Source organism: Siniperca chuatsi, linkage group LG11 (assembly GCF_020085105.1).
Source record: "Siniperca chuatsi isolate FFG_IHB_CAS linkage group LG11, ASM2008510v1, whole genome shotgun sequence".
NCBI lineage: Eukaryota > Metazoa > Chordata > Actinopteri > Centrarchiformes > Sinipercidae > Siniperca > Siniperca chuatsi.
In genome coordinates, this window is record NC_058052.1 from 20,335,088 (window position 1) to 20,479,266 (window position 144,179).

Sequence of the window (144,179 nt, forward strand, 5' to 3'; positions counted from 1 at the left end):
GAGAAACACCGAGCACATTCATACAAGGATTTATTTCCAAAACAATCAGAACTTGAGCTGTAACTTTAAAACCGCGACCACAGAAACTCGTTTAAATTTTGAACAGTGCTGTATTTTCAGCTCCCTGTACCTCAGAAACAAGTTGGGTGAAGAATTTTGTATTCTGCCTCAACACCTCCCTAATTCTCCTGTGGGCTAGACTGTGGCCATGTACCTGCTGGTTCCCCACAACTCCATACCTCCTGTTCAATTTATTTCAGTTCCACTTTGCACTTTGAAAATCCTGTAGCATTAAAACACAACAATTCCCCATAGTTTGGCGACCTGTTCGTCTTCCTACTTATGGGTTTCAGCCTGTAAAGCACTTCCCATTTTATTACTGCATGTACTGGGAAGTTCTTTGCTGATTATATCAATTAACCATCTGCTCCATTGTGTAGTTTGAACACCAGTACCACGATATGCTTAAATTTTTGCATCAGAACAAAGTAATAATGGTTTGTGTTTGTCTCTGAAGCAGAGAAAGCCAGGCTTTGTTCCCACCGAGGTTACATGCTGTAGCTCCACTAAAGAGAGCCTCTCCTTGCTGCAGCTGCTTTATATTTTACACCTGCAACTCTTTACAATGCAGAAACTTGTTTTGTAAAAGAATCACTGGAGGAGGACTGGAGGGTATGTGTGGAAAGAAAATGTAATTCTGTTCCTATTTGAAAAATGCCTCAGTGTTGATATATTTAAAGATCTCGTCTCTCAGAAACATACTGGAAATACGTTGTCGGATACATCATTCATATAGGATATATCATTCATGAAAGCCTCCTGCTATAAGCAGACAGAAGAAGTAAAGAAAAATAAAGTATAATAATGTGTCTGTCTTTACAAGCTTTACAGCCAATAATGATCCTTTCATAGTCTTTGTTGTAGAGCGTATTCAAAGCAGCTGTACAGGCCATCCCCATGACTCTCAATGTAATAATACCTCATCTATAAATAGTGCTTTCCCTAAAATTAATACCCTTCTTGCTAATGGAAGACATGGAATGGCTGTGTTCGCAGCTGAACAGCTGCAAAAGAGTAAAATAAAGTATATCTGCAAAGTTGCAATGCAAATGCAAAGAGGTGTTAGTGAACCCTAGCAGTGGACTGAGATGTTTGGCAGCAGCAGAGTCACAAGCACTTTTATAATGTTTAAAAAAAAAAACACCTTTGTGAACATTGCTGCCCCTGTCCTCATTAACACCTACAGCTATATCATACCATATCCATCTGATATAATATAGAAATATAAAATACCAGTAATATTGCACCTGTAGCTTGGCATGCTTTTGACAGTCAGGCCTCAGGACAGCAGCGTGCAGAGACTCTGTGGTAGGCAGTGGTGAAATCCTGCGGAAGGGCAATTTCAGAGCTGTCACGTTGTCTCACTGAGATAAGATCCCTGCCAGGTAACTGCAACAATTTTGAGTTTGAATCCAGCCTGGAACCATTGTTGCCTTTCCCCGCTACCAGTCCCTTTGTGTTAAAGAAAGCAGAAATGCCATGGAAACCATCTTTAAAAGGACATTAAATAATTTCCTTTGGACATATTTCTTATTAAAATGAAACTGACATATGAGCGAAACAAATTGTGCCTGTGATTCTAACATAATTTAGAATGTCAGTTAAAATGTAGCTAGTAAAATGCCACACAACATAAAATTAAGAACAATGACGTTCAGATTTATTAAAGATATAAGTTTAGTTGAAATCACTATGATCTCACATACAATGAGAGATGGTAAGCAATATAGAGGATTGTTCAAGAGGAGGTTGAGCCACCGCAAGTTTAACTAGGCTATAAGACTAAAACAAAGGGCCAGTTTTACTAAAGCTTTTGTGCTAGTTTTTTGGTGCAAATGTGACGCATTTGGTCCCAATTTCCCAGGCTGAAGTCGTAGTTTGCATGTAATTTGTACGTTTGCATGGTACATTTTCCAGTAACACTCGTTGACTTCTTGCTTTTTCACATAATATTTTGTTTGTATGCCCCCTGGCATGTCGGAGAATATTGCAACAGACAGTGCATTAAGCATAAACGCCTCTGCAAAGGCACGCGCCACAGTGTCTTGCGCAAGTATAAACAAAGCTTAACGATAATAAACACATGGTTAATGTTGTGAAGCAGTTTGGATACAACTAAAAACTACTTTGTTAGGTTTAGGCACCAAAATGACTTGATTAAGTTTAGGAAAAGATCATGGCTTGGGTTAAAATAAGCACGTTAGTTACGTAACTTAAATACGCAAGTTAAAATGAGTCAACTCTGTCTTTTGGTTTCACACAGGACACGAACAGCGATCTCCTGGGTGAAGATCCTGTGTTTGACTTTGTCACTCTTTATATTACCTCAGCTGACTTCCTCCTTTGCTCCCATCATAGTTACTTCGGCCACTAGAGGTCGCCGCCTAACGATAAGCATAAATGGGTCGTAATAAGCTGCTTGCACAGACGACCTACATGGCCATATTTTTGGGGAGGATGGTCTGCACAGGAACATACAAATTACAACTGGAAATTACCGAAGGAACATGTGGTACCAGTACCACAGAAATTATATGGTATTTTACCAAAGGAAAATCTCCTTCACTCTAGAATGTGGCTGAAGAGCAGTGCCAGTCGCAGTCCAGAAGCTGACTGCGTAATGAGCTGCTGTCTCAGTAAATCAGAAGCTAAATACAGATTGCGGCCGCAAATTTATTGCGAACTGCAGCACACATTTTCGCAACACCACTTTCTTAGTAAATCTGGTCCTGAGAGTCAAACTTGCTATGCTAACAGCTGCTGCACTAAGGCCCAGCAGTGTTTTGAGCTAAATGCTGTTCACAGAGTTTAATGTTTACCATATTCACCATTTTAGTTTAACGTGTTAGCATGCTAACATTTTTTAATTAGCAATTAACACAAAGTATAGCTGAGGCTGATGGCAGTGCCATTAGTTTTACAGGTATTTAGTCATAAAATAATGATGGCACTAGATGAAAAGTTAAGGGATAAAAATTACAATTCGTTGTGAGCGGGACACGAATGACTGAACCAAATGTCATGACAATTCATAGAATAGTTGTCGAGACATTTCATTCAAAACCACAAATGTGAACCTCATGGTGGAGCTACAGGAAAAGTCAGGGAATCACCAAAGTCAGTATGATACATGACTGTCAGTACAAAATTTAATGGCAATCCATCTTATAGTTGTTGAGATATTTCAGTCCGGACCAAAGTGGTGGACTGACTGACATTACAGTCCCTAAAACCACATCGCTAGTGTGGCTAAAAAGATGGACAACAATGGTCTGATTCATAAGAGACTTGAGTTCAGTTGAGATCACTGTAGGACCTCAGGTACAGTAAAAATTAAGTAACGACTCAGACTGAATAGAAATAGAGAAGATTGTTCAAGAGGGTATTGAGCTACTGCAATTTCATATGCAGAGTGCATTAGAGCCAGGAGCCAAAGACACACACACAGGCTGAGTGGAGTGCAAAGTCCTCAGGGAATCTTCAGGAGCTACTGCAGTCGGGTTGAATCTCATAGTAGGTTTGAGACCAAACAGTTTGTGAACTGGGGGAGTGTAGCTATATAGTGTGGGGTTGGTGATTGGTGGCAGGTGTGTGAGATCAGTACTCAGGTGAGTGAGATCTGTTGATTGCGGTGGGTGGAGCTGGTGGTGTCTGTGTTGGCTCTCTGGCAACTGGAGCCTTCGAAAGTGACAGATTTGGTGAGAGCCAGCTCTTGCATCTTTAACGGCCATCTAATTTCTTTTTCATTAGTTTTTTTTTCAGTGTAATTTACAAAGTTAAAATTTAGAATATGCTCACATCTCTATGCTGAGCTGTTGAGGGGACGTAAGACATTTAAACCATTGTAACTGCATATATTGAATGTAAATAAAGTGGTATAAATACTCTTGCACAGCTGTTAAACAGTAGGTCTGTATCAGTATCTTGTGTTTGTCAAATTTGTGTTTAACGAAGTACTATGCCCCCCTCTTTTCACTTGCTTAGTTCTTGATCTAGATTGTTTATGGACTCAAACTCAAACTCAACCAGGCAGAATCATTGTTTTTTCCAGAGTGGCCTGGGAGTCTTTCACCTCCTTTCTTTGTATCTCGCTGATCCTCACACACATGCAGCATATATATATATATATATATATATATATATATATATATGAACAGCCGTCAAATGAATTGACTCGGCTCGATAAATGACACAAACACAATGACCATAGGATGAAAAATAACTCCACAGACACATGCAGAGACGATATCGGGTCTGCAGGTTAAGGTGTGATTGAAGGGACACACATCTTCTTTCCAGCAGTGTGGCTCGAGGGATGGCAATGTCAGTCTGTCAGCTGATCCACCACATCAGTCCAAACTGAAATATCTCAACAACTGTTGGACAGATTGCCATGAAATTTTGTACAGACGTTTATGGTATTCTACTATTTATGTAGTGCCACCAGCAGGTCAAAGTTTTCATTTATTCAGTGTAATATCTTAACATCTACTAGATAAAAGTTGTATGATGTATCCTAATGACTTTGGTGAGCCCCTGACTTTTCTTCTAGTGCCATCATCAGATCAAAAATTGTAAAAACCTGTAAAAACTAATGACACTCCCATAAGCCTCAGATATAGTTTGTCTTTAGGGATAAATAGCAAAGGTAATTATGCAAACACGCTAAACTAGTATAGTGAAAGTGGTTTTACCTCCTAAACATCAGCATGTTAACATTGTCATTGTTAGCATGTTAGCATGCTGATGTTAGCATTTAGCACTGCCATGCCTGGGTATAGCCTTACAGAGCTGCTTGCATGGCTGTAGACTCTAAGGGTTGGGTTATGCATGAAAAGAACTAGTTCATAGGACGAGTCGTCCAGCCAGGTCGAAAGTGTTTATAGCTGTTCCCAATGTCTACACTGGAAGGCGCGGTGAAATATGTAATAATTATAGAGAGAGGTGAGACGTGATAATCGTTGCCACATAAAGTGGATGTGAATGTCGAGGGGGCGGGGCAGTTCCAAAACTGTCCAACCGTGATAAGCAGTTCTGTTAAACTTGTTTCCGTCTTTCTGTCTCTCAAATAAACATCCACGTGTACATCCACACATACTGATTCCTACAAACACACAAATGCTTGCACACTTATTTTTAGTCAAACTTACCATGTATACAAATTCAGAGCCACAGAAATGTTAGTACTCATATGTTCATCCCTTAGACACACACACTTCTCACGTCTTGTTTATTAGACAATTCCCTCTATCTTCTGATTGCTGCATGTTTGAGATCCACAATGAAGCAGAGTCGTGCTTCAGTAGCTCTTGACCTTTTCACTTGCAAATCAACACTCGTCAGCGCATGAAGAAAACAGGAGTTGATGCAGGCCACTTCAGATCCCTATTAATGAGCCAACGGTGTCAAGGAACATACATATGTTCCATCTTGGCTTCCCTCTTATGACCTTTTCATCATCCTCCCTCTAGAGAGTCCCTGTTCTTCATATCTAAATATTGAGTGTGTCAGATGCATAAAGCTGGAGGACTAGCAGACAGTAAATTAAAAGATTAAATACATCCATTCCAGTACAGTTTCCATGCAGTGCTCAATTCAGTCCTTCTAATTTTTATAAACAATTCTGCCTTATAAATCAGTTTGAAAAGCACCAAACCAGGAGATGGCCATCTTTATGCACCCTGATCTGTTATTTTTTGGAAACAAAATGTGTTATTTGTCAGCCAAAAGCCTCTAATTGTCAATAATTGTCAGTGCAGATTTACACACACTCAGATTTGTCACTGCTGCATCAGAACAGGTGTATTTGTGTGTGTGTGTGTGCGCGTGTGTGTGTGTGTGTGTGTGTGTGTGTGTGTGAGAGAGAGAGAGAGAGAGAGAGAGAGAGAGAGAGAGAGCAGAGTTTTGGTGCCCCCCTGTGTTAACGGTAGGAAAATATAGTTTGAATGCAGATGCATGTTGACTCAGTGAAACTTCCAATAAAAAACCCAGAGAGAGAGAGTAATTCAGATTACCACAGCAATAATGATTTGTTCTTGGGACTTCAACGGAGCTGATGACCCATGACTGTATAAGCTACAGAAAAGTATAATAAAGTCAGGAAAAGATGGTCTGGTTGTGTATACAGTCCTCTGATGATACAAAGCAGAGATAAATGAACTCTGACTTGTTAGAGGGATCCACAGCCCCATGGAAGTATAAAAAACATGGAGCACATTTTGCCTAAGATGTGCAGATACTGTATTTCCATATATCTGCTCATAAATGTCACAAATTTAAAGACAACTAGCACAGAATAACCACATGTATATATAATGCACTATAGGACCATTGTGCTGTATGTTATAAAAAATACCATATATGTACATCATAAAGTATGATAAGCACATTATAAACTCACTGAATAGGCACACTATAATAATGTAGCTTACAGCAATAGTCAAGTCAATTTTATTTGTATAGCACATTTCATACACAGGTCTTTTACAGTAAAACATAGAAAACATTAAACAAAGGAGATAGAAAACACAATAGAAGGCTATATATTAAGAAGAGTAATAATACAACATATTGTATGATTTGATTTGACAAAAGTGACACCCACTCTTATAAAATGTTGTAACAAAAATACATTTACGTAACATTACTGAAGTGACTATTTCTCACAGAAAAAAGGAGGTTGTGTGTGTGAGTTTATAAAGGCATTTTTATTCTTTACGAGTTTATAACCTGAGGATAAATTTCCTCTGGTATGAATAGTGACTGTCTAAGCTTTATTACCACCTTACTGTGATTCTCTATCTCCAAGACAGACGATATTTTAAGATCTTATATGGATTTGTGTCTTGGAAATGTTTGCTATTGAATAAACTCAATGCAGCAGAGTTTTTAAATCTAAATCTGTTTGGGGGTTGTTGTTTTTTTTTTTTGTTTTTTTTTGGAGCTTAGTTGTTGTACAGTAGAGATGTAATGTGACCCTCTGTGCATTATAGACTGTATGTGGAGCCTCAGCAGTGCATCGTCTCACCGACTGCAGCCACAGAGCAGCGGTGGCAGCGCGCCTGCGCAGTGCATCCAGGGGCTCGGCGGCGTTCGGTGCTGAAGTGGGGCGGATGGCAGAAAAACAGCGGCGATGGACATTACACCGCAGGATTCCCATTTACGATGTCGTTAAATAAGCATCGGAACATCGCGTTTACACACCTATCACCCTAGGACACTGACAGCCCAACAGAAAGGGGTAAGATGCTGATTATTCTGCGCTAATGCTCCACACGGGCTGGCTAGCTGACGTTAGCACGGCGCTAGCTGCTGCCACCTCCTCCTCTCGCTGCCAGAGATAGCGGATCTCAAGCTGTCGGCTAAAGCTAGCAAGTAGAAAGTGGGTGGTGTTTGATTTCTGAAAAATTCTGGTGCGACAGTCAGCACTGTGCAGCCCTCTCTCTAATTGCGTTATCACTCCGTGGTGTCAGCTGAGAGGGAGATCTCTCTCCCGGCTGGTCGGACCTGCAGCAGCAGAGCTCAGATGGTTCGGGAAGCTGCAGGAAACCATGCATAACACCCAGCCCAGCAGCTAGCCAGCAGAGCTAGTGCACAGAGGGAGAGAGCAGGGTCCGATGAGCCTGCCTACTTTTTATCTGAAGAAATGCACAGGCCTTCAGGCAGATGCAACAGATCCAGTGCTGCGACAGCACACTCTATGAATCCAACATAAACTATCTCGTCAACTTCCCTCACTTTAAAGTTCATTTTGCCACTGCTTTAGACTTATTTAAACTCCCTTTTCCTCCACTGTCATGCACTGGAAAGAGGCCATGTAGTGCACAGCTGAGGGAGCACCCACACTGCAGTTTCCCATGGGTGTGTTGAGTCAGAAGAGCCCAGGTGATGCTGCCACTACATCCTGGGAGACTTTCTGATTCATCTCATTCTGCTCTAACTCTTCATTCAGAGAGGTTTCATTGATTACCAGCTGTCTTATCAATTGATTTGAGATTGATGTTATTTGCTGGTAGGGTGGTGATATTGTACTTGAAGATGTTTACTTAAAACATTGAAACTCTATAGTACTTGTGTCTACAGAGGCAGAGTTAAGCAACACTTAAATGATCCCTAAACATTGAGTGATATCCTGATTGTTCTCATTAAAACTGTAGAGTTAACATGGCTAGAGGGCTTATTTGGTTGTGATGTGATGTGGACTCCCACCTGCATTTACATTTGTTATTTTCATCAATAACATGATTTTAATCTTTTAGTAATCAGAAATTGTCAAAACTGTTTTCTGGTTCAGTCTAGGGCTGCAAATAACGATTACTTTCATCATCGATGAATCCGCCGATTATTGTCTCGATTAATGGATCTATGGTTCAGCCTGTAAAATGTCAGGTAATAGTGATAAACCCATCCAAGGTGACATCTTCAAATGTCTTGTTTGGTCTGACCAACAGTCCAAAACCCAAAGATGTTCAGTTTACAGTGATATAAAGCATAGAAAAGCAGCAAATATTCACAATTGAGAAGCTATAACTAGGGTTTTTTTGTGGCATTTTTGCTTGAAAATTGTCTGACGTTTAATTGATTATCAAAATAGATCTCGCTTATTTTTCTGTCAATCGATTCATCATTTCAGCTCTAGCCCAGACGTGATACAGACAGGCATCATAAGGATGGTGCCCCCCTGCTCTATTTGCCCTTCCAGCTCGTCAACATTCCCAACACTTCTTGTCTTTTTTAGGAAGCACGTTACTAAAGTTACTGTGTGGCCATCTTCCTCCTGGGAACACACAAGAACAACACAAAAGCCTTATCTTTGCACACAGCTATGCAAAATCATTCTTCATAGACTTAAAATACAAGGGACACTTTAGTTTTCAAACCAGTTTAAACTGGCGTTAGCAGATATTGATGCTTCTCTCACTAAGGGAATGGTTTTACAGTGGAACAGTACTGAGACAGTGTGCTGTGTCATGGGAGGGATGGTAGCTACGCTAAGCTATGTGAACTCTTAGTTTTGATTTGTGCTACAGGCTCTTTCACTTGTTTAGGCAAAACAAATTAGCTGGATAGACTAAGATACATGAAATTCAACATAAGGTGTTTAATGTAGTTTGTATAGTACGTAATTTTAAGTATCACTCCGTTGTTCTTCACTGTCTTTTACTTGCTAATTCTAATCACTAAGTTGCAACAGACTAGTGATAGTTCATAACATAAAGAGTCTCCAGTATTGAGGTCAACATGTGAACACTTCTAAGCTGCTGTTATGAGTAAGCAAGTTGTTGGAACAGTAATTCCTGTATGAAAACATGCAGCATGAGAGCAACCGAGGAAGCTCTGTAGCCTTTAGTCAGTTTCCGTCAGGGACACAATCCAGCAAATGGCATTTGACTGTGATTGAGTGCTGGGTTGTGGCACCAATGATGGGCTTAATCCTTTTCATGATGAGTGTTTAAACTAAACTTAATGATGATGACAGCAATCATCAATCATTTACTGCATTTTGTTCATTTCCTGGTTTGGTTTATTTCATCTTATTTTGACCACATCCCTTAGCTTATCACAGATATGGAAAACAGAACAGGAAACAGTGGAGAACAATTAACCATTGAGTACTCGATTAATCAACTAATCATTTCAGCCCTTAAACAGTGTGGCCATTACATAGTCTGTCCACCAGAGAGCACTGACAAGTATGTTTTTCAACACTTAGGTGTCCCGCTCACTACATATACAGTATTCGTCACAATTCCGGTCACAAAACAAATTTATAGGATTCTTATCAAAAGTGTTTCTGTTAAAAAATGAATATTGGCTGATATTAGATTACGTGTGTAGTGATACAGCATGTAATGTACTGAAAATCAGGTTTTTCTCTCACTGTAGCATTTGCCTGTGTGCACTTATGTCATTATGTAAGCAGCGGATATATTTCCGCACCATTGTCACTAAAGATAGATTACTGCACCTTTATTTTACTTGGTTGGATGAAAGGCTTCTGTTTTTGTTTGCCCTGTGTGTTTTTCAGATGCTGTACTTTCACTGCTCCCTGTACTCTCAAGTCCATAAATGACCCTTTCACCAAGATCCAAGGCAGCGTAGGAAGCGACGGTGAGTGACGCAAAAGGAGCAAGTGAAATAAGAAAACAAGGACAGGAAGTAGTTACGTTTCACCTCAGCTCTCCTGTCCCTTTTTGTGCCCTCGGTCAGGGATGGTGACAGCAGAAGCCTCTCTTCCCTGTGGTGAAAAGAAGCTCCCCGCCTTGTCCTGCATCTCCAGCAAGCCAAACAGCTAGTCCATTAGCCAGACAGTCCACCAGTCAGTCACTCCGTCAACCAGCCTGCTATCGTCCAGCAACCTATTACCTCACGCCATGACTGCTCTGTCTGACCTGTTTTTAGGAACTCACTAATTCATGGTAAGTTTGACTTCTGTCAGTATTATTGTGTTGCTTTATTGTTTTCATTAGTAGTAGTCTCCAAGTTGACATCATTTGAATGAGAGTCGTTTGAATGAGAGGGAAGTAATAGTCGCCCACTTGTGTTTAAAATGTTTCAGACCGAGATAAAGAAAAAAGTTTCATTCATTTAGCATAGTTATTCCAGCCCAGAGCTTTTGTCCGATATAGCCCAACCATCAGATCCTGTATTATGATAGTCGGCCCCGCAAATCGCCTTTGCAACAAAGAGGGACTATTTTTACAACTCTGCTGCTCATCGATGTCACACTTATTTAAAGTTGAAAGCTTTTGAGCCTAAAAATTGACAAAATGTGTACAATTTAATAAGATTTTGTGTTCATTCACATTCACTGTTAGAGAAGGGATTACATTATTGTTTTTATTCTTTTGTTCTTTTCCACTCAGTCACTTCCTGAGTTAAAAAGAGAGAAAGAAGCACATATGTGTATCCCACTTTGTCAATTTTCTGTTTAATATCACTTTACTTCTAGTTGAAAATGGGAAAAATTGTCTCTTCATTATATCTGTTGATTGTGAAAGTTCACTCAACTCTATCATAACTCAAGGTCAAATAACTAGCTTTTTCAAGAGCTTTCAACTGCATCTCACAGTCTTCCTCAGTGGATGGAGTTTGCTCAGTTGTTGAAGATGTTATAAAGTTGAAAACTGAGCAAACTCCATCCACTGAGGAAGACCACAAATTAATTTGAAAGTGCCATAAAAAGCTAGTAAGTGGACCTTGAGTTAAGCTTTTTTTGTGAAAGTAGTATGATCATGATAATCTAAAGAACTGGTAGTTTATTCATGTATCACTTCAGATGTCACATCAGATTTTTCCCCCCATCAGCCTATAAACAATAGCCATCATCATCATGGCAAAGTGAAAACGCATTTATAAAATCTTTTATAAGCAATTTATTAAAATTTAAATACAGAAATTCCTTTTTTACATACATATTCAGACATTACAAATTCAGCATAGATGCATCCTGTTTGCTCAGATCATCCTTGAGAAGTTCTTAGCACTTGCTTGAAGTGAATCTGCATCGAAGTCCATTGATTGGACATGATTGGTCGGGCACACAGCTGTCTACAATATGTAAAGCCTCACAGTTCACAAAGATATCAGCAAAACCCAAGCCATTAAGCACAATCTTTATATCTGTTGAAAGATATTAAATAAGAATAAAACTGTTGAGCCACTATAGTGCTTCTATTGTATTCCCCATAAAGGGTTTTTGTTTTTTTGTGGATTTTTCCTTATCCGAATCTGAATTGAAGGTCTAAGGATAGATGGTAGGGCCTCTGTAACGATTAGTAAACGGTATCTTATTAAATACACCTGTGGACAAGATTCTCTGTCCTCACAGTGGAGCTCTTATTAATTATTTGTACTGAACAATAAACAAAAAATCATAAATTATGAATCAGAAGAATATTTATGAAACATTCAGTAGTTAAGAACACCATATGTTTGCTAAAATAAGAAAATCAAAGTGAACTAGCCTCTATTTTAGAGGCGACTATCAAAATAATTATTATTAAGTATTAAATTGTAGTAATACTATAAAGCTTCTGTTATTTCATTCATCAGCTGGATGTTTTAGGGTATGGAGTAAAGATATTTCAACAAAAGCCATCACTATACTCAGCTAATAGATGGTGTCTTATGTTGTACAGATTAAGGCCTTTGAGGCAAACTTGTGATTTTGAGGGTATTTGAATAATATTCAAGTATATTTTTACATCTTGACTCGTATGCTGCTGCCTATAATGTCTGTTATTTACTGTGATCAAGTTGATATGGAATATTGCTGATAAACCAAACAAGTTGGCGGAAATACTCTGTGATAATATTTTAAATGGTCATTCTTCTATCATTTAGATACTCAGCCCTGTAGACAAAAAGGTTGTACTCAAAAAAAAGTAAAAACCCACCATGTCCTATATTTTCTTTGATAGGGAGACAATCTTTTTAGACTTTAATTTCTCGTCTGTGAGAGGAAACAAACTGTGTTTTACTGTTACAACATGAGACGAGGCAGGTTTGGGTAGAAAAGCAGCAAACCAATATTAGAACTTCCACAAAAGCATGATCCACTCAAAAAAAAAAAAAAAAAAAAATATATATATATATATATATATATATATATATATATATATATATATATATATATATATCATATATATATGATACTTTTTGTGAGAATTGGGTGGGTTCTAGGCTGTGATTGGGCTGCTTTTTGTCAGTCACATCTGGCCACACTGCTAGTAGCCCATAGCAGCGCAACAGCAGTGTGCATTGCCATGATGTATGCTAAACAGTACAATAGGATTTTTGGCCTGTGTGTAGTTACTCTTTAATACACTTTTATAACTTTGTTTACGGCTCATAACCTGATGGTGAAGCAAAATGGAGGCTTCAAAGTAGAGCTAGGTGATTGTATGAATACATTGGATTGTTCTTGGCTGATATGACATCCTATATTTTGGTAGTTAAAATGTTTTCCTCCTCAAACAATTTTAAATTATGTCTAAATTAATAAAATGTGGAAAAGGTGAGAGGGGTTATCTGAATACTTTAATAACCCAATGCATGTGTGACGGATCTTGTAGCTCTCTTTTTCGTCATCTCTTTTTTTCCCCCTCTCATCTCATTGTATTTGTATTTCCACTCCATATTTGCATGTCATGTCAATGCAGCCTCCTTCTCCAGGTTTAGAACAAAGCCGTACCCTCGCTGTCGTTTGCATCTAGCAGCCTGTTTTTCAACGGATGATGCCTGGTCGCTGAATAACTGATGACCACTCCACTGCCCAGGCGACGATATTTGCATATCAGGCAGGTCGTCTCAGCCTTACCTGCCATGTATCATCGTTGTAGTAAATCGCATGCGTGTGTATGTAGAGTAGAGGGAACGAGAAAGAAGAGAGAAGGCTCCTCTGTTGGTACTGGAGCGTAGATATTTTTATTTGTATTTTTAAGTGTTTAATGAGGAATTTAATTCAAACCATGACTCTAGAGGTAAGAGTTCTGTTTCATTTATTGTACTTTTGATTCCCAGACTACAAGACTGCAATTAATTAGTGTATTTTTCACACTACATCCCTTGGTGAAATTAATCTTAAACACCCCAAATTGTGTAGTGGAGTCTGTGTTCATGATTATCTCTCCTATCGGGTAACAAAAGAAGAATTAGTTCTGACATGGCATCCTCTTCTTATCTTATCTTCGTAGTGTTTCGTGGTGTAGATTTTGGCCGTTGGACTATCTGTGAGAGAGCTGTTATAGTTTAAGCTTACTGCACAGTGGGATTACGGTTTCCCGGCCTATTTAACTCATAAGAAACCCACCAAGAGTTATTATCTTCTGCTTGGAGGAATATGAAAAATTACTAGACTCTACTGTATGTTATTATCTCAGGCATTAGAATGAGTTATTTTTATTTTTAGTTTATTTTATTAGAGTAGCCCTAAAGGGTTGAAAAGCATTGTTTGCCTATCAAGGCTGTTGTGTGATGTTAAAGTGGCTCTTCACACCTCTTCTACCTGCAAGGCTGAAGCCACTGGCACATTCACCTTCAAAGCCTTTCCAAAGGCCAGGAAAAACCCCAGGTGATGACTGGCACAGGATTGTCCACAGAGACTTTTAGGGAGAAGAGAGTGGGACTACATAGTTGTTAGGTGCACACTTTTGTTACTTGAGCCTGATAGGTAAAGTCATGCTTAAGTGTTACTGCAGTGGTAGAGAAATGGCTCATGAAAGTCTTAAACTGCTAAACTGTTCAAAAGGAAAGTTTTGGCAAACACTGCGCAGTCCATACTCAAGTTTGTTGAATTTAAGGAGCAGCTGAAAGTGAGATTTTATAAAATTAGAACAAATAGTTTCTCTCTATGCACATTTAGTGCTGAAGAACAATACTGGCCTCTGAGACTTCCACTCAATAACATTATAGAACTTTTTGTAAGAACTCTTAAGTTAACCACCTCTACTCCACAAAATGCCTAAAATGACATACTCAAACTAAATGGCTAAAACTATCCATTAGAAAATAGTCCCAATGAAAAATGGTAACAGTGAGATTAGCCGATTAAAGCCAAAGGCAGTCAGTTCACAATAATATGGAGAATCAGAATCAGAAATACTTATTGATCCCAGAGGGGAAACTCTTTCTACGGCAACAGGCAGCATGCACAAATGCAGTCAAACATCACATTTGAGAAGATTCGACAATCAAATGGTAATGTTGGTCTGTCACTTGGTCCACCACTTTGATCCAGACTGGATGGATTGGCATGAAATGTGGTCATTTGGACACTCATGGTCCCCAGATGAAGATGATGAGAATCCTAATGACTTTGGTGATCCTCTGACTTTTGATGTACCGCCATCATGAGGGGTTTTGAGTAAAATATGCCAACGATTATTGGATGGATTGTCATGAAATCTGGTGCAGACATTTTTTTCCCCTCAGGATGAATTGTTATAACTTTGGTGATCCCTTAACTTTTCATCAAGTGCCATCCTCAGTCTGTTTGTATTGTCCAATACTTTGGTTTATGATCAAATACCTGGAAAACTAATGCCATTCCCATCGGCCTCAGCTGTGTTTTTGTCTAATTTAATAAATGTTAGCATGCTAAACTAAAATGGTAAACATTATACCTGCTAAACATCAGCATGTTAGCATTGTTATTGTGAGCATGTTAGCATGCTGATGTTAACATTCAGTGCAAATCACAGCTGTGTCTAAGTGCAGCCTCACAGCCGTGCTAACTGTTGACTAAAGTGTTACCACAAAGAGCTAAGTGCAGAAACAGAAACATCAAAGCATTAGCAGAAACCACAATACTGTGTATCTGCAATGGAATGAAGCTCTGGTCTCATTTAAAACAAATCAAAGTCCATCAGACAACAGCAGTACATTCAGTGTGACCACAGGGTCACTATATAAAAGAAGAACCACATTATTTACGTGTTTGTAGTCTATCCCTGTTTAAATCCTCATCTCCTGCCTGTACAAAGGATGTTACACATTCTGAAGCAACAACAGGCCAGACAGAAGATGAATATAGAAAGAGCTGGATGGGTTAATATGAGTGTGCGTGATGTATAGACCCTGGTTCTCTGTGTCTGCGCCCATTGAAATGTGTGTGAAGTGTCTGTCAAAGCCAAGTGAAAGACTTGGCTTAATGCCGGAAACCCTCGTACCGTACAAGGAAGGGAATCTTCTCTGTCCTGCTCGAGTGCTCTCTCTCTCTCTCTTGTTTCATCTCGCTTTCTCACACACACACACACACACACACACACACACACACACTCACTCACTCACTCACTCACTCACTCACTCACTCACTCACTCACTCACTCACTCACTCACTCAGTTTCTTTTATTTTCCCCCCTCTAATAAGATATATTGCTGGTGAGCCACAAGAACATAGGGACTAAATTTGATTATTATTCATTTGAAGTGTAGTTAACTGTGTTTATTTTCTGTGTGTATCCATTGTCAAGCCCCGGAGTGTGAGTGGAGTGGAGATGAGAAAAAGGCAGGCGGCACACATCGAGGCCCCACCCCAGGCCCCTGGACAGCCCCGACCCAACACCTGTTGCCTCTGCTGGTGCGGCTGCTGCAAGTGTCTCTGGTAAGAAAATTCTATACTACTATACTATATTATACTATACACTCTGTGTCTGCAGAGTTTTTTTATCATTTGGTTTTCGGGTAGACTGTGTCTCAGGATAAGAATACTGTACTTAAAGTAGTAATCGATATTTTTATAAGAATAATGTATCAAATGACAATGTGAAAACAATGTGACAGGTGATGAACCTACAGAGGATTATCACCTGAATCTGCAGCTCCCCTCGGCTTCATGGAGCTTTATAGTGAGTTTCAGTGCATTGTTTAGCTGTCCGGCTGCTGTTACTGTTTTGTTTCACTCTCACTGCTCTCATAGCGTAAAAAAAATGAAAAGTCAATATTTCAATATGAAAAAAGTCCAAGCGGTTATCTGCCACAGTTTTATAGAAATTAATGTTAATTTTGCTACACTCTATTGCCAGTTGATAACTGCAGTATAAATAGAGAGATTCCCTGTACACAGCTCCTTTGAACATTGTATTATTAGACAGCCCATTGACACATAGATTGCATTTATGGGTACAGTTTCTTTATTTTTGATTCTTTGATTCTTTTTTTGTATTGATATTGTGCTAAAAAAGGGAAAGCCACTGAATCTTAGCATTCACTCTACAACTTGATATTTTTAAACAGTGTTAGTTGTACTAGGAAACAAAAAATAACCCCAGTGCCTGAAACAACAAACAGTTGGTTCTGCCCTTAATCCCGTTGCCTAATCTGTGATGTTACATTGATGTTGAGTTCCCTAGAAATTTGACTGAAAAAATACAGACTTTATACTGACATAGCGCTGGTGCCTGAACCAGTAAACCTTTCTACAAACCAACTCATAGTTTTCAGAGTTGAACAATTATGAAGCCAGATGTTAAGTCAGTCAATTTTATTTATATATATTTGCCTAAAAGGGTTTCCTCTGTCCATAGGCCCTCGGTTTGGATAAGGAAAAAGTCCTAAAAAGTCGTTGGAGTTCCCTAAACAAAACACAACATAAGCTGTGGTGGATCACATATTTTGTTAAAACAATGGCTCTTGCTTCATATTTACCGTACATACATGAAAGTGGTACCAATCTTTTCATCTGCCTTTTTGCAAGAAAGCAAATAAGTTTATTTCCCAAAATGGAAAACTTTTCCTTTAAGGGTGTCAGTCATGAAACCTCCAAAACAAGCAAGAAGTAAAGAAGACTGCAGCACAGGTCAGGTGTCTGGTGATATTTATGGGTGGTACACTTCAGGCAGTCAATGTATAAAAGGTTTTTGCAACTAAATGATAAATACGATGACTTTTATTTAAGTTTATTTTAATTTCTCTTTCTTTCTCTTTAATTTGTAACATTTTATAAACCAAACGATTTGTTGATGAATCGAGAAAATAACGGGCAGATTACTTGATAATGAAAAGCTTTAATTCCTACCTTGTTCATCCGATGTGCTTGTTGAGTTCACAGCCACCCAACGAAAAATGTGTCAGTGCCCCATACACTTACTGATTGCACTGTAGGTCAGAAACTTGCACAAAGATTTGCTGCACCACACTGCCCCTGAGCAAGGCACCAAAACCAGTAGCTGCTGTGTGGCTCCTACAGCTGCCCCACTGTGGCTGCAGTCTTTCCGGGAGAGAGGAGTGAATGAAACATTGTTTTCAGGCAGTGAATGGTGAATGTGCTGCTTCTTTCACACCACTTCATCTGAAGTGGTGGCAGCTTGTGGACTGGGCCCGTAGTGAGTGCTCTGTTACTCTGCTGTGTGTTTTTCAATTAATTGCTGGTGTCAGATCTCCAGAATGAGCCTTAGAATATTGTCTTTAGTACCCTATATATTTATTTATTTTGGTGTTACAGTTGGGAAGGATAATTTGTCTTGTAAATCAATGTTTTCTGTGTCACATTTACTTTTACTGTCATGTCGAGTGGTTTGAGATCTGTGTGAGTGTGAGTCACAGTAGATTTTGTCTGCCGCTGTGGTGACGTTTTAGAGACGGAGGGTGAGTGTGTACAAAAGTGTTAATGGGTCATGACATACTGTTACATTTAGTTTTTTTATCCATCCTCTCTTTCTCTCTTCTCTGTTTTTTCTCTACTTTCTAACCCCCCCCCCCTTCACACAAGGCCCTTATCTAGTTGGGCTGCCTTCTATTTCCATCCACACATCACATGCAAAACAGCTGTGAAGAACAGCCTGTATATTTAGCTGTATTGTGAGGGCGCCGGGGGGCTGCGGCTAGCTTAGCCCATTACTGCCACACAATGGGGACTTTCAGACAGCAAGAGGAAGGAAAGATCCTTCATGGCGGGACATAAATAGACAGCTCAGTGTGTGTTGCATTGTGGACTCGGCAAGTGTGACTGAGCTACGACAGACAGAGAGGCTACCGTGTTTACATAAAGGCTTTAACTGAAGCTTTGTTGTTTTATCGACTTTGAATATGGCAACGGTTACTGTAGATTAATTTTGTTGGTTGAAGCTTACACTGATGCTTCCCATTGCGAGTAAAGCTGCAACTAACAAATACTTTCATTGTTACATTTCAGCTCTAGAACGGAGAGATTAGTGCATGTGGATCAAAACCTTTTTGGGTTGTGACCCCTTATTAAATATTGCTGAATTGAGCCCCGCATGACAGGCTGCATATGGTGATGAACAATTTCAAGGGGTATTCCAACAATTTAGTATTGTACTTTCATAAAGTTGGGGGACTTGCAAGTGACCAATTTTAAAAAGAATGGTCAAAATTGAAGCAGCAAAGGCCGGGATATCCTCACTTTTAGTCTTTAGTATGGGTCAAACTCCAAAAATATTGGATTACATTTACATTACATTACATATCCCCATAATGCAACTCAACAGCGTGATGTTGAGTAATTTTCTCAGACTTTGAAAAGCTCCTCCAGAGCCACAGAAGACATTATACATACTATTATGAGTAGCCTGAACTTCATTTGTAAAATCGGTATATTTAACCAAAGACTGCTTTACTAGCATAGGTGATGTGCATATGAATGCATATTATTAGGGGGTAATATGCAATAAAATAATGGTAACAAAAAAATTCAGTTGAAACATGTAACATCTATAAAAAATATCTGTTATTTCTAGTTTTGAGGGAATTTCTTTGTTTTCATCTGTTACAACATTTCTGTCCATCTCTGCATCCTGATCCTTTTCAGTATCTGGTGATACTGGATTCTGTATTTATATCACATATCTCCCTTATATATGTTATTCTACAATGTGCAGCTGCACAGCGCAAATTTAGCTTAATGTAAACCTACATTAAAAAACTAATCTACTGCTGAATAGCTCCACATACAGTAAATGTGGCCTGCATCCCAGCCTTATTTTAATGGTCTCCATTGGCATTTTGTATGTTACCCTGTAGTATTTTGAATGATATCAATGGAGAGTGAAGTTAAGAAGCTTTAGACAGTGTAAAATGCTGGAACGCCAGAATATATAAAGTGTTTATTAACCCAAAGTGGCTATGCTTGCTGACAGTCACTGGTGCATGCTGTCAGTGTAGATATAATTAATTGAAACTCCTGGCTGACATTTATTTGTTCGTTTGGCTCCGTGGTTCACTTGCTCACGATGCTCTGCATTATGAAGTGATTCCAGGGTTTTAACAGTGTGGATCTGGGTATTTTCACAGCTGGTGTACCCATGGAACAATAGACAAACTCAATCAGCCCTGATACTGATCTTGATTAGCTCTGGATATCCCTAGTGAGAGGAGAAATGAAGTTTTTTGGATATAGTTTTTCTTTCTTCTGTTATTGATCATAATCAGTGTCTTGCCGCAGCCTTAAGCCTACATAAACAACAACCTTTATGTCAAATATGTAAATAAAAGTGGATGAAAATGAATGATCTTAAACGTATCCGTTTAAACTACCAAGAACATGTCCAGTCTTTTGTTTTGGCAAACATAATCATTTCTTGTCTCCAATCCAGGAATGAAGACAGGATAGAGAGGAGTGAACGACAGACATGCACCAAGATGGACAGTATTGAAGCTGCAGAAGAACAGTAAGTCCATCCATCATCCCTCCAGTCTTGCATGTTTGTGTCAGTATGATTGCGTGTTTGTGTGCCTCCGTCAATCTCACACACATGCATGGCTTCATTTATTTTTTATGTCTGACTGTAGACACCCCAGTCTAGAGGAGTTGCTGTCGTGGTCACGAAGCTTTGAGATGATGCTGCGCTCGTTGAAGGGCCGGGAGGTCTTCCAGGAATTCCTGCGCTCGGAGTACAGCGAGGACAACCTACTTTTCTGGTTGGCCTGCGAAGAGCTGAAAAAGGAGACGGATCCCTCAGTGGTGGAGGAGAAGGCCAGGATCATATACGAAGACTACGTGTCCATATTATCACCCAAAGAGGTACCGGCTGTGTGTGACATGACCAAATCACATGAAATCAAGACCTTGCACTTTCACAAAATACTCAAAGATAGCAGCCAGTTTTTAGCCATGCTAGCAGCGTGGCTTTAGGGATGGCAGTGTCAGCCTGTCCACTATTTTGGTCCAATATATCAGCAGCTGTTGGATGGATTGCTGTGAAATTTAGTACAGACATTCATAGTCCTCAGATAATGAATCTTAATGACTTTGGTGATGCCCTGACTTGTCTTCTAGTGCCACCATGAGGTTGACATTTGAGGTTTTGAGTGAGATGTCTGAGACATTCATGTCCGCTGTGCTTAAGTACAACCTCACAAAGCCACCAGCGAGGCTGTAGAATCTTATTCTTGTTAAGAACCCAAATAGTCATCTGCCAGGTTGTTGCCAGCTTAATCAAATTTAACTGTTAATGTTTGGCACATCTTCCTGTGGAGTCTGTGTAATGTCTGAATAAAGCCGCTGGTACTCTACAAACCACTTAAAAAGCCACCGTGGTTTCTAAATCAAATTTGTTTTCCTTACCCCAGGTGAGTCTGGACTCGCGGGTCAGAGAAGGAATAAACCAGACCCTGGCGGAGCCCAGCAACCTGATGTACGAGGAGGCCCAGTTCCAGATCTACACCCTGATGCATCGTGACTCCTACCCCCGTTTCCTCAACTCTTCCGTTTACAGAGACCTCCTGGCCAACAGGAGGCGCACCTGCCTCGACACCTAGACCCCTCCACCCTCCCTCATCGCCATCGTACGCCAACAAGACTACTACTTAAACTTCAAATACTACTATGGTGCCAGAAGTCGGGTTTGGAAAATCTCTCCCTCTTTTTTGATTGAAAAGACTGAATGACATCCAAGATAGCTGGTTGTTTTTTTTTTTTATTTATATTTTTTAAGCAGTTTATATCCAGTTCTTCACTGGAGCCAGGTCGGCCTTTGCTGGTTGGTTATTGGTCAATTTAAGACCATTAATGCTGGCCAGTGATTGTTTTGTTAGCAATTTATGCTGTTTGTTATGGTTGACTGGCCAACCCACGTGTCAGCTATCGGTTGAAGTGGCCAACCGGATGGCCGGCTGTTGGTTAACTGTGGACAAGGACTCCTCAGGCGGTGGGGACAGAAACAGAGAGAGAGAGACAAAAAGGACAAGCCAACTGTTCCTGTACTGTAATATTTAGACCTCATGCTTTCTACCCTCACTTTAATATTCTCTAACTTTACTCACTCTCTTTCATATTTTTTTGTTTTTCTAATTCTGTCCCTTTCCTCAGATGTGTTTAATTTAGTTTTGTTATTAATTTCTTTACTGTCCAAACATGACACCTAGTTGTTGATGGGAGTTGGGGCGTCTGTGCCCATTTAACCAGTAGAAGCACTGGCTTTACATGCAACTCTCTCTCTCTCTCTACAGTAGCTTGACGATGTAAGCCGTGGACTGCAACCGTTTTTGAATATTGAGTCTCTCTGTCTGGCTGTCTATGTTCAGTGAAGGGAAAAAGTACACTTCTGCCAATTTAAAGCTTACTGCAGTTTTTTTATTGAGGAGATTTGATGGCTTCTGCAGCAAAGGCAGCAACTACCCATCTACCCATCCATCCATCCACCTGTCCATCCATCCATCCGTCCAAGGACTTTCCTTCTTTAGGATTCTTTAACTGGGAGAAGTAAGGGCTAGAATTGTGGTTGGGCAGCTACATGTATTACTATTACTCATGAACTTTAAACAAAAAATCTCTCCACTGAGAAAATCACAATGCCTTTACATGTAAGAAAAGGCAGCACAAGCGCTGCTGGAATTTTTCTGGAAAGCAACCACAGTTTGTCCAACGATCCCTACCTCCCATCTTTTTCCCCTCCTCTTCCCTCCAACTCAGACCATCACAGCCTGACAAGCACAGGTGCCCAATGTGGGGAAAAAACACCGCTGGAGAAAACAAAAACAAACCCACATTGACTCCAAATAGTCATCTACATTTAGAAATTCTTGAGCAGAAAAAGATGGTTTTCCTTCTAGTGTTTAACAACGAATTTAGCGTTATGGAAAGGTGCTTCTGCTTGGAGAACATAAGCAGATGCTGCAGGCACTTATGTAATTGAAAGGGTTATTGAGCCCTGGCCTTTGTCTATAAGGCTTTAGCTTTAGATGCTGTACGTAACATGACAGTCCCTGGAGTTGGACGTCCAATATCACGCTGCAGATACTTGACCCGGGTGCCAAACATGATGTCAAAGATGCTGTGAAGAGATATTAGATGTGGCTTGTCACCAGGCTGTAGAGTCTCAGTCAATCCGGTGCATGTCTGTTTCTCCAGCAGATGAAGCTGGCAGAGTGTATGGTATTCCTTCAGTTAGCTACTGATCACTCATTTTTTACCAGAGCTAGTGAAGAGGGTTGGTATAATAATGCTAACATGCTACTGTACCGGGCTAGCAAAGAAGTTTGCATAGTCATGCTACATTCTAGCCCTTTCAACAAGGCTAGCTAGGTTTCAGCATGCTGTAGGCAAGCAGTTAGCATGCTTGTGCTAGCCATGCTAACTCTCCATCCCACTGCCAGCCCTCACACACTCTGATTTGTTTTTCTAATCTGACTTTGACAGCATGTGATGATAATGTGTGTGTATGGTAGTTACACACTTAACAGATTTTTTTTGGAAAAAAAAAATTAAGGAGGTCTTGCCAAATGTCCCACTAACATTTTTAGTATATAAAAGGACATTTTGTTTTTTATGATGTGAACATTTGAACATGAACTTTGTTCCTGGCCTGTGGATGTGCAGTAGAAAGTGCATGAGTGCAGTATATGCTTCTTCTTTTTTTATTAACTGGGCCTCCAAGTATATTGATTATGTCACATGATGGATAGCAGACCTCTTGGTTAGGTGGTTAGTGCAGTCTTAAAGTGTCAATGAAACAGTGCCACTCCTCACTGATAAATGTAGACATCCATGTTGCCACCTCCTTTAACTACCTGAAGTTCACGTGCCAAGTTTGGTCTAGATTAAATTTAAGCATACAGGATGTCTAGCAGACTATTCAAGTGCAATTGGATGTAGTAAGTGAATATATATTGGAGTCTATTTGAAGCTGTATCACACTGTGTTAGATTGGTTTTGAAATGTCAGAAGGTTATCTTATAAATTACTAACCACGACACCTTTCAGGGTTCTCAAAATATTTTAATGCCACTGTTGGATTGTTCAAGAAACTGTCTGCCTCTAGTTAGCAAGTTTTACTAGAGGAACAAAATAAGGAAACAGATAATTCAGTTTATATTTAAAAAAAAAGAGGTCCTCTGCTAGAGCCTGAATGGAAAAGAGTCAATGGAATCATGGGATTTTGAGTTTTCCTCTAGACTTATTTTCACTTGCAGTGATAAAAAAGCTAACTGGATGAAGCTGCCAGTTCAAAACCATGCTATCATATTACTACAGAAGCTTTCAGTCTTGAAATATTGGTTATAAATCCACACTGTAAAGTCAAGAAGGCAAGTCTAAACCAATCATCACCAAACAGTTTTGCAATGTTCCTTATTGAAAATATACTATATTTGACCTTTGGCAATACAGGACTCACATGCAGACTACATTAACACCCATAAGGACTTGACTGATGTCGCTTAGCTGCTTTAATAAAGAGCTGTGCATGCATGCGCTCATTTGATCAGAAGCAGAGGAATACAGAGTAATTAACCAATTCTGATACTGAAGGATCAATTTTGGATGGATTACTCCTTGGAGCAGTTTTCATTTGCAGGAAATATAAGCATTTTAGACATTGTATTTGGACAACTCTGTAACTTTTTGACTCAGTAGAAGAATGCCTGTCACTCACAAAGCTCTCTTGCAGACAAATCCCTCTTCTGCACAGTACAGCTATGTTTCCTTTGTCGCTGAGTCTATACAGTAATTAACACGAGAATGTTTCACCAAGAACCAGATAATGAAATCATGGTGCAATTAAACCAAGTTTACATTTATAAATTGTGAGATGTGTGTACCTTATTAAATACACGTAACAGTGGGGAGCTAACTGTCCCCAGTGTGAGCAGAGAAGCCAGCAGGTTTATGGCTGGCATGAGACTCTGCCCTGTGTTAACAATGTTAGCACTTTACAGGGTTTACTGGGAGGACAGACACAGCAGAAACCCAGGTAACAGTGTTTTACAGGGAGGACAGACAGAGCAGAAGCCCAGGTTTTCTGCTTATGTCCTTTCCTCTTAATTTATTGTGACTTTTACACAGTGGGGAAAAGTACACGGTTGTTTATTTTTAATAACTGCATTTCAAATGTGGATTTTACAATCAATGATGATGATGTGAAGTGATGTAGTGTCAACGCTGAGCTTAGATTTTTGTCTTTTAAATTTCCATGGATACCAATTGAGTGGGCTTTTGAAACGTGGCTGTGGTATTATTGACTGAAAAAAAGGTTGAGAGCTGAAGTGTCCAGATAGGGTGGAGGAGGTTTGCGAAGCTTTGGCCTTACTGACACGTTTTTTTTTTTCCTTTGTATTAAAAAAACAACAACAAACGTCTCTGTAGGCTTTTCACTACCTCTCATGTTGGTTAATTTATTTCACATCTAGTTGTCTATGTACAAGTTGTTTTTAGATCTACTTGAAGCCTAACACTGTAAACAAAAATGTGCACAGAAAAATGACTATGTATATCACCAGAGGGGTTAAAGAGAGTTTGGCCTAGTCGACATTATTTTTTTGTTTGTATGTATGTTTGTTTTAAATTCTGTTGAGCTGAACTAGATTTTGCATCTCTGTAAAGAATTCAGGAATCCACTGTCTAAGGGCTAATCCCATTTTTGCCTATGCAAATCTGTTACTGTGGGTGAGTTGGGAAAGGGTGAACTACCGAACCTTTCACCTGTTTTAGATGGACCATGGTTTACATTGCCCTTTGCTGATATTCTTCAATCTTATTCAGCAAAAATGTACGCTTATTTTTGTTTCTATATAAATATTATATATATATATATCTATATCTATATCTATATATAGATATAGATATATGTATAGATATAGATATATAACAAGTAATATACAGAGAAAATAGTATATGCCTTCGTGATGATAAAAAAGAAACCTTGCTGAAAACAAATAAATGTGTTGTTGTCTGACATCATGTGGCTGTGTGCTGGAGTCTTGGTAAGATGATATAGACGACTGGAATTCAAGTGACGGTTAAGCGACTGACTGAGAGGTTGAATGACTGAAGAAAACTCTCATTACTCAGGCTACAACACTAGTAGCTGACCCTGTGCAGTATTTCCTAAGTGAGGGGAAAACTTTATTTAAGTGTATTCTGGGAAGTAAATGAGGTATTCGGGCCACCCAGGACTTCGTCATCCTTGTCATTTTTCATTGTAACGTTTGGTCATTTTTAAAGCAAGACTATGTAAATTTTGCTAAACAAAGGCCTTTGTTGCCACATGGGACAGTTAAGGGGATAAGGGCAAATGATAAAACATATAAAAGTAGAAAAGAGTCAAGTCATAAACTCAGCAAACTGATGCAGTAATGTCATTTACACAGCGAGATTTGTGTAAAGTTAGCTAGCATTAGCCACCACAAGCTAGTGGTCACACCAGACCACGTAAGGCTGAAACACCAAGACCTTTGAGCATATTGAATTGAGCAAAAGTGCATTTTACTGCTTATGAATTCAACATTTCATTTGTAAGAGTCGGACTGTATTATCTCTTCATTCAAAAGTTACATAGTCTCACTTTGAAGGGCTGAGTCGGAGCAAACCTGGAAACAAGCTGAGTTATTAATGGTATCTGCCTTTGTGATGTGCACTGTCCATACGTAAGTCACATCTTATAACCAGTAATTCATTAATAAATAAAAAAATTCCACTTGCCATGAAATAATTAATATTTTATCATGATGATCTTTTTGTTGTTTGTCAGTGGACACTGCACAGCTATTGTGAATTTGTAATGAAATTAGTGCAGCACCATGTCATCAGCAAACAACAGCGACTTATTTTTCTATTCTTCAACTTTGTTCTTTTTGTAGCCACATCTAGTCAGATTATCACTGTGTTAATACAGTAGCGTTGCTGCGGAAGACACCAGCAGAAGTGGATTTTCTGTTTTTTTAATACTCCACTAATGCAAGATTTAAGAAACGTCAATACTTTACTTACAAGACCATTCACTCAGCTCTCATGAGCCACTTTTAGCTTTGAGTTGAGGTTTGATTCAGGTCTAATAATTTATTTTTTAAGTCTTTATTTGTACAGAAAATTTAGCTCCTGAACCGAAATGAAAATGAGAATAAGAGGGTTGATGTTGTATAGATTTTCCCCACAATTCCTCACAGTGCATCATGGCTAAAGAAAAGACAGGTTTATCGACTGATGCTGGTTTGAAACCTGCTTTGTGTGTTCTCTCAGTTGGATTTGGTGCCTCTTTATGCTTCACAACAGACCTCAAGATCTCTTTCTGTCTCTCTTTCTCTGTCTCTCTCACTTTCTCTCTCGGGCTCTCACTTCCTCTCTCTGTAAAATCACACATCCAACACTGTTAATAGCAGTTAGAGCAGAGACGGCCCCGTTTTACAGCAAAAATCTCACTGGTGTTTGTTCCTCCTACATGAATACTGACACCCTCATATTGTCTCTTTTGTACCTCTTCCAGAGGTGTTTGTGCTACTTTGGGAAAGAGATTATGTTTGTGCAGGTACTGGTTGAAGTTGGTTTTCAACAGTTTTAGGCAATCACTTTTCTCTTTATTGATTTAGATGCCTAAGCCTCTTGGTTTTTGTCATGCCTTTGTAGATAGATCATAGTCATCGAGAGATGATCCGCAGGTGAAAATATAAAGAATTTTACTGTCACTTTAGGCGATTAAAAAAAGTGACATTTTTTCTATTCAGCATGCTATTTGCTAAATAAATGAAATAATTCAGTTATTTGCTATAAACGATACTGTATGAGTATGTATTCAAGTACTGCAGTATGCAGACAATTAAAAATATCAGAAACTCTTTTGAGAGGTTCATATTTTTCTTCTAATATGTTTCACTAATATTGACAGTTATGGGTTCTTAATTCTTGTTTTGAGTGTCTTATGAATTGCCAGAATCACTAAATGACCCTCTTTGTATTAACAAATATAGACTATGGTTGGTTATTTCCACATGCATGACTTGCAGAGCAATTTTACCAGGACAGTGCTAGTGTAGTGGGCTTTTTAATCAGTCAAGCTCAACTTTTCACTATTTTTCACTGGTTGCTTGATAACTTTTGATGATGACTGAGATCCTGACTGTTTTATTTACATCAAGGCAGGTGAAACTTTATCTTTGTGGTCACTAATGGTCAACAAGGCAGTGTGGAGTGAAATTTATTTCTCTTGCAGAGCCTTATCTTGCCACACAACACAAATGTGACCTCTAGTTTTCAGATTTAAAATGCAGAGATGAGAAGATGACAGTTGAGTTTCAAACAGCCAGTAAGAGTGAGCTCATGAGTTCGTACAACTTCCTCGAACATCTCAGAGTTTTCCCTAACCTTCAGGGTCTTGCTGCCGAAGGATCTGATTGCTTTCCATCATGACTTTGAATTTTATCAAAGGAAAGTGATCACCAGTCTTGCTCAGCAGTTGCTGTCTAAAGCGCCCTGAGATGCAGGAATCCCTCAGCTGTAGCATTGAAAAGACATTTCCATGTTATTAGTCCAACTTTGACGAAACACCATCCTGTGTTGTAGAAAAGCACAGGAGGGATTCGTCTCATCTAGCCTCACCTTACAGGGATGTAAATCAGAACTTTTAAGACAGAGCTGACACAAATTTAACAGCACTGAGCATTAGGGAATTTGTACATTGTGAGAAACATTTAAGTATGTTGGTATTGGCAATTCTCTGCATGATAGTGGCCTACAATACAGATGTGACTGACTGTTTTTACCGAGGACAGTAGAATCAAGATTAAAGAAATATTTACACCCTAGTATAGTTTAGAAAATGTAGCTTTTTTCTTAAAGACTCAACTTGGTTAACAAATTTACAGTAGCTGTAAAACTGTAGTTAAAATGTGATGGGTGTGGAGAGATGTTAAAGAAATAGTTTTTCAGAAATACACTTTCTTGCCAAGAGTTAGAATTAGCTAGCTAAGACTAACAGGGTGAAGGTGTTTGTTTAACGTGTAAAAAAAAAAAAGTGTAAAAACAACAATTTATTGTTTTACGGGGGACAATGTGTCAGACTATTCCATTACTGCTCAATAAAGCTTCATATTTATCATACAAACATGAGAGTGGTACCAGTGTCCTCATCTAACTCTTGGCAAGCAAATAAGCGTATTTCCCAAATGTCAAACTGTTCCTTTAAAATAAATAGATTTTTTTTTTTAAATAGTTGAAATGTAAAAGTTTTAAAAAAAGAAGGAAAAACAAGGTTGAGTTTGCCTGACGCAGTCGTCAAAGCAACTGTCCCAGTAAGTACAACAATGCTTCTTTGGTGGATAGTATGTGCCAAAATTCTAATCTACCTTTTGTTTCAATGTAAAGGGGTCAAAGGAATTGCTGGAATATAAAATCACATGTTCTGTTGGACTCAAATTGTTCCTTAAGAATACACATTTTATTTGTCTTTTTATGTTGCTGTTGTGGGTTTGTGTCATCTCTTTGAATCATCCATATATATATATATATATATATATATATATATATATATGTATATTTAACCAACAGACCTAAAGACTTTGTAAACAAGCACTGAAGATTTTGAAGTGTGACTGATGTGGATTACAAGCAACCATATCAGATCCAATGGAAATTGTAACTGTCACACAAATCTGTTCACTATTTTAATTTGTTTTGTACTGTTTTAATTTATTTTAACAGGTTTATTTTAGTCATTGTTTTTTTTTCTTTTAGCTCAAAAGACACAAAAATTGTTTAACTTCACACGAGTTACCATCACGTTAACAGTGTCTTCAGTTGTGGTACATTTTAATCTACGGTTCAGTCTCTGTCTTTGTTTACACGATGACATGTCGCATTAAGAGAAAACTCCAATCTATGGTAACTGCCCTTGAATATCTGTAATTTAAATAGTGCTGCTAGAGAGAGAAATCTAATGTAACAACTTACAATAAATACTTAATAGATTTTTGCCAAGTGTGACTGTCTTTCTTTGACTGGATGTGTGGGAGATAACCAGCAGATACAACCTGCAGATTCTGTACACAGTTTTGGTTAACATTGTACTGTGAGGCTGCATTATTTGTTCATTAAACACTTAAACACAATAAAAAGGTTTCCACATTTCCTCAGCATTTTTATCAGCCAAAAATAGTTTAACGCTATGAAAAACTAGCGGTGTAGCTCTAGGGAGGGCAATGTCTGTCATTCAGTCGGTCCACCACTTTGGTCCAGACAGAAATATCTCAACAGCTATGGGGGGGATTGCCAGGTAATTTTGACATACATTCATGTTCCCCAGAGGATGAATCCTAATGACTTTGATGATCACAGACATTCATGCTTCCCAAATTATATATACTAGTGGCATGAGGTTGACTTTTCTGGTTTTTAGTGAAATGTCTCAGGAAATATTAGATGGATTGACATTAAATTTGGTACAGACATTCATGGTTCCCTCAGGATGAATTGTACTAACTTTTATCTTAACTTTTCATCTAGCTCCATCATCAGGTCAATTTTTTTCATTTGTCCAATACTTTGGTTTATGACCAAATACCTGTAAAACTAAAGACATTCCCATCATCATCAGCTGTACTTTGTGTTTTGTACTAATGGCTAATGTTGCATCAGCATTGTCATTCTGAGCATGTTAGCATTCTGACGTTAGCATTTGGCTCAAAGCAATGCTGTGTCTAAGTAAAACCTGACAGAGCTGTTAGCATGGCTGTAGACTCTTAATCTTGTTAGCAAACATTTGAGAAATGATAATAAGAAATTTTGTTGATAATAGTGGGCATTAAGTGACTTAATGTGTTACAAGTTCAGGGCCAAAACCAGTATGATTATTTTTTTCAGATTAAGTTGGCTACAGTGTAAAACTATTCATCACAAGTATCTACTGTCAAGTATTCCTCAAGAGTTTCCTTTGTCTTAGGGAGAAGTGTTTAGAGGAGGTGATGCTGACTGCAGGCCAAAAGGTCTCAAGGATCACATGCTGGCCTCAAGCAATAAATGGAGCATCCTGGAAAGTTCCTGGAAAGTAGAAACATACAGTATACAGCTTTATTTGTTAGATGTTGCCAGAAACTGTATCAGAGGGTTTACTGTGTATCCTTTGAAATGATACAGCATGATATAAAAGTGAAATGTTCAAATCTCAAATCTTCAAAACAAACTAAGAAATGGGGATGTTTGGTATTTTTGCAAAGTGGGTAAAACCACACAGGCAAAACGTCTTCTATGATGCCTTGATGAACCCCAAATTGTCCAGAAACAATAAGGCATCCTCCCAACATAAATATGACTGTTCCATCACAACACACACATTTAAATAAAACCTCTTAATTATAGGTGACATAACGAGAGGTAGAAAGAGGCAGCCTCATTTAAAAACGTCTTTATTTCATCAACCGGATCCAAGATCATGTTTTCAGACTTGTTTACATTCAGACAACAGGGTGAGACCACATGCTGAGGACAGGAGAGGAGGCAGGTTGGTGTGCACGGCTGCTCTTTCATACAATCCTCTGTATGTATGTGTATATGTGTAACTTTTCATACAGTCCTCTCTGTATATAGGCATGTGTATGGGCACTCTCGCATGTGTGTGTGTGTGAGCTCTGTCTCTCTCAGACAGTCTTTTGATCAGCCGCCTCCGGAGCTGTTGAGACAGATGCTGAGTCCTCCTGGGTTTTGTCTAATCCTTGGCTGCAGCCTCGGTCACCTGACTGCATGCCATCTTTCACTGTGATGGCGGTGTTGGAATAGGTTGCGTCTATACTCTCATATGGTTCTGATGTCCACTGAGAAAGAGAGGAAGAGAGAGGAGGCAAAGGAACAGGCATATCAGAGGTACATTAGAATAATAATCTGTTTATAGCCAGTACTGTACATACACCATTTTGCATCCTAAGTCAAAAATTTGGGAAGATGTTATGTTGTATGTTATCCTCTCAGTTTTATAACAAATTTTACCGCTCAAATCTTCAGACGATGAGATAACAGGTGCCATGTGACATGTCTGAAATTGACAAGACTTTAAAGTCTGAAGCCCGACCAGTGGCCCCCTCGAGGCTGCAACATTGATTACACCTCACAATTAAAAGTGTTCGATGGAACAATAACAGCATAGTTCCCAAAATGTCGAATTATTCCTTTAATGGTTAAAAAGATTAGGAGTCTAGCTCCATTCAAAGTCAAGCTATTAGCTTTTTAGAAACCTTGTCATGGACCAAATGGGTGGTCAAGAGGTAGTTTTTTGTTTTTAATGATTAATTTTTAGGGGCTTTTGAGGGTGGTGCTAGAAAAATTCACCAAAATCAGAAAGCTGTTTTCCATAAAAAGTAAGGGAACAGGAAAAGTATAGTTTTCATTTCATGGACCCCTTAAATGTGCCTTTAAATTGAATTCTTACATGACAATTGTTTATAAATGTATAATGTAAACTTGTTGTTGTTCTTTATATCTTACTGCTGGCCTGGGTGAAGGCCATGTTGTAATGAGAGGACCAAATTCTATATGAGGAGGCTGCATCCCTCAGACAGCACTGTGTATAAAGAGGCAGGGACTTTGCATGTCTACCTGTTGATTTGTTCCCTACCTGGGTGGCCCTGCTGCTGGACCTGTGTGAGGGCCCCATGGCGATGTTGACACTGGACGAGGACTGTGTATCGGTGGTGTTGCCCCCTTCAGCAGCGGACAGCCCAGAGATAACCAGGCCACTGGAGAAACTACGCTTCCCAAACAGCAAGCTGAGAGTGGACGAAGATGAGGAGACCTGGGGAAAGGCACCACAAAGGAAGAACATGCAGTTCTTGCAAACACTAAGATGGTACATGGGAGCACAAAACACAAATATGCTCATGCACAAACAATTACCAGAGACAGCAGGCTGCATCTAAGAACAACTTGTAGTCAGTAATACACTGTAAACATGCTTTGGCCATTAGCTGTGGAGTTGTTTCTTGGATGAGTTTTTATGATACTGAGAACGATGAAATTCTGAAGCTTAAACTATCTAGTGGTAATAACATCAACTCACTTGATAATTTAGGGGGTTTACTGCTAAACATGACACAATTTTAACATGCAGAATTGCTGCTGTGGCATGAAAATCAAATGTCAACTTTGGCAATTCAAACATTTCACCTGATGGACTATATATGTTCCTCTTACAAGTTGAGGCTATTTCTGACTCCTCCGCTTGACAGACAGGCACTCCATTTATAGTTATTTTGAGCACAGATTTGGCTACTTGGACATGCAACCATTTGGCCTGTAAGATGAGCTGTATATGTTCTAGATACTTTTTAGGGTTTAAATAAAAAATATAAATACATCAAGGCTGGTTTTCCCTAAAACTACTTTAATTTGAATATATTGCATACAGTGTTTTCATTTTATGTGAATATTACCATTTGTATGTGGTGCCTCAAGTCTTAATATATTTGATTTCAGTAGTAGATCATTTCTAGCGTGCTTTTTTGTTGTGTGTGTGCATCCAAGAATCCATTTGTTTGTTATAAATCAATTACAAAACACATCAACTTTAAATCTTAAAAGTTGTCAGTTTTGAGATCTTCATCTGTCAACCATGTATTGTGTAGTGTTTTGGCCAACAGACAGTGTGTATGTATAGAAGTGTAACAAGCTCCTACCTGGCTGGAGCGCTGCTGATGCTGCGCTGCCTGGAGCTGCGAGCTGATCCCGCCGGCTCCTGAGAGACGAGGGACCTGAAGAGAGAGAAAGATCCTCATATTGCTTTATTCTCTTGGTAAAAACACACTAAAGCAGTTACAACTCAGCAAGGTAGGCTGCTAAACATGGTTTGTGTGTGTATATACCTGGGAGAATATAGAGGCTATGGATGTGTTAAAGGACAGTTGACTGTTGGACAGACGCTGGACAAGCCCGTGGGTGGAGCCTGAGTCCAGGATGGGCCCTGATTGGCTGCTGACGGGGGGACGCTGACTCTGAGGCTGCACTGACCGACTGCGGTACTCTCTCCTGGCTGCAGAAACACACAGAAATACATACTTTTATGAACTAATATACAAATAAAAACCATACTTTATACCACATAACTAACTGAACTAACATAATGTTTTTTTGATTTTGTACAACCAAATAAATCACGTGTAAAGATATTTTATTGTATTGAGGCGGACCATGTACTTTTTAAAACAAAATTACATGAAATCAGATTGATGTTTAACTTCAAACAAAGGCATACCATTACCAAACTACCTTAAAAATACCACTTATACTAAAAGTAGCCAAACAAGAACTGACTCTACCCTGTCTGTGGCCCAAAGCCCATTGGTTCCTACTGAAGATGAAAATCTTTAAAAACGTGTGACAAATATATTGTTTTGTTGTTTTTGGTCTTTTCAAGGGATTTGTTGACAGTAGGAAAAATACAGAATATCACCTGACTTATCCTTTGATAAAATGTAAAAGTGAAATAAAATGATGATTAAACCTACATTAAAAACCAAACTTAAACGCCCAGTATGAAGGATTTAGTGGCATCTAGCGGTGAAATTGCAGTTTGCAACCATCTGAATACAGCTCACATCACCCTCCCCTTCCAAGCGTGTAGGAGAAACTATGGTGGCCGCGAAACCCGTGAAAAATGCAAAGGCCATATGTGGAGCCAGTGTCTGGTTTGTCCGTTATGGGTAGAGTTGCCAACTTGGCGACTTTCTCACTAGATTTTGCAACTTTTCAGACCCTCTTAGCAACTTTATTTCTAAAAAGCGACTAGCGACAAATTTAGTGACTTATTCAGATTCATATTGACATATATTCATATTGTAATTTATTCCCATGCATGCTGCGGCTCTTCTGCCAACAGTGTCTCTCTTCCTCTCCTCTCGTGCTGTGCGCAGGCAGTGTGTGGCGTGTGGGGCAACGTCACTCTCTCCGGATCTCTGGATTAGGATGTTATAGCTTGTAAATATGTAAATAGTTCTTTTGATCTTGTAAATATTTAAATTATTCATTTGATCTTCTCCCTCCTCCCTCCCTTTGTAGATTTTTTAATTAATTTTTTTACGTAAAATACACAATGTCCCCGTAGTGAGTTTATGATTATTTGGCCAAAGATTTCTTTATCTTCATTGTCTTGAATTAAGGTGATCTCTCCCTCACTGCACTACGAATTATGCAAATGAATGCATGATGACGCCATCAACATGCAAATGAACGCATGACATCATCTGGCGACTTTTAGAGCTAGTGCAGTACTAGTACCTGGGACACGTTTGTGTGTGTGTGTTGGCATGTACCTGCGTTGTGGTGTCTGTGGCTGTGTGTCGTCCTGGCTCTGTGCTGGTAAAGGCTCAGGCTGTTGGACGTGACAGAGGATGGGCGGTTGTGGCTCAGCGAGGACGAACCACCGGCACCGCAGTCCACATCCTCCATGTTCACACCACTGTTACAGCTGGTCAGGTTGTCCTTACGCACCCTGAAGAACACACACACACAAACCCACAGCTCTGATTTATTTATTCATGTCCGCATCAGTGCAAGGGACATAAACTGGCAAAGGACCATCAAAAATTTAGCAAGCCTTGACTATTCCAGCTGGTTAAGCACACACACACACACACACACACACACACACACACACACACACATAAATTTACACTCAGAGAGAGAAAGCTGTTACGTAACTGTGCTAGCATATGTGACACACACTACTGCAGTCTTCCTCTTAAATTAATTAAATGTGTTCTGGCTGATGAGGCACGGCCAATCTCCTTGGCCACTTAGTGAAATTAAGACAACACCTTTAACTCGAGGTCGATGAAATAGGATTATCAATCTAATCTAATCTGAAAGGAAAACTCAGATCCCTAAGAAGCTTAGAAACTGCTGACCTGCAGAGGTTAATGCAGAGCCTTTACGAAAAGCTATGCGGAAGGTAATGTGTGAAAGAGGGACTGAAAAAAATGAGAGGATAGAGGGAGAGATGGGAAGTGAGGGAAGGATGGAAAGCCAGAGGAAGAGAGGGAATGCTCCCACTCTGCAATCCAGCCCCCTCTTTCTCTCAAGTGTGCACTCCCACTGTCCCTTTACATGACTTCCACCAAGTCAATATCTGTAAATCCACAGAGAAGCACTCACTCAGCAGGCAGCCGGAGCATTACACTGCGGTTTGCACCTCATCCAGAGTGATTTACACCAAATACAACCAGCTGAATAAGTGAACATTATGAAGTTACCATCATCTCATGTGTCATCACATCTTTTTGCCTCTTGCACATCATCTTAACCTAATGTTGTGTTTGGGGTCCTGGAGACTCCGGGCCCTCTTTAATGGCTCAAAAAACATATTTAACATTGTTTTATCTGCTAAATGAACCACTGCGGATGTGATGGACATACTGTTACATTGTGTGCTGGAAAATGCTGCAGGTAATCAACCTAATACAACATACTTTGCAGCGGTGTTTGCAATAGTTATTTAGCGACTCCAAAATTAAAATAGTCTCTCATGAAATTATATTTTGTCTACAACGATACATCTTAGCTGCACAAGACAAAAGGCATTGTGAGCAATAACCCTCGGCCGAAAGTGATTACATATGGCCTAGATGATTGTTAGAAGTTTTTACTGTAAATCTGCACTCTAAATAAAGCCAGATAAATTAAACTGAGCCTCTTACTCAAGGACCCCCAGAGCATGACAGTTGTTCCAGAAACTGAACCACCTTTCAGCTACAGCATTGTCTTTTTACCCACAAGACTGAACTAAATAAGAAATGATGAGGGAGTCTTTTTTTCCATCTTCAGCATGTGAAGAATGTTAATTGAAGAGCACAGTCACAGGGAGAGTTTGAGCCTGAAGAGGCAAGGAGGAAAAGACTGCACTCTTGACTGAGGTGGGAAAACAATGTACGTTTTTGAAAATGCAATAATGTATTTACTCTAAACTGACCGTAACCATTTTGAGCAGAGCCAGGAACGAATGGCGTCCAGGCTTAAAGCCCCTCCTCCAATGCAGCGGAGCGTACTGTGTGTTCCTGCGTATGATGTTGTTAGTGGTGACACATACCTAAAAAAATTAGAGAATAAATGTCAGCAACAAAGGACACCTGCAGATAGATAAAACTGTGAAGATAAGGAAGTTAATACATCAATCAAAACAGTAATTAAAAGATTTTTCAAAACTTTTCTCATTAATGCAAACTTTAAATTCCTAAAACCTTGTGATGCCATGCTCTACTCATGTGGTCTTGAATGTGGCAGCATAGCTGTGAAAGACACATACATGGGGTAGCCCAGCGGCTGGTCGCAGGACGAGTTGACCATGTTCCTCAGAGCTTGCTTTGAGTTCTGGATGCTGCCGCGTTCCGGGTTTCGGTTCCGTAAAAACACCAACTCTTGCTGCTGGCCTGCCCACAGACCTCGCACACACTCCTTATTGATCTGCAGAGAGAGAGATGAGGGAGGAGATCACATTATACAGACGTTCACAGTTAAAGAAGAGGGAAGAGGAAAGACCCAGAGGACATGACAGTAAAATTACTTTTTAAAGGACTATTAAGTCATTTCTGTTTCATTATTCTCCACTGGCAAAAAAGCATGTATGAAAATCCAAATTCTAATAAAGTTAGCTAATTAGATGGAGATTAAATTGAAAAAGTAATATATATCCTGGAGCCAAACAGAACCATTTTGTCATCTGCTTTTTTTGGCTTCATCCAGGAGACCGGATAATTTAGTTTCAACATCATCCTGAGCAACTGAAACTTTATGTGGCAGAGGATTAGCAGGAAATAGGCACATTAACAAACTAATTGCAGAGCCACAAAGATTGATCAACAACCCTATCAAAACCCACACATTTTGTGTAATGTGTAACTCGTTTTGTGCAATGGGTTAATAAAAACCTTACTTAGTTAGAACAGTTTAACATTTTGGGAAATATGCTTAATCGCTTAATCGAGTAAGATGAAAAGATCAATACTGCTGTCGAAACATGAGAGTGGCACCAATCGTCTCATCTAACGCTTGGCAAGAAAGCAGATAAGTGTCTGTTGAACTTTTCCTTTAACACCATCCTCTAATGACTTGGTATGTGCCCTCTCGACCATTGAGATCCATGGATGGAGCCCTGCTGGTTACTCCCAGGTCACAGTTTGTGATTGAGCCCCCACACTATGGAACTGTCTGCCTACTGAACTCTTTTAAATCTCTTCTTAAAACTTTTCTCTTTGTGAAAGCTTTTGGAAATGTTTGATATGTCTTTATTGTTTTTACTGGGTTTTTTTTCGTATTTATTTGATCTTATTCATTTTATTGTTTATTGTAAAGACACATTTGTGCGCAGCCATGCAGATAGACAAGTGATTGCGGTGGTTGTTTGGTACCACAACTCTAGGATGAGCTTTGAAACCTTGTCCTAGTTAGAATAGGCAGGAGGTTTTTTCACGCTATATGCACACTACAAAGCTGAATAGACAGACCTTACAGGCAGTCAGAGACACATTTGCATTCAAACTACACCACACATGTGCGCTCTTTGCCATCTCTCACCATCTTACTTATTCATTCACTTTCCGAACCAAACTTTTCTGACTATGTGCTAAAGCTGCAAAATTTAAATAGTTCTCACACATACAAACTCCCACCCACACCCTCAGCCCTCTTACCTTGATGACCTTAAAGCTGAGGTGGCGTTTGTATAGCATGATGATCTTATACTCGTCCGTACCGTCGTCAATCATGTGTCTCAGTGTGAGCAGCGTGTCGCGGCTGGATAGCACCGCCTTACGCCAAGCGGGGTCACTCTCGTGGCAGATGACCAGGCTGCTGCGGTAGTTTGTGATGGCTTCGTACAAGATAGATGCTTCCTCGGTCTCCTCCAGACAGGTGAAGTGATCCTGAAAGGGAAGGAAAGGCATGATGGAGCACTGTAGAATTTGATCAGATTTTAGCAAAATCTCTACTCCAGGGATGAGAAATGGCAAATCATGAAGATATTATTAGAGACTTTAAATGATGTACAAATGTAAATCTACAGAAGAGTAGACTTAGTGAAACTGCATTGAACTGTAGTTAAAAACAAACATTTAGAGAGACAAAAGGATGAGCAAGACAGGAAAAACAAACACAAAGACACATAAGCAGAGGTAGACAGGAAGCTGGTTTACAATCCCAGAGTTATGGCATGAGGACAAAGCAGCAGCAGCCATTTCAAAGCACAGTTCACTTTACCTGATGCAGTTTGAGGCTCATTCTGACTGCAGGAGCCACCACCTTCTGCAGGAGGTCCAGATCAGCAAAAACCCACTCATCTTTGGTGGCAATGCGGAAGTCGCCTTTAAACAGGGTGTTGAAACCGTACAGAAATGATTCCAGACTTTGTGGTGGAGGGCAGGGGTTTGTGGTGAAAAAGAGGGATAAAAAGAGAGAGCAAGAGAGAAAGGGGGGGAGGGTTATAAAACTATGAAGTACTTTTAGAACTTACACCACAGAAAGACAAAAAGTCATGAGTGCAGTCACAGAAATCTGTTTGTGGTTAAAGATTTAGCTGCTAATGCCCCCTTCTGGTGTATCTGTTAAACTGCAGGTAAATGTCCCCTGCTACTATAACTCTTAATCCTGTTTTTTCACCCCATTTTTCAACACCTTTGCAACCAATAAAATTGTACAATTATGTGTATTTTTTGCATTTATATAAAGCTACACATGAAGCTATTTCTGAATGCAGAAAGCCCCACTTCATGCTAGATTACATTTTACTGTATTTTTAGACAAATTAAATTTCATTAATCAGTTACTCAATAAATCCAAGTCAGGTTAAGTCATTTTTTCTCTGAATCCCAAAATCACTAATTTGTCTCAGAGGGCTTTACAATTTGTACAACATCAAGATCAAGGTTGATTTTGTTGTCTCCTGAAGAGGAAAATTGTCTTGAATTGAATGAATTGCTGCATAAAAACATACATGTCACAAAAGACACTTAATAAATACAAAAAATGCAGTGTATGTAACACAATAAATAACATAAAAAGTTGAATTCAAAAGCAATAAAACAAACTCTGGCTCAGTTCAACACACTCAGGGGTTTTGCTGTTACAGTCTTACTTATGGTGGCTAATGTAAGCTAACTTAAGCTAGATATCACTGTGTAACTGACATCACTGAGTCAGTTTTCTGACTTTGTGGCTCTTCTATACTTATGCTATTGTTACACTACATTTTAACATTTACCATTCACCTGTAACACATCCTTGCGGCCACAGTGGTCCCTGTTCAGCAAAAGTTACATAGAGTCGCTTTAATATATTACGAGCATACAAACACACAGTAATAAGAACCGTCCTACAGTTATGTCACTGCCCCCCTACCCTTATGCCTGCCATGAACTGCTCATTAATAAGTTTAACTGATAGAGGGACAAATTAATATTTGTAACGATTGCTTACTAGAACCCATTGACTCATACAACACGAGTCACATAAAATCCTAAAGGCCTGCTGAAGTGCTGACTGTTCAAAAATGTCAAGTGGGGGTGTTAAGCATCACCATGATCTTCCCACACGACTCAATTCAGAGAGTGATTACAGGCAATTCATTAATCTATTTGTGTTGCTATTTGGCTTGGACAAGGTTTACCTGTTGGACATGTTGTGTGATGCCGTGCCGAGGGATCTCCTCCCCAGGACGGAGAGAGCGTAACACAGAGTCACCAAAGGAGAATCTTCATCACTGTCCACAGGCTGGACACAAATACAAACACAAAGACAGGGCAAACATGAAGAGGCGTGGCCAAAGATAAAACATAAGTACAGATTCCCCTCAATGCATTTATGGGGATAAAATGTTGTGTTGTTTTTCTTATGAGAACTTAAATTGTAGTTTGATTTTCATTGTAATGCAACTTTTGCTTTCCTTTTACTCATTTCACATGACTGTATAAATAAAAAGTAGAGCTGAAACAATTAGTCGAAGGACAGAAAATTAATCAGCTAAATTTTATGATTGATTAATCATTTAAGTAATTTTTGTGAAAGAATGTCATAAATTCACTGATTCCAGCTTCTCAAATGTGAATATTCGCTGGTTTTCTTACCCTTCTATGACAGTAAACTGAGTATTTTAGGCTTAGACTGTTGGTAAAACAAAACAAGCAATTTGTCATTTGAATACGTTAACTTTTAGGGCATTTTTCCCTATTTTCCATCATTTTTAAGACTAAGCAATTAATCGGTTAAGCAAGAAAAATAAAAAGATTAATTGATAATGAAAATAATTCTCAGTTGCAGTCATGATAAACAGCAGAAGAAAATCGCTCAGCTGCTAAAACCCATAATGAAGTTTGATAGAATAATCTTTAAGTGATGTACCGTCTCCATCTTCCCAGCACAGTACTGAATCCACTCCAGATAGACATTGCAGAAGCTGGCGCGCGTCACCCCCTGCAGGCAGTGCACATAGTCTTCATCAATCTTCACACTAAAAACCTGAGGGTCACGCTCGATGTGGTGCCACTTGGTGTAGGACTGCAGCGCCTCCTGGATGGTGGCATCCTTGAGCCAGGTGGACAGTTTGGGAGAGTGGACCAGGTAGTACATAATACTCTGAGTGGAGAGGGGGAGGAAGGGAAGGAAGGATTGTGGGGTGTGAAGGGGGACCATCAGACAAAAGCAACATAAGAAAAGTAAAAGAGAAAGAAATGTGCACTTGTACATGGCTGTGTGCTATAGCTGCTGACCACATCTGGAGTCACTATTGGCAGGCAGCCACTTGTAATTATAATTAATGACAAGATACTTTATCTGGAAATCAAACTGTTGAACCTTTTGGCAAAACGATAAGAGCCTGTTGAGACAAGTAAAATATTATATTTCCAGTCCGCCACTGAGGAGAGGGCGACTAAATATGTCAAATGTTGATGTCTTATTAAAGCGGCACTACGTACCTTTCCATACCAATGACTCTTCATATCAGTATAATAAAATATCAGCTTAAATACACAGAAAAGAGATAACAGGATCTCAGCAGATCACATGTAGCATAATCGGCTGTTCTGACATGCTTAAAACCAGAAGAAACTGAAGAAATGAAAGACATGTACACTAATAATAGTGAGTCCAGGTTTCTCTGGACTGAGTGATCACTTGGTGCTGTTTAGTTATGGTGTGAAAATGTGTCTCTGGCATCTACACTAAAACCAGAAAGCTTTCTTCTAGGCTAGAAAACAAGACATCTTTCCACCTCTAAATGAGCTAAATTCAGCCCACTTTTTTGATCTGGGCTAAAAAGAGTTTGTACAATACAGTCCTTGAGTAGCTTTAAACAAATTTATGTTGAACTATATTAACACTAGTGTGTATACTATTCTGCTATCAACAACTGCAGCCATCTAAAATACCCAAATATGCAAACAGTGGAATGCTGACATGTACAGTAGAGCTTGGTGATATGGAAAAATATAAATACTGTGTACAAAGTCATATATCACCATCTTCTCATACTAATATGCTGTATATCTAAATATATGTTTCATTTGTGAAAATGAGATGTCACATAATCAGTTAACACTGGACATACTGGTATAATCATGTGAAGTTGAATTAGTTAAAAACTTTTCAGCTGCATTTTTTAACTAGTAATGTTTTGTGGCCACAGACAAAAACAAATACAAAATAACACATTCTTCAGTACTTGAGAAACATTCCTAGGAGGAATCTGAGTAACTACTTCGCAGTCTTAATTTTGACAGCAAAATTGTGTGTAGAAAGACTCACAACAGTGAAAAAAAGTCCAAGGTACAGTACCAATGATAGACAAATGATAAATATCAATATGTTGCCCAGTTACCCAGTGAGGAGGAAAAATGTTGTTTTGCATATTATTTACTTTAACCACAGTCAATTATGTAAAAACATGTACAACTACTTCTTTAAAATGCACATACATAAATAGATGCACACAAATGAAACATACCTTCAGGTAGTAGGTGATGAGTAGCTTTCTGAGATCGTACACTTGTAGCATTGTGGCAGCATTGTTCTCACTGATGCTGTAACCCTCCAGCAGGTACTTGGTGGCCATCACCTCCCAGGCCAGCCAGCGCAGGTTGAAGGCCGCATTGCACGACAACATGTGGGGCAAGTGACCCGGCTCGCAGCAGCAGCACGAGTCGTCTTCCTCCACGCCCTCTGTGATGGCCTCCACCTCTCGCTGCTGGCAGTATGTACCTGGGATGGAGAGAGATGGAGGTGATCAGTCAGTTAGCTTGTCATTCATTCAGAGAGAAGGATGGGAAATGGAAAGTAGGTATGAAGGAGGTAGGGCTGGTCAAACTGTACCTCTGAACTCAAGACCCCTCAGCTGGAAAGTGACCAACCCATTGCCGATCTCGATGAGGTGGACCAGGGCATTGAGGTAGTCAGAAGCCAGAATGAAACAGTCTCCGGCGCTGTAGTTGCCCCATCGGCCCAGCATAAGGTCGCCACAAAGTGAATGCTGCAGCGAGCGAGTCAGGTACTCATAAAAGATGGAGTTTAGGTTGCTATCATCACAGCCTGCGAGAGGACAGCGGGAAAGTGTACCGTTGGATGGATGGAAAAAAGCTTTGATGTCTTCACAATATTGACACAGTGAAGATAACCAAGATATCAATTAAACCAATGATAATTTATTCTAGAGTTTCACAAGTAATCTTTCATATATGACTGTTTGACTTATAGAGGACAGGAAATTTTTAAAAAGCCTGTAACTGATGTAAGTTTAGTTAGAAAGAACTCACCTGTCTCTTTATCCACCTGGGACACCAGTCTGCTGTTAGAGTTGTCAATACGCTTTGTGCTGCAAGAGACGGGAGACAAAAAAACAGTAAAAACCATGTAGACTGTTGAGCCCAAAAAGAAGTCAAAGGGTACCATTTATGCAATGGTGACAAAGCGTTCCCAAGTGTTTGTCATGTAGGGGTGAATAAAATGTTGCAGCTTATGGAATAACAGCTTACGCGTCAGTTTTGAGTCAAATCAAAGTCTATTTTAAAATAGCTCCCCCAAAACAAGTTGAAAACAGCTGATAATATATCTTCTAGAAATGCTCTGTGGACTCTTATTACCATTGTACAAAAACATACTATTGTAAAATATGAAAATGAACACCTCCACAGCCATCCGACACTTAAAATTAAACTATTCTGTTGTCTCAGTTGTTGTCCATGTTGTTCATTTTTTGTTATCATGTTGTCTTGACAACCTGCACAACTACTGCCTAAAACACCAAGATCTGACTCCAGCTGATGATGCTGTCAGTGATTTTAATGTCACAAGTTTAAGTTCTAATGCAAACCACACCATCTAAATATAATCACAGGCTGCTGCATGTCAAATCACTGAAGCTTGCACAACAAAGCTGCAGGAGTATTTTTGGAGTGCTTTCAGTGAGCTGAAGTACAAACAGTCCCTCACATCAATAAGTAAGAGAGAACAGAGGGGTTACGTTGTGTAAGTGTGAGCGAGACAGAGAGAGAGGAGGAGGAGGGTGTCTATCTGCTAATCTGCCTAGCTCAGTTCAAAAGGATGGGATTGATTTCTCCTTAAGTAAATAAAAAACAGATAAAAATATACACACTCAAAATATTGATGTTATTGTTAAATATCATAATTTATGTCATTTGTCCATTTCTCAATACTTTCCGACTTCCCATTCATTTCTACTGAAGATGTAAAACTTTAGAAACAGGTCACAAATACATGCTTTTTTTTTTTTAGAAAAGGCTCAGTAATTTCATTTGCATTTGTTTGGGACTATTTTCAGTTGCACATGAATGCACATTAGGTGCGTTAGTGAGTATGAGCAGCAGGATGGTGTAAGTGGGATTGACTCATCATAAACTAAAGTTCCCATGTTCATAGTATGGAAGAAACATTTCACCCAGTGCAACAGTGTGGCTCACTGATGGAGGTCTATGGCACAGAGAAATAAGCTATATCAGGCTGGCTAACAACACTTGTTGTACGATTAACTCATTGCCTTGTTGGTTTTAGTCTTTTCATGGGATTTGTTGACAAATTGACCTATTCTGTAACTAGCAGCTTTTCGAGATTTCCTCAATCTGGACTCACATTGTGGACAAATAATTTTCACACACCTCCAGGCTGTTTGGGAAACTCACTCCACACTCATTCTCTCACTCGCTTCGTCGGGGGCCTTACTTATAGTTTCGCTCCCAGAACTTGATGGGCCGCGGATAGGAGGAAATGAAGATGGCGCTTCCCAGGAAGGGAGCCAGCGGGGTATAGAAGACGGTGGTGAGCAGAGTCTGGAGCAGCAGCATGGCTGAGTCTGGACACACACACACACACCAGTCAAGGAAAGAAAAACACATACTGATGCACTCTCGATCACACACACACATCTTAGAGAAAGGATACGAGGCACAGCAAATGGCTGAGCAAAGGCATGGAAAGCGCTGCCCCAGGCGATCTGCCAGGGAGCGATGTAAACCAGGATGAAATGTAGCTTCAGCAGCAGTTCACGCATCTGGACAGAAACAGAAACAACACAGTCAGTCCCCTATGAACAGACCTCAACAGAACAGTGGTTGTAATAAAGGGATAAAGTGATACCTACTACAGTCCTCCACATCGCTAAAAATGTTAATAAGCTCTCTGTGGTCAACCTCTGCCATATTAAATTATTTTATTCCACTATAGATGTAACTGGCACATACAAACAAAACACAAAACAAAAGGCAGTTCAGTTGAAAATGTCATATTTCATGTTTCCCTACAGTAACATTTCAGTCAAGATCTTTGAAAAAAATACTTTGGTGTCAAAATCATCGTAGGGGTTAGAATTAGTGATGACATCACTATGACATCATCAGGGTTATTTTCTTAGACTTGACAAAGCTCCTCCAGAGCAACAGTAGTACTAACCATGATGAATAAACGGACCTTTGTGTGTAAAATTGGTGGAGTTCCCCTTTAAGTGAAATTATTAAAATAACTTCAAAGGTCAGTCAAGTAACACCTGTCTGCTTGTTTGCTTGAGTGTTTGCATCTGAGTGTTGCTATGTTTGCCCTCTTTTTCTTTCTCTGTGAACTTTACGAGTTTGTTTCTATTTCTGAGTATCTGTTGGTCTCTGTATACATTTATCATTGTGTGTGTGTGTGTGTGTGTGTGTGTGTGTGTGTGTGTGTTTTTGAGATAACTGTGTGCATCTATCTTTGAGACAGTCTTTCAGGATGCACACCAGTGTATTCCCATACACAGCACATTAGCTTACACACACGCACTGTCTCCCAATTTCATCAAACCCTGTTTTCTCACCTTGTGGAAAACAATAGACATGATGAAGAAGTCCAGCAGGAAGCTCTCGGAGGCGTGCGGACAGTCGAAGTGGAAAAAGACGAGTGTGAAGACCAGAGTGAGGAACTGGAAGCTGGGGTCGCAGAAGGATGAACGCAGGAGTTTCAGTCCAGCAACTGTCATCAGGAGAACATCACAGCTGGAGGCGGCACAAACAAGAGTTTAGACAACAGATTCAACAGGTTGTTCACTACACACACTCTGATGGACAGACAGACTGGCACTGCAGATATCTAGAAATATAATATGTGTGTGATGTGATGTTGTGTGTTTGTGGCTACATGTGTCCACTCACTGGATTCCCAGTTTCTTGCGGTGACTGAGGGCGAAGCTGTCATTAGTGAGCGCGCTCAGCACTATGGCAGGGTACACCACGTACTTCTCAAAGCACAGGAGCCCCACGTACAGTCGCTCAAACCACATCAGCACAGCGTCCTCTGTAACACAAGCAAGAATAATGAAAGAACACAACCAGATCAGAATCACTGGTTTCTTGAGCACAGAGAGACCTAGTTCAGGGTTTCTGCTGTTTTTGTTATTGGTTTGCTATTTAATCACTATTCAGTAAGGGAAGTCACACTGATATGTCATAATCTTCATGACAAGACGGCCATTTTGAAGAGGAAAGCCTCATCCTATTTACCTCTGCCAAGGAGGCTTTGTTTTTGGCCTAATAAGTTTGTTTGTTTGTCTCTTAGTTAACATAATATCTCAAAAATTAAAAATTTCATCAGATGGTGGTGCAACAGCAACATGATACATCGTAATAGCCAGAACTTGGTGGTCGTTCTTAAGTTCTAATTTTCACAAATATTTAGTATTCTTCAACAAGACTAAGAGTCTACAGCCATGCTAGCTGCTCTGTGAGGCTCTGCTTAGGCAGAGCGGTGCTTTGAGCCAAATGCTAACATCAGCATGCTAACATGCTGCTGTTAAGAGGTATGGTATAATGTTTACCATGTTACCCATCTTAGCTTAGCCAGTTAGCATGCTAATTAGCACTAAACACAAAGTACAGCTGAGGCTGATGGGAATTTCATTAGTTTTGCAAGTATTTGGTCATAAACCAAAGTATTGGACAAATTAAAATTTGACATCTTGATGATGGCGCTAGATAGTGTCATAGGATCACCAAAACTTTTACAAAACATCCTGAGGAGGACATGAATGCGTGTACCAAGTTTCATGGCAATCCAAGAGACATGGCAATAGTTGATAACACATTTCACTCAAAATCAAAAATGTTGACCTCATGGTGGCGCTAGACGAAATGTCAGGGTAACTTCAGTCATCTTCAAGTCATATACGATTCATCATTTGGGGACCAAGAATGTCTGTACAAAATGTTGTGCCAATCCATCTAGTAGATGTCAAAATATTTCACTGGATAAGTGAAAGATTCATTCTCATTCACTAAATATTTTCTATTATCCAAAAAATATATTTAGAGAACTGTATGGCCTTGGTGTCTGTGTGTGCTCTCTGGTAGTTTTCTAGTTGATTTACATACTTAATTATTACCAGACAACTCTGGACTATATACAGTAGGCATGCTGACCTCTGGGTTCAAACTGGTGGTATTCCTTGGTCTTGAGGACCGGATGGGAGATCCACAACCAAGGGTGATGCTTCCTCAGTTGGGGGATCAGGTAGTGGGTTACAAACCCCACCGTCCCTGCCAGAGCGTACAGCACGATGGTCACAAAGGGCTGGAAACAAGTTGGTATATAATGAAAGAGACATGATGAAAATTAATAATTAGACAAAACAGAGAAATCAAAACTAGAAGGCAGCGTATAGAAAGAGGAAATAATCGAGACTCTCACCTTGAGAGACAGAAACACAGTACTCGCAGTGATGGCGAAGGTTAGGATGTAGGCAACAGAGCACACGACTACATCTGACAGTAGAATCTCCTTCTGCAAAGCACAAGCGAGAGAGAGAAAGCTGCAATCACTAATAATCCACACTGAATGAAAATGCATTCATTTGTCAGACTCATTTAGGTGTGTGATTATTTCTGTCTTAATAGATCTGAGCCTTCAATTTTTGGAGATCAAAGACAAAGCAGCTTGAGAAGTGTTAAGAGCTTCACAATCCCCATTAATACTGTAAGAGGTGGCAGGAGGCTTGTTTTCTCCGATGCATAATTCCCTGTAATCACACACAATGATCTACAGCAAACATTGTTTTACTATCTTGCAATACTTGTTTTACTATCTTGCAATACTTGCAATACTGAGTTTAAGACTCTCACATACTGTTTTTATGAATTCCACAATTCTACAGTGCTGCTGCAATTCAAAACAATAAAAACTATTCAAGGGTAAAATGAACAGTGGAAAAGTGTATTTATGTATTCACAGAGGTAAATGATCCAATGGCTGATAATAACCTGAACATTACTCATCATCTTCCACTAACAACATTATTGATTAAACAAAAAAACATTACATCAGTTTATTTCAATATAAGCGTCTTTTGTCACCATAGAGTTCTGCAGTTTCTCTGGCAGTGGGTCTTTACTCTCCGTGTCTTCCTCCTCCTCTTCCTCACTCTCCACCAAAGCGGGCATTATCTTTGACTTGATCAGAGATCTGTAAATAAAAATGTTACATGTATAGTATGCGACATTAGTAATTAGAGGATCTTATTTGTTGTATAACATAAACAGACTTTTTGTTACAAACCGTAAAGCAACTGAAAGCAGAAAAAAATAAAAAAACTTTAATATTTTAATAAACTAAATTCCTTCCTTACAACAAAAAACCCATCTGAAATTTTGGTTTTCACATGTGAAATATTTACATTTGACATATTTATGGAACAAATCTACATTTTCTGCCTTTTTGTAGTTTGACTACAAACATACACACACACACACACATACTCACAGTAGTACAGAGGGGTCACTGCTCTGTCGGCTAAGATGGTAGGAGAAGACCACCAAAAGGCCACAGAAACCAGAGAACAGAGCTGGGGTGTGCTGCTCATCCCACGGCTCCTGTAACCACACACAGAAACACAAAGCAGCGGTGTGAACACACCATCATGTACCTTTAAAGCCCAAGTCTGCTGCTTTTAGATCTTCACAGTTTAAAAGCTTCTTCCCCACAGTTGCAATCTTGTAGTCACTTTTGAAGGATGACTAGCAACACTTTGTGTTTTGCTGCAGCTCTACAGCAGCTTTGGCTGCACACTATTTATAACCGAACTCCCCTATAACCAGGAGGATGACCATGAACACAAATTCTGTTCAAAACTGAGGAAAAGAGAGGAGAGGAGAGGAGAAAGGGCTATATTCACATCTCCTACCTAAGCTCTGTTTTGTTTTATATCCAGTTAATTTCTACCTTGAGAGCTCCGAAGCAGAAACCGTAGAGCAGAGACAGAGCGACCAGACTGCGTAGAATGCTGTAGATTGCAGAGATGAGACTCGTAGCAGCTGAGACACACAAATTAGAGTGAGGATGAAAATACATGCAGTAGTATTAAACAATGAGAAACAAAGCCAAGCAGGTACTGTAGTCTTAGTTTTCTTAGTCTAGATTCATCTTTACTTAAAGGCCATGAAAAGTGATTTTCTCAATCAGTTTTAAACTATGAGTAATGGTTTCATACATAAACACACAATATTCTGCTAAAGTAAGAACAGTTATGAACATTGCACATGAGAGATTTCTTTTTCCTCTGAGCTCTTCTCACTGGGCAGGCATCAAACCAGAGCCACAAATGCATCCCTAAATAACATAACATAATAACATCCATCTAGGATCTGGATTCATGAACACAAGCATTACTGAAATCAAAAGGTTAAAAATAGCTTTACCAACCTGTCCCTCCAAAAAGGTGCATGTCAATCTGCTCCAGCAGGTAGATAGTGAAGGTGTTGATCTGAGGGAAAAGCCCCACCAGGAAGGTGATTGGGAAGCAGTAGGTAAAACCTGTTTTATATATTAAACAGAAGACATTTCTCAGTATCAAGAACAAATTATTTTGGACAGGAAATAAAAATAAATAATTAACAACAACAAATAAAATAGGTGGTGTGTAATAGCAGCTGCAGGACTGTCTGAAACAAAGAACTCTTTGAAGGCTACATGTGTGTCTCTCCTGGTACATTTATCCCTACCCACTAGCAGGTCTCGTATGAAGTGCAGTGCGTCGTGGCAGACTATGGTGACTCCGTACAGGGTGGAGACGGGCAGGTCCTTCCTCCTCAGCAGCTGCTCCAGCAGCCAGATCAGAGCACAGAAGATGCAGAAGTAGGCCGCTCGGCTGTAGGCCACCAGCTGGTTGTGACCCTGGAGACACACACACATGAACACACACAGGTTAGGATTCACCCTGATTTCAGACACAGCAATTTAATATTATATTATATTAGTGTATTAACTGCTAGACACTACAACATAATACAAACATCTGATGGAATCACAATTACAACTACTGCTACAAAGTTAGGTCATATTAGGTTAAATGCCTGTATGCACTTTCATGTGTTTTCACAGTAACATGACACAACTAAGAGAGCTCCAAAGAGGTCATATTCTCTGTAGCCACATTGCTGGTGCATCAGTCAAAACATAGCAAAATTATTAATATGGAAAAGGGAACTGTTTTCAAATTCATGACATCATATGCCACAGATGCATCAATAAAGAGGAACAGAGGTCACAAGTTCATCATCATACAACCTAACAGGATGTTTGTCTAATATTTCCTCTGAGACTCAGTAACAAAGTAACATTAAACTCACATGTGTTGGTGAAGCTGCATCTGGTTGAACACTCTGGAAAACAAAACCACATAAGCCAATATTGATTCACCATTTGTAAATTAACATGAGAACAACTGAAAACAGTATCGTTACTACTGAGTTCAACAGAGAGGAAGTGAGTGGGTGCAAATAGGAACTGGCAAGTCTGAGGTCATCATGGCACACATGTTGAGCTCACACATCATTCATTCCTCTTAGTGCAAGTTGGTTTTAGCAGTGAAATGTTTTTCCTTAGACCATCACAGAATGTTGAAAAACCAGTTGCTTTGAGTTTTCCTCATAATTTGTTCCGACTGCTCAACAGTTAAGACTCACAGCCATGGTTAGACGGCATGGCTTGTAATTCAGAGGCTGGAAACAGGTAAAGTTTAGATGTCATCCACTACCTTCCACAGAGATTTTTTTTTTACCTTCAGTAGGGAATACTGGCAGCTGGCGATGACCAGGCAGAACTGGAAGACCCAGAAGTCTTTGAAGCAGCCATGGTTGAGAAGCACAAAACCCAGGAATGAAACCAGAAAGGCCATAAAGACTGCAACTAGATTCTCCAGAACATCCTGGTTTCTACAAAAACAGGACATACAAAGGCATACACGGGTTACAGTAGTGCATTCAGTGGCTTATTAGGAACAAAGTACATATGAATAGCATCACTCCTTCACAAAATTGAGGACAAAAATTGAGACATTAAGGGATTGAATTGCTGCTCAACTGATGATTAAATTGAAAACACATGGCATTGATTGATCAAACTGAAAAAAATGACTAAATTGAAGTGATATTGATGGAAGATACTGTGCTGCAAGATGTACTGAAGGCTTTTTGAGCCAAGCAGTGTTTTAGATTTAAAGAGACAAGACAACAAACATCCTGTGACTGGCAATCTTGTGGGTAAAACAAGAATTTGGAGGAGAATGAAGAAAATCATGTAAACCACTAACAACATGAACATGGCAGGGTGTAGTTTCACAGAGAAAATATCTAAAAAATATATGAAATCTAAATATTATTTTGTGATTATTGAGTATGAAATTCCTAGCTGAATAATGTGTATGACTTGGGACTCCCAAATGTGTGGGCACAACAGTGGAAAGAGTTTGCAGGCAGGTTTTTTGTGTATTACCTGTCCAAAAGGGCAAGCAGGGTGAGTCGGTCATATAAAATGTTGATCCACTTCCCAGGAAACAGTTTCAGTTTGTAATAAATCTTCCTGGTCGGTTTCTCCTGAGTGGAAGTCTCTGACGACTCATCCAAAGAGTCCTCTTCCTGACACACACATGCACACAAACACAAATAATTTATACCCACATGAATTCGACTGCAATTACACAAACAAAAAGAGTCTGAGGTTTTATATCTACATGATTTCCCACGTAGGATAATTCAAAACACAGTCAGGATCATTATTAAGTCCGCACACACAAAGTGGTGCATTAATGATACAGCAGAGTCTGTGTTGCTTCAGCTTCAACGACTGATCCAGGCAGCTTATGTCTCCCCTGCTGGTCTGCATCCAGCAGTAATATAGACTAATTCAGGACAGATCATTTGGCTATTGTTTCAAACAGCAGCAATGACTCATACGTTTTCTGTCATACAGTTTGACAGAGAGAAAACACTAATCCAATTTACCAGTTGGTTGATTATCATTTATGTCACCCTGTGGGGACTTTTTGTGGCAAGACTTCACCAATAAACTCTGTGATGTTAATGAGTATAAATGCAAATTGAAAAATGAATCATCATTTTAAAGGTACCATGTGGAGTTTTATATTTTTGGTAAACAAACAGTTGTGTTTACATTCACTGTTTCTCACCAAAACACATCATGTGTATCCTAGAGGTCTAACATTTGCAAAACCTATTTTTGGAAGAATTTGAAACCTACATTGTTTACATCTATGTTTGCTTGCTAGCAGTCTTCTTGTCCACTCCCTTTGTTGGCACATTGCTACATTTCTTGGCATGTTACCACCACCAACTATCGTTCAGTGAAACAGCATGAAACCATCCGGAGAACTGGGTTATGTGTACAACAAACAAAACGGTGACCCCCTCTAAAAAACATTGCTTCATAGCACTACTTTGGACTACTAGTGGTCAAAAACCAACATCGTACCTTTAAATAACAGCTTTACAACCATTTGGAAGATCCCCCACTCCATACTTCCATGCAAATGTATAGCTTTATAAGCTATGTTTTGTCTTTAGTCTTAGCAAATGAGGTTTAGTAAATAATGGACGCTATTGGTATGCAGAACAAGAAAGAAAAGGTGAAAGCAGTTGGACACCTGGAATATCTCAGGGTGCGTCCTTCGTGGCCGAAGCCTGTGTGCAGGGATGATGCGTCGTTGGAAAGGACAGTCAGCGTGACTGCCCGCCAGGCCATCCTGACACTCTGAGTTCGAAGAAGTTGACAGCAGGTCACTGAAGACACACACACATAAGACAGGCTGATGTTAATATGTGGAATGAACCTGATCATACAGGCAGTGATGATAGTTTAGGAGGAGATGTAAAAAGGCAATAAGGTAAGATGAAGTTGGTAGCAGTGGAAGAGAACATGCAGGTAACTGAAGCAGGAAAAGGAAGAACAGTAGAAGAAAAAGACAACTTGTTGCAGGTAAAGGAAGAGATGTTGGGAGGAGAAGACAGTGAAATAAAGATTTAACAGCAGTACCACATGTTGCCAGCGATGAGCTCTGCTCCTAACGGCAGGTTGAGCGCTCTCTCTGCATACAGCTTACGAGGCCTTTCTCCTGGTGAGACAAACACACACATAAAACTTGTTAGACGATTTATCGCTGGATAAGTAATGTCCAACAACATGCAATGACATCCCGCTTATGAGTAGCTAAATCTATTATGTGGGATTTTTTAACCGTTGCAGAAAAATGTCATTTAATCTACCAGCTTTTCGGGCTGTATCAAAAGTGAAGCCATCAGCTGCTGGCAGAACGTCCCACACATACTGTATATTTGGTCAAAAGATCAAAATATTATCAGACCGTCACAGTACAAATAGATTCCTCAAACTGATCAGGGACCTGGATGACTGACTGTATTAACAGCACCTCACTGATGCTTCATATGACTCATCTCAGTTTGTCTGCAGCACAAAAAACATTACATTTCCAGGAACTAAAGGCAAGATTATGTAAATACTACAAACATGTTTAACTGATTTTATTCAAGGTTAGCTGCTTACTGTGTACAGTGTGGAAGGTGTAGGCGTCTTCTTTGTTAGTAGCCTCTGGTCTGCAGATGACCTGCAGCATGGAGCTCTCTGACTGAGAGGTTTGTGAGGGTAAAGAATCATAGTCTGGATCCTTCTCTCTGTCTGTCTGGGGACTGCAAACAGGAAACACAATCATCTGGGGATCCTGGATGCTAGGTGCTCAAATCAAAGTGTGTAAGTACTGTAAATGTGTGTGTGTGTGTGTGTGTGTCTGTGTGTAAATTCAGCCTGTACCTGTCAGGGGAGACTATTGGGATTTGAGTGGGTGGTATAGCCTGTAGTGTGTCGGTAGGCAGACTGGTGGGTGGTTTGGGTCTCTCTGGTTTGTTGTCAGTGTTGGTCTCTGTTATCGTCTCATCTGGTCTGGAAGTCGCACTCAGACACTCTGCAAACAGATCAAATGGAAATGTTTTTTGGTTAAATGAACAGAAACATAAATTTGTTTTTTATGAAATTAAATTATTAGTATTTAATTATTAAAGCCCCAATTAATATTTCTTTTCTACCTTTAAAATGTTACCCTTTTCATGTCTTTAAAGTTGCACCAATATATATATTATATTTTTATATTAACAATGGAAAGAGCTGCTCAGTGATGAACTCACAGAGAATTATCACCCGACTCTGCAGTACCACTCAGCTCTACGCAGAGTTTTAAGCATCTTTCATCTCATTGTTTTGGTTTTAAAGCCCGCAAATTTACTGTTCTGGTTCACTCTCACCTCTCTCATAAGCAGGCAGCTGTTTTCAAAGAAAAAGCTCTGTAGGCTACCTGCCCAGCACCAAACGATAGACAAAGTTAGCGAGTGAACATAGTGGAGCATTAAGCAAGCTAAGAGGCAAATATTTCCGTCAGGAGTTGGTGGAGACCAAAAACAGAGCGAAAAGGAGAGTGGAAATTGGACTTATATTCATCAGGTGAACAGAAACATGACTCCAAATGAATGCTAATGTCGCTTCATGTCTGCTGATTGTGTAAATTGGCAACTGTTTGCTAACATGTTCGCCACATTAACTTAATAAGGCAATGCGGTGTTTACAGCTTGTTCCACCCCAGGTGGTCAAAAACTCAATTAATGCAGGTTTACCCAGAGGAATCACCATTTCAACAATATTAAAAGTCTACAAGCCCACTAGCTGCCACTACAAGCCGTGCTGGTCCAAATATCCCATTTGACCAAAGTAGTTAACAACAACTGAACAACGGCCTAACATTAGCATCCTTAAAATCTAGAGGGGCTAAAAACACCAGAATAATTTGAACTCAACAGATTATGTTGTTAAAATGAATGTATTATAATAACAAATCTAGATTAGTATAGTTACAGTATAGCAATAATTAGCAACCACACATGGAGCTTTAACCTTATATAGCTGATGGGACTATGCACCACGTATGTATAATCATCTGCAATAACTCCCTGTAAAACATGTCGATAAAGCAGGTGGAGGTAAAGGAACAAACCCCCTTGCTGAGATTCACCTTCTTCTGCAGCTCCCACTTCCTCTTTGCGTTCTGGCCCCTCGTCTACCTGTGTGCTGGCACCTCCTCCTCTGGTACTGAGGAACCCCAACAAGGAAACAAACTCCAAGAAGTTGGATTCGTTGGGAATCTGGCCCTCCTTCGCTTCCAGATCTGACTTGGAACTGGTCATGGTGGTCTGATAAAGAGACAAATATTTGTATGTATGCATGGACAGATGGATGGAAATAATAAAGATACACAAAGAGAAACAGAGCTAAACTGCCAACATACTGTGTTATGTGAGCCGTCTGAAAGCAGCACAGCATCTTTGCCACTGTCCATGCTCAGCCCACGGATGTGAGTCCTTCCGCCGGGGCCGTAGCGGCCCAAAGCCGGCGGCAGACGCAGGAAACCTTGTGAATCCACATTAGGATCCAGAGGATCCGTGTCATCAGGGTGGGAGTTGACATCAATACCTGATGAGCTGTTATCATTTGTCAGCTGCGGGCTCGGTGTGCTGTCATTAGTCATCTGCAGACCAAGATGTTCCTGGTCGGGATCTGGACACTCCAGTGTGATGAACTCAGAACTGGTTGTTTCTCTACACAGGTGAAACTCTTCACTTTGGCTTGTCGTCTGTTGCTGTTTCGGGGTGGGGTCGTCTTCTGAGCCAGTCGCTTCTTCTCCCTCTTCCACCTCCTGCTTCTCCTCCTCAGGAGAGTCGAAGGTGATGACGGGGATCTTGATGTGACACTCTCCTGCATCCTTCTGAGCCTTATAGGACACACAAAGACATGTCACACACACACACACACACACTATATTCTCTAAATTTAACAACACAATCTTACCACGAGCAGCAGTCATAGAGAAACAACTTAAACATCACGACAGGTGTCCTAATTTCTCCTGCATGGCTACTGTAGGTTCTCATATTAGATTTAACACTACAGCATGGGCTGATTTAAAATACATACATACACTTGGAGACTGGCAGACTTAGCAGGTGCATTATGAAGACGTCTGGACTGTGCAGACTACCAGAGTGTTTGGCGTTCGTCATCTCCATGGCAACGAGTGAGGACTAAATTTCATTGTACATTATATCCCCTCGCAGACTCTGTGTAATGATGGTGAACACCTCAGACATTTATGTATGACAAAAGTCTAGCTATACATAAATGTAGCAGAAATAAAGTAAAAGCTTTGTTAACAATTAACAATTGCTTTTTAGGGTAAAGGCATGGGCAAGAATAAAAATATGCAATTCATGCAAGTCATTACAAATCGTATTCATAAAACAGCAAATGCAGAGGATAACTAAACCCATAATAGTAAATACAGATCATATTTCAAGCCTATTAAACCCAACTGACATGCTAGAGGGTCAGTCATTACAAACTCACGCTGTGCTGCCTGATATTGTTCAAACCCACAGAAATGTATGTAAAATTGTAGAGGAGATCCCAAAGTTTCCAAAGATACCAAATATATCTAGACAAATTTTGTAGAAATGTGTATAAAGTTAGATACATCTAGAACATTTACATTTGATGGGATGATTCAGTCATAAAAACACTGAGTCTTGGGTTTAAATATTTGACTCAATGTAAACATCATATAGCTTCAATAAAGAGCTGGAACAGGCTGATAATGAAGACATATAAGACACTGCCAGACAGTATAAGATGATTTTAACAGCCTTAAAGCTACTTAAAGGGGAAATAAATGGGAAAACTGGATGTTACTGGGGTTAAAAGTGTTTCATTAAAAGCTTTAAAACTGATGTCCAAACTGATTCTTACCTGTGCATTCTCCAGAAGGCTCTGCTTGACGCTCTCCTCCAGCTGAGCAGCAGTCTGAGGGTCACAGCTCATGGTGATGATGATCTTGACTGTGTCGCTGTCGTCCAGGTGAGCCGACACGGGCCCAGGGCCAGAGTTGTCTACCAGAACCACTTCAATCTCATCAGAACAGTATGTCTCCTCCACTGGCTCAGCCTGAGAGACAACACAAGAGACAGACGGAGGGAAAATTATCACAATGATAGTTTCATTGCTTTCTATTAAGATACCCTTCTAATTCAAATCTCCCGAACACAACCACTAACTCCTGTTTCTGTATCTGTAAGGCCTACCTGTGCAGAAGGTTCTGGGATATCGATGAAATCATCCTGGCGGTCCTGGGGAGTCTCCAGAGAGTTATTGTTGGCATCTGGGGGCTCTTTTTGCCCCTCACTCTCCTCCTCGCTCTGATCTTCACTTCCCTTGGACGGAGGCAGACCTTCATCGGCTGTTTCCCTGTCTGCAGTGTCTTTATCCTCACAGCCTTTCTCCTCTTCCATTCTGTCATGCTCTGAGTCTTTCTCTGTTGTTCTTTCCTGCTCTGATTGCTCTCTGTCAGTCCCCATCAAAGAGCTCTGAATGTCCACTCCTTCTTTCACAGGTCCGGTTTCAATTACTTCTGCATCCATTTTTCCTGTCCCACTAGCAGATCCAGGACGCGTCTCTTCTCTTTCAGCTCGGGATGGGGTTCTCTGCTGGGCCTGCAGCAGGGGGGCGGCCTGGTCGGGATTGGGGCTGGAGAGGTCTTCTGGAGAAGGCTCTGGGCTTGGGTGCAGGCCTCCCTCCATAGGCCTCTCCTCTGCAGCACTCTCACCCTGTCCTGAAAGGAAATTAAATTCAAATTGTTGATTTAAAGTGTAATAATAATAAAGCTGCTTTAATCCTAAAATTCCTGCCATGGAAATATTGTAGTATCTTATTTGGCTGCAGTGACAACACATAAAATTCACACTATTGTCTACAGCAGTATTTGCCAGTAATAAATTTCTTCCCATTGCAATAAAATAAACTGCAGAATGCAGACCAATCCTACTGCTATTAAAAACAGATACCAATATTGTGTTACAATTGTGCAATCATCTGATGCAATATACCACAGAGTTTCTATCCCTTTTTTCAATACATTGACTTTGTTCTGACTAATCACCAGTGCATTAGGTCATACATTTACAGGAAGCAGTCAGCTGGTCTTGTTGGCAGGCTGCTAGTTCTGTGCTTGTCTGAGCATATTTACAACAACGATGTGTTTGCAGAAAAGGAAGTTGTCAATCTACACTGTCTAAGGAGTCATCGAGGGCATTACGGAAGAGGAACAGAGTTGGCTTCCAGCACAGACTGATTCTGTCACTATGCTAAACAGAACTCTTGTTTCCCCAATTTACATACAAGGCTTATCACTTCATACTGCCAGTGTCATTTTTAGCAGTCACTGGGAAGTCATCTTTCTAGAAACTGATAAAAACTGCTTCATGTACCATTCCTTTGTACTTTGGTGGCAGGCTGATGGAACTATTTCTGCAGGTTATAGGCAATGTCAGCAGCCAAACTGACTTAACAAATGTCAGTGTAAGATTCTACTTTCATAGGACATCGGCAACATGTAATACAATGTTTGAAATACAAATGGGGAGAATAACTTGGTTCCCTATTTCTGGTGACTCCACTATCCCAAAATAAAACCACACAACATGTATCCAGATGTTTCCCCCATAGTCAGTCAGAAGCCACTTTAAGCCGTAGTATTTTCACATGTTTCTAAAATTCAGCCCCTTTGGTCTGGCATTTCTGTTTTTATGTCTGAAGTCATTACCTCCGATCTAGAGCCAGATCCTTTACTAATCAACCTCAGCTCTTTTGAATCAATGGTGAACCTTACTACAGTTCTGAAACTCATTCTTTCTTATTCCCTCATTTTGAAAAAAAAAAAACATTAACACTCACGCATCGCAAGGAAACTACTATACCAAGCTTAAAATGGGGAAGGCAATTATTACCCTACATTTAGAGAAGATTTGATATGCTTCAAAATACAAGCTCTCTCAATCTGACAGAATCTGGCAACCCCGTAATTAAGTACCTAGAAGCTTCAAATTAGAAGACTACATTTTACACCTTTGTAATATTTCACAGTACCATACAAATATGAGCAAAAGATATGCAGGGAAATTGGGTGGGTTAGGGTGACAAAGAGGGATTATCTAGGCTCTATTTCCCCCTTTCCCCTCTATTTTGTTTTTATTACTGGTGAATGTACTGATTGAATGTCATTGGAGACTTTTATAACAGTTCCTTTATAATTGCTAAACTGAGCAAGTAATGTTTGAATTTACCCTGGGAAAACATTCAGCCACACAAACCCAGACTGATTTTTACCTCCTGTATTTCCACAGCGAGTAAACGATGAATCAGATTATGTATCTTTACCTAATTTCTATATACAGTAAGTTAACAACTTCCACAGTCGTTTCATAGGAAATTTCATTATAAATAAAACGGGGTCAATGAATTATTTTAAAATGGAAAATGCACTCTTGTTCGCAATTGTGAGTAACAGCACCTACAGATAGGTGACAAATTTAAGGACAAATCAACATAAGTTGAAGTGTCTTAGTAAGGTTTTGGGCCACTACCAGCAGCCAGAATAGTTTCAGTGCTGTTTGAGATGAACACTACTCTTCCAAAATATAGTCCCTCCCTTGGTGCTTTGATGATGGTGGTAAAGAGCGCTGTGCAAAATCTCCAACAGATGTTTAGTTCGATTGGTCTATTGTGTTAGTGTTATCGGCCAGTCTTAATTTTGCTCTTGGATTAGTCTAATGCAAGTTAGACAGTCTTACAAAAGTAAAGACTGAACCATTTTAAACCTAAAAAGTAAGCCTCCCTGCCCCCAGGCTAAAACTAAGAACCATGTTTCCATGGTAACGATCAGTGACACCGGTTGACCAGTGACACCAAATGACAAAAGAAAAGAGAAAAACATGTCTCATAGTTTTACTTTGTTAACAATATTGTGGCGTGAGTAATGAGAGAGACAGCAGTAACCTGTTGGAAATATATAGCAGTGAGGACATAGTCAATCTGAGTCATTTGTCCAAGGAAACTGTCCTTAGCCTGACTGATGAATTAGCAGAAGTATTGAGCTCTGCCACATTAAGAAGCTACAGCATCTCAGGTCTGCTACAGATGTGCACTGAGTTGAGATTTTATACAGGAAGTTTTTTTGTATTGTTACACGTTTTGCTGAATTTTACCAGTAAAATGCCCTTTTAACTTTTGAATTCTTCCAGTAGGCAAACATTTTCTGCTGGAGTGAATGGATCTGAGCAGTTTAATGCAGTTGCTCTGTCAGCCATGTTTTTTAGTTTGAAAAACGTGTCAATTTACCTAGAGAAATGGTAAAATAGTTCTATAAGATAGTCAAGAAGATGACTATCTTAAGCTTTGTGTAACGGGTGAATTCAGACGTCTATCTGAAGTCTGACTATTCATAGATCTAAGCTATAGTCAAAGTCTATCTTTGTGAAAACGGCCCCTGGTGACTGTGAGGGCCAAAGCATATAATTCACATCATATTCATACAAACATCAGCGGTGCCTCGTGCCCTGTATGGAAGCATCTGCATTTGTTAATAGTTACCCATCTTTATCTCAGTCAAACCCAGAGAAAGACCAGCATCGCCTTCCACAGTCTTCACCGCCTCGTCTGACTTCGAACAGGCCTTTATGGAAGACAATTCAGAAATAAGTGATTAAAATTAGGGAAATATTTTTCTGTACTGTACATTTATACTGGCAGGTGTCCATCTCTTAATTGTCACTCACCACCCCGATCAGTCCCGGGTCTGTTTCAGTCTGTTTCACTGTCACCTGGATCACCGGACTGGGGCGCTTTCGAGCCAACATCGTCATGGCAACACTGTCGGGGACTGTACTGCTCTTCCTGTTGGACAAAGACAAGAGACGGGGGAGAAATTAAATGATGAAGAGAAAGAGACAGAGGGATGGGGAGTCTATGGAAGTCCATACATATATACGTCACTTTCAGAAGAAATCACCTGACCCTCATTCCCAGCCTCTCATGTTTTGAATACTAAAATAAGCTGATTCATCTGGACTGGCTGTTTCATCTCCCCACAAGCACTTCAAAAATTATAATTAAGAAATACAGTCATACAGGGAACAGGAAGTCATGAATTTTCTTTTATTAGTCTCTGTGCAGATCAAGTGTGTCAGAGTGGCCAACTGAAGATCACTGACCTCCCCTCATTAGCTCACTCATTCACCAAAGCTGTACCGAGTCTTTGAAATGAAGTGGAAAGAGTCTGTATCACACTCTGAGACACTTGATTACAAAACCAATCAGATCTCAAAGAGAGAGAAGACACATGCAGAGAGAGAAAGAAAGGAGACTAAAAATGTCAAGCATGGTAAGACACTCAGTTATACTTTGCAGCAGTGGCTTTATTGTAAAAGGAGGTCTCAGGCCTAAATGTGCAATTTCATTTTAATGATTAAGTTGGATCGTTAGGTATTTAGCCCTCTGGCCTAGATTCTGTAATGACTAACCTGGCAGCTTGAAGCAAAAGGAGCAAAAATGCCAGTCTGGTAAATGTATATCTCTCTGAATGGCCTCCACTACATCCATAAAGGTGTGACCACATCTGTATTTGAATTTTTCATCATTCAAAATTCATCTGAATTTTTCAGCTACTTCACATTAATCCCACTGAATGCAGTTTCAGGATTATACGTGTGTGTGGGTTTTTTTACCTGATGCTGGCGGGCAGGCAGGAGTCCGAGGCAATACTTTTTTTCTCCGGAGCCTTGCTGAGGTCAGAGAGGCTGTTGCGGACCACTGCCTCGCCCTCGTTGAACATCAGGTGCAGCCGATAGTTGGCCAGCTTGATGAGGATGAAGAAGACAGTAATGGAGGTGCAGTAGATGCTCAAAGCCATGGTGGTAGGGGGCAGGGCCTGTGGAGGGAAGAGGAGAAAAGCTTAATTATATTCAAGTCAACATCTCCAGAGTCTCCTGACTCCACCAGAACAGTGTTTGATTTAATGCTTCACGCTGTAGCAGCCGTAAAAGCACCAACTATCTCTTCTCATCTTATTGTAAGTAGGGGAAATTCTTCAAAAGGTAAAGCTTATTTGGTCGCACAGCCACGCTGTTCCCTGAGTGTATTACAGGCTCAATGAACCACGAGATCAGATTTGATTAACTGGAGGATTAATGAAGTTTATTGATCCCCAGGGGAGCAATGGCCCATAGCAAAGAACAGGAAGACTAAAGACAAAGCATCTGCATCATGCTGATATATGAATCATACTAGTCTGAAAAGAGTTCTTGTTGTGTTGGATATGGACACTTACTGTCTGCAGGTACAAATTTACAGTGTAAATTTACAGTCCAGTGTCATTTGTGCTTATATTTGATTGTTCCTCAACTTTCTGCCATCATGTACCTTGCTGTGTTGTGTGTGTCCTTCAGATAAAATGCTAAAAAACTTGAAATTTGAAACATCTCTCCCAGAATGCTTGTGCTGTTTTTGCAGGGGAAGCAGTGGGTGTTTTCAAACAGACTGTGAAAACTGTCTGCAACAACATTTTAATACAGCTTTAGTGGCAAAGCTCTGAAATGTTGAGTTGTCACTCTCTCTTCAGAATTTGTTACTTTGCCTTACTAACTCTCCTTCATGGATGGCTAATTTGGGATTATTTAGACACACAGTTAGCCCTGGTTTATTGTATTGAGACTGAGGAGCAGAGATGTGGGGAGCAATCACATCACATAATCATAATCTGCAATATATATATAGGCTAATTTCTAATCTGGATAAAACTGGTTGGTGTACTGATAAACCTCTGTTCCATAAAAATGTTATTGAGAAAGTGAGACACAGTATTAAAGTTATTTCTTCACATATAGCAACAGAAAAGCTGTGATTGCACTTGCATGATCAGATCACATCCTTTCAGTACTGTACATGGCTGTTGCTGCCATCATACCATCTATTCATTTCAAGCAGTATGAGACTTGTGAATCGCGTGTGTTATCATCCATACTTCACCACAGCTAAGGGTCAAGGTGTTTGACCTATAGCAGCAACTCTTCCCTCTACTGGTGCCACCATCCTGCTGTATGACTATGCCTGTAAGAGGTTTTTCTCCCTCCACACATACTGTAAGCTGGCGTAATGCAGCCTGTGTTGCACCTATTTCAAAGGCCATGACATGAAAATACGAGTGAACAACCACGGTTTCACGCCTCCTGGCTCTCCCACTGCCACATCCAGGAGCAGCCATGCGTTCCGTCACTGCATGCGAGGAAAAATAGCTACTGCGACAGTGCTGTTTTCTCTAGTATTTACCTCAGTAGCAACCAGACAATGAAGGATGTCAGATTCTTGCAGAGGCATTGCACGTTTATCCAAGAAAGGATAAAAAGAGCGCATGAAAAAACAAACGTTACCTAAAGGTACCGTGAAAACCTCACACCCCCTTCGCGGCCTTGAACGTCATGTTCCCTAATAAAAAAACTCACCAGATGGAGACACAGGGGCAACATCAGGAGAAATATCCAGAGATAGAGGTGGCAGGAGTTGTTGAATTTGTTCTGGTCCGGGTCGTGGTACCAGCCCCCGGTCAGAGATGCCCAGACTCCTTGACGCAGGGTCTGCACGACCTGGGAGCCCATCTCTCCTCCTCTCTCCTCCTCTCCGCTCAGGTTGGACGGACGGATGATGCCGCTGCTGCTAGACTACAATGAAATGATCTCCTTTAATGCATGCTACTGTCGCTACGCCTCCATGTTGGGGCGATACAGTACATCTCCTGAGCCTTCTCTTTCATGCCTCATCGGTCTTCCTCGGTGTTGTCCTCTCGTCTGCCTTTTCCCATCCCAATGTCGATTCGTCCATTGCTGCTGCCACGGTCCTCATCTTGTCCTGTTCGTCTCTCTCCCTCTCCCTCTCCTCTCTAGCTGCCTGTACAGATGCGCAGCTCTGACCGCCTCCCCTCCCCCCTCCCACTCCTCCTCTCTGCCCCCCCCTCCCTCACCATCCTTTCCAATTACATGATTCACACCTTCAGTGTTTATCTGCGCACAAACGCAGCCATACAATCAAGCCACATTGTGCATACAGTAGTGTGTGCTATATGCAAGCCGTATGCATGTGTATACAGTATTTATAGGCTATATATGCTTAGAGGTAATGTATGTATACATGCATATGTAGGCTATACTCAGTAAGCATAGCTTAATCAGTTATGAATTTGACAGACATTATGTTATATAGGCTATATTATTGAATTACTGTTATCATTACATTATTATTATAAGTAGGCCTAGTAACTATATGATTATACATGTAAATTTATTTTATGCCTAAATACTTGACCAAAATAGTAGTCGCCCTAGTAGAAGTAGTGGTAGCAGTAGGAGAAGTTATATTTTCATTATAAAAGTACTTTCTTGTTCACATGGCTGGTGTTTGGAGAGGAGTAAGAAAGTGTGTGTGTGTGTGTGCCATCCTATATGGTCCACTATTCCCATAATTTCCCTGAAGGCGCGCTCTCCTCACACATTCCTATAGTGGCTCCTCCCCCCTCCCCCCTACTGCTGCGGCGGTCACGTGTCATAGAATTCACCAATCAGAGGGCAGCACAGCCAGCAGCCAGAGCAGCAGCGTCCCCCAGATCCTCCGTACAGCCACTGCTGGGTCCGACTGTGTCCGGCTACAACGGCTGACGGGGGGGTTGTTTTGATTAAAGTTGACGGATTTTTTTTCTCCCCCCCATGTTTTTATTCCCGCATTGTTGCGTTGAAATCCAGGATGTTTGATGTGCTTTCTAAGTGTTCAACCGTCGGTTTTTCTTCACTTCCCCGAAGGAGAAACAAACTTGGGAATAACCTATCTTAAAAGCTGAGAGGAGCAACTTTTCCAACTGCCTTACTAATCAACTGGTTGACCTATGCTAAGCTAGCCCGCTAGCCAATGCAGTTGAAATTCCTATTAAAAGTCCACAAACGAGCAAGCGAACTTTATATTTCGGGGTTCGGTGACTCGATGAGATTTACTGGCGACTCTCAAAGACAACCCTGTCCCTCGGAGCCTCACTTTATTTGGTCGGAGTGGACGGTGCAGGTGCACCTCTTGCGGCACCTGCGAAAACTTGGTAATTTAGCTCCATGGGTAGAGAGCTAACTTTAGCTTGTTCACGTTAGCATTAAGCAGAGACAAAGTTGTGGACCAACGTTAATGTTTCTCTCGTAGCTGAGATTATGTGCGCTTTAAGACGTCTATTGTTAATATACAACTTTATGTATAACAGTCAGCCAATATAGTGGTGGAATTAGCTAAAAACTATTTGGCTAACCTTAGCCAGCAACCTCGCTGGCTAGTTATTGACCCTCATACAGTTTTACCGGAGTGGCGACGTGGATAACGTTACGGGGTTATAGACGCTGTCTGTCCCACAGGACTTTGGACACGGTCGACCCTGCCGTGGGCTGTGCGGGGCATTACCCTCTGTTCTCATCAGCTAGTCCCGTAGATGTGACAGCATGAGGATTTCAAAAGGTTACCTTTTACGGTTTTAAATTTTTCATTTTGTTCTAAAAGCTCTGCACCATATGGTGCCGCTACGGCCACCGAGAAATGGATGTCTCGCAGGCCGCTTTCCCAAACGGTGAAGGGCGGCCGGGCGGCGGTGGGACCGGGGAACATGCCTGGACAGATTCCCCCACAGTTCGGGCGTGGGCTCACTCTGCCCCGCTGTGCCCGACTCGGTCCCTGTGGACAGCCGCGTATGACTACGAGGCAAGCGGTGAGGACGAGCTCAGCCTCAGGCGAGGGGACGTGGTGGAGGTCCTGTCCAAGGACGCAGCGATCTCCGGGGACGAGGGATGGTGGACGGGTAAAATCAACCACCGAGTCGGGATATTCCCCTCCAACTATGTCACCTACCAGCCCGCTATTTACCGTCTCCCCGCTACAAGTGGGTCGGTGGGGGTACCAGAGGGAGTCCCGAGCTCGCCCGTCCCGATTCCCTTCAGTGAACTGGTACTAGAGGAGATCATAGGCGTGGGTGGATTTGGCAAAGTTTACCGGGGCACATGGAACGATCAGGAGGTCGCCGTGAAGGCGGCTCGGCAAGACCCAGACGAGGACATAACAGCCACCGCCGACAGTGTTAAACAAGAAGCAAAACTTTTCTCCATGCTGCAGCACCCCAATATTATTAAACTAGAAGGAGTGTGTTTGGAGGAGCCCAACCTGTGCCTAGTCATGGAGTATGCCCGAGGCGGGACACTGAACCGGGTGTTGACCGGAAGGCGCATCCCTCCGCACATCCTGGTCAACTGGGCCGTGCAGATTGCACGTGGGATGCTCTACCTACACGAGGAGGCCGTGGTACCCATCATCCACCGTGACCTGAAGTCTAGCAACAGTAAGCAAAGATTGAAGTGTGTGTGCGCGAGAGCGTGCGTGCTTGAGACAGAGAAATTAAGATGAACAACCTAAACTAACCTAACCTAGCCATCCACCTGTTGCACATGTAGCGCATCCTCCTTGAGTTATTTATAGCTATGTTTTGGTAGCACTTATGGTCTGCTTGAGTCACTGCCTGAGTAACTCTATAGCCTCTTTTAAAGCAGTTATTTTAAGACTCATCTACCCCAGGCAGTCTCTCATTTCAATTTGGCAACTGCACATGTGACAACCTGTCACATAGATAATGATTGTTTAATATCATGTTAATGACATGGTACATTGGGAAATGTTTACCTCATGCTTATAGGTTATTAGGAAAACATAGTGTTGTTATTACAGCCTAAATTGAGGTTGCTGAAAACTCATAATTCACATATATTTCACAACATCACTGGTACAGATCTGCACTTTACTCAGGATGGATTTAAAAGGTGTTAAAGGTCTGTGGGTGTATGAAGTGGTGGGGGATACCGTCAAGAGGATGTGAAATAAAGTCAGTTTGCTCAGCTGGGCTGCCCCCACCCCCTTGCACTCTCCCCTTCATCCTTTAAAACACACACACACACACACACACACACACACACACCCAGCCCCCTCTCCACCCGAAGCTGAAATGTTGTTCAAATAAAGTCACTGATTTACCCAACACATAACTTGGTCCACACTGTCAGGTCATGTGCTTGACCAACCAGAGCTATTACCAAAGGTCACAGGGTAAAAAGAAGTCAGACAGCGAAACTATCTAGGTATATTAATAGAGAAAGCCCTTCATTCACTTAGGGGTTTTCTGTAATGCTGGACTCTTAGGAATGATTGCTTATTCAGCAGGGATAGACTGGATAGTTTCACGATTGCTGCAGGCATTCATGTTTGGAAGAATAAATTAGATTAAGACTTTTGAGTATTTACTCATTTTTGTGTTTCTTGGTAACTTAGCGGGGTCATGTAGTTGGAACTTGGTTCAGTAGAGTAGACCAACAACTGTGCTAGTTCCTCCATGGACTGGTAATTGACAACAGGCCAGCAAACTTTAGTTTCCCAGGACTGAATAATGAATGGACATGACTCGATGAGAAAAAGAGTCTGAGTCATATACCCACTGACACAGGCTACCCACTTCAACTCAGGTGTGTTTATGTGTGTAATATGACTCCAAACACTATTTATCCCTTTGTGTCCAGAGAGTCTTATCAACCTTGGGCCATGTGGGGAGCAACTTGGATGTCTGTTTATCTCCAGCTGTGAGAGTCAGTGTGTGAATGTAGAGACAAAACATGTGAAATGTACACAGATCAGACCCTCCATGATCACCAGATAAAGATTGCCCCTCAGTGTTTCACAGAGGGTCTTGTGTAGATGGACCAAGAAAAATCTGCACATGCAGGTCAAACACACACACACACACGCCCAGTGATCATAACATTTATATGCTGCAAACATCACCTGTATACAGTACGTGGTTATAGTTTCAGTTAATAAACGGTAGCAATATTGCAAGCATGACAAAAAGTTCACACCTTGTCAACCCTAATGTTACAGTCCACTTAGGCTATATTCACAAGAAAAAAGTAGTATTAAAAGTAGTAATTTAGAATAGATTTGTAACACAGTATATCCATTAGAGTAAAAACTGTTTGCAGTTGATAAGTAGTTTTCCAGCATAAGAATAAAACTGATTCACTCTAAAATTATCACATAATTCAGTCAATCAGTCATTGTGTCTGGAGATGAACGACTTTTAAACAAAACCTTGAAATAATGCGTTTTATGTGCATATGATGCCCCCTGATGCCATGAGATGAACAGTGTAGAAGAGCCCAACCCTAAAAGCAGTCTTATTAAAGATGGAAGATTTGTGTTAATTATAGGGCAGATGGAGAGAAAGGATTTAACTGTTTCAGCTAATCGGATGTTTGGTGAACATACACAAACAAACTCCCCCAAACAGGCACAGTGCTGTGAACACAAGTCAATGTGTTTGTCCTGCCACTTCACTGTGACCTAGAGACAGCATAAGCTTTAATTAAAGAGGGAGGATTTAAAACTAAACTTATGAGAGACCATTCACAATGTGCTTATTGCAGTTCTGGGCTCTAATAAAACCTGGGAACTCAACATTTTACCTATAGATTGTAGGCTAGTGGAATAAATGTCTGAATTCAGTCTTGATTTCCACTGAACTAGAGCCCAATGCTGAGCTATAACTAAACTAATAACCACAAAATGAGACCAAAGAGAGACATTAAATTCTACCAGTTGTCGTTTGCAACTGCGCTGTTACTAGTTGCAGGTAGTTGATCATCCCAGGGTCAGAAGTCTGAACATCTGTAGTCAATATACAGTCTTATCTAAATAAAGATAGAATGAAAGAAGCTGTATGTGTTTGCTTTGAACCAGGGCATTGAGTTCACAAAAGACTCTCTCCTACACACAAACACACAAATGGCACCCTGTGGTGTGTTGGGTTGTTTTCCCAGTAAAAACAGAATAATGCAGCTTAGAGAAGTTGTTGCATCTGCTAGTGTGGGCCTGTTGTCTGTTTGTCTTGGCGTTGTGTGTGCATCGTCAGCCTAAAAGGATAAAAGCAGTGAGAATGATCTACACAGGGGGTAAAAAGAAAATGGATACATTGCAATAAGTGGTTGTTAATCAGCAATCTGTCACTTTTTAAAAAATATTTAATGAGCAAAGTGTCTGTTGGCGTGGTTGTATCTCTTCTCTATTTCTGGAATATATTGTCAAGTTGTTTCACTCCAGTCTTTTTCCTGTTGGGGTAAACCAGGACATAGACAGGTAGTTCTCCATCTTCACTCAACTACTCAGCCCGTCTTTTATCAACTTGCAGTGTACACATGCTCCACACAGACAAACATACAGCTGTTTGATCAATGATTAGCCTGTAAAGTAATATGTTGGAAGTCAGCAAGATTTGTCCAATCTCTTTTGTGTTTTTCAACCTAATCTGTAAAATCCCAGCCTGCAGGGAGGAATGTTGCTAATGAGGGATAAAAGCTTAACATACGTTTGCACAATGGACTGGTCAAGCAGCGGTTGCTAGGCTACTGTGGCCAGAAGAATGGCTAGGACTCGGAGGGTCTCAAAGCCCTCGTTTTGTTTTGTTCCGTTCATATTTAATCTCCCAGAGAGCAGCGGTACTCTTTTATTGCCACAAACTGAGGGGGTTTCCCTTCTTACTTCGTTATTTTTCTCCTTACCAACCTCCCTTGTTCCTTTCTGCTCCCTTTTGCTCCGTATTATTTTTCATGTCCACTTTTTGCCCTATACAATTTTCAAACTTGAAAGATAATGCTGGAGTTACTTTTTAATTTTAATCAACAAACTTCCTTAACTCATCAAAATCAACAAATAATTTATCCTCCTAGCAAGTATTGTCTGTGTAGCCGCAGCCTGATATAGTGTATGCCTGTGTGCCATAGAGCTCACTTGTCATCTAAAAACTACTGTTTACTAATACTGTTATATTGACATATTCATTCATTAAAATAAGTTTGGGCAATATAGTTTGTTCTGAAACAACTCTGCACCTGCTTTTGCAATTGGTGGCTCCATGTCAAGCAGACGTCTGTGCTGTGACGTCAAGCAGACGTCTGTGGTTCCAAGTTTACAATGCTAATTTGACAAGCTTAGAGAAATAAACTACACTTGCAATGTTTATTGTAATGAAGAAATATGTCCACTAAATGCAATAGCGTGGCTCTTATCTATGAGTTTTTAATTGGTTTTAAATTTCAGCAGAGTCCTATGGCATGGATGTATAAGTTAAATCAGGCCTGCAATGCAAACAATACTTATTAGTAGGATAAATTTATTGTTAATTTGGGTCTTCTCAGAGATTTGTTGTTTATCCTAGTCTTATTAATTAATCCTTTCATTGACCCTTCCTTCTTTCCCATCTTACAACTTTCTTTCTCAAGCTAGGAGTGGTAGTATTCATAGGGCAGTAGACAAGAGCAAGAAGTCACACTGAAACCTGGCCCTGAGCCAGCATGCATAGCCCACTTTAACTTCGGAGTTTCACATCTTGGTGCGAGCGATAGTATGTCAGGAATGTGTGCTTGAATGCCACTGAAACTGATTGAGTTTTGTTTGGAGCGTGTGCAACCGCATTCTCCTATCAATCTTAAGTTATTGTTAGACTTCATCACGCTGTCCCTGTGTTCCCCTCCCTCTCCTAGTCTCTCTCTCCACACACATATCATTCTGTAGATCTGTGTAGACCTAGCAAAAGTCATACAAGCACAGAAAGGATTTCCTTTTATTTCAGTATACAGAAATTAGTACAGATAAAGAAGAAAAATAAGGCGGAGCTGAGAGAAAATGTGTTGAATTCAGGGTTTAGAACGATAACATCACACCATTGAAGGACCCTATTTTGACTTAGTAGTTGCAGCAACCAGGGCAAAGTGCTAGAGCACCTGTTATTTCCATCTCTATATGTGTAGCACACTGCGCAAAAGTAAGTTTAAGTTCAAATATAAATAGGAGGGTTGTTGTGATGAATCATAGTCTTCTCAACCAGTCACAGTAATTGTCTCATCGCTTTTAGGCAACAGTCCCAATTATAATTGAAAATGGCCCACCAAATGGGGAGGACAGTTCAGACTGGATTCTGCAAGAAGCAAAATAATATTGCTGTGAAAAGAGACAAATGCACTTAATAAGTCGCTTTGGACAAAAGAGTCTGCCAAATTAATGTAATGTAATAAATATATCCCTATAATTATCATGTTTATGTGATTGTCCACAAAGGTGGATCTCCATGGTTTCTGGCTTTATTCCTGGTTTTCTTTCTCACTGTGGTTGAATTAATACAGTCCCACAGCCATGAGTTTGCTCAGATTGAAATTAAAAACGTGCAAGATAGAAATTAGGGATGCACCTATCTCACATTTTCTGTCCTGATACCCAAAAAAAGAGAACAGACACTGACTACCAGTTCAATACCAGTGCTAGCTCCAATTTCTTTTTACCTGTCCTCCCACTGCTGCAGCATTGGGTATGAAAATACTAAACAGACCTAGTTATCTTACAGATATGGGTTTCCCTGTGAACCACCCTACTTCTGTTTGAACAACATTGCAAAGGAACACCTCTTAAACCCTGTTTTTCATAGCTCAGAAGTATCTCTCCAGAGAACCCTTTTTTTCCTCCTGTAATTTTTATACTTCTGGAATAAGCAGAATCTAAGAGGAAAAGTTACCAAAGCTTGACTAGGTGTTGCAGGGCAACTTTTCTCAGGCTTCCCACAATTACCCTGGTGACACACAGACAGTTACTGCCTGTCTTTTCTCTGACGAGAGAATGGGCAGAGGGGAGAGAGGAGGAGTGGAGATGCTTTCACTGTGTTTTTTATGACCTCTCCCTGACTGCACCTATTGTTGCAGGGCAGGGTGAAAAGGAAAAGGGCCCACAGCTGAGAAGAGCTGCCTTCCGAATCAACCAATCCCCTCCGTAGCTCCCAAGCACATTTATAGATGCTAATACAGCAGAAGGTACTAGTTGGACACCTTTTAACATTTGTTATGTTTTAATTAGCCTAGTTATGGGTTAATTCAAGCTTAAACTGACAGAAACTAGGAGAGGAAGAGGACAGACAAAGAGCAAGTGGCCCGGAGAGACGTGACCATGATAGATGGATTTAGCCAGCCATTAGCCCTGATCCTTTTCCCATCAACCAGAATGCCTGGGGGCACTCTCATTTCAACAGGGAGAGACAGACCAGTCGGGGAATGTTTAGCAGCCTTGTTTCTGCTTACTACAGGAAGCCCTCTTGCTCTCATGCTTAGTCTGTTGGCACAGTTACGAAAATACTGCCACGTCAAGTTAGGAGGCTGCACTTTACAGCAACCATGTTGCATCGATTTTTAGTTATGCCACCAAAAAATAAAAGAAGTCTCAGGATTATGCTGAGAATGTATTGCTTTAGTAGTAGATTAGTATACAGTGTCTAATTTTGTTTTTAAAAGTTGCATCAAATTGTTAGCATCATCAGGAGCACAGTTTCACACAGCACTGTTGCAAGAGAGAAAAATAGATTAAAACATTTAACCGGCTTTGTGAATTCATTGCTCAGTACTGCTTCAATACTTGCTGTTGCTCTTCTTGGCTGTGTATATTCGATATCATATGCAAGAAATACTGTAGGTGTGGATGTAGCTAAATTGTCTTTAATACAGTGAAAGTACTAAACACATGAATGATACCTTTTATAAGTAAAAACCCAGTTTAAGACTTAGATTTATTGTCTACAGAATATTACTGAAAATACAGAAGTTGAAGGGTACTGCAGCTGTGTTGTATCTTCCAAAACTTTCTAAAACTGGCTTTTTGATTTCGTTTATCACTTTGTGGAATTTCAGCTGCTGCAGAGTTGCAGAGAGTAAAACATGAGGTGTTTATAGTTTGTTTAAGAGAGAAGAAGTGGCCATGTTTGCCCAAAAATTGTATTTTTTCATTATACCTTGAGGGTGAGAAAGCAATGGGAAGAAGCGTGGGACCTGCTTTGAAAGCAGCAGCTCTGCTTCTGATCTTCCCACTGTTCCACCATGAAAGATTGGTCTGCCTGAAGATCCAATGTTGGAAAGGGGAATTAAATGGGGGTTGGACTGAGGGTGGGTTCTGCCCTGGAGGCGTAGCCATCTCCAATTGCGTTGCACTTAAAAACATTTTCTGTTCAAAAGAATGAGAAAATAGAGACTGAAAAAGCAGTAGAAGCACAGAAAAGAACATATGGTCTGAGTTACAACCTTTTCAGACATGACAGGATTTTAGGACAGTCTTTGCAAAGTATCACAGGACATTTGTAATGTTGATGACCAATTCACAATGGAAAAACAGATTGTAAATCAGTCTTAAAGTAAACAGAAATAAGAGTATCTGATCCATTTAAATATTCTTTATCACACCAAACTGGTTTCACACATTACCTGTAGCTTATGCAGCTGGCAAGCCTAATAATCTAACAGTAATGATAATATAATTGTAGCTACACACAGCCGCATTTATTAATGTAAACTATAGTTTACTGTAAACAGGGTATTTATAGCTGACACAAGCATTAGCCCACTATTTAAGTATTTGAGAGCATCATCTTGCTATATTTCCATTTAGTATCCTTGCCAAATATTTGGGTGCTAGACTTGGCTTGAGGAGTACAGATGATAAGCTTTTTTGTGCCTTCATGTTTATACAAGTCAGGTTTCTTTGCCAATAGAAATGACCCTAGTATACCAACAAATTCAATGATGTCAGTTTTCATGCATTTGCTATAACCTTGGGCTATTTTTACTGGTATGTAACAGTGTGCGAGTGTGCAGATCTTAAAATGTACTGACATGGCCTGTTTAGACACAATTTAAAATCACGAGATGCACAAGTAATAATTAGATTACCATTACCCCACCTCCCCTTGTTAAACATATCCTAAACAAACAGGCTTTAGATTGTCTGTAGGAGCAAAACAATACTCAAGACTGACTAGCCACAGCCTGACTTGTGCATTATCTCAGCTGTTAAGGTTTTACATTTGCTAACTTCACAGAACACAGGCACTGGATCTATATTTCCTGTACAGGGTGGGGTTTAACTTGAGGCTTGACTTTTAGGATGACTCTAAATAGAAGCCAGCATCATCTTCTGCTTTTTTTAATGCAGTTTATTTTGTAGCTACAATTCCATGTGAGACATGTAGACATAGTTGCGGTGTTTCTGCACAATTTCCTGGTTATGGAAGTAAAATGTAAAAAAATGTCTGAAACCAGTGAGCCAGAATAATTAAATTTCAATGCAACAAAATATTTTTTTAACATGCAGCTTTTGCTGTAGGTCAGGCTTGTATTACAAGGAGCTTCTCGATGAACACCTGCTGAGATTAACCTTTCTTAGAAAACCTTTAGAAATTAGAATAGGGTGAAGAGGTCATGGGAGGTGGACTTCAAAGAAGGGCTGGTGGCATGTGTTGGCTGGAGGTGAGCCATTAGTCAGTGAAGATGAGACCATGATGATTCATTACTTAGCTTCTTCCTTCTCCACTTACCATATTCCTTTACCACCTTTTATGTTATTACATAAAGTATTATCTCATAAATAGTTAAATGAGACTGGGCCAGTTGTATGATATTGCTCATCATTTACAACATTAAAATTCAAGATATGTATAGTGATGTTCCTTTCAGTTTTTTTGTACAGTTTGTTGTGCTGTAGAATGGCCTTAAAATGTATTTTTGTTGTTTGAGAGCTATGCAATTTTCAGTTATGTTGTCGTTAAGTAATGAAGAGATGTCTATTTTTTACTTTTACAAAATTTAGAAGAACAAAAACATGTCTATAAGAAGTACACCTTTGTTTCATCAGAGAATAATTATGTCAGTGTTTGATCACTGGTTAATTTAAGCTATTAAGATTTTATCTATAAGGTTTAGATGACATATTTTGAACATTATTCCATGTTTAAAATTGTTGTAATTGTGCTGTTTAGACAGCAAAAGTTAGAAAAACAATGTCTGTGATGTCTCAGTGGATGTTTAGGTATTGAATGCATACAAGCTCTGAAAATGTAAGCATAGATGTGGATTGTGAGAGTCACTTAAACATAATAATAACAATAATAAGCTTTATTTCTATAGCACAATTCATGCATAAAATGCAGCACAAAGTGGCTTGGACTCCAAAGACACACAAAATGGCTTAAGGCATTTTTACTATTTTCAGGCATTTTGTGGACAAAACGGTTATCGAAAACAATATTGGCAGATTTTTCAATAATGAAAATAATTGTTAGTTGCAGCCACAATTGCTTATTTTAATTTAACTGTCTATTTTATTTAGTGAGACTTTATTTCATTTGATATGTATTTATTTCACAGTTTATTCTTCGATAATAATACAGAGCCAAACAATAAAAAGTGTATGCTTGGATGATGATTTGTAACACTTTATTAATCACATGACGGAGAATCACAGGTGAACCAGCAGTGGCTATATAGTGTGTTTGTTAGCTTGGCTGCTAATAGACGCCAGTAGCCAAATAAAAAGGCTGGCTGTGGTTTAAAGGTGTTTTGTTTTGTTTTTTTGTAGCATAACGTCAGCATGAAGTCATGTTGACAGGAGCTAGGTCTTTTATCAGAACATTTCTAGAGGGCTGACACTGAAGTATCATGGAGCTACAAAGAAAGTATTTGGCATGATACTCTATAGGCCAATCAATGCAGACAGGTCTATCCCATAACCACTGTTCTTCTAGGTTGTGTAACTAACCCATCAGAAGTCATTATAAACCTACAGAGCCTGCTGGGGGGAATCTATGGAATCACTGAGAGAGGACTTGACAACAGGAAGTAGGAGTATATCATTGGTCTAGTGAAACCTGTTTGTAATGGAATTCCTATTGTTGCAGCCTAGGTAGAGGATCCCCTCTGTGCCCTAGGCTAGTAATGGCACCAATACCCCTGTCATTAGTGGTGACCCATTGGAGTCACACTATGGTTAAAATTGAAAATACTTGAGTATGCCCAGAAAAATCTTAACCCTCACCCTCGTTAACTGTGTCTTCAATATATGTAAAGACACAAAATATGCCCAACAACAATCTGTTTTCGATGGGAACTCCTTTATAAGCAGGAGTTGTCCGTTCATTTGTTTCTTGTGTTAAATGGGATGATGATGAGTTGAAGTACAATGTTTACTTTTCTGTCATGGTAAAATGCAGTTGTTTGCAGTAGACAAGCTGAATGTCCTTGGTGGTTTTAGTCAAAGTGCTATATGTATAAATGATGCATAAATGAATGCAGACTTAAAGAACATACACACTTGTGTGAGGATAGCAGAGGATTAGAAATATTAGAATAATAATAAAAATAATAAAACTTTATTTATCAAGCACTTTTCAAAACACTATTTGCAACATTACAATACAACAATACATTATTATAATTAGGTACTGTAGTGCTGCCGAGGTGCCCTGGCCTGTAAGTCTTGTTCTCCAGATGTTAGAAAACATGTTTGTTTGGTACAGACCCCAACACATGTCACATCATCATGATTTTAATAGTTTTTTAGTGAAAATGAAAATTGTGATGCAAAAATGATCACTCCCACTAATCGTGAATCATATCGTAATATCTGTCAAAATAATCGCAATATGATTTTTTTTTACCATATCATGGAGCCCTAATTGGCAAGCATGAATTTTATTCTAATGCAAGTAAATACGTTTATTTAACTTATTGCTGTGGGAATTAGAAAAGTGTACATTGAATTTAAAATTAAGCTTATTTTTTGGGATCATTGATTATGTATCCTTACTTGATGGATGTGAATGATGAGAGACTAGTTAATATACAGTATATTGAGGCAGCATTTGTTATTAGCTGTGTGCAATATGCTGCTTGTGTTGAATCTTGGGCTGCAAGTAACTCATTTTCATTATCAATTAATCTGCTAATTATTTTCTCGATTAATCTATTGTTTGGTCTATAAAACAGTGACAAATGCCCATCACAGGTTCCTAAACCCAAGTTGATATCATGAAGTACCTTGTTTTGTCTGACCGACAATTATCGTCACTTAAGACACCTAAAGGTATTTCGTTTATTATCACATTAAACAAAGACAAACAGCAAATTCTCATAATTTCTGGAACCAGCAAATGCATTTTTGCTTGAAAAATGACTAACGATTTTATCAATTTTCAAAATATGATTAGATTGATTGTCTAATATGATTGAGTATTTTTTTGTCTGTAAACTAACCAATTAATTGACTAATCCTTTCAACTCTAGCTGCTTCTTAACTACTGTAACTATAGAATTGTAACAGCACAATTTAATAAAACGTCTTGAACAATATAATTGTTTGTTTACATTAGCCTCAGTAGAATGTGTGTATGAACATCTTCACAAGTTATTCACTGAGTATAGGTATTGGACTGAAAAAGTGGGAAAGGTTCAGCTGTACAATTTATGGCCGGTTAAGGGCATTTTTTATTTTTTATAAAAGTGCAAGCACTATGTGGGAAAGTCTGTTTGTTTTCTGCATTCTGACCTGCATCTGCATTCATTTCTGCTGAGTTTTATGCATCTGTCCCAAGGTCCCAAGACAATTTCTGACCACACTATCTGTTCTTGAAGTCAACAACTGTCCTCCTTTCCACACCTCCTACATGTTTCAGTAGATCTGCTCCAGTCTTGGCACATTTGTTGTGTAATTGGTCACAATGTATTGTTAACTAGGATTGAAGAAATGTACACGTACTGTAGGTGAAATATGCCAACTGTGTCTCAGATGGTTATAAAAGATGTACATAGGTGTAATATAGGTGCAGGTTTGCGCATGACTGTGGTTGAGAATTGTAGAAAAGGCTTGTGTGTGCGTGTGTTTTGGCAGGTTTTAGTTTGGTACTACTGTGGAGGAGTAAGTCCAAGGTCAGTGAGTGATAACACAGCACACACAGTGCAGCTGCTTCATTCAAGTAATACTTGCGCACACACACATCAAAGAGCCTCTGTTGAAAACTGTCAGCAAATAGCCTTTAAACTGAGTAACACGTAACTTTTTCAAGTGTACATTGTGATACAGTAGGTGAAGAAACTCACATGTCTTGATGTGTTTTTCAACACTTCCACTATGTATCTCTATCATTACATCCTTTTTTCCCATGGGAATATTACCACAGAGTGTATTTGCCAGCAATACATTTAGGTGTTTGTTTTAATCCTTGCTGTTTCACTTGAGTTGTAAACTCTTACACCTAAGTGCCTCTGCCAATCCACCTAAAGGGACATTTAGATTCTCTCTAGTTTCTCTGCTGGTGGTGGACACAACACCAGCTGATAGGATATGTTCACATTGACCTGCAGTGTTAGACGGCATGTAAATAATGAAATGGGACAGTTTGTAATGTGAGGAGATCTTGGCAAAGGCAAAAACAAATGTTGAAAATAATACCCAGAGGATCAAAGGATCAAAGAGTCTGTTTTGGCTGTTGAAACCATGGAAAAGGCTGCTTTTTGTTATCAAAGCGATAACAAGAATATTTGGCAGTTGGTGTATCAGTACACAGAGAGTAACTATATTCCTGTTGAAAGGAAACATTGGACAGCACAAAATGAAAATGTTACTACTCCCCAGTCGTCACCTGCTTCTGGGTGGCACGGGTTCAAAAAGCTTAAATACTCTCAAAGTCTTGTTGACTCCCATGTGTACTAATGATATACAGTAGGGATAAGTGACCAAAAGTATTTACTTTTACCTGTTTGCTGAAAATAACCGTACTGTGCAGTTTAGTTTCCCTTGGTTACATTTCTGTACTTTTCACTCAGATTTGTACATTTAACTACAACTGAAACAATCAGTTAAAATTTTAAATAAAAAATGTATCGGTAACTATTTTAAAAACCAATTAACCAGTTTTATTTTTTGAGCACAAATAACAAATATTTTCTAGCTCCAGCTTCCCAATTTTTATTTTCTCTGTTATAGTAATTTTAAACTGAACTAAACTCACATTTATTTTTTTTTTTTTACTTTTAAAAGAACAAACAAATTGATTGATCAAGAAAATAATTGGCAGATTAATCAATAATGAAAATGATGGTTAGTTGCAGCCCTACATTTTACAAATTTGTGACTCTTGCTTATTTTAGTATTATATTTTCTTAGTAGTTAGATGGTTTACTCCTTGTTTTTTTTCCTTTTGGTGCATTTTCTTTATTTTCTAGCATTGAATTCAGGGAGTAGCAAACTTAATTTTGTTGTATCATGACTAAATGGAATCTTAGTAACGTGTATCTAACTTAGTTGAAACTGGTCTAAAATTATATAGATCCCTTTAAATAAAAACATAGGGATTAGACACAATATATCAAATGGGTGAACAAAATAACAGGAACACTTTACAATATGCAGCACATTTTCAACACATGACAGCGACAAAGTAGAACATTATAAGCGCCATGTTGTTGTGTAATGTTGTTTTGGATTTTATGCTGAACTACTATTTATTTTAATGTGTACACCCCTGTCCCTGAACAGGATGAGTTCAACATCAGATCCACTTTGACCTGAAAAGCTAAACTGATCCTGTTACAGACAGGACTTGAAGAAGTTCAATAAAATGTTCTTTCTCTAAATGATGTTTGTGTAGTTATTGCGTGTTGACTGTGGTGAATGTGCATGTAAGTCATTTTCTTTTTTTCTGCACATGATTGACGTAGAGGTCTTGATTTAACGTGTCAGTGGGTTGTGGCTTCGCTGTGGGCTCTCAGGCCAGGTGTAGTGTTACAGGCAGGTTTTGAGGGTTCCGGCTGTCTTTAATGTGTTAAGCAGTTTTAGGACCCGAGGACAGGTGCTTTGTGGCGCTGTCAACCTTCTGTTTCTACAGTAATAAATGACCTGCATACCTCTGTTGAATATCGACTATCATCCCCTCACCTGTACGGTTGTCTTTTTCTCTGTCCCCCGCTCTTTGTATCTCCCTTTCTCTTTCACTCATCTTTCTCCTTTCTCGTCTACCCCCATCACATCTGTCACTTTCATCCCAATCCTGTCTTTCCACTTTTCCTTTTCTCTGTCATTCATCGCCTGTTATGCCCTTTCCCTCATGTATATTTATTCATCTTCCTTTCTTTGCCTGTTTGTCTAATATATCCCTTCTCCGTCATCTCTCTTTTCAGTTTTATTACTTGAAAAGATTGAGAATGACGACATCGGGAGGAAGACCTTGAAGATCACAGATTTTGGCCTGGCCAGGGAGTGGCACAAAACCACAAAAATGTCAGCTGCAGGCACCTACTCCTGGATGGCCCCTGAGGTCATCAAGTCATCTCTTTTCTCCAAAGGCAGTGACGTATGGGGGTATGATAAATAACACACCACACACAGACCCAAGGATAAAATATCTACTCATCTGTCTAACATTATTCCTGCTTCTTTTGTTAAATATTCCTTCCTCTTTACTTTCTTTTTATTTCATCCACCAGCTACGGTGTCTTGCTGTGGGAGCTGTTAACCGGGGAGGTGCCATATCGTGGGATAGACGGCCTAGCTGTTGCTTACGGTGTGGCAGTCAATAAGTTAACTCTACCAATCCCCTCCACCTGCCCTGAACCTTTCGCCAAGCTCATGGAAGGTAAATTAATAGAGGAAGGCATACCTGCAGGATGTAGGAAAGCATGTCCTGAAATACAATTTTTCCCCAGTCATTTCAGGGTTGTTGTTTTTTTTGTTAGTGTGTTATTTGACCTTTACACTATGACCAAATCTATGGGGAGTTAAATTAATTTAATTATTAAAAGAGAATCACTAATTGGTAAGTTTAAAAACAAAAATCACATAAATCGAGGAATAACAGTACTGCCACTATAGACATAGAAATACAGTACAAAACAAGAAACAGTTTGTAAAAACTGTAGATGCTAATTGATCTGAAAATATTCAGATGTTTGTTTGTGGTAGTTATTTTATGTTGTGTTGTTTTTGCATGTGCACAATCAACAGAAGTCTTTTTTTGGTTATAAGACACCAAAAATACAGCTGCAGTGGTGTTTGTCAGATAAGAACATAACATCTTACATATGACATTACGTTGAGAAATCTGCCACAAAAAAGGTTCTCTTCCTTAAAGACAACTCAGGTTTTTTATAATCATCCATCCAGAATAACTCAGTTTCAATTACAGATTTTGTGAAGATACACAGTTGGGCTCTTATTTTTATCAAAGTTTGTCTCCAGGCCTGTCGTCAGCAACAATGTTTGGGAATATGTGATTACTGGAAGCCTCTTCCCAGTATCAGATGAAGTATTTGTTGTTCATACTGATAATATTTGGATAATATTCTCATCTTACATCACTTAATTTTACCATAATAGCACTGCAGTGAATGCTACATGAATTGCTAATTTTTTTTTGGGCAAGCACTAGTTTTCTGCAGTTGTTGACTACCAAAGCTTTCCGTAGATGAAACAATACGTATATAAGCAGCTGGTGACTGTGTTTATTAATTTGTCTATCTATACATTGCAATGTGTGTATCCAGAGTGCTGGGACCAGGACCCCCATGTGCGTCCCTCCTTCTCTTGCATCCTGGAGCAGCTGTCGGCCATCGAGGAGGCGGTGATGGCCACAATGCCCCAGGACTCCTTCCACAGCATGCAGGACGACTGGCGTGTGGAGATCCAGGAGATGTTTGATGAGCTCAGGACCAAAGAGAAGGTGGGCAGAGTGATGAGACTCACAGATACACACAAAAACACAAACATCCATATATGGAGCCACTGACATTATACCATACACGCAATATGAGGCTAGCAGGTTAGATACATATAGCACTTTGACTGAAGGCTAGATACATAAAATGTGTTTCATTTCCTCCTCCCTCTCCGCTGTCTCACACAGTGTGGGAAGTTGGAAACCTGATGTACAGTATATGTAACAGACCTCTTATCCTTCTTCTACTCTTTTATTTTTTAGTGTTGCTAGATGTTGACTAATCTATTATCAGGATTTGGTGTAACCATGCCAAATCACTTGGGACAGCTTTTACAGACTAAAACGTTTAATTGGTTACTTTCAGTGGACAAGCTAATCGCACGTTTAACAAAACAAGTCATTAATGCCGAGGTGCTTTAGCGTACTTCCCCTTGTTAAGACCTTAATCTGCTTCCTGTATAAGTCTCCCATCGCTGGCTTAAAGAGGGAGGTTAATTAGTGTTTGTAGAAACAGCAGGATCAGCACACAGAGCTGGGTCAACGAATGTTCAACTGAATGTTAGGATACTAAAAACTCCACAGGTGTTGTTTTTTGTTTTAATAGACTAAATTTGTGCCTTTTATATTTAATAATTTTATTTTCTTTGTATTATATATGTATGTATTCTTCCTGGTTATAGTCTATCAGTTATGCTAAACCATCTTTTTAACATGTAACCTTGTGTTATGTGACTTCCAATCATCCAGATGAATCACTTAAACACTCAACTGATATAATCTGCACCACATCACTCTGGCAAAACCCTATAAAGTTTTTCACTATGTAAAGCTTTAAATATATCAAGAGAAGAATGGAAAAAAATGTGGCTTTGAGCATTAGCTAACATTTTCCCATCGCAAATTTCATAAGATTACATGTAGAATTAGCCACTACATCAGCAGATTTCCTGTAAACATCCCACAGTAATCTGTGTCTAGGTGGGTGGCTGAAGGGGCTTGACTGTAAAGCTGCTTTATGGAAGTCATCCAGTAAGGATTATTATTACTCAGCTGAGAGCAATTAAAGAGAAAATAGAGGGAATGAAGAAAGCTAAACAGTCTTGTCTCCTCCCATGGCTTACTCTATGTAACAGCCTGAAACAGCAGGCAGTAATCTCCTGAAACCAACTTGTTGTAGACAGAGTTATCTAATACATGGCTAACACTCCTGCCCGTCATATAGATGTCTGTCTGCAAGAGCTTTTCTCTTGTTATGAGGGAACTATAAAATGTATTTCTACTTGTTTGTCCTTCTGCAATGCATTTTCTCCTCTGTCTTAAAAGAGAAAAGCGTCGAAACCTTAATATCTAACGTGACCATGAGTAGACATTCAGAGGAATACTGTTCATTAGAAGGGCACTTTGACAATTAGCACAAATGTAAAACAGAAACATGACTGTAAAAGTTTACCTCACAGTTGAATAATAATCCAGAGAAGGTGAGAGCACTTTAAGCATCTAAACAATGCCAATATTATCCTATAAATGTTTGTCTGTTCATTAAAAGAGAACTCCACCGATTTAACACTACACTCCTACAGCAATGTTGGACTTGATGGAGCATTCTTATTCCTTTTCAAAAACCTGGCTACATTACCCACGGTGCACCTCGACCACCAACAGTTTGGTCAGAGATTCGGGTGTGTGTAATGCTATTAGCTGCTAATGCAGCCTCAAGCCGCTAGCCTCAAGCAGAGATGAGGAGTGGGTTACAGAGGTCTGGTACTCACTTCTTTTTAACTCCACATCCCCAGATTTTTGTCATTGTCAAACTTGTAGTCTTCAGTCCCAACTGACGCTGACTCAAGTGACATCACATTTATCAGATTTCTCACAGCTCCCTCTGGAGACTTTACACAACTTTTTTCACATAGACCTATAAACAGAATCGGATGTATATAATCAGTGGAGTTCCCTTTTAAGAGAAAAGGTTTCTTAAGGTTGTCAATATACTTCCCTGCTTTTTAATGACGCTACCTGTTTGTCAGCTGTAACCTGAAACAGGCCTCACTGGAGCAGAAGATGGTCTGTCACATTGTCTAACCAAGTATTTGCCAAATATTTGTCTTTCTCTGCTTGGCTAATGTAGGTGTTCAATACCAGATTATCAGACGATCTGATGCTCGCTCTTCTCTCTGGTCCTGTCCTGTAACCATATATGTATCTTAATACCTGATTCTTCCAGGAGCTACGTTCCAGAGAAGAGGAGCTGACGCGGGCCGCCCTCCAGCAGAAGTCTCAGGAGGAGCTGCTGAAGCGTCGGGAGCAGCAGCTGGCAGAGCGGGAGATCAACGTGCTGGAGAGAGAGCTCAACATCCTCATTTTCCAGCTCAACAAAGACAAGCCCAATGTAAAGAAGAGGAAAGGCAAATTCAAACGTTCTCGCCTTAAACTGAAGGATGGAAACCGCATCAGCCTGCCCTCAGGTGAGACTGAACGGATGTCTTGACTTGGTTTCACATTTAAATTGGTTTAAATTGGTCTTCTAGTGTGAGCGGTGAAAAGAGAAAAATTATTATAGTGTCCAACCTTGAGATGGAAATTACAGGCAGTTAATGTGAGATGATCACTGACAAAGCAATGTCTAGTGAGTACCCTACATAAGCAAATAGCATTTTCATGCTGCTCTAATGAGTTGGCAGTATAGCTGGCTGCTTCCTGTTCCTGGTCAGAGACTCTCTACAGTATATGGACTCTGTTTAGCTGATTTAGACCCTGAATGGGAAGAATTTGTAAGTAAATACTTTGATACTGTTGTAAAAGTATAGTATCAAAGCCATTCTGAGTGGCTCGTTCAAATGGTTGTTTCATTTCATAAAGAAATGGTGAAGAGAAGTACTTTCTGGCTTTAACAGGACTTCTGTAACATCCCTGACAGCAAAATCAACCCCAAAAGTGGACAAATAATCTTTTCCACAATATCAAGTGGCTAATAACTGTAATAATGAGTGAATGAATAAAGTTTTTGTTATTTTGTCCTGCATACAACTATGCAACAAATTCATATGTCATATCCAGAATGCAGTGTATACTGTTGTGTTTTCAAATAATACCACAAAAAGTGCAAAAGAAACAATTTCTATAAATTTCACAATCAGACATTTATATCTACAATAAAATTAATAAATCACTGACAACACATAGTGGATTTCTCCAATATTATACAGTAGTATTTAATCTATAATTAAATAACTCATCTTGTCATCTTTTACAGGCTTTTGAGACAAAGTTGAAATATTTGTCGAGTAATTTAATGGAAAATTGACACTCAAATCATTGTAGTATCTACAAAAGTGTAAAGTGCTTGTGTGCCCTTGTCTGTTGTTTGTGCCAGTTGTGCAACATTTGTATTGTGTTGAACATTTTATGAAGGATACATGTTGGTGTGTAATTTCAGTAACTATTGTGAGATTGTAATGACCATGTTGCACCTGTCCATATGTGCATGTTGCATTTTGCAGACTTCCAGCATAAGATCACCGTGCAAGCGTCTCCTTCCATGGACAAGAGGCGAAGCCTTCATAGCACCAGCTCCTCTCCTCCCAGCAGTCCCACACTCATCCCCCGGCTACGAGCTATTCAGCGTGAGTTCAGTGTTTGTTTTTCCATATTCAAGTTTTCCTTAGTGTGAGGTCTGATCGTCTCCTCCACATCTGTGTTGGTATTCTTGTGGTTCTGTATATGGTCAGGTGTATTTAAAATGTGCTTATTATTATATAATGATTCTAAAGAAATCACATGATCTCTCTGAGAATTTCATGGTGACTGGGAACATGGGAACAGTGTCATTCACAATGACGAGCAGTGTGAACAAAAGCCACAAGCAGTCAGCCAGTTGTTTGAACAGTTTGATAATGTTGTTTGTCACGCTCCAACGCCCTTGCAATAACTAGAACAAATTCCTCTTGAGCATTTATGGTAGACCCTGATATTCAGACAGCTCAGAATTGCTGTATTTGTTGTGATTATCCCTAATGGAGATGATCTTCAAAATGGTCCAAGACATTTCACAGTGGGCTTTAAATCTGAGGGAGAGGTGCAAAAATGTTACAGCATAATTTACTCAATCAGCAGAAGCCAACAAAAAACGTACCGTTAGATATAGATAGATATATACAGTTTTGTTTTTAAATGGACCCAACTATTTCGTTTTAACAGATGCTTTGAGTTACAAGATTAGATAGAGGGTCTTTTTCGCCCAAGATTAGATAGTTTTCACAGCCTGTATATATCTCAAACAGAAAAACACAGATATACACAGCACATGAAATATACACTTGATTACGGATCATGCATTTCAATATGGATTTACTCCATGCCGAGAAAAGCAAATGTCTACACTAATTACAGAAAAAATGCCCTCAGATTTTTTTTTTTACAGCCATAAGATTTTCTGGGAGATAGTTTTATTGTGCCAGGGAAAATTTGGTTTTCACAGCCTGCACATGTACGCATCTCACATGAAAAACATACAGATACTATGTACACAATATACCTGTAAACATGGACAGATACACATATACATTCACGCCCCACACAATTACAGTCATGCTTTTCAATACACATTTTAATTTTATTTATATAGCCCAAATTCACAAATTTGCCTCAGAGGGTAAATTTGTGGCAGATATGTGCACATGCTTACAGATATATGCATCTAGGCATACAATGCTCAACAAGGTATTTTATTTAGGGCTGCTGTGGCAAAAGAAACAAAACTTTTGCTACAGTAGGCCTTCTTCCATTTTAAGGTCCTGTATTAAATGTTCTCTTTCACAGCAGGCACAAGCTAGGAGCATGTCAACTACAATACTTGTGTCACATCGCTCATGTTGGTTAGAGGTAACATGTATGTTTCCCTCCTCAGTGACGTCCCATATGCAGAGGGACAGTTTGCATGTTTACCAACAGAAAGTTGATCTGACCAGCGAGCTCACAGCCTACTGTGGGCTCAGGAGGAAAGGCAAGCTATGGGCTACACACATGCAGCATGGGTGTAGACGCTGCATGTGATGTTTGGCTAACTTTGACAGTTGAAGGGATTTGATGCAGCTTCCCATCAGTGGGGATTGATTGTGCTGATTGGCAAGGTTTTCCTGATGTGTGGATTATAACAAGACTTGGTGGTTGCTGCTGGTTAAGATTGTTTCACTGGTACTCTACTAAAATCAAATGAGCAAGTGACGATGATGAGGTTTATGCCACAGACTTGGGCCAGTCTGCTGTTCATATTTGTTTTTCCAATCATCTCATATTATGTGGCGTGAATTAAATAATTCGCTTTTGAAAACATACTGGTAGTGGTATTAATTAACACATTTTCCTAGTTGTGGGAATTTTGGCCCAAGTCTGTTGACGTGACATCTTTGGTGGATCCTGCGTTTCCTCACTCCTTCATAACAACTTCACAATGACTAACACAGACCTATAGGAAGCTTTAATAACAACAACTGTTTGGGTTTTGTTTTCTGCTTATTGGCTTTTTGAGTTTATATTTGCGGAAATTAACATTATACATTGGTGATATTTTCTAGTATGAAAAGGTTAAATAGTCACTCTGAATCTTCCTGAATGAAACTCAGTCATTAATATAATTAAGGGCTTATAATCATCCAGTGTAGAATGGCCTTAAAATCACTCAACTTTTGAGAGAGAGAACACCCATGAGTTATGTGGTTATTTAGACTTTTTAACTAATTTACATAGTTGAAGAGAGACAACATAAAAAATAATAGCCTCATTCTAGAGAAAGATTACTACTGGGATTTTACAGATGGCATAATAATCTTACTAACACGTCTACACCAGATTCCCTGTCAGGGCTGACAAGAGCTTGCTGCAGTTGTTTGAGTCTGTGTTAACACTTGTGGTAACTGTGTTAACAGTTACTCAAGATGAGAGCAACCGCACATGGGGCCGCAGCACCCTCTTCAGGCCAGAGGAGTTTGATGATGTGAAGAAGGGAATCAAGAAGAAAGGAAGAACCTGGGGCCCCAGTTCAGTACAGAGCAAAGAAAGGCCTGCTGCTGCTGAGAGGTAGAGTGTATATACACACACACACACACACACACATAAGCAGGCTAGTAATTTTTCAATCATGCTATTGGGGTGGAGACTACAACATAAACACATCCTCATGTCTGAGTGTTGATGTTATTTTTGACTCATTTAAGGTAATATATCACATATAATACTTCACATTTACTACAAGTGGAAATAATGTCAGTACTGATTCATTGTATTTAGTTATTTTCTATTATAATAGGTTATGCATCCCACCTACCTTAAAAATTCTAGATAGGTCTCTTTTGCGTGCCTCTTTTATGAGTTGTATGCATTCTGATTGGTGCCCAGTTAACTGGAGAATCCCTAATGCACACGTTTGTCCTCCTATACTTGTGAGGACCCTCACTGCCATAATGCATTCCCTAGCCCCTAAACCTAATCTTACCCATCACAACTAAATTCCTGACCTCAGCATTTACTCTAACCATAACCGAATTCTAACCTTAACCTCAAAAACAAGTCTTAACCTTCAGTCCTTTTGAAGTAAGTTTAAAACTGAAATTGATCCTCACTTAGATAGCAATACAAGCCCACAGACACACACGCAAACGTTGTCTATTTAATTTTTTCTTGTCTGTCGTTTTCAGAGTGCGACCTCTGTCAGACGGCAGTAACCCCTGGTCCACCAGCCTGGTCAAGTCCCAGAAGTCTGTCCCCCTCGCTGCCCTGTTTGCTGAACAAGGTGAGCTGAAAATCCACCGTGATGCTGTACATTTTAAAATTTATATTTGCTGAACAGGTATTAAAATCTTAGTTTTTTGAGTGCTTGTTTATTTGTAAGATATAAATGTAATGTAATGGTTTAATGTAATTTGTTGTCAAGTGGCAGGTACTCTTGTATAACCAGTCGTGCTTGTATAGGGAACGGGAAAGGGGGCTTGTTTGGAGAATTGTCTATCAGTTATTTGTTTATAATGTCTGATTTCCGCTTCTGTGTTTTCAGCGGGGTCCGGTAAAGACGAGGCATTCTCCCAGGAATGTCCTGACAGCAGCTCCAAGCCAAAGCAGCTCAAGTTCCCCAACCAGGTGTACATCGATCTACCTCTGTGGAGGGACGAGCAGCAGCCTCAGTGCCCCGGCGGGCATTGTGGGCTGGGAGATGCTGGGGTCGGGGCAGCAGGTCAGGGTGGCCAACCAGAGACCCCAGACGACCCCTACACCACCACATCCACCTCGTCCACCTCCACCACCCCACAGCTCACCCCCACCAACAGCCTGAAGCGGACGTCAGTGCGCCGCAAGACTGACTCCGTGCTGTATGGCTGCGGCTCGTTGCTGGCTTCAGTCGTGCTCGGTTATGACATTAGGGAGGCTCTCAAAAACTCAGCCCCTGGGGAAGATTGTGAGCCCCAGCGTGAGGAGAAAGAGAAGAAGAAGAAGGAGGGCCTGTTTCAGCGTGCCACCCGCTTCCGCCGCAGCACCTCACCACCACCAAGTGGTCGCTCCCGCAAAGACGAGGCATCATCAAACCACACCTCCACCCAACCTGTCAATCTCATCTCCATGTCAGCCATTATTGAATGCAACTCCACCAAGTGTCTCTTACAGTCTGAGGCAGAGGTGTCAGAGTCTAGACCTGGGAAGGTTGAGCTTGTGGCTGTCAATCATCACACAGAGCCATCCAGACCCGGCCCACCAGCATCTACAGAAGACCAGAGTAACAGGACTGCAGCTAACACACAGACACCAGTGCAAACCCAAAGCCAGCCACTAGAGAAGAGCAACCACAACACAGGAACACGTCTACGCAGAAAGAAATACACCACCAACCACAATAGTGAGTAACACAAAACAGCGGTAAGGAAAGTAAGCATTTATATACGGTCTTAAAAATGATTTACGCTCCAAAAATCTATCTTCCCCCATCTGTTTCCAGCCAGTGGCCCACCCACTCTGCCGCCTCCAGCCACACAGAAGAAGCAGGAGAAATACAAGGATGGAGCTTCAGAGAAGCCCTCTGGTGGGGAGGCCTTCTCCAGACCACGGCCAGTGTCATTCCGGGCCAAACCCCACGCCTGGGCCCTGCTGCGAGGACGCAACAAGAGCTACTCCCTGGGGCACTACTCCGGAGAGAAGGCGGCACAAAGCCTAAACGTGGTGCTGTCTTCAGAGGTGGGGATGGGCTGCTCCCTGCTGGACATGGACACAGAGGGCCAGAAACGAGACTGTACTGTGCCGCTCTGCCGCATTCAGAGTTCCCCAGGACGGGCCTCTGTCTTTGAGCTGGAGAAAGAGTTCCTCTCTTAGGAGCCTTAAAAAGTGATCTGCTGTGGTCATAGTTCATCCTATACAATCTAGAGTGTTCCAGAACATACAGACAGAATTATTGGCCTAAAACTCCTGGAGGGTTTAGAACCAGGCTGCCTTTTATTTTTTATTTTTTTTAAAGTTCTATAACATAGAACCCAGCTTTGTCTTAGTTCTAGAACATAGTGATGTCAGTGTTCTAGAGCATAACCAAGTCTGAGACTTCTAGAAGACATCTGTGTCACAGGAGTTCTAGAATGTGCACCCTCATCTCAGATTGAGAACGGTCTTTCTATGTGTGAGGCCTTACACACTGCCTTGTCTCATTCTAGAACACACATATACACACACACATAGTTCTGAAACCTGAGCAGAACATTCCAGAGCTGGAACCAGTAGCTCCTCCTCTGATCCCTCGGTGCTCCACTGCCACCTTTGTTCATCTCTCTCCCTTCGTTACCCTCTTTCTTTCTCGTTCTGTCGGTGCAGCTAAACGTTGACCGCTGCTGCAGCTTTCGCAACACAATACCCTCACCTTTTTATTTATATATATATTTTTATAGGTAATTTAATATGAAGAGACTTGACCTTACCTTAGCAACCAGCAGGACATACATTCCATGTCAGTTTCAAAGTTGTGCGATCACGCTTTTAGATTTTTTTGACTTGAGAATCATGCATGTACCCTTAAAATGTTGAACAAAAAAAATCATTATGCCTTGTTTGTAAATATTTCTTTTTATTCATTATCAGCCTAATGCTGGTAGTTGTTTTGTATTGCATATATGCTGTTTTTATGTTTTAAAAGTCAGCGATGCTGCAGTACAGTTTGTGTTCTAGGGACAGGTTACATACTGAATTGTAGCATGGATGCAACTATGTTTCCTCCCAGAACGCCCTGAAGATTTTAGAAATGCAGGTAGAAAAACACTGGAAGTTCTACAAAGCAAACGTGGAATCTTTTCACTGAAAAGTTGGATTCAATTTTAAATGACCGCTGTGATCTTGTGTTGCTAATGTGGATTTTTCTAAGACTATTTATAGAAAAGTTTTTTGTTAATATTTCCTATACTCCTCACACTGCATCAGATAGGGGAACACTTCAGCCACGAATGTTCATGTCAGGAAAACCTGCCCCAAATTTATACATTTATAATCAAATCCCCCCTGATGACAGCTGATTGGCTGGAACTGTAATGACACAGCATAATTTCAGATTTAAGTCGTGGAAGGATTACTACACAGCCTGGGAGTGGCCACACAGGAGAATTTTTATTTTAAGAAACTGATCAGTGCACAAAGTGGTGATCCTTGTACTGTAACCCAGACAGACCCTGTGCCTTCAAGTACTAAAGTTTCTCATGTCTAATTCAAGTCGTCATTTTTGTATTACCATGTGCACACAATTTTATAATTTATGCAAACAAAAGGATTTATTCTTCTTTATTTTTAAAGCTCAACTTTGACTGTATGTAACATTAAGCAAACGGTTTCCCCATGTAGCCAAATTTCCATCTCATCAAGCTCAGGAAGGTCGGGAGACATTTGAGGACAGAATGTGGTTAAAGAGAGTGAAGACAGTTTACCTTTCATTATTATACTGTAAACGTACAGCCAGTTGACTGGCTTCCTCAGGATTAACAAAGGGTTAATTTTCCTGATTTGTTTAACACGTTTTTCTCCTGACCTCAGTGAACTTGACAGTATGGAGGTCTGACTGTGTAGGATATATACTGTACCTAGTCTCATGGTCACTCCCGGGCCCTCTCCCTAAAAATTGAACAAATCAACTTAACATCCATTCTTAATTATTGAATAATGATTATATTCCAGCAACTTTTCATCGCTGTCTTACTTCAGTCTGTTTTTGAGAAGCTCATTAGAAAATGTGTCCCACTGTTGAAGGACAAAACAAGGGCTCATTCACAGTAAGAGTTCCCAAATGGTGTAAATATACTTGTGATTCCTGATGTGTATATCACTGAGGCATCTTATGATGATTTAGAATGTGAAGTATCCCATGTTCTGTATTTTATGACCACTGACTGTCAAACCAACACTGTAAAGGCCTTACTAATCATCAAGCTGTTAAAGGTGCAACCCCATTTGTTATGAATTAAGGGTTATCTGTAAATACCATAATGCACTGTTACTGTACATTCCCCTCAAAATATTGTATTTGAGTTTGAAGCTGAAGTCTGCAGTTTGTCATCCAATCACAAAACTGTGATTGCTGGTGGTTAACAAAAGGTTTTGTCTATTAAGGTTAATGATGACTCGACATACCCAAATAAACATTCCACTATATTTGGCAAACTGCAGCAAGAATATTTGTGATACTACTTATCAATATGGTGCATTCAGGCTTCTGGCTATGGGACCAAATTCAACTCTACCAGCACTAAGGCCTCTCTGTCTTCAGGACCAAAACCACTAAATGAACTAGCTGCTAGTGAGGAGTTCTTGCAAAGACTACTCCATACGAAAACTTCACAAACAACCTCAGAGGCGCAGTGCAGCCCATCCCCTTCTGATCAAATAACAAGATTTCCTGTTGAATGCAACACTTCCTTTGAATGTGTCAGATTTAGCTTTGAGTACATCTGTTTCAGTGAACGGTTTTTGTTATCATTACAGTATTGCTTATTTCACGCCTGATTGATCAAGAGTATCAAGTTTATCAACATTTTGAATAAAGTCTAAATCAAGACTAATGTTGCCTTTTTGTTTGTCTTTTGAGACAGAATTACCACAATTATTTGATGCTGTTTTCTCTTCAATTTTAAGCAGTGGCAGAAGTAGTATTCAGATCATTTATGTAAGTAAAAGCAATATCACAAGCTAAAAATACTCAATTTCAAGTTACTGCTTTCAAATTCCTACTTAAGTATTATGAGCAAAATGTAATGGCCCGTTACTGATATATCATTAGATTATTAGCACCGATGCATCAATGTGCATTGTACTGTCGCAGCTGATTTCTACGTTTTGCTTGCTTGCTAAAAAAAACATCTTACAGTAGATAAAATACTGTATGAAGAAATGCTAGAAGAACTATTTTTAATGATTCAAAAGAAGCTATTAAACTCATATATTTAATGGCAGCAGTCTTATGTACTTTAGGTGGTCAGCTATGCTTAAAGGATAAGTCTAATGATAATCTATATTTTTCTTATTGTCAACAAATGTCACTTGGTGACATGTTCCTTCATTACCATGAACATAGGCGCTGTAGTTTGTTTTGAGTCAATCCCATTTTCACCGTTCTGCTGCCATAAATACTAGCTAGCGCACCAAATGTGTATTAATCCGCAGATGAAAATAGTCCCCAACAAATGCACTATTTAGTCCTGTTTGAGTGACGTTTTCGGAAAAACTACAGTGCCCAGCTGTCTCAGGAAATTACTGAGCCATTTTTGAAAATTAGACTATATATTTGTGGTGATAATGAGTCTTCAGTAGGAACCAATGGGCTTGGAGCTGAGTGCCATAGTCATGGTAGGGAAGTCAGAAAGTATTGAGAGACATTATAAATACACCGTTTACTTTCGTCCTTTCATGGGATTGGTTAACAATAAGACAAATATAGAATAATAGAATAAATTTTAAGTTTCAACCAACTAAAAATGGTTAACCTAAACCGACGAGACAGAATTAACCAGTGTAAACAGTGTCTAGCTTTTATTTGAAACATAACACATGCAACAAATACATTTGGCACAATACATTCTCAAAGCTGTGAATGATGAGTTATGACTAATTAAAATCCAATAGTAGCATAATTGATATCACTTATTGACAATATAGCCTGTTTCAAGTGTCAGTAGACAATCAATTAGCCATTCCAATTCAAGAGATTATTACTTTAAACTTGATTAAAAGGAAATGGTGAATCATTTTTGGTAAAAATTACACTAGTCACATTAGCCTAAATCACCAGACGGGACTGTGCAGTGTGTGAATCACCTGAATTCGCCCATCTCTGCACAAATGAAACTGGTGTTGGGAATGGTCACTGGCAGAACATTTTCACAGTAAACAAACAGAAATGTTAAGACAAAAAACCCCAAATAAAAAAGCTAAACTAGATATTAGTTAGTGTTTTCGGTATGTGTAATTCACTGACGTCATATCATATGAACTCTGGTTACTGAAGTAATTTGCAGTTCACTGTGCTTGTAGTGTCTAAAGTGAAAGTTTAAAAATGAGCTAATGAGCTGTGCTTCATGAAAACCACAAAACAAACTAAATAATCTTAACTCAAGGTCCACTCACTAGCTTTTTCCAGAGCTTTGAACCACATCTCGCAGTCTTCATCGGCGGATGGAGTTTACCCAGTGACTCACTGAGGACAAAAAGTTAGTAAGTGGAATAGATTATTTTGTCATTTCCAATGAATTTTCATGAACAAAATGTTTTTTAAATGTTTTATTTTTTATGTTCTTCTGAATGGAACAATGCCGTTACAGCGTCCCGGAGGCTGAAATCATTCTTCATCATCGAGTCTTATTGCATATCTTACAGATGTTTTAGTACTGGCGCTTTGTTGTTTATTGTATGTTTTGTTACTGATCTTATATGATGTAAGATGACCTTGAGTGCCATGAAAGGCGGCATTAAATAAAATGTCTTATTATTATTATTATTATTATTATTATTATTATTATTATTATTAGTTCAAGCCACATGTCAGATCCTTTAATAATAAAGTGCATCACTTTGATTGGCACAGATGTTTATGGCTGCGGCCGTTGAGGTAGCAATGGATAATTAAAGCTGAACTGATGGATGACAAGTCCAGTCATTCAGTGTATCACGTTGGTAGAGTTTGTCTACAGGAAAGAGAAGAAGAAAAAAGAAGACGAGGAAGAGAAAGACGGAAGATATTAATGAACTGCACAAAGGAATAACATGTTAGTATTACATTATTACCGTTCTACACATCCGTCTCGGATCTAAAAATAGTGAAAAGGGTGGGGTGAGCAGAGGTAATTATAGTCATTGTGGAGAGACTAAGACTGCTAAGATTTCTCTTCCAGGAGTTTCATTTTCCCTCCCTCTTTCTGTCTCACTGCCTCAGGCGATTGTTCTGCGACAGCTGATACTTGACTTCTCATTTGGTAATCTTTTGTTACTACAGAGAGGTTACCTAACAATACCGTCCACTTGTAACATTTTCTCACGGATAAAGTTGCTTTTTTTTTAAACTGCAGCAGGATTCTGCATTTAGTCACTGATCTACACTGTAGTGGTCTTACTAAACTTACTATTTTACTTATTTTAACAAACAATTTACAGAAATGATGAGAAAGATGAGTTTCTGTGCTGATGTTTCATAGCTGCAGGAGACGATGAGTGTGTATGTTCATACCTGTGTGATCAGAGCATAGTGACACATTTCACAGAGCCACGAGCGCTAGTCTTGGCCTGGAGGGGGATCATGGTCTGGGCTTGGAGGCAGTATTTGCCCTTGTGCTTCAGCTCATTCAAAGTCACCTTGTTAGAACAGCAGTCCATCTCAAACACCTCCTGAAGAGGACAGAATAAGACAGCAGACAGATTATACCGTCAGGGAAGGTTTGCTTTTGGACTATGATGCAATCTGACAGCAAATTGAGCCTTAGAGGAGAAATGGAAGAATTGTGTGTAGGAAGAATTGTTCTTTTTTGTTATTGTTCTTGTTTTTATTGTTCTTCTTCTGCTCTTCCTCTTCCGCCTCCTCTCCCTCTTCTTCTTCTATTTTGTAATGGCAATAGTAGTAGTAGTTTAAATGTAATTTGTTTCTAATGTACACATTGAAGTGTTACGTTTTATTTGTTCCAGGCTCTAGGAAAAATCTATGAATGTTACCTTGACGGTGATTCTTTTAGTGCTGAAATAGTTAATCGATGAGTCGACAGACAGAAAATGAATCATCAACAATTTTGATAATTGTTTAATCATTTAAGTCATTTATCAAGTAAAACCATCAGTCATTTTCTAATTCCAGCCTCTCCAAAGTGATGATTTGTTGCTTGTTTCGGTTTTATATCATAAACTGAATCTCTTTGGGTTTCGGACTGCTGGTCGGACAAAACAAGACATTTGAAGACGTCTCCTTGGAGTCATGTGATGAGCTTTTTCTGACATTTTTAACATCTGGCGAACTAAGATTGGCATTTTAGGGGTATTTTATAGACTAATCGACAAATCAATTGATCGAAAAAACAACTGACAGATTAATCGTAATGAAATTAATTGTTAGTAAAATTTTACAGGTTCATAATTTCCTAGAGAAGTTTTCTGGAAAGAACTATGTAATTTGGTACTAACTATAGGGAAAATTTTAATCGTAAGTAAATATTCATTAATTATTTATCTATTATTGGAAACTTTATTCTTGATTAAGTGCATGCTTGTTTGCAGACAAATTTCAATTATATGCATGTTCGGCTAACCTGCTGTGCACTGACTAAAAGAGGTTACATTAACAATTACTTTGAATTCATTTATTGTAAGTGAACCAGCTGGACACTATTTTCCGTGTGATTGCTCGATGCAGGAATCAAAGATCATCGCACGTCTAATCTGTCACATGTTCATATATTCATACAATATGTGCATGAACATGTGCAGCGAAATGCAGAGCGACATATTCTTGAGGCTAGTGTGATATAAAGAATAATAATTGAATAATAAGTGAAAATAAGAAATTTAAGAAATATGAAGGATTCAAATTCAGTGATGAAAATCTAAAAAAAAATCTAAATATAAGGAATATAAGTATTAAAAATGCTGAAGTGTATATTGGCCTGGTGTGTCGGTGCACTGTACTCGAATGCAGATTATAGTACCAAATAGTAATATGTTACATAGTTCTTTCCAGGAGCCTACTTGGGAGTAAAATAAACCCCTAAAAATAATGAGATGGAGACATGGCAGACGGTTTAAGTCACATGACTGTGTGTGTTTTTGTGTGTGTGTGTGTGTGTACCTCCTCTCCACTGGTGTGTATGAGGTAGATCTTGTACTGCAGACTGCTGTGCATCTTCCGGACGAGCACTCTGGGGGGCTTCACACGGACCACAATCCCTTGCTCAGTGACGTTCAGCTTCAGTACAGGAGGGCTGATTTTGGCTGCAGATATGAAGATCTGGTTTAGTTTTTTTTGTTTTGTTTTGCACAGTGACGAAGCACAAAATCACAAGTCATGAAAGTGTGAGAAAGTAAAACAAAAAACAGGAAGGGGAGGTGTTTATTTTGTAGTTGTTTTTGTTTTCAACTAAAAGAAGAAACTTGAGCTTGAGCATGTATAGCAGAGGGGGAAAAATCATGTAACAGTGTTTTGTTTCGTAAAAAAGTAATCTAAGAACAGTTTAAAGAGACTACTTTTCACATGACTTTGTCTTGTTTGTTTGTTTTTTGGTTCACAAGGCAGCATTACTTAAGTTTCTCTGGAAAAAGGCAAGTAAATACTGTTGCAATGAATACTACAGACTGGGACCAGGATCAATAAAGTGACTCCACTGTACATATGATTTAGTAAACCATATTTTTTGAGTTAGTAAATAAAATTTCCTAACTTTAAAAAGTTGATTTAGTGTTGATTTAGTTACTCTATATGTAGATCTTAAACCTAAAATCTTGTGTTTAATTTTTACTGTTACGTCTCCTTGAGTCAAATATTAGTATATTATTAATATACCAATATTAATTAGTATATCAATATCACCCCTGTTAGTTCTAAATAAATACACTGGTTGAGTTTTATCAGTGTCTGTTTCAGGTTGTGAACTCTTCCGTGTGTTGTTGCATCGGTTTGGGGAAGCGAGCAGACAAAGAAGAGAGGATGCAGACGATGAGGAGCAGGAGGAGGAGGAGGAGGAAGAAGACATATGCAAACACTCACTGTCCCAGCGTGGGCTGAATCTCGGGGAGAGGGCCCAGGCTGATTTGCTGGAGGGCAAGGAGGAAGCGTGCACTCTGGCGTAGTACCACTCTCTGGGGTCAGAGGTCACGGCGCTGAGGTCACACTGGTGCTTCTGGATCCCCTGACAGCCGTCCACGTCCAACCACTGAGCCTCGCCATAACTGAGGAGTAGAGAGAGGGAGAGACACAAACACAGAGAGGAGGGTGTTACATCAAGAAATCAACAGGTGCTTGTTTATTTTGCTGCATAAGCATCACTTTAATGTGGCAGCTGGTAAAGGTGGGGCTAATTTTAATTACTTTATATACTGCTGGGTAGCTTGTGAATTTACCCCCAGATCAATCAATTCTTATCTTAACTTATAATAATACAGAATAATTAATTTGTTGATTATATTTGTATTATTAATCTGAATTGGCAAAGTAACTAGTAACTTAAGTTATCAAATACATGTAGTGGTGTAGTGGAGTAAAAAGTACAATAGTGCCTCTGAATTGTAGTGGAGTAGAAGTATAAAGTATCAGAAACTGAAAATACTCAAATTAAGTACAAGTACCTCAAAACTGTACAGTACAGTTTAGTACAGTACTTGAGGAGTAAATGTACTTAGTTACTTTCCATCACTGCTGATATACACTGCAACACCCTTCTTAACAAGTAGTTCAGTCCTATGTTCAACATTCAAGACTTTTCTTTAAAAAAGATTTGATTTATTGTGATAAGTGATATCACTCCACTGGTAGATTTTTTAAAACTTGTTTAAAGAAAAGATCTTAGGACTCAACAATAGACTAAATGACTGGTTGAAGTTTTTTTGTTTGTTGCTTTAATATGTTCTTCTTTGGATGAGAAAATATTGTAAAAAACTAAAATCTGCATCAAGAGTAAAAAGAAAGAAAGAAACACTGTGAATGTTTGCACTGTTAGACGTAGATCCACTGTACATGTCTGTGTGTGTGTGTGTAATGTCTCACATCTTCCACTGGATGTAGTACTGCAGTGATGTGCTGTTGGTGGGCGGAGTCCAGCGCAGGATGTTTTTGTAGTCCACAGAGTCAAACTTCACCTGGGTGGGTGGAGCGAGCTTCTCTGGAACTTAATGATTACGTAGTGGTTTATAATTAAATAAGACCATCAATTAAATTCATTAAAAAGGTGACTGGTTGGTTGGTTAGTAAAATAATAATGGTGGTTATTATACAGCAGCTCGTTAGTAAAGAGCGAAAACTGCTTTACAAACAGGACAGTTGAAAAATGAAATAATAATGAAGTAAAACCCATTAAAAATGATGGGAAAAGTGTGTTAAAACAAGGAATGATAGAACAGTTTTGTCCACATTAAAATAACACTACCGGTTATTTGGTGTATTATATTTTGACCCTGGGATCAGAGATGTTTCAAAGACAAAAAAAAGAGAAATAAAATAATTTTCCTTGCAAAGGTTTGGCTGGACCTTTTTCTCCTTAGAAAGACTCGAAATATCAGAGCATGTTACACACTCACATCACCGTCTTTATTTTGATTCCTGACCACAGACACCATTCTCTCCTGGGCCAGGACATTTACTAAAGTAAGTAACATTTCTACTTTGTTCTCAGCTTAAACAAATCTGTTTCCTGTTGTGTTGGTGATTGATGATGACTGACATTTTCACTGATGTCCATGAATAATTTAGAGACAAAGAACTTACTGTTTGTTGTACTACACCCTTACAATATATAACATCATTTGTGATTCATTTCATTTACAGCTTAATATCAGTCCTATTATTTTGCTTTTCACGTTGGTCTGTTGCCTTTTATTAAATCCTGTCGTAGATTGCAGTGTAACACAACATGACATCAGTAAATAACACAAGATGTTCAGATAAGGCAGATGATCACGAGTGCTTAGAATCTAGTATTTATAAGTTCTGTTGGTTTGTTTTTATTAGAGACCAGTACATTTAAAGTTACATTCCTTTATTCTGTTACAGCACCCATAAAACTCAGAATCTCCTCTCTGCTTAGTGTTTCAAACTTTACACAGTGATTTTCAAAACCTAAAGAGTGCTCTGAGAGAGAATTTGGAGATTCGGGGTGTTATTGGACAGAACTAAATCAGTGTGACTTTAAAATCAAATCAGTCAAGCAGTAACAACTGCAATCCACATGTCATATATGTCATATAAACTATAAATATATCAGAGGTTACCTTGCTCTGTGACACAGACACCCAGGTTCCCCAGCAGCACAGCTCCGAGCAGCAGACGGGTCATGGCGTTGATGCTGTTGGTGGACGACAGACAGGCCAACAAACACAACGAGCCACACTGGACTGATGATGCAGACAGCCGCCTTTAACATGCCATCAACTTCCCCTTTTAAATTCCATGAAGCATGGACCATTTATGGCATTTCTGACACTGTGACAATGTTACATGGTTCGTCATTATACTCTGTCTTTTTTTTTTTACAGAAGTACATTTGTGTGCAATTTACATGTGACAGGCTTCATTACAAAACACTGACGAATCACTTACTGCCTCATCTGTGCTGTGATTTTGTATGTCTACATACAACTTTAGACTCTGTATGTTGTTGGCAAACCACAAACCCTACATGTAATGATGCATTCACTGAACAATAACAATGAAGACTCCACCTTCAGTCTTCCTGGATTCAGTCTCAAGTTTTATCCGGTGGAGATGGTTTAAAAGTCTTGGAGCTGAATGAGTTTTTGCTTCTGCTCGGCTTGTTCTTGAACCATCAGGTGGTGGACAGAATATTTTTTAAAACAAAGAGTACTGACAGGTGTAATGGCATAAATACATTGTAGGCACGGCACACAATCGCATGACATTAAGAAACCAGAGAGAAAAATTAAAACTGGCAAGTAAAATATGTGAAAAATGTGACTATTCATTGTTCAACACAGTGGTTCCTAAGCTTTTTCTGTCATGCCTCCCTTTGAAAGCTGAATGCATGTCCCCCACCACCACGTAAACTAATTCCATTTTTATTAATCATTTATACATATATAGTAGATAACAAACAATAGTAATTCCATTTTCTTTTAATGTATTTCTCTTATCAGTTTCTGTGTAAAAATGTAAGTTAAACTTAACCCAAATTGCCAGAGTTTTTAGACACGAAAGACACAAAGCTGCTCCTGCTACATTGACAGTAAATCTGAGAGCAAAACAGGCTTCTTCGTACTTTGGATTTTACTGACATTTTTGCTTAATGAGCATCACTTGTTTGTTTTTTCTCAACACTAAGCAGACATTTAAAGGTCACATCTAAAATAATGTAAAAGTAGGTGTGAATGTCCATTTTAATAGGCCTTTTTTCACAGCAGACATTTTGACTTGTCATTGTAGGAAAAGCAAAGGTGTTACTAATAACATTATTGATGGCGCTGTTCTAATCAAGTGTCACAGTAAGCTATGAGCGTGTAACAGTGAGCCAGAATGTACAATACCAGGACCCTGTGCCTGAAACAAAATGGAATTCAGCCATCATTCATTTTATTATTTACATGTGTTTCCTACTGTGATGTGTCATGAGAAAGGCCTATTATTACATTCTTCAAATTAAGCTCTGTGCGTTCTGCGAGAACATATTTCACTTAACAGCCCTTTGTTTGTTCTCTGAAGGTTAGAAGAATTACTACACTGCATTTGTTACTGGAATGAGTGATAACTATCTGTTGACCAAACATTTTACTGGAAACATCAACAGTTTACTGGAAATGTGTTACATAATGAATCTCAGTGCAACAACTATCTGTAAATACTGTATATGTGTGAGAGAGAGAGAAAGAAGGAGGGGTGACATTGTATCTACTTCTTTTCTCGCACTTTATGCTTCCACTTCGTGTTAATTATTAATTATATTGTGGTATTGTAATGGGTTTATAAATATTTACAGAAGCTACTGAGATTATATTGTTATGTCATGCAGAACATTAACTTAAATCCTGACTGTGCAAATTAAAATCCATATTTGACAACTTACCAAGTGAGCAGAGAAGTCTAAACAGTTAGCTAAAATAGCCAAAAGTAATAGATAAATGGCTGAAATATAATTAAAAGTATTGCATAAATGGCTGAAATTGTTAGCTAAAAGTAATGGATAAACGGTTGAAAAAGCTAAAAGTAATGGATAAATGGTTGAAATTGTTAGCTAAAGATAATGGATAAATAGTTTGAAATAGCTAAAAGTAATAGATAAATGGTTGAAATTGTTAACTAAAAGTAATGGATAAACAGTTGAAAATGTTAAAAGTAATGGATAAACAGTTGAAAATGTTAAAAGTAATGGATAAATACTTGAAGCATACAGCTCCTGCCAATTCAAGTAGTAGTAACACAAATGCAAACTTGACCAAACTGACCTAAAAATTACATTTCAACTGTATAAAAAATGTATTTTAACAATATCCACCTTTATATAATTAATAGTGTAACATAACATCCAGCTTGAATTCAGTTCAAATGAACACATTTTAAACATGAGGGGTGGTGTTGATGAAGGGGTACTTGTGTTCATCTGACAGGGCTGTGGGGGTAGCCTATATCAGGGAACCACTGCTGTAGATTACGAGAAACCCTCAGCTCTTCTACCTGCAAACCAGATTCCAATAATCAATTGAGGATGCACAACTTATAGTGAAGTCTGTTATTGACTGTTACTGGAAACAAAAAAAGGTTTCCCTACTCCCACACACACACAGCAAAGAGGAAGGAAACCACCAACAGACATCTATGCAAACACACACACAAAAGACGTCTCCCTTGTCACTCAAATTACTGGTTTCAGAGGAAGGAACGTGGATTGCTCAAATGTCATGAAACATCATGACAGACACGCTTCTTCCCTCATATAGTAACGCTACATGACAGAATCTGATGTAGTGATTTAAATAGTGGGTCAGTCCCCGCAGCAATAACTCAGATGTCATTTGCTTGCTTAACTACGCTGATATAGCAACTTCCCTTCCTTTAATGGGTAGCATTTCACATAAAGTAATAAACACAAGATGAGATTGGGGACAACATATTTGGGTCGCACACAAACTTCAATTTTCATCCATCACAACATCCTTTCATGTTTTTGACTACATCCGTCATTAGAACAGGATACAAGCAGAACAAGACAGAAAATACACATCTTAATATTTATTGAAATGGTGTAATGCAAAAAAAAAATGACAACACAGGAAACAGTACGTGGACGAAGCCACAGAGATAACCAGGCAGATACTGAGACTCCCACATGAAACAAACTTCAAGGACTGCCTTCTTTCACCTACGTAACATTGCAAAAATTAGGATAATCCTGTCTCAAAATGATGCAGAAAATGAAAAACTAGTGCATGCATTTGTTACTTCTAGGCTGGACTATTGCAATTCCTTATTATCAGGCTGCCTGAATAAGTCCTTTAAGAGTCTCCAGTTGATCCAGAATGCTGCGGCACGTGTGCTGACAAGAACTAGAAGAGATCATATTTCTCCAGTATTAGCTTCGCTGAACTGGCTCCCTGTAAAATCCAGAACAGAATTTAAAATCCTTCTCCTCACCTACAAAGCCCTTAATGGTCAGGTACCGTCATATCTTAAAGAGAAAAGGTTTCAGTCGTAGTCATCTGGACACTGTTTTCAGAATCAAGACGTTTCGGCTCCCATCCGGAAGTCATTCTCAATTGTGAAAATGGTCTGGGAACTCCTCCCTGAGGGTAGGGCCTAAGCAACACAGATTAGCTTAAATTTCTGAGTTCTCAGACCATCTTCACAATTGAGAATGACTTCCGGATGGGAGATGAAACGTCTTGATTCTGAAAACAGTGTCCAGATGACTACGACTGAAACCTTTTCTACGATGGAACACTCCTGGACAAATGAGGGACTACACAGTCTCATATCTTAAAGAGCTCATAATACCTTATTACCCGACTAGTACGCTGTGCTCCCAGGATGCAGGGTTACTTGTGGTTCCTAGAGTCTCCAAAAGTAGGATGGGAGCCAGAGCTTTCAGCTATCAAGCTCCTCTCCTGTGGAATCAGGTCACAGTTTGGGTTCAGGAGGCAGACACCATCTCCACATTTTAGAGTAGGCTTAAGACTTTCCTCTTTGATAAATCTTTTAGTTAGGGCTGGCTTGGGTGAGTCCTGAACCATCCCTAAGTTATGGTGCTATAGGTCTAGACTGCTGGGAGACTTCCCATGATGCACCTCTCTCCATTGGTATGCATTCTTATCCCATTACTGCATGTTACGAACTCTGCATCTTCTCTCTCCCGTAGTTTTGTGCTTTCTTGTCTCTCTCCTCTCTCCTGTTACTTTCAGCAGGTATTTCTGCCTCTGGAGCTGCAGAGACCGGATCTGCGATTTCAAGGCACCGTCTTCCTGCTCGACAACCGCTACTACAATTATTATTATTGTTAGTCTTATTACTATTATTCCTATCACTATTAGTATTATGTTATTAATATGAATATTACCACTACCACTACATTATTATTATTTTTAAATTCTATGTGGAATTTGCATTGTGCTACTGTATTCTCTCTCTCTCTCTCAATTCAATTCAATTGGGCTTTATTGGCATGGGAAACAGACGTTAACATTGCCAAAGCATGTATGAAATAAAACATACACATAAACAGAAGACGTGCTATTAAAATATATACAGGTAGGTAAGATAATAATGATATTTAAAAAAAAATGTAGACATGCAGTTAAAAATACAAATAAGTGAAAACATACACATTGCAACTTTTTTTCATTTTGTCATTCACTGTCCCTCAGGTTGTGGCATGCTGATAGATATTAGGCAGCAAGATATGCCCTGTCTCCTTCTCCTAGGAGTATTTTTAATTTTGAGAGCTCATTAGAGTTGAACTTGTTAAAGTAAATTAAATGTTCCTTATTTCACTGAATGTTGTACATTGTAGGAGGAAGTGCATATCTGTCTCAACCTCACCTGTCCAACAGTGACCACATATTCTGTTTTCTTTTGGTTGTTATGATTTTTTGCATCTTCCTTTTTCGATTACCAGTTTGTGGTCACTGAGCCTGTACTTGGTTAGGATCTGTCTCTGCTTTCTGTTTCTGACAGTAGAGAGATATTCTGCCAATTCATCATCTCTTTAGGGCCAGATAACATTCTGATCTACTTTGGCTTTTAGTTTCTTCTTTCCAGTGTTCCAAATAGGTTTCTTTACATTGCATTATAATTTGATTGGTGTTTGGAAAGCATTGTTGTTGTGACGCTGGTCAGAATGTGTCTGAGAGGGGGCAGTTAGTCTCAGCACCACTTGAAATATTGTGCAAAATTCTCTGTTTATTAATACTTATATTACTGCTGTGCAATATCCACTGCCTCATAATCTGGTTAATCTGCTACACTGAATTTGACAGTACTCGTTACTGCACTATTACTTATATTTTTACATTGTATTATACCGTACTATACTTAACCTGTAAATCCACTTTTGTACTTTACACTAGCTGTTATACTTTATATCCACTTTTGTACTTAATTTATCTTAGCTGTATTATATTTTGATTTGCACATCTCTTATATTTTACTAGAAATAATTGTCTCGTTGCAGACTTAATTATTTCTATTCTATTAGTACTGACATGATAGTGAGCAGCTGAAACGAAAGAGTTTCCCCTCGGGGTTCAATAAAGTATTTCTGATTCTGATGTAGTGCTTGTTCAGTAGAATAAGGTCATCAGCGTAAAACAGATTTCACCTCTCTATGTGGGAGGAAGAGGCCAGGAGCAGCATATTGATCCAACGGTACAGCAGGTTTATTTATATACGCATTTAATAAAGTCAGACATAAACTGCCGCCCTGACTAACACTTCTCTGGGTGAATCTCTCTCAAAGTTTTGAAAAACAACTTTCTCTCAAAAGAAAATACACAAACCAGTAATACAAATTCTCTCTCCCTAAATACAAAACAAAAATAAGTGCTATATATATATATAAACTCAAAAACTGACACAGAAAGAAGGCACAATACAAAGTAAAAATAAAAGACTGCCTAATGTTACATCACATCACTGTATCCTCCACTGCAAGATAGCCATTCATTTCATGAAAAAAAAAATTAACTGCAGTTCTTAAACTGCAAATGAAACACAAAATAAGTGTTCCAAATTCAAAGTCTGTGTCACTGTGTTAATTGTTCAATAAAGTTTTTAATTCATCTCACATTACAGAAGTTGAAACACCATCTAACTTCCATTACACTGCGACTTTAAGGTGCTACAGTTCAAGGTAAGGTAGAAAACACACAAGTGCAAATAAGCAAGAGGACATTTTCAGTATTTGTAAGATATGGGATTGCCTGCGTGCATGAAACAGATGAAAATACATGATACTGTATGATAGAAATGTTTATGAACGCATATGTAAATGTTATTATTACTACTATTGTTAGTATTTCAAAATGTAGTACAGGAGATAAAGCACAGTTAAGTCCCTTTTAATCATTGTATATGATTCACTGCAGTGAAGTCTTGAAAGTTGAGTTTGTACGTGATGAAGCTAACAGGTAACAAGTGAAGGATTAGTTGTTTTTTAAAGCAACAGTTAAAATCCCTGCAACTACATTCAGGCACACACTGATGGGAGAAAAGTTAGTTTAAAAAACAAACAAAACAGAGTATAGAGACGTGCAACAGACAATACAAGACGTAACAATGTTCTGGGTGGCAGTTTCTAGATTTGCTAGTTATGGCTGCTAGGATACAACTAGCCCACCTATTTGTTGATCCCATTAAAAAAATACAGATTTTATAAACTGTAATGATCTCAACACCCCATGCTGGAATTTAGCATGAACACTTACTGAAGCACTTATGATTTGAGCTCTTGTTTTTATGGAGGTTGAATGCACTTATTTTAAGTCACTTTGGACAGAAGTGTCTGCCATGTGAATGCAATGTACTATGATGTAATTTATCATGTTAATATGAGGTACTTTCTCACCTACTAGCACAGTTAGGCCTGCAAAGTTTGTGATTGCCACAGGATTGACCATAGGCTGCAAGGGTAGAAACACAAATATCAGAAATTTAGTACTTATATACTGTATATAGATGGACAACATTACTGCACTGTTAACATTCTGGTGACTGATTTGATAATTACTTTTATCCATTTGACTTTATCAGCCTGGTGTAACTCTAGTTGCACTTGCTTTGCAATTTTTTTCTTAAAGGCTGCTTGTTGTACTGCTTTGACATATTAATATAAGTGCAAAGAGAAATGTAACTCATGTCAAGGTGTACCAACAAGAAGGAAGTTCCTGATTCTACTTTTACTTGGCATTGAGATGGTGTGACAGTGAAATAACACAAACTTAAATTTGTAATCACAACTCCATTGCAAGTTGCTGCTCAGATTACAGTTTTTCATAGTTTCATGACAGGTGATTGCAGGATTGCAGGAAAGTGCATATTCCGCAGTGTTCAGAGGACACCAGTTCCACCACCACGGTAGCCCTCAACCTGTTCACCTGGTGCTATTTCAACCACCACTGGACGTCTCTCGTAACCAGAGGGAGGCTCACTGAAGTTTGGTGTCTCATCTTCATCCAAGTTGCCGCCTTTCATGTACCCAGGTGCGTCGTCATTCTCTGCTTCCATGAGATCACAAACACCTTCATCCTTGGTTGACAACCCCCCATTGTGCAGAAAGGGGTCAGGCTCAGTAGTAAAAGGAACATTAGGTGGGAATTCTTTCTCTTCTGTGGTTGACAGTAGAGGTGTGGGTGAGCTAGGCCCCACTTGAGGCACAACGATCGACTCTTGAACCACTCCAAAGGTCCACTGCTTCAGTCGACTCGTGATTGACTTTAAAGACACAAAAAGGAGTTGTTAGATTCATGCTGAAATTTAAAAACCTATTCCTTCATTGGGAATAAATTTTTATATGATTTTCAAACAAAATAATTTAAATGAGGCTCATCAAATAAAACCAGAGTTGGTAGGATGAACATACTACAGATTGTGGTAAAGAAGTTGAGGGTCTGGTCCATTTTTGGTACACCATGAAGAAGACTCCAAAAGCAGCTGCACCCAAGGCCAACACAATAGCCACGATGATGTAGATGTAATCTAGACAAAACAGATGTAAAAGTAAATACATTTACAGACAGACTAATAGCCACACACACATCCTTGTACTTCCATCTTTGTGAGGACTGTCATTGACATAATGCATTTCCTAGCCCGTTACCTTAACCTTAACCATAACTACTAAATGGCTAACAATAACCAAATTCTAATCTAACCCTTAAAACCAAGTCTTAACCTTCAAACAGCCCTTTGATGTTGTGAGGACCGGCCAAAAGGTCCTCACTTTCCAAAAATGACCTCCCTCTGTAGGTAGAAAAACGCATTTCAGTTCTCACTATGTAGCAAGTACAAGTACACACACACACACACACACACACACACACACAGTAAATGTTTTGGAGCCACTGGAACCTCTGACTTCACTAGGTACAGAAACATCTTAAGGTAACAACATTTCACTCTGCCTCGGCCTTCCCACTTTCAGAAAAGGAACTGCTTATTTGCTGCAGAAACCCTGAATCATGGTGCATACTCATATAGGGTAGCTGAGGTCTACTGTTATGGGAGTTTATATATTAAAGAAAAAATTCACCTTAAAGAATAGCCATTTGGTGATGTACCTTGCTTTTCCAGCATATCTTAGGTTTTAGGTTCTGTTTGGCTTGTTTTTCAACAATCTAAAACATCAAGTTATACATTGGGCTTCAGTTTCAGACCCTTCAAAGAGCTTTCTTCTAAACCCGTCATTTTCCACTCAACAAACCATAATTCTGCAAAGACATAACAGCATGACTTTTGTGCATCTAAACAATCTTGACTGGAAAAAAAAGAATATTTAATAAAGACATTTTACTCAACTGTTTGACCCATGTGATGTTATATCTAATGGCAGGGTGCAGTATTCTTGTGTGGCTTGAACTGCCATTTTCTCCAGCTCCCCCCTGATCTTCAGACAGTGTTTCTCCTGTGCAGCATCCACATCAAGCCTTTCCTCACACACACTCTCCTCACAATTGAAGCTGTAGTGTCGCTCCTTCTGCACGATCAACAAATAGTGAGAATCCTTTTCAATAAAACTTTACAGTGATACAGACAACGAATTTGTACAAACGTTGCACAATATTAATTGTATGATGCAAAATGAGAGAACAGTACACCACAATGTACACCATAATGGTAAGCAGTTGTACTGCTACTACTTAATAATACTACATTAACAGTAATATTTCCTGCTTCTGCTAAACCAACTATAAACAATATTATTGTTTGACTATATAATAATTACAAGAGGAAACTGACATAAATCTACAGCTTATTTCCTCTGCTGTTATTATTTCATCAATGTCAAACTTTAGAAGGTGTACAAGATGTGAAACTGTGTGCAGTCTGACCTGATTGATGATCACAACGTTGTACGTAAATACAGGTAGCTGTGTGCTGCTGAACTGTGCGCCGTGTCTTTTCATTTTTGGATTTCGATTGCCAGGCAACTTTTGGTGGTACAACAACCAGGGATGCGTGAAGCGAAACAGGATAGTGTCATCCTGTTGGGCAGTGACGTTAACTGGTGGGAGGTCCACAAAACCTGGAAACCATGGGAACCATCGCTTAGTCGTTAGTTGAATCTCAATTTCATGTTGGAGACTGAGGCATACTGAGATGATGAATGGCTAACCTTTACTCTGACATTTTATAGTCTCAGTAAGTTGGAATAGAAGTCCAAGACAAAAGTAATTGTTCTGTGTCAGATATTTGTTACAAAGTTATGTTTAAAGTCACCCTAAACACACTGAATGGATTTCCTCCTCATAAAACATTGTCAAAGTGTGTAGTTTACAGCCATGTTAACATCAGCTACCAGTCTTCTTCCCTGCCTTTGCAGGTGCATCACTGCGTTTCTTGGCATGTTACCGGCACTAACTGTTGCATCAGTGGAATAGTGTGAAACTGTCAGCAGTAATGCATATCACGTTGCCCACATGGTCGTGCCTGTTTTCTTTGTATTTTGTGCTATGTGCATCCTCATGCATGTGCATGTGATACAAACAAAACGAGGACCCGCATTTAAAAACAATGCTCCATAGCTCTACTTGTGGTCAAAAACTGTCCACTTTTTTAAAATGGTGTTTCACTGGCAAAAATCTATATAAAAGTAATTAAAAGACAAAAATATATAAAAAGGTGACAGCAGGTTGATGTATCCTATTTAATGCAACAATTTCCAGTATTGTTGTTAAGATTTTATTTGTGGCTTTACTTGCAAGTCATGTTTATATTTTCCTTTAGGATTTTGGAAAGGGATGGCAAATGGCTGTCAGGGGTCTTTAGTTCAGACTGAAATGTCCCAACAATTACGAGATGGATTGCCATGAAATTGTGTACAGACATTTATGGTTCCCAAATTACTTTAGTGATCCTCTGACCTTTCCTGTGGCGCCACCATGAGGTTGACATTTGTGGCTCTGATTGAAATGTCTCAACAGCTATTGGATGGATTGCCTGAAATTTAATACACACATTCATGTTCCCCTCAGGATGACTTGTAATAACTTTGGTGAACCCTTCACTTTTCATCTAGTGTCATGATCAGGTCAAAGTTTTAATTTTTCCAAAACTTTGGTTTATGACGAAATACCTGCAAAACAAATGACATTGCCATCATCCTCAACTGTGCTTTGTGTTTTAGTGCTAATTAGAAAATGTTAGGATGGTAACACTTAAGATAGTGAACATGGTAAACTGCGAACATCAGCGTGTTAACATACTCACAATGACACTGCTAACATTTAACTCAAAGTACCACTCTGAGTAGGCAACAGCCTCATAGAGCTGCTGGCATGGCTGTGCACTCTAAGGGTTTTTTTCTTTTTCTATATTTTCTGTGTTCAGGAGATGGATTATCAATTCTGTTTTATCCGACTAAAAAGTAAAAAGTCCTCATTGTAAGCTCGGAAAATACTGAAATCACTACTCACATATCTGATTTGCTGGAGAATCCTTGAAATAGCTGAAAACGATTCCATCAGGAGGGGCGTGTTCAGACTCATTCGGTCCAATCACAGCAGTTACAGTTAGAAAGTATTCATTATTTGGGTCAGAGAGAAATGACACATCAGCTTGACGAGTTGGTGAGTCCACCCAAACCACATTATGGGAACTGGAGGAAAAAATAAGACAAAGACCCGTCAGACAGAAAGCCTGCATTACAAACTGGGGGCATGGAGTTTGAAAGACGTTAGTGTTAGCCAGCATGAAATGAAAATTATGGGAAATTTAGGATCAGCATTTTTGGAGCTTGACCCACACTAGAGACTAAAGGTATATAGTATAATATGTCTTCAGTAGTTTTCAACACGTCTATAAATAGTTTTAAGCCTGCTGTACATGTGTGTAAACAGTCAATAAATGCTTTATAAAAACACACTGTAAATTATTGTTAGGAGCCAATAATAAATATGTTAAATATCTGATAACTGATCCACAATTATTAAATTAAATAATATTATATGATAAATGTTTTAAAATAAAGTTTTAAGACTTAGTGTAGCATACAAATCACAATTGTACACTGTTGGTTTGTACAGTTTAAAGCAGAGATCATCTTAAAAAGTATGGTTTTAAACTGGAAGCAGGTAATGTGTATAAATAGAAACACAAACATATTTATATATGAGCCGATGTTGACTCTGAATTTAAGCCCTGGCGAGAGTTGGTCGTAACTCCACTCCAGAACATTGTGCAGATTGCGGCAGTGGAGGGTCACGTTGGTCGGCGACTCCACTGTGGAAACAGACACAGAGGCATTAAATTTTGACACTGAACATCTTTAAAAACACCAAAACAAAACCATGAAATTAATATCAGACAGCCAAATTTTATGCTGTAGGTGGACCTCCCTTTTACCCAGAATGGTAGTAGCTGCAAAATATTGTCTAGAAATGTGTTGTTTGGAGAGCCATAGTCTGACAATAACAAGAAATGTCCTATCTGTACAGAAGAGCTTTCATGATCACTTAGGTAATTTACAGACTCTCAGCTCAACCCTCTTTGTCAATTAGTTTGAGTCTGCAAAGTAGTACCAAAGACTTCCCACTAGAGGGCACTGCATGAAAACTAGTACACAATATACTCCTGGTGAACCTCTGCCAATGGGTCTGTGTTTCCACACACAGTAGCCAACATAACTAAAATATACCATGAGCCCAAGAGCATAATGTCAGGAAATATTTTGGCTTTACACAGACAAAGTGCAGATACATATGACTTTATTTAAACTTGGCTGTGGGGAGATACAGGACAGAACTGCAGCTTCACTCCTGCAATAGATTCTTTCAATCTAATCTACCAGAAACGTTACATAACGACTCTTTTGATACCGACAGAGAAACTGAGAAAAAAAAAAAGAAGAAAAAAGACATTTCCCAATAGCCTTCTCAGTGCACATACTTCCTTAAATCCAAAGTAGCAAAAGCAGAGCACAAAAAACAGACAGCGTTTTACCTTTAAGCCCCTTTGTAACTGATCCTCACTTCTTTATCGAGAGCATGTTTACACAAGCCTGACATGTCACCTATTACAGGAAGGATATGCTTCATAGCACATACACACACACACACACACACACACACGATTCCTCTGCTTGCTTTGAGTTTTGTTTTGTTTTTTGAACAAAGCATCATAAGTTTATTTATATCACACCTTTCACAGACACCAGTCACAAAGTCAAAGAAATAAAATCTAAATAAGATCATATAAAATCAATTTCAATCAAATCAATAAAACAAAGTTAAAAACACCAGATAATATATACAAGTGGAACAGACATAAGACACAAGTTAAAAAATAAAATACCACATGCTACCTAAATGCCTGTCTGAACAGATGGGTTTTTAGCTGCTTTTTAAGAGTCTACAGAGTCCAAAGACCTCAGGCTTATTGGGAGAATATTTCAAAGTTTAGGGGCTGCTGTCTGGAAAGCACGATCTCCCCCGAGTCTTAAAATGTGTCCGAGGTACACCCAGACAATGCCCAACATGGCTATTGGATGCAGGCGCTGTGGGACAGGCTCTCTTCAGATCTCTGTCAATATAAATGGAGCCAAAGTGGTTTAAATGACTACATCAGCTCAGATGTGGCACACACATTATGAGATCATCACACTAATGACATTTTCTCTTGTGTGTTAAAAAAATATATAATAAAGGAGGAGAGGAAAGAAGATGAAAGACAGGCACAAAAAATAAGGTAAAAAATATAGTAGTGTTTGTGATTTTTAATGTGTGAAGACTGACTTTGGCCTGGTGCGGCACTTTAAGGCATTTTAAAGTTCAATAAAGAAGACAAAAAAGGTGTCAATAAAGCTTTACTGAACACACTTCATGAGTCACCTCTTATCATACATCTTTTTTTTTTTTTTTTAAAAAGTACATTTCAGTTTCATTTCCTCTATGCATGCACGTGATAACATACACCTACGCAAATACAGAGAGGCTAAAAAACAAATTGACATGTGAGAAGAGGGAAAGAGAAATCTCAGATGGAAGCATATGTACTGTAAAAAGACGTGATAACCGCAACAGTAAAGTTGGTCGCTGAGGGCTGTAACCACAAGCTAGCTCTAGACCCAGACTCACACTCTTAACCACACCACTTAATTTCACAATTTTGAAAGAAGACAAGCAGTTTGATACATATTTATTTAACACAAGTTGAATGTGCAAGATCTTGTATGGTGGCAATAGAAAATATATCACTATGAACTTCCTCACAGCAAGTATTCAAATAAGTTTTACACATTAAATCACATCTGTGGAAGAATTTAGATTTACAGCAAGGACATATTCACAATCCCATTGCAATAATGCACAACTTTATGTATAGCAAACCAATATTTAATATACATATACTATATATATTTAGTATAGTATACTAATATTTAAATTGACAGTTTTCAAAGCTCCTTTACAGTTGGTAAGTTAAGTTTACCCATTTAAAACTGGGGAACTGATTTCAATCAACCAATTACAAAAAAAAGTCAGAATGTCACCTTTGGGAACGAACTAGAATTTACTAAACACTGAGCATGTTTATGAGTTTATATAAGTGAAGCAGATCGTAAGGGCCACCGTATGAATCCAGTTAACAGAAGCAACAGTAGCTGATGAGGCTGGCAGATTTGTGCATACAAAGCAAAAACCTCTTTCAGAAGCAGGAAGAGAGAGCAGATGCTATCAGACTTAAAAAGGATGCACTTTCAAGTTCATGAACATATATAGGTGCCCAGAGAAACGTTTATTTTGCATATAAAGTAAGAAGAGAAAGTCCCACAATGCAGGGCTCAACGCTGGCTGGCAACCACGCGTAAGCTTTTGGTTGCCAAAACTGAGTATAGTTATAGTGCAGTTATACGTCAGCTTAATAATGAAAATGTTTTAAAGCTTTATTACAGACATTTACTTCAGTCATTTCATTCAGTTTACCGAAAAAGTATGGATTCAATTTCTTAACTGTCAAGCTGGAACTGATAACTGCTCAATATGTCGTTAGTTGTTTTTTCATTGTCCTTCCTCTCATGTTAAGGGTCTCCACAACACGCACTGTGGTGAACTAACTTTAATGAAACTCTATTCCAAGGTATAAATGAAAGCAAACTTGAAAGGCAAGGTGTGGATTTTCTCAGAAAGCCCCAGATATTGTGCCACAAGTTCTGCTATTGGATACGGTGACTCATCACAATTGTGTACATGATTAATACGTCAAGACTCTACAAAACAGGAGATGCCCGAGTCCAGTCCTATATAACAAACTGACTCTTCACTGTATAAACACACCTAGAACTTGTGAAAGCAAGTGATTACAGCTTGTAATCACTTACCAGAGGTCCACAGATATGCCCACAAGACTCCTACAGGATACAGTATACACATCATCACCACAATACACAATATCATGTCTCTGAATGACAGGATGTTGATAAAATCTGTCTCGCAAACTCTGCGTAGTTTCCATTCCCTCACCATGTAGCTACAGCACTCATCTATGCAGAAATACGTAGCATTTGACCTAGCATCTTGTGTGCAGGGCCCGTATTTATCAAGGGTCTCAGAGCAGGAAACACCTCCTTCCTAACTGGCCAAAAAATTCTCAGTGACACATTTTGGTCATAATTCTAGGATTAGGATTAAAAGCAATATAAACTTTCCCAATTTAGGAAATGACTCCTATCTCTGCCAAAATTTAGGAGCGCTCCAGACGCTGATAGGACTATTTCACACTGCTGAAATGACCTATTTAGCTAATTTACATTTATACCACATTTATTATTTAAGCCACATGAGCAGCTTGCCAACTTCTTTGCCCGTACATCGATAACCTACACATTGAAAAGTGGTGCTATTTTCTGCATTTTGAATTTTACCAGTGTTTAATATTTCAAACCACAAATGTCAGAGAAGACAACACCTCTCAAGTCCTACTCATCGTAGGTCTATAGCGCGATTCTGAGATGCTTGATAAATACGGGCCCAGATATTTCAAGAATATGTCACATGAGATGTCACAACATCACATGAGATGAACAGCAGTTCAAAGCAGGCAAGCAAAAATGCACAAAATGCTTACTGAGTGACTACTTCTGAGAGGATTTCAATTCCCCTCACAAATTTCACTTCATGTGTAGAAACTCTGATCACTGCGACAGTATACAGGAAAAACTACACTGGCTGTACCTATTAAATCTTTGTCTGACATGTTTGGTATTTGCAAATTAACTGTTTGGGAGGTTTGTCATGCTGTATGTACTGCGGTGGATTGGGACAACCTCGATACTGTATATAGCCAGAATGCTTTTGTAGAAAAATACACGTTTATTGTTAAACTGAGAATAGTATTTGTGAACACATCAAATTAATGTTTACATCCTGTAATTATGTTGGAATCTCTTAACAGTGTTGCATTTTGTTGTAATGAATTCTTCAGTGTTATTAATAATAGGGCTGCAACTAACGATTATTTTTAGTGCCTATTAATAAGAAAGAAAAGCAGAAAATACTCACAGTTGAGAAGCTAGAATGTTTGGATAGGTTTGCTTGACTGACTAATGATTAATTGATTATGAAAATAGTTTCTGTCAACTAACTACTGCTACGCTTTACAAAGATGGCAAGGGGTCCTTCGAGGTGGTCAGGGACAACTTTTAGCTCACACTACACTACTGACTACACAGTCTGGGTGCATTAATGCTTGTACTAGGAGCTGTTCGCTTGTAATTGCATCACTGAAGATGCATTTTAGCATCAAATGTCTAGCAGCAATTCCCAGAAGATTGATATACATTCATTAGAAGCCTCTTTATATGATAATTGGTTATGTTCCAAAAACGGTCGTTAAGGTTTTTCCATCAGCAACAGCCATATTAAAAAGGTTTAAGTACACTGGCCTGGCCACAACATCAGATCCAAAAAGAGAGATGACGTAAGGTGAAGGCCAGAGAATTTAAAAAGGTAATTTGTCTGAACATCCTCATGGCTGTGGCGTCATCTATGTCACTTCAACCCCCCCGAGCCCCTCCCAGTTGTAAATCCTGAACATTTATCATCCACCCTGCCCCCTTTTTATAGTCTTTTCTTTGTGTTTTATATGTCGAATGAAGCAATATGCCAAAAATTAAAGAAGTGCTCCCCTTTTTCAGTAATTGCAAAAAAGAAATGAACATGTGCAGGTGCAGCAGAGAACACAATATTCCAGTTTGTGTCCATTTCTCAAGTATTACTGTATGCATGTTTGGCTTCTGCTGGGTTTGATTCCTATATATGTCTCTACATAATTCATCTGCTTACGTCATCTTATTAATAAGACTGGACAACTATGCAGACATAACTTACACAAACAAAGTGTCTTGGGTAATACTGAAAACTACAAAGAGGAAACAAAGAAAACCCAAAAAACAGAAGGTACATTTTCTTCATTAGTAGGTTTTGTTGAAGCAATCAGCCATAAGTGAGCTTATGCGTCTAGATCATTTATACACATACAGTAATTATGATGTTTGACAGTTAATTTATGATTGTGTGGCATGTTAAAGAGTTCTCCGGGCTCAAATGTTCACACGGTCGACAGTAATTAAGAGATATTTCAGCTAAGATGTGATTTCGTCCTTACAGCTCCCCTCATATCAAATTAAACCTTTTACAGTTGTTTACATGCTCAGACATACTGTACCGTCACTGTGAGCAACGTTAGCCGGGAACAGCTTCAGAACAATACCAGTCTTTCTGGCTGTTCACAAAAAACCTAGAAAAAGGTTTCCAATGCCAAAAAAACCCCAATTTTATTTTAACCTTAAAATACCCTGTTTACACAGTAGAATCAGCCCGTGATTTGATAAATTACAGCGAAAACCCCCCAGATCTAGCTAACAGGGATTTACGGTGTTTTCCTGTGAGGCCAGCGGTCCGTCCTCATCTCACCTCTTTATACAAAACTGCCATGGATTACCGCATACAACCTGACATTCAGACTGAATTACCATTTCGTGTGTCGTGTGACTAATTCTGATTTATTCGGCGATTCAGATGTGTGCTAATATTACGATTTCCCAACAAGTTAGCAAATACATGTAGAGTAAATTAACGTAGCTAACGTTACTTACCGTGGGCCGCCGCAGCTTGTGACCAGATGAGAAAGAAGAAAACAGGACATTTAGCCAGAAACATCACGTTACTCAATCGGAGACACAATGCTCGTTGTTTGCATCCAAGGTTGTACCACAGGGAGACACTAACTAAGACACGTTATACCACGAAGCTGCGGAGAAACAACAAAGACACCATCCCCAGCTGCAGCTGCTTCTCGCGCTGAGATCCGTTGGACGAGAAGCGGATGTGAACTTCCCTAGTTGCTGCTGCCTTTCCCAAACCTCGGAAATGGACGCTTCCAAACACCGCGCGGCATAAATCTGATTTAACAGCACAATTGACAAATACACATAAGACACGTTTTGCTTTCGTTTTGCGTTAAATATCCGTCCCTCAAATAATTTAAAAGAAATATATATATATATATCCTTATTTAACGAATCCCCTCACGTTTATATTTTTCAGATTAGTTTGTCCTCGTCCCCTCGTCGTCGACACTCTCGCGATTGACCACATATTAAAAACATTTATTTTGATCTTGAGCGGACACATTTTATTGCAATTTCAGTTTTTATTAATGTGAGGATACATATTTCCCTCCCTGACTCCCTCTATCTGTGAGATACAACCTATGAAAGTAAAACTACTTCATTCTAGATGAATAATGAAAAAGACAAACAAAAACAACAAGTAGCATGCAACACATTATTTTTAATACCAATTGTTGATACGGTTACTCTAATAAAGTCAACAACCGGGGTGCGATAAAAGTCCTACTGTACTTTTCAGGTCAGTTTTTCAGTATTTCTGGGTCATTCATTCCAAATTCAGATACGTCCGATAGCACCTGAATGCAGCAAAAGTATGTCACGCAACCGGGAAATTAGGCTGCCAGTTTTTCCACGGACTTTTCCTTTTAGGAAATAAACTAATCTGTTAATTTTACTGATAGATAGATTATTAAAAAAACATTATATGTAGTAATTACGGATAGTATGGCTTTCACATACAAAACGGAATATGTTTTGAAATACAATTTACAAAATGCCAATATACTTTTGGCTGTGTTGTGAGCATGATCGTATCTGTATGGGATTTCTATTAAAACAACCCTCTGACAAAAAAAAGAAGAAGAAATACATATGAAATGGACCTCTAGGTGTACCATTATTAAAAATAGAACAAGTCTACATATGTATGTATGCATATGACTACTGAAAAAAAAATAGACCATGTGTGGGATCCTCTTTGGTTCAGGTCTATACTGATCAGATCAAACTTAGCCTATGTTTGTATACAGTACTTGACCCTGAACTCAGTCTGCACTCAATTTAAGTTACAGCTTCCTCTGTGGGATACTGCCCCCATCCTGACGTCAGTTGGATGAGGGATTTTCCTCAGAAACCCAGCCTCAAACTGACGCATTCACATATCAGCTCTTCGGCAGCAACTTAAGGTAAGTTACACACCAGAAATCTGGAAAAACTTATCTGCATATCTGTGTACTAGCATTAATGACAATTTAGTGTAATTTAACAGCTGTTAAAAATGTATGTTTGTGTCTTGGTTTTTCTACTCCTGTAGTCTGTAAAAGAAAGAGAAAGCCAAGCCTGCTGTATATTCTCATATTACATTACATAGCTTATGCATTCCTGTGTCTGTGTTATGTAATAGAAACATTTTTCGCAAATCTGTTCTGATGGGAAACTGTAAACCGTGTCACAGAGAAACACCACAACTGTTTTATGATGCTGGATGGACAGCTGACAGATCCTTTATTTCACTGTAGGATGTCAGTTGTCATCCTACTGTGAACCTCTGATTTTCTCCTTAGAATAGATGAGACAAGTGGTGAACGTACTCATTTCAGTGAGTTTTAACAGGGCAAACTTCACCCCTGACCCACAAAAAGGGATTTGATAGCCTTGTATTTGAAGTTTGAGTCACCTCAGGTCCAAGTCAGTTAGTCATAGCTAAGCCAGATATGTGGTCAGACACTCATTCACTTTTAGCTTAGTGGGTGGAAAGTCTTTACACCCAGGACTCAGAAAGAAATCTATTTTCCTGTCCTATAGGACTGTGATACATATTGTACTCTTGACTCAAGGAGGTGTGGAGGGAACAGTTTTGGGACCTGAGGAATCCTGTCAATCACCCTTTCTTGTCCATCTTCATACATTTCCACCAAGCCGGGTGGTCATGACAGTAAAACTGGTCTTGATCTGTCAAAAGAATGATACTTGTACAGTATGTTGTCATTCACTGTGTGTTAATGCTATTCAGCATCATCCTCAACTACCTATCTGCCCTTTGCTGTCATCATTAGTTGGCATAGCAACACACCATCATATGCACTGCTATTGTTGTTGTTGTTGTTGTTGTTGTTGAAGCTATAAGGTGTGTTTCAATAGAAACCCTAGAAGCAGTTGCGATTGTTTTTTTTTTCAATGAAAAAGAGTCAACAAACTTGTATCAACTTGTAAACGCATATCCATCTTGGATTATTTTATTCTTTCTCTGCTATTTGGAAACAGCTTGCTTCATGTCTGACCTCTTAAAGCAATTACTGCAGTTTCAAGAAAAATGTGTTCTGCAAGGTCGAGTGCTACCGTTTGAGGATAAGTGCATTAGCCCAGGATGGCTTGACTGAGTATGGGGAGGCCATGATTAAAGTCATTTGTTTTTTGACAAAAACAGAGATGTTTTTAAAGGAATAGGACAGAGCCAGGCTAGCTGTTTCCCCCCTGCTTCCAGTCTTCATGCTAAGCTAAGTTAATCTCCTCCTGGGTAGCTTATTTACCGTACAGACCTGAGATTGATATCTCTTCTCATCTAACTCTCAGCAAGAAAGCAAAGAAGCGTATTTCCCAAAATGTCAAACTATTGCTTTAAAGTAACTATATCAACAAGTCTTCTGATGACAAAATACACTTCTATTATGTCCACGGCACACAGAAGCGTTTTCTGATCTGACGCCCCTATTGTCAGGACAACTTCATTTGTAACTAATGAAAAATAAATCTTCTATGATGTGACAATATGGTTAAGGTTTTGTTAGGTTTAGGCACAAAAACGACATGGTTAGTTTTAGACAAAGATCATGCTTGGGTTAAGATGACTTTTTCATTGTGGTCAAGAGACCTTTGTCGTCATGATTACAGTAATAAACACATGCTTAAGGTTTGGGAAGGATTGTGGTCATGCTTTAAAAAACAATAATTCATCATAATTACTACGGCTGCTAGAGGGCTTTGTCACTTGAGCTTAAACACATGTTGTTTTTGGGGACACGATGCTGTCGTTCTTCTTGGGAGGACAGTCTCAACTATACTGTATGTTCCTGGTGATTAATTAAACATAAGGTTACATTGTTTCTAATTTCAGCTTTTATGTGGTCAAATAGTGAGATCAATATGTTGGAAAGTGAGGAACCAGAAAACACTTAAAGCTCAATTAGACGATATTAAATTTTATTAAATGTATATTTTGTATGCCTGAAAGGTAGCTCTATAAAGTTGCTTGCTTGCTCCTATGCAGAGGGTGGACCCAGAGCCATGGCACAGAAACATGTTAGATGAATCAAAAAAGTCTACAGAAATGTCTCAAACTGCTCCTGCAGCATAATCCACTTCTCTGAAGTTATTGGGAAAATAAATTTATGAAGGAGGTCAAGACTGGCCATATTCTATATTCCAGTTATTGTCAACAAACTCCATGAAAAGACCAACCCAACAAAACGGTAGTTACGACTTCACCAGCCTGTCTGTGGCACTTAGAAACACGCCTATTTGTACCTACTGAAAACATACATCTTTAATTATTAGTCACAGATATATAGTTTTAAAGGCTTAATAATTTCTTAACATAGCCGAGCACTGTTGAATTTAGCAAACATTACTCAAATAGGATCAAATAGTGCATTTGTTGGGGACTATTTTCAGCTGCAGATTTGGTGCACTAGTGAGTATTTAAGACAGCAGAATGGTGTATGTGGCATTGACTCAAAATAAACTACAGTTCCTGTGGTCATTGTATTGAAGAAACGTGTCATGGTGTATTTCACTTATGTGTTTTAATAGTTTTGGGACAACAATGGAGTTCTGTGGCACAGAGAAATAAGCTTTGTCTACACAGACAATACTTATTAGTAAGATCAAGTCATTGATGTTTTGGTCTTTTCATGGGATTTGTTAACAATAAGAAAAATACAAATTATCATTAGATTTATCCTTTAAGCACAGCTGATCACCTAATGCACATACCACTGCTGTCATGAGTTTAATAGCTTCTTTTTCATCATTAAAAAAATCTTCATATAGTATTTTATCTACTGTATTAGCATGCTAGCAAAACACAGAAAAGTAAAGAACCCTAAACGCCCCAGTGGTGGGTCAGTAAGTACAAACTCATGCACTGCAGCCAAACAATGTTCAAACCCACAAAACTGTGTTTTAAATTCTAGCGGAGATCCCAAAGTTTTAAATTATACCAGGGTGAATTTTGTGTATAGATGAGGCACAAGCCATCTACTATGTTTCCATTTCATGGAATGGTGCAGCAACGAAAACCATGGCATCTTAAATATTTCCCTCAGTGTAAACATCATAGAGCTTCAAAGAAGAGCTGAAACAAACTGATACAGATGATACTGTCAGACAATGTGGAATAAGAGGCAAAATAAAAGAGACTGGATGTTAAATATACTGTAGATGATAACTCACTTCTGTTTAAAGTCACACAAGGCCAAAGGAAGAATGTAGCGGTCAACTCTGTCCTAGGCTTCAAAATTAGGCAGAAAGTAATATGGCCTGATATTATTGCCAAACCATAAAATCTACCCAGACCTTTCCAAGATTTCAAAATAATGTTTTCCCTGGAATCTCAAAGCAATCTCCACAGTTATAATTTTCACTGTGTGTGTGTGTGTGTGTGTGTGTGTGTGTGTGTGTGTGTGTGTGTGTGTGTGTGTGTGTGTGTGTGTGAATTCAATGTGGCTGCCCAGATCCAAACAATGTATCCCTAACAGGAAGAACACACCCATTCCAGACTGTGTGTGTGTGTGTCTGTGTGTGACAAAGTGCTGATATAAACCAGCTGTCAGTACATCCACATCCCCTCACTTCACGTTTTGGTAAGAAAATATTTAAAGGATGAGAAACACACAGGGGAGTGACATCAGAGCATTTTACTCCAATAACAAGAATCTCCTGTATGAAAGTTGACCTGAACTGTCCTGGGCTGGGTTTATTTACATGACCCTTGCATTTTATTTTCATATAAAAAGTGATGGAAGAAGTATTCAGATCCTTCACTTAAGTAGCAGTGTGAAAATACTGCATTCAAAATCTTACTTAAGTGTTATCAGCAAAATTGGTGCTAATTTTAACTACTTTATCTACTGTTTGGTAGTTTAATCTACAGCAGTCCATCATATTCTATAAGCTCACCATATGTTTGTAGCATCGCTGTCCTGTGAGAACCACATATCTCTAAAAAGTCCACTTTTCATGAGCTCAGAAAAACAATGGTAGAAATAGTTTAGTTTATCAGAAAAATTCACATTCAAAATCACCAAATTTGGAGATACATGGTTTTCACTAGACAGGAAGGCTATGAAAAATAATAACCTGAAAAGTAACTAAAGCTGTCAGACAAATGCAGTGGAGTAGAAAGTACAATATTTGCCTCTGAGATGTAGTGGAGTAGAAGTATAAAGTTGCATAAAATGGAAATACTCAAGTAAAGTACAAGTACCTAAAATTTAAGTAGTAAATGTACTTAGTTACATTCCACCACTGCATATAAACATTGCACTCAGTCATTAATTTAATCGGTAGTTGGACTTCTGCCACAAATATAACAAATTGTATTACTGTATGTGTTGATGTACGACAACCCACAGTGAAATGGAACAAGTTCATACCCCTCCCTGGGGTTAGTCAAAAGTTCTTGTTGTAAATCATTAACTGGAGCAAAAGACATGGTGACGACAGATGTGTTACCAAAAGATAAAATTACAACATAAAGTCACTCCTGGAATGTAATGTACTTTATTAGAGTTTGTAATTAATTCCTTTCCAGCGCTGGCATTGAACATCTCGTACAGGATATTGTATCAGTTACAGTTCAAGTGTATCCAAGAGTGACAAAGGGTCAAACATCAACACAAAGACAAGAAAATAAAAACATTTCCACACAGAGAGCCTGATTAACAAGTTGAAATCCAGTCAGGCATCAGAGAGCTTCACATCACAACAGTCTGAACTAATGATGACAGATTCTGCCTGTCCATGCCAGTGTCCCTTAAAGAGCTGGAGGTTTTGGCTGATATAAAACCAGGCCTTTTATAATCTTGCCAGGTACAAATGTCAAATCTCTTAGAAACTGCCAACAGAATGCTAAATCTGTGGCGTACTCTTTTAAGCTTAAATCACACTTTCTGTGTTGCTGTGTTTAATGTAGAGTAATGAACATGGGAAGGATAACACAGAGATGAAGAAAGACAGCAAAAACTTAAATGAGAAAATAGTAAAGACTAATGGACAGATACTCAAATGAATAATGGTGTTGTTTTATTATGCCAGCCACAGCTGCAAATACAAACTTCATGTGCGTCTGTGTTGAGAAATCCTAAAATGAGAAGACATTAGTGCGGACACATTTTGTAAAATACTCTTTCTTTGGTTTTCGCAGCTGCAGCCCTGTTTTGTGCAGCTGCTTTATATCGATCACACTCCTCATTAGCTGGTGACTGGCAGAGGCCTGAGAGATACTTTATACATTTCCCTCACCTCCACTTTCAACACCAACTATGAAATCACAAACCACACAGATTTTACTCAGATTCTTTGCCAATTGTTCTGTGAATTGAATCCCTGATGTGGAAGCATTTACTTCAGTGGCTGCTGTCAGATTAAAGCCCTCAAATATAACAACAGAAAGTCTAATTTTTCACAGACAGACTGATTGACAGCCAGGCTTCTGACTGGCTCTTTACTTCCTTCCATAAATCATTGCTTCCTTACCCCCTTCCTTCCTTCCTTACCTACCCCCTTACTTCCTCCCCTTCTTCTTTACTTCCTTATCTGCTTATTTCCTTCCTTACCTCTTTACTTCCTTCCTTATTCCCTTACTTCCTTACCTCCTTTCATCCTTACATCCTTACTTACTATCCTTACCTCCCTACTTCCTTCATTCCTTACCTCCTTATTTCCATACATACTATACACACACACACACACACACACACACACACACACACTCATCTTTACCCTAAATTTCTTTTTACTTTCTGTCACAATATTATATCAGAGGACCCCAAAACTTTTGGATGCAAAGTGGCAAAACAAATCCCAGTGAAAATCAGTTTTAGGGTGCTTTCACACCTGTAGTTCAGTTCATTTGGTCCATTCAATTGATATTGATTGAAAAATCAGTAAAACCCAAAAAAGATTGCACATGTGAAACATGGTAAGGTAAAAAATGTCATGAGGCAGAGAGGTAGAAAGAGAAAGGAAAGCACGGACACAAAGAGTAACATTTGGAGACAGCCGGCTTAGGTGAGGCGGCAGCATGATGTGACCTCATTGTCGCTGGATGCCTCTCCCATGTGTCCACCCTGCTTTATTGCCTTTTCAGCCTTCCAACTGTCACAATAAATAATCTCAGTTAAAACCTCTCTATTTAGAAAACAACATTATTAAACAGTTGGCAACACAGACAGAAACAGTGCATTCAACCACCTCTGGTGCTGCACCTCCTCAAGAAGCTTCACTTTATAGTTGGCACACAACCACGAACACACACACAAAGGACACGAGATTCCCAACAACTGCTTCCTTCCTTCCCACTTCCAACCTTCCATACATATAAACTTCCTTCCATCGTTAATTCATTATCTCCTACTTACCTCCTTACCTCCATCCTTCCTTCCTTACTTATTTACTACTTTCCCTCCTTACTTCCTTATCACCCTACTTAACTTCCTTACCTACTTACTTCAGTTGCTGGGGAAACCTCAGGAATGTCAGTGGGGTCATATTTATGGATTTGCTTGGAAATTTTAAAGCTATTTCCTCGACAGATTCAGCAAAATATGTGTTAAAAACATTTGACAAGCGCCTGCGATCTCTGATTAAGGCTCCATTTATATACTAATATAACACCATGAAAGGGGCTATTCAGCATAATATGCACTTTCACTTTAGATACTTCTGTATCTGGTCTGTTTTGCTGCAATACATTTGTACTTGAAATGCAGGACTTTTACTTGTACAGGGTATTTTGACATTTTTGCATTACTACTTTTACTTAGGTAAAGGGTCAGAGTACTTCTTCCACCACTGGTTGCCTTTGCACACAGGCCAAACTTAATATGGGATGAAAGTTAGTTGGTATCTCTGAGTTTAGGGGGTTGATCATAAAGGTAGTGGGTGTGTGTTTTTCTTATCTTTACTTTTTTTTCTGATATTGAATGTGTGTGTTGTCTTTTTTATAGGCTCACACACACATCCACGCATGAACACCAATCAGCATGCTACCTGAGACTCTCCTCCAGCAGTGATGCCTGCCCTCAGCCCACCTGCCCCGCTCCTCTGTGTGCTGCTGTGTGTGTCGATGGCTCTGCAGCGCTCTGACATGCGCCTGGCTTATGTGACCCACAACAGCTTTTTCTACTACTCCTGCAGCCAAGACCCGCAACCCTGCAGCGTCTCATCACTTGCAGACTGCAGATGCAAGGACATCCAGCTTTCCACGCTGCACCGCCCCCAGTCGCACTCGTCTCCTGTTTTCCGGATGAGACGTTTAACTGTTTGGTTCACGTCGCCGTTAAACACGGCACGTCTGCTCAACAATTCGGAGGTGAGGCACCTCACCCTGATCCACTGTGGCCCTGGAGGATCCAGAGGGACAACTTTTTCTGCCCTGGAGAGACATTTTGCTGTGCAGCACCTGGAGAGGCTGACAGTGGTGAACCTGTCACAGAGGCCGGGTCCAGATGCAAACAGAGCCAAGAACACAGACTCAGACACTGACCCAGACAGAGATAATGGTGCTCACCTTGACACAAATACATACAACAGGGATAAAGACACAAACCTGGACCTGATTTCGGACATGAAGAGAGATTCCTTGGCTTTGTCCTCATCCCAGATCCAAGACATCTTCCTGGGCAGGGAGCTGGGAGCAGCATATCACGAACAGGCCAGACTGGGAATCATCCACAGCTCTGTGCTGGAGTGGGGAGCAGTGGTCAAAGCCTACACAGTCCAGACTCACATAGACAATGACGGCGTGCTGCCCTTCCCTGACCTCCACCTGCCAAAATTACCAGAGACATCTGTCATATATGTCAGCTTTGTGTACTGACACCAAGTTACTTTTTGATGAGTATAGGAGGGAACAACAGGAGGAAGAAGATCCAGTGTACAGCACCTGCTTTTCTACGATAGAACACTCCTGGACGAATGAGGGACTACACCGTCTTATTCAGCACCTGTACACAATCACTTTCTTGTTCACCAGAGATCCTAAATTTTGGATCAAATTTAAGAATTTTGAGTCCTTTTTGTTGCAGGCCTACACATCTGATTTACATTTTTGACTTAAGAATAATCCCTTGATCCTAAAATGGGAGATAAAGTGGTCATTAGTTTACAGATTATGTTGCATTTAAAGTTAGGCTCTTAAGTAAGTTTCTTCAAGCTGCATGTTGGAGGAAGATTAAACAAAGCTGCTCCTTGATACAGAACCAAGCAAAAGTTTGAGAAAATGTTTAACATTTGTAATTAAAGTCATTCAGTGTGTGTTATTTATAAAACTTTGTAAGAGTGAACACTGACACAATGAAACTGATCAAAAACTGTTTACAAAAGATCCTGGTAAACATACTGCAGTAATTTTCTAAAAGTGGGGAAAATTGTCAAACTTTCTTGGATAGAAACTGAGAAGGAAACTAAATGTGTCTGGGAGATTTTCCATTTGTTTTCAGTAAAAGCACATTTTGGCACACACACACGTAAAACAATATTTGATTTTCTTGTCCAATAGCTTTAATCATTTTCCCAAGTGTCCGAAACCTTTGCACAGATGTTCAGCATGTTAGAACAAAATAAGCAGCTAATGAGAGACCCTCGGAGGGGCCAGAATAACCTGCCAACCCATCCAGCTGAAGTGTCCTTTGTTTCTAAATCCTGTTTGTCCTAAGTTGTTGGTGTTAGCCCCAAAATGAAATGAAAGTGGGTGGCCGGGTGGCTCTGTTAACCTTGTTTTTCCTCTCTTCCACAAAGAGAGAAAATGTGAACTTCCACCATGAAGTGAATCCCACAAAAGCTGTGATCCGGTTGCTGAATTCACACTGAAAGTACAGTGAGGCTGATTGTTTTTTCAGCTTTTCACACTGCCACAAAAGATCCAGTATCCCATGTATTTGAATAATCTGAGACCTTTTCTAGTTATGTAGTTAAATGATGACTCAGGAATTTCATCATTTGGACTTTGGGTGCAGCATGAACTCCTCCCAGCTCTGCTTTTGCATTTCTACAGCTGACCCTGACCTATGACCTCTGGTCCCTGTGTAAAAGGTCACAAAGACTTCAATAAATTATATAGTTAATTTGTTATTCGTGGCTGAACTTGGGGCAGTGGTGGGCGGGAGGTCGTCGGTTCAGTCCCTGGACTAGCAGGAAAAATCTGGGAGGGGAAAGTGAAATTGCCACCACTGAGGTGCCCTTGAGCAAGGCCCTTAACCCCCATAAATGTGTGTAACTGTGCGAATGTGATCAGGGCGTTCCTGCTAAAGAGAGGCTTCCTCTCAGTGAAACTTCCCTGAATAAATAAAGGTTAAATACTAATAATTAAAAAAATACAATAAACAAGTGGTACTAGTGGCATTCCAAAGAAATGCGTGATGCATGTTTGCTTCCATGATTAAACCACAAGATGGCAGCAGATACATTTGAAGCAAACTGAAGTGTTGAGGAAGGACTGAGCTGATTGACAGCTTGAAGAAAAATGGTTGTTGTTTTTTCTTCTTTGTATTTAAGTTTTCTACAACTCTAATCCAGTAAACATAAAATTTAACAAATGTGTCATGACACATCTCAGCACTTTAAAAGCTTGTGAGGAATATTATGTTTTAGGATAGAGGTAGGCCTATACTGTTAAGAGTTAATAAAGTATGACCTGATATTTATTTGTTAAAAACAAAAAAGACAAAGAAATTGACAGTGTCATCGCTTGCATTTGTTTACAAGGAAAACAATAAATAAATTATTTACTTATCACTCATGGCTTGTGAATTTTTTAAAATATTTTGTTTCTCTACTTGATTTGTCCAAATTAATCAAGAGTCAGTCACACAAAATCTGGATTACAAAAGCATTTTGGCAAAAATATCCTCTGGATAAATTCACCCTTTGAAGGTGTGGTCCAGTCAGTTGGATGAGTTAACGTGGCAATTTTAATTTTAATTTGATGTTTTTGCTCTTTTTGTTGTTGAATTGATGCCTGTTTTACATCTCCGGTCATTGTTAGGTACAGCTGCATTTGTCAGGTTAAAGCCTCGTGTGTCTTTGGTTGCATTTGTCAGTTTCATAATGATCGCAGTCCTGTTTAAAGACGTTTTGTGTGTGTTGTGGGTGTGTGCTGACACCTGCTATAGAGAGCTGCTTATTTGCATGATAAACATGCAGCCCATCTTGTTAAGCGCCCTGTGAATGCAAACTGATGTCGCTCGTTGATCCTGCACCTGAGAGGTCAGCACCCGAACACACACCGGGGGCAATTACCGAAGAAATCACCGGCGGTGCTGGTGAGGCAGCCGGGCCGCTCTCCTTATGGAAATCAAGCCTAAAGGTCGGTATGAACCGTGACCTCCACTTGGGATAATCTGAAGACAAACTACCGCCAGTAAAAACAAATCAATTACATGTTCAGTCTGATACTCATGATGTATAGACCTCTCTGAATGCACACTGTAAATATTTATGTGAGTCTAAAAAGGCCGAGACTAAATCGGATTGATGTTAGGTGGGCGCTCCCTCCTCCGCACCCCTCCAAGTGAGTCTTTAACCACGCTGCCGCCGTCTCCTCACCGGCAGTTCAGCAGTAAAACATTTTTATAATCAGACGTTATTGTTCGCCGCCTCCTTGTGGGAGATGCGCCCATGTTCATTTTTTAAAAGGGCAAATCAGCCATAATTCAGTTTATAAACTGCAGCGCGCAGGGGAGAAATGCCTGGATGAATATTCATTAGAGCCCGCCCGAACTGCCACGCTCGGTGATTCATTGGGCATATGTAAATATCACTCACTTTAATTGCCCCTAAACTGACTCAACATAATGTTGTCATTAGCAAATTATTACTTATTTGTGATACTAATGGTACGGTATGGCGCGCAGTGCTGAGGCTCCACATATATGATTGCAATTACAGCTCTTTTTATTCACAGGACGGCTGCGGAATGTGATGGATCTGGTGTGTACGCGCGCGGCTAGGGTGCCAACATTTAATTTCACCAGCCATTAGACGCAAACACACACACACACACACACACACACACACACACACTGAATTCGGTTTTATGGACATTTGAATGTATTGTTAATGTATCTGTATCATCTGGACTGACTTCAGAATTAACAGGAAATGATTTCTTCTCTCAAACTGCTTAAGGCTATATTTAGTTTCTTGTACAGTAATTCAATCATTATTAGTGTTTGAATTAAATTAATTTAAACTAAAAATAAAGTTAGTTTGTAATAGAAATGTATTTGTATTTGCCACAAAACATCATGCTGGATAAAAACTAAATGCATGTTTTGTGTAATACTAAGAAAAATAAACTAGTGGTTTTAAAGATGGGATGTGGGCAAAAAGATAGACAATCAAAATGTTTTTTCTTCTTAACAAAACATACATACAATTACAGATTTTGAACTATAATTTCATAATTATTCAGAAACTGATGTTTAATTGAAGTCCTTTAAAAGTGCAGTTCAATTAAATGTAACTGGAATCTGCATAAAAAAACATTTGTGAATTAAATTACTTTACTTCAAAAACATTGACATAGTGCCCAGAGAATTATTTGATAGTTTGATATTTGCAGTTCAATGTTTATCTTGAATGTTTCATCAAACATTAGGGTGTATTTGGACGGAATAAAAAGCACAAGAAAAAGGATGATTTATTTCCCCATCTTGCAAGCAGTGTGCTCATTCATAATATAGTCTGGATAAAGACCAATAAATAAAATGCATAGTGGGCCAGTTGTGAACAGGTTAACAAAGAAAAGTTTACAAAAATCCATGGAGAAATCCTAAATACGCTGCTGTCCTAAAATGTATTTGAATAGTTTGTCTTGAGGGAGATTTGAGGAAAAAGTGACTCATTTTATGTTAATTTAAAGAAACACTGTGAGGGATTCCTAGTACTTTTTGTGGCTATACAGTTGTGAGATTTATTCATTTGAACACAAAGAAAGTTTAGCTTCAGAAAACAAAGCTCAGCATCAGATTTCCGACATTTACCTAAATCCTCTGACTCCAAACTCTTCCACGACTCAGCCAGAGGCTGTCGCAGTTTATTAACTATTATTTTCTAAAAAAAACAACAAAAAAAACCCATCCCTGCTTGTCACAGTCTGCACAACATGACACGGCTTGGAGTTGTTTTATAGAGGCAGCAGCAGTTTGAAACAACAACCATGACCAAACAGGCCCACAAAACAGAGGGAGAGAGGGAGAAGGACAGGCAGAGACAAATAATGATGTGTGTGTGTGTGTGTGTGTGTGCGTGTGCATCTGTGAGAGAGTGTGAGGGAGCTAATAAAGTAATGTGATGGATGATCTCCTTTCTCCCAGAGGGACCAGCACCATGTAAATTGGCCCACACAATGCATTATGGATAAGGCAGTTGAGATTATAGCTTGTTAATGTGTCCCTCCCTCGTCCCCTCCCTCTCCTCTCTCCCCTCTCTCTTCTTGCATCTCTCTCTTTCTCTCTCTCTCTCTCTCTCTCTCTCTCTCTCTCTCCATCCCTCTGCTTTGGCTCAGGCACTGACATGGTCACCTCATTGTCGGGGCGCGTGGGTCTTTTAGGTGCAGATGGAGAGGGAGAGGAGCTGTACTGCAGCGATCTGCCAGCCTTAGTGGAGTAAGTTTGTGTGTGTGTGTGTGTGTGTGTGTGTATACTTATATTACTCACATTGTGGGGACAAAAATCTGTTCACACAGTCACATTATGAGGACTCGCCTGACAAAAACTTGGTCCCCACAAGGTAAACTGATCAATTTTAGGGTTAAGGTTTGGTTTTAGGTTTGGCATGTAGTCTTCAGTGGATAAATGCAAGTCAATGTAATGTCTTCCTAAGAGACAAAAACAAGTTATTGTGTGTGTGTGACAGCGAGCCAGCCACCAGGCAGCCAGCAGAGACAGTGCATCAGCAGGGGCCAGGGCTGTGGACATATGTCTCCTCCGTCCCTCACCCACCCACACCCCCTTCAGTCCTCCTAAGAGGGTGCCAACCCCTCGCATCCTCCCTCCGTCCCGCTTCAACTCAACTCCCCCCACACTGTCCAGAGACCTGTCGGGCCATCTGTTGAAGCAGGACCAGAGGAGCTGGTCTACTGGTCTAGAGGAAATGCTACTGTAGCATGGCTATGTGGCTAGCCTGACTGTCGCTAACTATCAGGGGTATTTTATGTGTTTGTGTGTGTGTGTTTGTGTGTGTCGGGGCATCTCAAGGAAGATGGTCCCTTGCACATTTGTCCAACAAAAACAAATTGTTGTATTTTTGGGAGGACTTTTATCATCTAAGCTTGGTCGTAAAGGACCATACCATTAAAAAATGTGCCTATATAAGTAATTCATGAGAAAACAGCACATTATTTCTCATATATATAAAAAGTTTAATTTATAAGCAATTTAATACCAACATAAATTTAATACACTCAGAGTTTTTTTTTTGTGCAATCTAGCCCCGGTCAGACATGCACCACCATCAGTCTGATGACAGTTTAACATGTCGGTCTCGTGTCTGAATAAGCACCCTGGTCACAACGGCAATCCTACTAGGTCGGACATTTCCGTATCACTTTCAACACGGCAGAAGTCTGAAGAATTGAATGCCTTCAGATTGTTAACGTAAAGGCTTCAGCAGCACAAGCACAAGGTAGAATTTGCTATCTAATAACTTGCAAAAATGAAGTGAGTTCACTGCTAGAGGTGATGGTGAGCGTCAGTCTAGGTAATTTATCACAGTGATCATTTGGTCATCTTTTTAAAAAATTGTCAACGTTTTGTTTTGTTTGTTTGTTTCATCACATTGTAATGTCAAACTGTCCTCATTGTCACATTTAGGGATGCTCTGAGCAAAAAAGTGACATGCGGAAAAATCAGCACAATCACAAGCTTTGTTCTCAATAAATTAAGCTTCTGAGACAAAGAACCAGCAAACATGGGCATTGTGAAAATGATCAAAAGCAGCATCCTGTACACACCAAATGTTTTTTGTTTTTTTTTACCTGCATTACCATGTGACCAAAAATAAAGGGGATACATTTTTACTGTGATGGATCCCTTTTCTTAAGTAAATTTTAAATCAAAACTTTCATAGTTTAGAGGTGAAACCTTCGACTAAAAGCTAAGAGCCAATCTTAAACCTGCAGTGCAAAACCTTTGTCTCCCCCTTCTGGCAGTGAGAGTAATTACCCAAACACTGTCGATGCATGCTTATGACACATGCCTACAGTCAGTAATGGAAAGGACATTTACTCAAGTACTGTACTTAATAATAAATTTGGGGTACTTGTACTCCAAACAATCAATCGGTTAATAATTAATTGAGCTCCACCTAAACCAACGACAACAGTAAAATCCTGCTTTTACATTAAAGCATCAGTAATAATAATCTAACGATATAATATATAATAGTATAACAGTCACAGGGGATATTTCTCTGCATTGAGTAGCTATTTTTACTTTTAATACTTTAAGTACATTTTCCTGATTATACTTACATACTTTTCCTTAAGTAACATTTTGTATTTTTACAGTGTGGTATAAGTACTTTTACTTAAGTAAAAGATCTGAATACTCCCTCCACCGCTGCCTACAGGGAGCTCGCCCCAGGCTCGTGTTCAGAAATAGTTACAGAGAAAATACAGAGATATTTCCACAATTCCAAGACAATAATCCAGAGTAAGATCTACATAGCTGACTCCATCAGGCTTATAATACTCCATCAAAACTTTTAAAATGATGAGGAAAATAATACTTTTATTCTGCACCTTTCTAAAAGCTCTATGGATGTTTTTTGTTTTTTTTAAATATTCGCCTACATAAACGTGTTATCATTATAACCTTTACTGCAAAATACAGAGAGATTGACCAGGCGGTGATAAGCTTAATCAGCACTGTGTGAACTCATTTGGCAATGGCTTGAATGTAACAGACGTTCATTTATATGTAAAAGTCCCGCACTCCAACTTTAAAACTTGTGGTATGCTTTGGAAAATGGTCAGCAGGGATGTAAAACATATGCATTGTATACTCAACTGGCCAACAATATTCAAAACCAGCTGTATGGTCCTTTAAGCAGTCTTATAAACAAGTGTACAGGAACCAGCAGGAAAATGGCTGAATGATCCCACTGAGAGCTCAACACCTGCACACACTCAGCTCAACGAAACGGCTGCCCTCATAGGCTGCAATGTCTTTCCCTCATTTTGGAGATCTGCTCTGTAGATCTGGTCTGTGTTAGCTATAGTGTACAGAAACCTGATACATTTAAATGTTCCTGCATGGAGATATTTAAGCATAGCTGTGGCATTAAACACACTCCATCCATTTCCAGACATTTTTTCTATTAATAAACAACAAAAACATGCAAAAACTTTCAAAATCCTTCGCAACTCAAATGTCACATCCTATATTCATATTTCTGTAGTTAATCAGTTAAAAAGTTGTAAAAATCAAACAGGAATAAAAATATTTAAATACTAAAACCACTAACACACTAGAGTTTAAATCATTATTTTCATTACTGATTAATCCATGAATAAATTTCTATCTTTAAAATCTCAGAAAATACTGAAAATGCCTTCAAATAGTTTGTTTTCTTGAACCAACTGTCCAAAATCCAATTTACAAGAATAACAAAACAGAGAAAAGCATTAAATCCTCACATTTTAGAAGCTGAAACCAGAGAACTTTTGATTAATTTTTGGTGATACATTTTCTGTCAATTGAATAATCAATTAATCAACTAATCGCTTTAGCACCAGACAAGTCTTTCGACTGTCCATGCTGACAAAGCAGGGCAGATTCTTCTCAACCTTGAAAATCACGGTTATAATGGGGGTTTAAATCATGTAGCGTGTTCCCGGCTCGGTACATCTTATTCGGGCAATCTAGACTAAGCCAAGCGAGTTTAGCGAGGTCTAGTGTGTGTGTGTGTGTGTGTTTGCGTGTGTTGGTTGGACCCTCCGCGGCTGTGTGTGTGGGTGGTTGCCTCCACCCATTAGAACGGGTCATCTCTCTCTCATGGAAAGTTTTCACGGCTGTAGAGCGGATTAGGAGCAGGGAGAGAGAGGAGGCGAGAGAGGAGGAGAGATTATTGGGCCGGCTGGAAGGAGGAAGGAGATAATCACAAAAAGAGAGCATTAGCATCTACACTTCAGCGTTTGTTTGTGGTATGTAGCTGACACTCATCCGGAGTGCCCAGGTTTACAGTGAGTGCAAATGGAGGAACAAGTGAAGGCTGGCATCTCGGCACAAGTGGCCTTTTAACAAAGATGAGAGAAGGTCTGAAGAGAAGAGAGAGGAGAATGTTGGGTTAAAGTGAGACTGTACTAACACAGTTATAATTACATATTTACACAATACCACTAGACCTTAAAAGCGAGGAAATAAGACTGATGTTTCCATCCAGCTGTCAAAAGCTGGGCTTAAGTTGTACATGTTGTTGTTGGTTCATGCACTGATTCAAGGTTCAAAGCCAAAGAAATGCCGCAAACAATGATCTACTGGCCACAGACTCACAGTTAGCTGTGTGACCATTTGTAGAGGGTGAGATGTGTTGCAGGATTTAGTTTCTGACCAAAGATACTTTTATTGTTGTGAAATAAACTATTCACCAGGCCATCAGCTCATGCCAACCAATTTTCTGCTATTTACTAAACACAATTTATTGTGTAGGCTACTTTTCAATTAAACAACAAGAATTCAGCTACAATTCAATTACATTTAAATTGCTGAATATCTATTTCAAAACACACTTTGAGTCACTGAACCAAACGCTCTTTCAAAAACACACTTGGAGTTTCTTGGAGTTTGGTCCTCAACAAACCGATTGCTGACAGAAGCGTCAGTGCTCATGCTTAAGCACACAGCATGTTATATATAGTGAAAAACACTGACAAGTCAACGATGCATACAACTTGAATGTGTGAAAAGTGTAACTGAAACTCAGTGTTGCACGGTGAGCGATGCCCTGTGAATTAGCTTGAAGATACCACAAGATTTGGTTCCAATCTGACACCAAGTAATACAGGCCCAGAATCACCAAGATCAACACCGATTTATTATTAAAGGCTGCTAATGTACTGTCATGTAGGGAGAGCGATGTGATTTATGAGGTGAATGCATCATTAATATGCTACTTCTGAATACATCGCCAAACATCATTTCTTTTTACTTTCTTTTATACTGTTAATGATTTCATCACATGCACGTTAAGACCCAAGACCGTTTATGAAGGTAAATAAATGTGTACTGTGTGTCTTCTCTGAACAAATATGGTGATGGCTACGAGCATGCACACAACAGCAGCAGAGACAGAAAGAGTGCATGCACTAAGAAGAGTTTTGCCCAGAATGTGGTCTGAGATGAGTCCTTTTTGGTACCAACTCTAATATTGCTATTTAAAACAAGACTTAGTATCGGTAGTATCAGTGCTTTAGGTATTAATCTTTGCACCCCTGCATTAATCTTTGCACCCCTGCTATGAATAAAAGTACCGCCATTTAAAAAAAAAAGTTGTGTTGTTTGTTGTTGTTTAGTGTAGTAATGAAATCTGAAGTTTCAGATGTTTCTTATTAAATTCAACGTAGCCTTTCAGCTACCGCATGTTCTCATTTTCTCTCTTTCAAGTCATTGCTGGTCACCCTGTATTATTAGTGTATGCTAAAATTTGCTGGTGCACCAGACAAAGCTATTCACTGAGCTGATTTTGGGGCCTAACATCCCATCGTAAAACACCAAAAGGTAAATGTAGTGTTTTTAGGTTTAAGACATAAGTTACCATGCTAGCTATTAGGACCATCTTCTGAATCTAGAAACAGTTTTTTATGTTATAGTATTCTGTTGCTGCTGTGATTAACTTAAATGACAAAATAACCCTCTAGTGTCTCGTGTAGTCTTGTCTAATACTTCTAATTTCTGAGTATGTTGTAGTGGTGATTTATAGCCAACTTTCAGCTTTATATTCCTTTAACACCCTTTCTCAGTGTGTAAGACACATCAGAAAACATCTGTCAACATGTCACATCACACAGTCACTCTAAAAAAAATCTTAAAGTGTCATCGTGTCCCATCTCATATTCATAATGAATTGCTGCTATGATAGTCAAAGATCTTTTAACGAGCATATATGACTGTCTTTATGGAATGTTTACTTCATATCTTAGTGGGTTTCTGAATGGAGCCTGAAGGTGATTAAGACTAAAGAGAACCAAAACATTAAACTCGACAAAGTTTCTCATATACAATTTGAGTTTGAACCATAGTCTTAACTGCTGTCTCTCTCATTCACACACACAAACAAACACACACACACACACACACACACACGAGGAGCATCAGCCGCCAGTTGGTCTTAAAGAGGCAAATTCCTCTGCAGCATTTTCTCAACATCGTAAAGCGTCTGCCATTAAAACGATGTTTTTTCAATCCGTCTGCTCTCCCTGACATTTCCAGATAACGTTGGCGTTAGGTTGATTTGGGGGAATTTGCACACCATATGTTGCTGTGTCAAACACCTACATTTAAGCGGGATATGGCTCTGCATTCCCTAATAGCAGCATCATTGGAGCTTGTTTATCTAATGTGCCTGTTAATGTTATTTATTGGGAGTCTGCCCGCTATCCGGTTCCTCCATGCATGCTAAGGAGACAGACATGAGATATGCAAATGCTAACGTCGGCCCAACTTCACAGCAGTAAAACAGAGCATTTGCATTTGATGTAGCACATAATAAATTGGTTATTAGCATTTTAAATGCGTCAAACAAACTTGAAAAATGTGGCCTGTGCTGGTGTGGTTTTTATTATTGCTGCATGCAGTCAAAACACACATACACATGCCACACGTGCCTTCAAACACGTACAGAAAAGTGTACATGAGCAGACACATAAATATGAAACTGCTGTAAACAGGAGCAAACTGATGTCACAAGGCAAAGAGTCAAAGGACAGATGATGTGTTTGATGAAGTTGTTCTTCACTCTCTCTGTCTCTTTCTCTCTCATGCCATAAACTTTCTCTCAGAGCATTAAAATATGCAGGCAATTCATTTCACGGACGATTCATCTGTCCAGCCCCAGAAAAGAAGGTCTGGTTTCAGCTTTGACAAGCAACAGTGATGAACAATCTGAGTTAACAGTAACCACTGTTGTCTCTGTACCACGAGGCCTGCTGGTGATTCATGAATGAGCCTCAAGTCAGAGGAGTGTTGACCTTTGAAACTGTTGAAACACAAGGTCAACCACTGAAAAACTGATTTTATACACACATAGAGTGCCTACTTGCTTTTAATTATGCATTGACGTGTGCATTATGGCTACCCCACATATACAGCGTTTCTTTGGACTGTTGGTTGTACGCAACCTCAGAAATGAAAGCAAATTAATGGTGGGGACAGTAAAGTAAGGTCAGCAGCAGACGCCGAACAAATGACAGCAACAATACTGGAAAGATTTGAGTAGTGTATATCTGTATGTAGGCCCGGTAGGACATGATTAGGTTTGATGGTAATTGTGATTATTGCTTGAGCCATTCATTCATTTTAACTGGAGTGGCCATATTGGTGATATATCCATCCCCGACCTGAGCATTAACTTTAGCCCCATCAGCAGCACCGTCGTCCTGTCCCATCCAGATAGACGTGTCTCTTTTTCAGTTCATTTGCAGGTGACGTGAGCACCAACTGTGTTATTTCCTCTTTATCTGTTTTGGAAAATGTAAGACAGTATTAAGGAGGCTTTTTGATGTTATGACTCTACTTGAGCAACATTTGATTGTCTTCTTGGTCCCAAAAATAGTGATGGCGAACGTTAATGTTGCAGTGGGCAGGATTCTTATGTAAAATACAATCTAATCATATAGTATTTAATTTAATTTTAAACGAAGATGTCATTACCCATTAATAAGAAAATAACATACAAAGTATGTTTCCATCCAACTGTTTTTATGACCATTTTCTGTTTGTGCATAAAAAAACCTGAGCGGGGTCGAAAGTCGAAATATTAAAAAAAAGCTTTTGTGAGGCTTAGTGCTTGACTGAGGTGGAAAAAATGTTTTGTTGATAAAAAGAAAATGGAAACAGACTTGGCAACTGTTATCAACTTACTCCTTGAAGAAAAATACCCTTTATTTAATGGCTGGTTCTTTTCTCTTCTCGACTAAAATAACCAAGATTTTGGATGGTTAATGTTTAATTTCCCCTGACAATCTCAGACTGAGTAAGAAAGAACAAGCACACAGCGCTGGAGGAGAGCTGTCTGAATTGGTTTTTCATTAGCAGTTAATGATGTGATAATCTTTCTAACAGTAACCAGGCCTTACACCCTGCAGCCTGCAACACTCCTCTAATGGAGTGTGTGTGTGTGTGTGTGTGTGTGTGTGTGTGTGTGTGTGTGTGTGTGTGTGTGTGTGTCTGTTTTCTTGTGTGTGTCTGCAGTCCCACATACATATGTTTGTATGAGAGTACCGTATTTGTGAATGTGCATGGTTACAACCCTGTGTGTGTGACGATCTTGTTACATGAGATGGATGGACACACACACACACATACATGCATGTGCACAAGCCCGACCTGATCTGAACTTTCCTCTCTACATGTAACCCCACTCACACACCCTCACCCCATCACACCAGCTTAAATTCTACATGTTAAGCTCTCTGCTTCTCTCCCTCTTTCTCTCAAACACACACAAACATACTCGCTTTCGTTCTCTGCTTGCAGAGACCCCTGCTTCATTTTCTGGTCATGTGAACCCATTGCGAGGGGGCGAAGCGGACACAAAGTGACACAGGGAGCAGTATGGGGAGGAGAGGGGAGGGCGAGGCTGCAGCCTGAAAGGAGGCGATGGGAGGTGTCTGATTGTCCCACGCTGAAAGGGACAGTTAAAAGGAGAACCTTGTTGCAAAAGCTGGTGGGCCGGGCTGAAGGCTGGTTAAGTACCGGTGGTGTGTGTAACTCTGTGTGTGTGTGTCTTTGTGTGCTTGTGTCTATGTGAGTCTAATGAAGAGGAGGAGGAGAGTGACTGATGACCGAGGTGAGGATGATACTGGAGATCATGATTAGAAAGGTTAAAGTATAGTATAAGAATAGTTTGACATTTTGGGAAATATGCTTACGCTTATTAGAAAATCGAAACCACTCTCATATCTGTCTGTTAGATATGAAACTACAGCTAGCAGACAGTTAGCTTAGCTTAGCATAATAACTGAAAACAGGGGGAAACAGCTAGTCTGGCTCTGTCCAAAGGTAACAAAATTTGCCTATCAGCACCTCTAATATGTTATATCTTGTTTGTTGTTTATTTAATCTGTACAAAAACCAAAGTGTAAAAACGACAATTAGCCGTTTTATAGGAGTTATGTTCAGGACTATTTCTAGGCTCTGAGCAGTTGCCAGGCAACCAGTAGAGAATCCAAGAAGTTACTGGTCATGGCCAAGAAATATTCAGACACATAACCCCCTGTAAAAAAAACTGCAAATTGTCGTTTTTACACTTTGGTTTTTGAACGGATTAAACAAATGACATATAACGTGTTAATACTGAGCTTTAGCGGAGCTGATATGCTAACCGTTTCCCCCTGTTGTCAGTGTTTGCGCTAAGCTAACCGGCTGCTGGCTGTAGCTTCATATTTAACAGACAGGCATGAGAGTGATATTGATCTTCTCGTCTAATTCTCCACCAGAAAGTGAATAAGTGTATGCTTCAGAAAGCTTTGAGATGCCACATTTGTATCAGAGCATGTTCAGACAGAATGAAATAAGAACATGAAGGTATGTTTCTTCATTAGTGAAATGTTAATTTGACTTGTTTTTGCTTAATTAACGCCAATGTCTTCCAAGAACAAAACAGCCCCACAAATATTAATTAGGACCTCAATATTCATGTTGGCGGAGATGGTTGTGAGGTCTGTAATTAACGAGCTTTTAATTGTTTGATCGTCTCCTTAATTAAAGGCTTGCTATAATATGAAGGTTTGTTTACTTTTCACAAAACAGGAAATCTTATTGATATTCTCTTTTACCCAGAATTTACCCAAAGAAAACTAAGAAGGAAAAATAAGGCTTATAAAAGTTTTCTGAGAGGTGCAGTACATCTTTTTACTTTTAAAATGTAAAGCTCTCATTAAAAAAAATAAATTCTCAGAACTATTTTTGACGGAAGCTGGAGGGTTTTGTTTGGCTTCACTCTCAGATCTCAGTACTCGTGTTGCTGTCTTCCATCTGCCTTTCGAATGCTTCAACCTTTGTGAAATCTCTTTTTGTGAAACTTCAAACTGTGGTTTGATGGTGCCTTTGATGGGCAAAATTAAAGGAGTATAGATCAACAGTTACACTTGCATTTGGCATAATATACTGCAGTCCTGTTCGTACTCAGTGGAATGGAAAAAACCTTAAAATTCATTTTTCAGATAGTCCTAAAAGAAACTACAGAACCTCCATCCAGGTAGAGCTCAATTATTCCTACTGGACCCTCCAGTCCTACAGGTGAGTCCAGTAATTTATGTGTTTTGTATGATATTTTAATTTTAATTTTAACATAACGAACAACCTCTCAAAGGAAAAACAAAAATCCCCACTGTGCAAGCAAACAAGCAAAGTTTTTGTTGTTCCCTTTGACAATATACAGTAAGGCAATCTCTCCAAAGCAAGACAGGCTGTAAGTTACTTCTGTAGAAGATAAAGTGTGTCCATATTCTTCGAGAAGAGTGCAAACATCCTTCCAGCCAGAGACAATGAGCAAGTAACAACAAACATAGCCCCTGAGGTACGCAGTACACAGTTTGACTGGAAGAGAAACTTCTTTGCCAATTACATGGTTTATATATTCAGCAACCTTCCTCCAGAATCACTGTAGCCTTAGACATCAACATAAACAATGTATTAATGCAGCAGTCATTGCAACCGTTTGTAATGTAATAACTTACATGTTGTATTTACTGACTGTGGCTGGGCCTTGTAACTTGCCATTTCTCAATCTTCATGTATATCGTCCTTCATATCTATTTTCCATGCATCTTATTTTCTGGAAGAGGAGTCTGCTGAATGTGATTACAGCAAGTAATAAAACAAATCGATTGCAGCATGAAGGGACAGCTCCAGTCCAATTTTTTAGGATCATTCCAACAATTTACTGTAAGTGTTTTCGCACATGGAATCTCAGGAGTTTGTCGTCTTGTCATTAAATTAATTGGATGATGTTTAAAACTAAAAGTGGTTCACTGAATCCTCCCTGCACCAAAAAACGAAGGGCTTTCTTCAATATTGTTAGTGTTGAATAATTTATCAAAAACAGTACAGGGTCTTGAAAGATAGTCATGTAAATATCTATTCTTTGAAATTGTCAGATTATGATGTCTAGATTTAGACAGATTAGTTCTGTATACAACAGCTGAGCAAGTTATTACACTGAGTGTTATCATAAACTTTGTCGTGTCAATCTTGAAGATCCACATCCTTGAGTCTGAGGTAAACCTGAAATTTTATGTATTCTGGATTGATAGTGTCACAATCGTACCATAAATATGATGTTTTTAACACCAATCTTTAAATTAAATTAATGAAAAATTAATCATAGAAACTTTATATCTCACTTTATTTTTTTTTTACTTTGTTTGAATTCACAATGGAATGTGTTTCTCTTTATTTATTTACTGTGAAAACTCTGCAAAAACTGTATCATACTGGACTGACATCTATATACAATATTGTATATATACTGTATATACATTGATAATAAAAAGTTATAGGCTACAATCATCATCTCATTTATAATTTTATCCTAAAACGTCTCTAAAACACACTGTAATTTGTTTAATTTCAAAACAGATGGAAAAACGTCTCGTAGCCTTTCATAAAGGTAGTTTTAACAAAATTGTTAAAAAACAGGTTATCCAGAAGTCAGTGTTCACACTTTGCTCTCTGTTTGCATTAGAAATTGCACTCGTATAATATGAAATTCTTCTCCTCCTTTAGGGAAAGACAACACAACATGTTCTTGTTTTCAGCCCAGTGGTTTGATTCAGTTAAAGCTTTGTTACCTCAAGCTGTGACAGAAAGTCTCTCATTAGTCTGTGCATGAGGCGAATTTGTGTGATGTTATTGTTGGAGGCAATCATTTTATCAGGTAATCGTGTATCTATATTTACTCTCAACAGGTGTTTTATGACCCTAATTGTCCTTCAGTAAACTCAAAATTCAGCAACTGTAACTCGTTGGCAACCTACAGTACATGACACATTCCCCAAAGCAGAACAACTGGCCTAAGCTGTAGCTTTGATATCTTGATGTAATGACAGCAAATGAGGCCGTGATATCGACAATCTCTCACCAAAAGTATATTTAGTGCCAGTGTTTCTCAAAATGAAGACCACATTTCCCATACAATATTTCACTTCCTTTCAAGAGGACAATAATGTTTTATTTGTGGTGAAAGAATATTTCTCTCTTCCTGTTTTGTGCCGTAAAGCCAGGTGTGCTGTAAAGAAGGAAGTCATCAAAGTTGTTGGTTCTCAACCTGTGGGTCGTCCCCTCCGTTACAAGATAAACA

General features: G+C 39.3%; 6 protein-coding genes and 1 long non-coding RNA gene across 11 annotated transcripts; 4 read left to right on the top strand and 3 right to left on the bottom strand.

The window, feature by feature from the left end:
* The first annotated feature begins 7,076 nt into the window (after positions 1–7,076).
* rgs17 (regulator of G protein signaling 17) lies at positions 7,077–29,700 on the top strand. 2 transcript variants are annotated; one of them, XM_044214623.1, is made up of 7 exons: positions 7,077–7,300; positions 10,088–10,170; positions 10,239–10,478; positions 16,036–16,166; positions 20,116–20,190; positions 20,312–20,543; positions 21,092–29,700. In XM_044214623.1, exons 3-7 carry the CDS (start codon positions 10,476–10,478, stop codon positions 21,278–21,280), a joined length of 630 nt encoding a protein of 209 aa, XP_044070558.1. In that variant the 5' UTR covers positions 7,077–7,300; positions 10,088–10,170; positions 10,239–10,475; the 3' UTR covers positions 21,281–29,700. The 2 variants fall into 2 exon arrangements, with proteins under 2 accessions (XP_044070558.1, XP_044070557.1); XM_044214622.1 differs by having other exon boundaries at positions 10,270–10,478.
* A 1,412-nt stretch (positions 29,701–31,112) lies between these two features.
* pcnx2 (pecanex 2) lies at positions 31,113–64,410 on the bottom strand. Of its 2 annotated transcripts, none has more exons than XM_044214923.1 (40): positions 63,953–64,410; positions 62,180–62,382; positions 61,232–61,349; positions 61,047–61,128; positions 57,704–58,230; positions 57,372–57,566; positions 55,858–56,340; positions 55,585–55,762; positions 54,336–54,486; positions 54,072–54,214; positions 53,544–53,622; positions 53,155–53,290; positions 51,987–52,129; positions 51,274–51,427; positions 50,843–50,875; positions 50,216–50,387; positions 49,917–50,027; positions 49,437–49,528; positions 48,978–49,087; positions 48,572–48,680; positions 47,910–48,002; positions 47,642–47,792; positions 46,379–46,520; positions 46,045–46,222; positions 45,144–45,252; positions 44,925–45,063; positions 43,502–43,560; positions 43,062–43,277; positions 42,697–42,950; positions 41,094–41,327; positions 40,363–40,466; positions 38,958–39,102; positions 38,393–38,623; positions 37,009–37,166; positions 36,676–36,792; positions 35,021–35,199; positions 33,575–33,741; positions 33,389–33,463; positions 32,332–32,508; positions 31,113–31,534 (listed from the first exon to the last, which is right to left on the bottom strand). In XM_044214923.1, the coding sequence occupies exons 1-40, from the start codon at positions 64,103–64,105 to the stop codon at positions 31,361–31,363; spliced, it is 6,474 nt and encodes a 2,157-aa protein (XP_044070858.1). In that variant the 5' UTR covers positions 64,106–64,410; the 3' UTR covers positions 31,113–31,360. The 2 variants fall into 2 exon arrangements, with proteins under 2 accessions (XP_044070858.1, XP_044070859.1); XM_044214924.1 differs by having other exon boundaries at positions 44,925–45,054; positions 63,953–64,409.
* A 659-nt stretch (positions 64,411–65,069) lies between these two features.
* On the top strand, positions 65,070–93,197 carry map3k21 (mitogen-activated protein kinase kinase kinase 21). 2 transcript variants are annotated; one of them, XM_044214508.1, is made up of 11 exons: positions 65,070–66,861; positions 80,597–80,777; positions 80,903–81,051; positions 81,959–82,134; positions 84,356–84,596; positions 85,632–85,754; positions 87,038–87,133; positions 88,056–88,206; positions 88,824–88,918; positions 89,180–90,013; positions 90,113–93,197. In XM_044214508.1, exons 1-11 carry the CDS (start codon positions 66,069–66,071, stop codon positions 90,481–90,483), a joined length of 3,210 nt encoding a protein of 1,069 aa, XP_044070443.1. In that variant the 5' UTR covers positions 65,070–66,068; the 3' UTR covers positions 90,484–93,197. The 2 variants fall into 2 exon arrangements, with proteins under 2 accessions (XP_044070443.1, XP_044070444.1); XM_044214509.1 differs by lacking the exon at positions 87,038–87,133 and having other exon boundaries at positions 65,071–66,861.
* A 952-nt stretch (positions 93,198–94,149) lies between these two features.
* Positions 94,150–100,749, bottom strand: il22ra2 (interleukin 22 receptor, alpha 2). Of its 2 annotated transcripts, none has more exons than XM_044214187.1 (6): positions 100,588–100,749; positions 99,368–99,488; positions 98,372–98,553; positions 97,457–97,599; positions 95,855–96,012; positions 94,150–94,828 (listed from the first exon to the last, which is right to left on the bottom strand). In XM_044214187.1, exons 1-5 carry the CDS (start codon positions 100,649–100,651, stop codon positions 95,863–95,865), a joined length of 660 nt encoding a protein of 219 aa, XP_044070122.1. In that variant the 5' UTR covers positions 100,652–100,749; the 3' UTR covers positions 94,150–94,828; positions 95,855–95,862. The 2 variants fall into 2 exon arrangements, with proteins under 2 accessions (XP_044070122.1, XP_044070121.1); XM_044214186.1 differs by having other exon boundaries at positions 94,150–95,315; positions 100,588–100,745.
* A 5,423-nt stretch (positions 100,750–106,172) lies between these two features.
* On the bottom strand, positions 106,173–118,361 carry ifngr1l (interferon gamma receptor 1-like). The gene is made up of 7 exons (XM_044214188.1): positions 118,122–118,361; positions 112,132–112,252; positions 111,448–111,629; positions 109,864–110,057; positions 109,331–109,508; positions 108,396–108,511; positions 106,173–108,247 (listed from the first exon to the last, which is right to left on the bottom strand). The coding sequence occupies exons 1-7, from the start codon at positions 118,183–118,185 to the stop codon at positions 107,864–107,866; spliced, it is 1,239 nt and encodes a 412-aa protein (XP_044070123.1). The 5' UTR covers positions 118,186–118,361; the 3' UTR covers positions 106,173–107,863.
* A 1,075-nt stretch (positions 118,362–119,436) lies between these two features.
* si:ch73-52p7.1 (uncharacterized protein LOC100321084 homolog) lies at positions 119,437–129,392 on the top strand. Its single transcript, XM_044215087.1, has 2 exons — positions 119,437–119,563; positions 126,605–129,392. Exon 2 carries the CDS (start codon positions 126,670–126,672, stop codon positions 127,474–127,476), a length of 807 nt encoding a protein of 268 aa, XP_044071022.1. The 5' UTR covers positions 119,437–119,563; positions 126,605–126,669; the 3' UTR covers positions 127,477–129,392.
* A 355-nt stretch (positions 129,393–129,747) lies between these two features.
* LOC122884498 lies at positions 129,748–137,101 on the top strand. Its single transcript, XR_006379903.1, has 3 exons — positions 129,748–129,963; positions 132,166–132,265; positions 132,516–137,101. It is a non-coding gene; the product is annotated as an uncharacterized LOC122884498 (long non-coding RNA).
* The last annotated feature ends 7,078 nt before the right edge of the window (positions 137,102–144,179 follow it).

Bases quoted from the DNA above. Each gene is read 5' to 3' on its own strand.
- rgs17 (XM_044214623.1), top strand. The intron at 20,191-20,311 runs GTAAGTCCATCC...GTCTGACTGTAG, and splicing joins ATTGAAGCTGCAGAAGAACA to ACACCCCAGTCTAGAGGAGT. The intron at 20,544-21,091 runs GTACCGGCTGTG...TCCTTACCCCAG, and splicing joins CCATATTATCACCCAAAGAG to GTGAGTCTGGACTCGCGGGT.
- pcnx2 (XM_044214923.1), bottom strand. From the start codon at position 64,105: ATGGGCTCCCAGGTCGTGCAGACCCTGCGTCAAGGAGTCTGGGCATCT. The intron at 50,876-51,273 runs GTAAAAAAAAAA...TTTGTTTTCCAG, and splicing joins GCCAGTATTCCCTACTGAAG to AGTGTTCAACCAGATGCAGC. The intron at 32,509-33,388 runs GTAGGAGCTTGT...GCCTTTCCCCAG, and splicing joins ATCAGCAGCGCTCCAGCCAG to GTCTCCTCATCTTCGTCCAC.
- map3k21 (XM_044214508.1), top strand. From the start codon at position 66,069: ATGGATGTCTCGCAGGCCGCTTTCCCAAACGGTGAAGGGCGGCCGGGC. The intron at 87,134-88,055 runs GCAAGCTATGGG...CTGTGTTAACAG, and splicing joins CTGTGGGCTCAGGAGGAAAG to TTACTCAAGATGAGAGCAAC. The intron at 88,207-88,823 runs GTAGAGTGTATA...TGTCGTTTTCAG, and splicing joins AGGCCTGCTGCTGCTGAGAG to AGTGCGACCTCTGTCAGACG.
- il22ra2 (XM_044214187.1), bottom strand. From the start codon at position 100,651: ATGACCCGTCTGCTGCTCGGAGCTGTGCTGCTGGGGAACCTGGGTGTC. The intron at 99,489-100,587 runs GTAACCTCTGAT...GTAATCATTAAG, and splicing joins TGTCTGTGTCACAGAGCAAG to TTCCAGAGAAGCTCGCTCCA. The intron at 98,554-99,367 runs GTGAGACATTAC...TCTACTCCTCAG, and splicing joins TACTACATCCAGTGGAAGAT to TTATGGCGAGGCTCAGTGGT.
- ifngr1l (XM_044214188.1), bottom strand. From the start codon at position 118,185: ATGTTTCTGGCTAAATGTCCTGTTTTCTTCTTTCTCATCTGGTCACAA. The intron at 109,509-109,863 runs GTCAGACTGCAC...TTGATCGTGCAG, and splicing joins ACGTTGTGATCATCAATCAG to AAGGAGCGACACTACAGCTT. The intron at 108,512-109,330 runs GTTGAGTAAAAT...TGTTTTGTCTAG, and splicing joins AACATCACATGGGTCAAACA to ATTACATCTACATCATCGTG.
- si:ch73-52p7.1 (XM_044215087.1), top strand. From the start codon at position 126,670: ATGCCTGCCCTCAGCCCACCTGCCCCGCTCCTCTGTGTGCTGCTGTGT.